General features: G+C 46.6%; 2 protein-coding genes and 1 pseudogene across 11 annotated transcripts in view; all 3 read left to right on the top strand.

Moving 5' to 3' along the window:
- Positions 1-14425: 14425 nt before the first annotated feature.
- cd164l2 (CD164 sialomucin-like 2) lies at positions 14426-88762 on the top strand. Of its 8 annotated transcripts, none has more exons than XM_072500642.1 (7): positions 14435-14721; positions 19864-19953; positions 38122-38196; positions 43662-43745; positions 50372-50398; positions 59421-59586; positions 87349-88728. In XM_072500642.1, the coding sequence occupies exons 1-7, from the start codon at positions 14646-14648 to the stop codon at positions 87365-87367; spliced, it is 537 nt and encodes a 178-aa protein (XP_072356743.1). In that variant the 5' UTR covers positions 14435-14645; the 3' UTR covers positions 87368-88728. The 8 variants fall into 8 exon arrangements, with proteins under 8 accessions (XP_072356760.1, XP_072356743.1, XP_072356756.1 ...); XM_072500650.1 differs by lacking the exon at positions 87349-88728 and adding an exon at positions 66501-66839 and having other exon boundaries at positions 14438-14721; XM_072500657.1 differs by lacking the exon at positions 14435-14721 and adding an exon at positions 19312-19646 and having other exon boundaries at positions 87349-88751.
- A 37447-nt stretch (positions 88763-126209) lies between these two features.
- Positions 126210-144179, top strand: part of LOC140411613 (sestrin-1-like) — a 157522-nt gene continuing 139552 nt past the window's right edge. The window contains exons 1-3 of one of the 3 annotated variants that reach the window (XM_072500674.1): positions 126210-126338; positions 128976-129091; positions 143260-143668. In XM_072500674.1, coding sequence (XP_072356775.1) covers positions 143357-143668 — 312 coding nt within the window. In that variant the 5' untranslated portion in view covers positions 126210-126338; positions 128976-129091; positions 143260-143356. Of the gene's footprint in view, positions 126339-128975; positions 129092-143007; positions 143092-143259; positions 143669-144179 lie in introns of those variants that run through there. The other 2 variants (XM_072500683.1, XM_072500680.1) reach the window with 2 other exon arrangements.
- LOC140430897 (U2 spliceosomal RNA) lies at positions 138429-138638 on the top strand (annotated as a pseudogene).

Consider the following 144179-nt stretch of genomic DNA (forward strand, 5'->3'; position numbering starts at 1 on the left):
GCAAATTTACTCACCCATCCTTCTACGCCCTCCTCCAGGTCATTTATAAAAATGATAAACAGCAGTGGCCCCAAAACAGATCCTTGTGGTACACCACGAGGAACTGGACTCCAGTCTGATCATTTCCCATCAACCACCACCCTTTGTCTTCTTCCAGCTAGCCAATTTCTGATCCAAACCGCTAAATCACCCTCAATCCCATGCCTCCGTATTTTCTGCAGTAGCCAACCGTGGGGAACCTTATCAAACACTTTACTGAAATCCATATACACCACATCAACTGCTTTACCCTCATCCAACTGTTTGGTCACCTTCTCAAAGAACTCTATAAGGTTTGTGAGGCACGACCTACCCTTCACAAAACCGTGTTGCCTATCTCTAATCAAATTATTCCATTCCAGATGATTATACATCCTATCTCTTATAAACCTTTCCAAGATTTTGCCCACAACAGAAGTAAGGCTCACTGGTCTATAGTTACCGGGGTTGTCTCTACTCCCCTTCTTGAACAAGGGCACAACATTTGCTATCCTCCAGTCTTCTGGCACTATTCCTGTAGACAAAGATGACTTAAAGATCAAAGCCAAAGGCTCAGCAATCTCCTCCCTAGCTTCCCAGAAAATCCTAGGATAAATCCCATCCGGCCCAGGGGACTTATCTATTTTCACACTTTCCAGAACTGCTAACACTTCCTCCTTATGAACCTCAAGCCCTTCTAGTCTAGTAGCCTGAATCTCACTATTCTCCTCGACACCATTGTCTTTTTCCTGTGTGAATACTGACGAAAAATATTCATTTAGCACCTCTCCTATCTCCTCGGACTCCAAGCACAACTTCCCACTACTGTCCTTGACTGTTCCTACTCTTACCCTAGTCATTCGTTTATTCCTGACATATCTATAAAAACTTTAGGGTTATTTAGGGGCAGCATGGTAGCATAAGTGAATAGCACTGTGGCTACACAGCGCCAGGGTCCCAGGTTCGATTCCCCGCTGGGTCACTGTCTGTGCGGAGTTTGCACGTTCTCCCCGTGTCTGCGTGGGTTTCCTCCGGGTGCTCCGGTTTCCTCCCACAGTCCAAAGACGTGCAGGTTAGGTGGATTGGCCATGCTAAAATTGCCCGTAGTGTCCATAAGGGTTGAGAGGGGTTGTTGGGTTGCGGGGATAGGGTGGAAGTGAGGGCTTAATGTGGGTCGATGCGGACTCGATGGGCCGAATGGCCTCCTTCTGCACTGTATGTTCTATGTAATCCTTGATCCTACCTGCCAAAGACTTCTCATGTCCCCTCCTGGCTCTTCTTGGCTCTCTCTTTAGGTCCTTCCTAGCTAACTTGTAACTCTCAAGCGCCCTAACTGAATCTTCATGTCTCATCTTTACATAAGCCTCCTTCTTCCTCTTCACAAGTGTTTTGACTGCTTTAGTAAACCACGGTCCCCTTGCTCGACCACTTCCTCCCTGCCTGACAGGTACATACTTATCAAGGACACACAGTAGCTGTTCTTTGAACAAGCTCAACATTTCCATTGTGCCCATCCCCTGCAGTTTTCCTCTCCATCCGATGCATCCTAAGTCTTGCCTCCTTGCACCATAATTGCCTTTCCCCCAGATATAACTCTTGCCCTGCGGTATATACCTATCCCTTTCCATCACTAAAGTAAACGTAATCGAATTGTGATCGCTATCACCAAAGTGCTCACCTACCTCCAAATCGAACACCTGTCCTGGTTCATTACCCAGTACCAAATCCAATATGGCCTCGCCTCTCGTTGGCCTATTTACATACTGTGTCAGGAAACCTTCCTGCACACATTGGACAAAAACGGACCCATCTAAAGTACTCGAACTATAACGTTTCCAGTCAATATTTGGGAAGTTAAAGTCCCCCATAACAACTACCCTGTTGCTTTCGCTCCTATCCAGAATCATCTTTGCAATCCTTCCCTCTACATCTTTGGAACTTTTTGGAGGCCTACAGAAAACCCATAACAGGGTTACCTCTCCTTTCCTGTTTCTAACCTCAGCCCATACTACCTCAGTAGACGAGTCCTCATCAAACGTCCTTTCTGCCACCGTAATACTGTCCTTGACTTACAATGCCACCCCTCCCCCTCTTTTATCGCCTTCCCTGAGCCTACTGATGTATCTAAACCCCGGCACCTGCAACAACCATTCCTGTCCCTGCTCTATCCATGTCTCCGAAATGGCCACAGCATCGAAGTCCCAGGTACCAACCCATGCCGCAAGTTCACCCACCTTATTCCGGATGCTCCTGGTATTGAAGAAGGCATACTTTAAACCACCTTCCTGCCTGCCGGTACACTCCTGCAACTTTGAAACCTTACTCATGACCTCACTCCTCTCAACATCCTGTATACTGGAGCTACAATTCAGGTTCCCAAGCCCCTGCTGAATTAGTTTAAACCCTCCCGAAGAGCATTAGCAAATTTCCCCCCCATGATATCGGTACCCCTCTGGTTCAGATGTAGACCATCCCATTTGTAGAGGTCCCACCGACCCCAGAATGAGCCCCAATTATCCAGAAATCTGAAACCCTCACTCCTGCACCATCCCTGTAGCCACGTGTTCAACTCCTCTCTCTCCCTGGGCGGAATTCTCCCCCCCCCTCCCCCCACTCTGGGTGGGAGAATCGCCCGGGTGCCACGCGAGTCCCGCCATGCCGTCCCGACGACCGCATGCGATTCTCCCACCCCTCCCAAACCGGCGCGGTGTGAATCACGGCTGGCCGCGGGTAGAATCGCCGCTTGCCGTTGGTAATGGACGAGCGGCGATTCTCTGGCCCGGATGGGCCGAGCGGCCTGCCCAACATGACAGGTTCCTGCCGGCGCCATCCACCCCTGGTTGCTGCCGGCACGAACAGCGTGGGAACGCTGGGGGTGGGGGGGGGGGCTGTGGGGGGGGGCGAGGAGGGTTCCTGCACCGGGGGCGGGGGGGGGCTCAAAAGAGGTCTGCCCCGCGATCCTTTCCTCCGCTGCCCCACAAGATCCATCCGCCATCTTCTTGCAGGGCGGCCGCGGGGAGGACAGCGACCGCGCATGCGCGGGTCGGCGCCGGCCAACCCAAGCATGCGCGGGTGACGTCATTTACGCGGCGCCGGTCGCGTAATTTACGCGGCAGCGCTTTTACGTGGCGCCAAGGCCCGGCGCGCGTAATTGACACGGCGCCGCTCCTAGCCCCCCGGGGGCGAGAGAATAGGGGGCTGGGAACAGCCTCCGACGCCGGAGTGAAACTCTCCGGTTTTCACTCCGGTGTCGGGACTTAGTCTCCCGATGGGAGAATTGTGCCCCTTATTCCTCGTCTCGCTAGCACGTGGCACGGGTAACAGCCCAGAGAAAATAACTCTGTTTGTCCTAGATCTAAGTTTCCTCCCTAGCTCCCTGAATTCCTGCCTTACATCCCTATCCCTTTTCCTACCTATGTCGTTGGTCCCTATGTGGACCACGACTTGGGGTTGCACCCCCTCCCCCTTAAGGATCCCGAAAAACATGATCCAGTGAAGAAAACATGATACAGTGAAGAAGGCTATATTGTTGGCTTATGTGTTTGTACCAGAGGCTTCCAGACAAAAGATTTGAAACAGTTTGGACAGATTTATATTGAATTTGAAAGGGTTGAACAAAGTAATTTTGATAGGTGGGTGGGAGCATTAAAATAGAAGAAGCCTATGAGGCTTTTCGGAAAATAATTCTGTTGGAAGAATTCAAAGATTCATTATCTGCAGTGATAAGAACTCAAGGAGGAACAAAGAGTTACAACTGTGAGGCAAACCATGGAGCATGCTGGTGACTATGAATGGGTTCATAGGTCATGGTCTTTTTTAGACACACTTTTAAATCTGATAAAGATAGAAAATGGGAAGGTGCAAGAAAAGACAGTCAAGCAAGAGAGAGAGCGATTGAAAATTGCAAGGTGACTTCACCTTAAAGTAAAAAAGACAGTAGCATTGTTTTGGTATTGGACTGGCAAACCAGAGGCCTAGACTAATAAACAGGAGACATGAGTTCCAATCGCACTATATCAGTTGGAGAATCTAATTTTGATTAATTACACCTAGAATAAAAAGTATTTTGAGGCTGATGCACTGTATTACACAGAGATGTGTGGCCTCCTACAGCAGCTTGCGAAATGGCTGCTGTTCGGAGAGCACACACATTTATTCGCCGCCTACTGGGCGGAGCCAGCAGGCAGGGGTCTACCCCCATACCTGTAGTACAGGGGCCTTACCGTAATACCCATATATACAATATAATACGACAGTGGTGACTACCACATTCACCCCCTGTTAAAATGAGTCCAGCGGGGGGGGGGTGGAAAACTATATACATACAGATTGGTTTTAAAATTACAGAGAAGGTTACAAAATTAGACGATTGGATGCCTTGATCTGTTGTTGAGAGCGCTGCAGTGCTGATGGTGACTCAGGCGTCAGCCTGGTCTTCGGTGACTCCGGGAGCATGTTGAAATCCTCTTCATCCCCGGGTGGGAGCAAGGGGAGGACGGATTGTCCTAGAGCGGGGGCTGCCGTGGGGTGCGCCAGGGGAATGGAGGGTGGCGCCGGGGCGGGGGGGGGACTCAGCTGGTGCCAGATCCCTGGCGGCCGTCGGGGTACGCTACGTAGGCATACTGTGGGTTTGCATGGAGTAGCTGTACACTCTCAACCAACGGGTCTGCCTTGTGGAGCCGCACGTGCTAGTGGAGGAGAACGGGTCCTGGAGCTGCCAGCCACGTTGGGAGCGAAACCCCGGAGGTGGACTTCCTGGGGAAGGCAAAGAGACGTTCATGGGGGGTTTCATTGGTCGCGGTGCACAGGAGCGACCGAATGGAGTGAAGTGCTTCGGGAAGGACCTCCTGCCAGTGGGAGACCAGGCGATTTCTGGACCGTAGGGCCAGCTGGACAGCCCTCCAGACCGTCCCATTCTCCTGCTCCACCTGCCCGCTTCCCCTGGGGTTGTAGATGGTTGTCCTACTTGAGGCAATGCCCCTGTTGAGCAGGTACTGGCGCAGATCCTCGCTCATAAATGAGGATGCCCGGTCGCTGTGGACGTAGGCGGGGAAACCGAACAGAGCGAAGATGGTGTTGAGGGCTTTGATGACGGTGGCAGATGTCATATCGAGGCATGGGACGGCGAAGGGGAATCGGGAATACTCGTCAACCACATTAAGAAAGTACGTGTTGCGGTCGGTGGAGTGGAGGGACTCTTTGAAGTCCACACTGAGGCATTCAAAGGGGCGGGAGGCCTTCACCAGGCACGCACGGTCTGGCAGGTAGAAGTGCAGTTTACACTCGGCGCAGACCTGGCAGTCTCTGGTGATAGCCCTGACTTCCTCGTTGGAGTAGGGCAGATTGTGGGCCTTAATGAAGTGGTAAAAGCGGGTGACAGAGATCGGCGTGCAGGGTCCGGAGTCGGTCCACTTGTGCGCTGGCACATGTACCTCGGGACAGGGCATCTGGGGGGCTTGTTGAACTTACTGGGGCGATACAAAATCTCGTAATTGTAGGTGGAGAGCTCAATCCTCCACCTCAAGATTTTATCATTTTTGATCTTACCCCACTGTGTGTTGTTAAACATGAAGTCAACCGACCGTTTGTCAGTAAGGAGAGTGAATCTCCTGCCGGCCAGGTAATTCCTCCAATGTCGCACAGCTTCAACGATAGCTTGGGCCTCCTTTTTGACGGAGGAGTGCCGAATTCCGGAGGCATGGAGGGTGGGGAAAAGAATGCCACGGGCCTGCCTGCCTGATTGAGGGTGGCGGCCAGAGCGACGTCTGATGCATCGGTCTCGACTTTGAAGGGGAGCATCTCGTCGACCGCGTGCATCGCATCCTTGGCGATGTCGGCCTTGATACGGTTGAAGGCCTCGTGAGCCACGGCCGTCAGTGGGAAAGCGGTGGATTGAATGAGTGGGCGGGCCTTGTTCCATGAGGGGGCGCATGCGATCGGGGTCGGGCCCTAGAACTCCGTTCTGAACCACACAGCCGAGGATGGCTAATCGGTTCGTGCTGAACACACACTTCTCCTTGTTGTAAGTTAGGTTGAGGAGTGTGGCAGAGTGGAGAAATTTGGAAAGGTTAGCGTCGTGGTCCTGCTGGTCGTGGCCACAAATGGTGACGTTGTCCAGGTACGGGAAAGTGGCCTGTAGCACCATCGATCACACACGAGGCGAGACATAAAGAACTTCAATCGAGGCTTTATTGAGCAGACTTGTTCAGACTCGTTCCCCAGCAGCTCAGTCACAGAATGCAGCTGCGGGGATTAACCCAGGTTCTTATATCCCGCCTATCTGGGTGGAGCCCAGTAGGTGGCGGATCCAATCGGGATCCAGCATCTGTCCTCCAATGGCTCCTCGGCATTCATGGTGTACCGTATTACCCCTAATACATACCACCACATTCTCCCCTTGTTAAAAAGGAACCTGGCGGGGTGGTGGGTGGTATGGTGGTAGGGGTTTACAGGGTCGGTACCTTAACCATTGAACTATATACAACCATGCCGCTTTTACTGGGCCACTGAATTATTCACATTTTACCCGATTAGCAGCGTTAACTATTTACAACAATGCCGCTTTACTGGGCCACTGAATTATATACATCTTAAGTCGATTCGATGAGTCGAGATGGTGCTCTGGTCGCCCTTTCCGATCGTCTCAGCCCTGGTGGTGGTGGTGGTGCTGGCTCGGGTCCGGTCGACTCTGGGAGCAGCGCGCTGTCCCCCTCTGTTTCCTTACCCCTGGATGGGCCTGGGAGGAGAACTGATCCCCCCGGGAAGGGGGTGGCTGTGGGGTGCACCGGCGGGAGTGAGGGGGAGGTGATTTGTGTTGGGGGTGGGGGGGGGGGGAGCTCCGGCGGGCGCCAGGTCCCGCAGAGAGACCGTGTCCTGTCGGCCTTCTGGGTACGCCACGTAGGCGTACTGCGGGTTTGCGTCGAGTAGATGTACCTTTTCCACCAGTGGGTCTGATTTGTGCTCCCGCACATGTTTCCGGAGCAGGATGGGCCCCGGGGCTGCCAGCCAGGTCGGAAGTGACGTTCCAGAAGCGGACCTCCTAGAGAAGACAAGGAGGCGCTCATGAGGCGTTTGGTTAGTGGTGGTACACAGCAGGGACCGGATAGAGCGAAGGGCATCCGGGAGGACTTCCTGCCAGCGGGAAGTTGGGAGACTCCTAGACCGTAGGGCCAGTAGGACGGTCTTCCAGACCGTTCCGTTCTCCCTCTCTACCTGCCCGTTCCCCCGGGAGTTGTAGCTGGTCGTCCTGCTCGAGGCTATGCCCTTACTGAGCAGGAATTGGCGCAGCTCGTCACTCATGAAGGAGGACCCCCTGTCGCTATGGATGTAGGCGGGGAAACCGAAGAGGGTAAAGATGGTGCCGAGGGCTTTAATGACCGTGGACGCGGTCATGTCGGGGCAGGGGATGGCGAAGGGGAAGCGGGAGTATTCGTCAACGACGTTAAGAAAGTACGTGTTGCGATCGGTGGAGGGGAGGGGGCTTTTGAAGTCCAAACTGAGGCGTTCAAAGGGACGGGAAGCCTTTATCAGGTGTGCTCTATCTGGCCTGAAAAAATGTGGTTTGCATTCTGCGCAGATTTGGCAGTTCCTGGTGACTGTTCGGACGTCCTCGACGGAGTAAGGGAGGTTGCGGGCTTTTATGAAGTGGTAGAAACGAGTGACCCCCGGGTGGCAGAGGTCCTCGTGGAGGGCTTGGAGACGGTCCACTTGTGCGTTGGCACAAGTGCCGCGAGATAGGGCATCGGACGGCTCGTTCAGCTTTCCGGGACGGTACAAGATCTCATAATTGTAGGTGGAGAGTTCGATCCTCCACCGCAGGATCTTGTCGTTTTTTATCTTGCCCCACTGTGCACTATCGAACATGAAGGCTACCAACCGTTGGTCAGTGAGGAGAGTGAATCTCCTACCGGCCAGGTAATGCCTCCAATGTCGCACAGCTTCCACTATGGCTTGGGCCTCCTTTTCTACTGAGGATTGGCGAATTTCTGAAGCGTGTAGGGTCCGGGAGAAAAAGGCCACGGGTCTGCCCGCTTGGTTGAGCGTGGCCGCCAGAGCTACGTCGGACGCGTCGCTCTCGACTTGGAAGGGGAGGGACTCGTCAATGGCATGCATCATGGCCTTTGCGATATCCGCTTTGATGCGGCTGAAGGCCTGGCGGGCCTCTGTCGACAGGGGAAAAGTAGTGGACTGGATTAGTGGGCGGGCCTTGTCTGCGTACTGGGGGACCCACTGGGCGTAATAAGAAAAGAAGCCCAGGCAGCGTTTCAGGGCTTTGGTACAGTGGGGGAGAGGGAACTCCATGAGGGGGCGCATGCGTTCGGGGTCGGGGCCTATCACTCCATTACGCACTACGTAGCCAAGGATGGCTAGACGGTCGGTGCTAAACACGCATTTTTCCTCGTTGTAGGTGAGGTTGAGGGCGTTAGCGGTCGGGAGGAATTTGCGGAGGTTGGCGTCGTGGTCCTGCTGGTCGTGGCCGCAGATGGTGACGTTGTCGAGGCACTGGAATGTGGTCCGTAAACAGTGCTGGTCGACCATTCGGTCCATCTCTCGTTGGAAGACCGAGACTCCGTTCGTGACGCCGAATGGAACCCTTAAGAAGTGGTATAGCCGCCCGTCTGCTTCGAAGGCAGTGTACTTGCGGTCACCGGGGCGAATGGGGAGCTGGTGGTAGGCGGACTTAAGATCCACGGTGGAGAAGACCTTGTACTGTGCAATCCGATTGACCATGTCGGATATGCGGGGAAGAGGGTACGCATTTAGCTGCGTGTACCTGTTGATGGTCTGACTGTAGTCTACGACCATCCTCTGCTTCTCCCCTGTCTTCACTACTACGACCTGGGTTCTCCAGGGACTATTGCTGGCCTGGATTATGCCTTCCCTCAGCAACCGCTGGACTTCGGACCTGATAAACGTCCGATCCTGGGTGCTGTACCGTCTGCTCCTAGTGGCGACGGGTTTGCAATCCGGGGTGAGGTTCGCAAACAGGGAGGGCGGTTCGACCTTGAGTGTTGCGAGGCCGCAGATAGTCAGTGGGGGTATAGAGCCGCCAAATTTGAATGTTAAGCTCTGGAGGTTGCATTGGAAGTCCAACCCCAGGAGGGTGGGAGCGCAGAGGTGGGGAAGGACGTACAGCCGGTAACTTTTGAACTCTCTCCCCTGCAAAGTTAGGTTTGCGATGCAGAACCCTTTGATTTCAACGGGGTGGGACCCCACCGCCAGGAAAATCTTTTGGGTGCTTGGCCGAATTACAAAGGAACAGCGTCTTACCGTGTCCGGGTGAATAAAACTCTCCGTGCTCCCCGAGTCGATCAAACACGGCGTCTCGTGCCGTGTTGTTGTCGTCTGGAGCGTCCGGGGCCGCAACTGGTCGAGGGTCACCGATGCCAAACGTGGTTGGTGTATCAGATCGTTGTCTTCAGGCAGTGTGGAGCCGTCCACGCTGGGGTCCTTGCCTGTCAGCCAAGATGGCGGCGTCCATGGATCGCACGCGGTCGGGGGTGGACAAAATGGCCGCTCCCATGAGTCGCACGTGGCCGGGGGTGGACAAAATGGCCGCTCCCATGGATCGCACGCGGCCCGTGGTGTCCGGGGTCCAAAATGGCGGCGCCCGTTGGCCGCCCGTGGGTAGCTGGGGGGGTTGAGCCCGTGGTCCCATTTGTTCCCCGGAGATAGCGGCGACCCCACGGGACTGGCACACCGCTGCGTAGTGCTTCTTTTTACCGCAGCTTTTGCAGCTGGCCGGGCAGCGCTGGCGGGGGTGTTTTGGCTGCCTGCAAAAGTAGCAGGGGGGCCCCCCCAGGTGGTCTGGGATTCTGGCGGCGCACGCTTGCGGAGGGGTGGGGGTTGCCGGGGGGTCGGTCGCGGCGGGGGTCCACGGAGCCCAAGGGGCTGCAGCGCGGTCGGGGGCATAGGCGCGGGCGTTTTGGGAGGCGACATCGAGGGAGGCTGCAAGGGCCCATACCTCTGTGAGTCCGAGAGAGTCTTTCTCTAAAAGTCTCTGGCGAATTTGCGACGATGCCAAACCTTCTACGTAAGCGTCTCTGATCAGGAGGTCCGTATGTTCGTTCGCCGTAACCGCTGGGCATTTACAGTTTCGTCCCAGGATCGTTAGAGCATTGAAGAAATCGCCTAGCGATTCCCCGGGGATTTGTCGTTTCGTCGCGAGCTGGTAGCGTGCGTAGACCTGGTTGACGGGCTTAATGTAGGTCTGTTTCAGCAAGTTGAGCGCCGCTGGGAATTCTTCCGCGTCCTCGATGAGTGAGTAGATTTCGGGACTCACCCTGGAATGCAGGACATGCATCTTCTGGTCTTCTGTTGGTCTGCCGGGGGCCGTTCGGAGGTATCCCTGAATGCACGCCAGCCAGTGCTTAAACGCCGATGTTGCGTTAGCTGCTTGGGGGCCGATCGCAGGCACTCCGGGGTGATCTGGAGCTCCATATTCCTTTTTAAGTCTGCTCAATAAATTGTAGCACCATCGATCACACACGAGGCGAGACATAAAGAACTTCAATCGAGGCTTTATTGAGCAGACTTGTTCAGACTCGTTCCCCAGCAGCTCAGTCACAGAATGCAGCTGCGGGGATTAACCCAGGTTCTTATACCCCGCCTATCTGGATGGAGCCCAGTAGGCGGCGGATCCAATCGGGATCCAGCATCTGTCCTCCAATGGCTCCTCTGCATTCATGGTGTACCGTATTACCCTTAATACATACCACCACATGGCCCACAGCCCGGACCGGTCAACCATTCGGTCCATCTCCCGTTGGAAGACCTAGACCCCCGTTGGTGATGCCAAAAGGAACCCAAAGGAAATGGCAAAGGCGGCCGTCTGCTTCAAACACAGTGTATGCGTGGTCCCCCTTACGGATGGGGAGCTGATGGGTAGGCAGATTTCAGGTCCACTGTCGAGAAGACCCGGTACTGTGCAATCTGATTGACCATATCCGATATGCGTGGGAGTGGGTACGTGTCGAGCTGCGTTTACCAACTGATGGTCTGACTGTAGTCAACGACCATCCTGTTTTTCTCCCTAGTTTTCACCACTACCACTTGGGCTCTCTAGGGGCTGTTGCTGGCCTCGAAGATACCTTCCCGCAGTAGCCACTGGACCTCAGACCTGATGAAGGTCCTGTCCTGGGCGCTGTACCGTCTGCTCCTGGTGGCGACGGGTTTGCAATCCGGGGTGAGGTTTGCAATCAGGGAAGGCAGGTCGACCTTAAGGGTCGCGAGGCCGCAAACAGTAAGGGGTGGTAGGGGCCCGCCAAATTTCAGGGTTAGGCTCTGGGGGTTGCACTGGAAGTCCAGGCTGAGTAGCAAGGCAGCGTAGAGGTTGGGGAGGACGTAGAGCCGGAAGCCGCTGAACCCTATGCGCTGGACGGTGAGGGTGGCGATGCAGTACCCCCGGATCACCACGGAGTGGGATCCGGAGGCCAGGGAGATTCTTTGCTTAGCGGAGTGTACCGCGAGGGAGCAGTGCCTTAGCCTTTCGGTGTGTATGAAGCTCTCAGTGCTCCCGGAGTCCAGAAGGCAGGATATCTCGTGCCCGTCGACCTTCACCTTTGTTGAAGCGGTTGCAAGGTTGTGCGGTCGAGACTGGTCGATTGTGACCGAGGCGGGACGCGGCTGATCGTTGTCATTTGCAGGCGATGAGCGGCCCGATGAGGTGCCCAACGGGCAGGGGTCCTTAGGCAGGTAAGATGGCGGCGCACACGGGCCGCATGTATCCTGGGGCAGGCAAGATGGCAGCACCCATTGGTTCTGAGGCAGGCAAGATGGCAGCGCCCATGGGCCACACATGTTGTGAGTGGAGCAAGATGGCGGCACCCACGGGCCACACATGGTCTGAGGAGAAGAAGATGGCGGCGCCCACTGGCCACACGTGAGGGGTGCCGGGACAATAGCGGCGATTGAGCGGGCCTGGCACACTGCAGTGAAATGTCCCTCCTTACCACAGGCCTTGCAGAGCGCGCTTCGCGCTGGGCAGCGCTGCCGGGGGTGTTTTGTCTGTCCGCAGAAGTAGCACTTGGGTCCCCCGGGGTTGGTTGGCTGCCGCACGGCGTAGGCGTGGGGTTGGCTGAGCCCGCTCGCTGATGGGGTCCACGATTCACGGGGGGGGGGGGGCATGCAGTCGGGGGCATAAGCCTGTACGTTGCGTGAGGCGACCGTGAGCGAGAGTGCTAGTTTCTTGGTCGCCGCGAGGTTAAGCGTGGCCCCTTCTAAGAGGTGCTGGCGGATGTAGTCAGACCCTATGCCCGTAACGAACGCGTCTCTCATTAGCAGGTTTGAATGTTCAGTGGCCAAAACGGCCTAGCAGTCACAGTCTCTCACCAGGGCGAGCAGGGCACGCCAGAAATCTTCCACAGACTCACAGTTAGTGCCGCGTGGATAGGAGGTGCCTGGCGTAGATCTTGTTGGTCGGCTGAGCGTAATTCTCCTTCAGTAGCGCCATGGCCTCTGCATAGGTAGGCGCGTCCTGGACGATGTGAAAAACGTTGGAGCTCAGCCGAGTGTACAGAATCTGGAGCTTCTGTGCTTCGGAGATTGGGTCTGATGCAGACCTGATGTATGCTTCCAAACAAGCTAGCCAATGTTGGAAGTCCTTTTTGGCATTGTCTGCTTGAGGATGCAGCTGCAGGCCATCTCTGAAAAATCTCTGGGTAATAAATGATGCACTATCAATTACGACGAGACGAGAGTAGAAGTAATCAAGGCTGTATTACAGAGATGTGTGGCCTCCTACTGCAGCTTACAAAATGGCTGCTGTTCAGAGACCACACACATTTATACTCCACCTACTGGGCGGAGCCAGCAGGCAGGGATCTACCCCTGTACCTGTAGTACAGGGGCCTTACTGTAATACCCATATATACAAGATAATACAACAGTGGTGACTACCACATTGGCACATTTCATGAAATGAGGATAGATTGGAGAGGTTGGAACTGTTCTCCTTGAAGGGAAGAAGGCGAAGAGCAGATTTGATAGAGATGTTCAAAATCATGAAGGGGCTGGACAGAGTAGATAGGGACAACCCCCCGTAAAAGCATCAAGAACAAGAGGGCACAGATTTGAGATGATTTACAAAATGAGCAAATGTGATGTGAGAAAAAGCTTTTTCACACAAGTGGTTGGGGTCTGGAATCCACTGCCTAGAAATGTGGTAGAAGCAGGTTTAATCAAGAGGGCAATGGATGATTATTTGAATAGATACAATGCTCAGGATATGGGGAAAATGCAGGGGAATGGCACTAAACCATAACATTGTTTGGAGAGCCAATGCAGACATGATGGGCCAAACGGCCTCCTCCTTCATCGTAATAACTCCGTACTTCTGTGAAGTTTGTGTATACATCTCATTGCTGCGGCCTGTTTTAGCAAGAGTCAAAACAGCTCCACAAAAAGAAAAACAAATAAGGTAGGACAAACATAAAAACTACCATCACATTTCTCATTTATTCTTCCAAAATCACATAATCCCATATAGCTATCTTTATGATAACTTTGATGTGATCTGCTCATAGAAACATAGAATTTACAGTGCAGAAGGAGGCCATTCGGCCCATCGAGTCTGCACTGGCCCTTGGAAAGAGCACCCACCCAAGCCCACACCTCCACCCTGTCCCTGTAAACCAGTAACCCCACCCAACCTCTTTTGGACATTAAGGGGCAATTTAGACTAGCCAATCCACCTAACCTGCACATCTTTGGACTGTGGAAGGAAACCGGAACACCGGGGGAAACCCACGTAGAATGTGCAGACTCCGCACAGACAGAGACCCAAGCCCCGAATCGAACCTGGGACCCTGGAGCGGTGAAGCAACAGTGCTGACCACTGTGCTACCGTGCCGCCCTGACCGAGATATCAGACCCAGACATCTCCTTATATCATGCCCAAATACAAGAATCCAAGAAGACAAAAACTTGGAAACCAGTGTCATCAATTCTGAGACTGCATTCAATAGGAACCCCAAAATTGCTTGGACACCTGCCCCGACCAGATGGGACTTTCTGGTATAAATCTTCTGCTTCCCATTTAGGTTAATTGCATTGGCTCCAATGTGTATTTATGCTGCTAGCAGTTTTCCGTCAAATGAATTCATTGCCTAGCCTTGGTGTTATTAACTGAATGACGCTACATCAATCATACCCCACTTGACAAAGGGACAGAGGACTTATTTTTCAAGCAGTTAGCAAACATATATGCTCTGCTGTCTATTTCGTTTAGGTTATTATTTTTCCCACCTCTTTCCCTTCGAGTACCACACTGGATTATGCATTTAAAAACATGTATGCAGAGTCTCTGGGGATTTGGTTGTTAGGTAAACACGCTGGCATCACTTGTGAAATGTGATCAGTGCTGCGGTCATGTGACAGTCCCCCTTTAATAACTTGTTACAAGCGCTTGGATACATTTCGCTCACGTGGGCTCCGGGTTAATTTCCACGCAGTATTGCAGCGCCTATTTCCCAACCTGATTGCTTCGCTGCTGGGATTTGCCAAAACTTAAGCGGAATTTCCTGGTCTTTTTTATTTTCTCTAACTTTTATTCCCCCCTCCCTTCCCCTTTCACACCCCACTCCTTTGCTCTGTAATTGCAGGCACGGTTCCCAGAGAGGTTTGTGACGATGAGGTGGGCAGAGATTGCGATGGGAGTTTCACTGTTGACGTTACTCTCTCGAGTTTGTGAGGGTCAGGAAGAAGGTACAGAATTTTTGGTTGGACGTGCCCCTGCAGGTTACAATGCAGGGGGCAAGTGTCAGCAGTGGTCCTTGTTCTGTGTTTATGTTGATTTTTTTTAAAGCTAAGTCTGGGAGGTAGTCAGAATTCTTAACTGGAGGTCTGTTCATGCCGACTTTGACTGTGTTCCTGCAGTCTCTTTAATTAACTAGGACAGCTTGGGATATGTAAAGGTAATGCACGCATCATTTAACATTGGCAGGCTCTGAGTGACAACGGGTGTGATCTTTCACATAATTCTTTATAACCCAGCCACAAGTAGTTGAATATTTAGGGAATGTTTCATTAACACCTGTGCAGGTTAAATAAATGAAATTGCATGTCCCTGGTTGGGAGTGGTTTGAAATGCATCGCGCAGAAGGTGGAAATTTCCATTGTTTTGTTGGTGCTGCCTCCAGTGTTAAGGTGATTTTATGTCACTGTGCATGCACTTGGGATTTTAAAAAGAATCTCCTGTCTTTTCGTGTTGGTTGTCGATGGCAGTTTTAAATATTTAATATTTATTCCAAATGATTGGCCAAGCAGTGTGGGCTTTTTCTCTGATATATACAGAGTGTGCAAGTAGTCATGACAATATCATTCCTTTGAAAAAAAAAACCCCTCTGGGCTCTGCAGTCTCGTAATTGGTGTCGCAATTGCCCCATTTATGCCAACCGGAAATTTATGCTCAATGTAACCAGTCTCTATCGCAATACTAGAACCTGACGCAAATTAAAGTTCCCAAATATTGCTTCAAATTCCATGAAGTATTCTACATGTTTTCAATTACAGCAAGATAGGTGTTTAGCATTGAGCTGACTCTTCACTGAGTTGAAGATCGACCCTGAAATGAATGATCAAAACATTCCTCCTATTACCGCAACTCGACTCAGATTCTGGGCTTTCATAGTTTTCAGGTAGCTTCCTGTTTCTGATACCAGGATCGGCAGTGGCTGAAACGTTTTTGGTGTTTTGGATTAAATAACATCAGAAATACGAGTAGGTCATTTGAACCTTCTCCACCATTCAAAGATCAAAGATGATCACACTCCCAACTCCACCTTCAACTGTCCCCCAACCCACCCCCATGCCTCAATTCGCTTAGTATCCAAAATTCTATCAACCCCTGACTGACTTGAATATCTTTAAATGACTTGAGTGTCCAGTTCACGTTAGTGTTACCAAAGTTGAATCTTAATTTGACCTCTTCAGATACTGAATAAAATAGCACAATATTGCTTCAACTTTTTGAACAGCAAGACCCACACACGGTGAGGGTTCTGTATATGACTGACTGCAGCTGCAGCTCATTCTGGTCACCCCTGTTGATTGAAATCATTAAACATGTTTTAACCAAAAAGTGAATGGTTTTGGGGGTGGGGAGAGGGGCGAGGGGGCCAGTCTCGTGGATAAATGTCATTCCTTTGTCTATACAGTACATCCTGGCACACATTGGCTTGCATTGAAGGTTTTGTGTTTAATTATTTGCTGTTAGATTTCCTACGGGTGCCAATGGAGCTACTTTCAATTTGGAGAATTAGAGGACCTGCACTTTGAACACTTTTTTAAAAAATTGGGCTTGACGAGTAAATCAACAATACTGCCGAAATAATGGACAGAAACCAGTTTATGTATTTACAGTGTCAAGGTGCAGGTCCTGCTGGGCTTTGAGATTATATTTGAGACCTAACCTGTCACGGGTTCAATTAGTGTGAGATTTAAGTTTTTTTGGTGACAGATGGGCACCTAATTGTAGTGTCTCAGAAACCGTGCTAATGCCATACTGACTTCTGTGTTTTGTTCCTTAAATAAATACTTGCATTTATAATGGTGCGTTCATAACTACAGTATGTCCAAAAGTGCTTCACTGCTAATGAAATACATTTTTGAAAATGATATTTGCACATGGTAAGCTCTCTAAGAACTCTCCTGGTATTTTTTTTTTACATCCATCTGTATGTGGTTTTATTGTCTCATCCAAAATACTGATAGTGTGGTGTTCCCTTGGCACAGCAGTGGAGCTCAGTCAAGGTTACAGACCCAGTGCTGGTAACCCTGACGAGGATGCTACCCCCAAGTCACAACTTTTTATTTTTATCCTTGTTGCCTGTCCCTAATTGCCCTTGAGTGGCTTGCTGGGCCATTTCAGAGGGCAGTCACCCATGTTACTGTGGGTTGCAAGCAGGCCAGAATGGGTAACCATGGCAGATTTCCTTCACCAAAGAGCATTAGTGAACCAGCTGGGTTTATACAACAATCTATTGTTTCATGAGTAGTTTTCAATTGTAGACTTATTAATTGCTGTTCGCTTACTGTTGGTCTTTCTGGAGTGGGTTTTAAACCCACAGTCTACTATTTGTTATCCCCTAGATTTGATTATTTTGACACACCCTTGGCTAAACCTCCCCTCTTCCACCCTCCATAAATTTATCATCCAGAATTCTGTTGCCCTTATCTAACTTGCACCCAAGTCCCAGTCACCCACTAACCCTACTTTAAAAGTCCTGTATAAATGCAGGGAGAGTGAATTGGCTCAGTTGGCTAGATAGCTGGCAGGTGGATCAGAATGGTACCAATAGCATGGGTCAGATCCTCATTCTGGCTGTGTTAGTCCAACGGCCTGCCTCCTCTTCCCTACCCCATAGTAAACTATGACATAAGATGGGGATAATTGGAATAAATTCTCATAATTGGAACTGCTATCTAGAGGTCACGTTGGAATTGTTTAGAACTTTGAGGCTGCAACTGGAATACTGTGTAATTCTGGTCGCCACATTATAAGAAGGATATGATTGCACTGAGGGGGTGCAGAGGCGATTCACCAGGATGTTGCCTGGGATAGAACATGAAAAGAGATTGGATAGGCTTGGGTTGTTTTTGCTGGAGCAGAGAAGACCTGAGGGATGACCTGATCGAGGTGTACAGGATTAAGAGGGGCATGGACAGGGTGGAGAGGGAGCAGCTGTTCCCTTTAGTTGAAGGGTCAGTTACAAGGGAACACAAATCCAGGTTGAGGGGCAGGAGGCTTAGGGGAGATTTGAGGGAAAAACATTTTTAACCCAGAGGGTGGTGATGGTCTGGAATGCACTGCCTGGGATGGTGGTAGAGGTGGGTTGCCGCATGAGCCAAGTGCTGGCAAATGGGATTAGGTCAGCAGGTCAGGTGTCTTTCATGTGTCACTGCAGACTCGATGGGCCATAGGGCCTTTTCTGCACTCTATATACTGACACTTTGGATGAATTTTTAGACCTCAACAGTGACTGGGCTGGGTGTAGAGTTGCAGATTGTCAGCCAGCATGTTGGTTTCCAGGCACCATTTTGCTCTTAGGCAGTGTTCCCAGAAGTGAGGTGGCAGTGACACAGCTACCTGCCTGAGTGGCAATTAGTCAAATAAAGCAGGCTAAAAGCCTATTGACCCCCCCCCTCCCCCCTCCCCTCCCCCCACCCAAACATGCCTGTCTTACTATGCTGAAAGTCTGGACCCAGTGATGTTGTTGCCCCTTAACTGCCCTCCGAACTGACCTGGCAAGTCCTTGAGTGCAAAGGTGAATAAGAAACAAATGTTGTCCTTGCCAGTGCCACCCACATGCCATGAAAGAATGAAGGAGACTTGGGGCCCAGTGCTTTGAGGCTCCTCTTTGCCGAGTCTGCCTAGTTTTAGCTGCAGTGTTCCTCTTCCACAATGGGAGACTGGCTGCTAAGGGCATTTGTAATCTTCAAATTAAATGTTGGGAGTGGGTGACTCCATTCTGCACCACCCTCCACCCTCCTTTTGCACTTAAAGGCAGTCTATTGCTTCAGTGCTGGCAGGACTTGTATTGGCCCAAGGGCCTGTCTGCCATCCTCAATTAGACAACAAGCCTGCCCTCCAGCTGATGTCCACCTTGGCGAAAAGAACAGCTGGGTGATTGTTGCCCGCACCGTGCAGAGGGAATCCTGAAATGTTTATCAAATATTAGCGTATGATTTTTGTATAAATCTGTATTACAAGATCCCTGCAAAAATTCTGCGACTGTGCCTTTTATAGAGTCCGATAATGGCAGTGATTTTCACACTGCTGGATGTTTGTTTCGGAATTAGCGTCATGAGCTTGCTGCGTCCAGCTGGGGAAATGCAGGGTCCAGATGCAGCAGTTTAGTTTGTCATTGGCAGTAAATGAAAATCAGGTGATGCTGAACTTACTGAAATCTGCTGGTTCACAATGGAAGTCTCTTACTGATGTGTAATCTCCTTCTCGAGACCGAAGGTTGCAAACCAAGCTGGTCTGTGACAATGGCCACGTTGTGGCAGCTGGGTTTATTTGTGACTCTGCTTTGAAGGGTAAAGCTGCATTTTAATGGCAGAGAAGCTTCTGGGAGATTGGTGAAAGACGACTTGGATTACGATAGTATGTGAAGTCCATAGTTTTTACAGTCCTGTCGGATTGCTGTGACCTTCGGGCAGCCAATAACATTAACCGTGAAAATAAAAACAGAAAATGCTGGAATCCAGGTTGGGCAGTTTGTGTGGAGCGCAACTGAGCTAATGCATCTGGTTAATGACCCTGCACCACCCTTTCAGCTCTGAAAACATTGGTTTGAAGCAAGTGCAAAGGGAGGGTCGGTGATCGGGTGGAAGGCAGGAGAGATTGAATTAATAAAGGGATGATGGTGCAAGGCAAGGGTGATGTTAATGGGACACATTACAGACAAAAAGTGGGCCTGAAGCTGTAAATGATAATGAGTCGTTCATTGTCAACAGCAGCTGCCAGAAAAATATATGGGCAGGGTTTAAAATTGGAAATGGTGTGGAAGGCTGTAAAGTGCTGAATCAAAAGATTAGCTTCATTGGGACATTGTAGGAGGCTGAGACGTCCGCATAGGAGCCATTTATTGACTTCAATCTCATGGAAGCTGTACCTTGTGGTCTGTGTGAGTGCTGTTTTGCTGAATGGGACAGATTTTTTGGATTCATCTTCAATAATTGGAATCAGATATAATAATTCACCTATTAGAGTTGGTGACTAGTTAAACTAAACTCCAATAAATTGACAAACTATTATTGTTATCCTCAGATTGACTTTCATCGAGCACTAAGAAGGTGAATATTCATTACTAGTCATGCTTACTATATGTTTTGATTTTTCAGGCTGTACAGAATTGGAGACATGTGAACGTTGTATTGCTGGCGATGCTTCACTGAATTTAACAGACTGTGTATGGGCACATTGTCAGTCAGGTCAGTGCCTTATACATAATTCAGCACTTGGAGTAATCATAGGGAGTTCATTTCTCAGCCTTTGGGAAGACTATTTGTCAATATTCCACCAACTTGACCAGTCTTACTGCACATTTGCGACAATTTAAATATTTTCAGAACGCTCAAAAGGGTGTAGAATCCATTAGGGCTCCATGGCATCCTTTTATGGGTGTTTACCAAGTAAATGTGACCCAAAATACATACTCCAATGTATTGTGCTTAGCTCGTATATTAGATTTCTGTTCAAGCAATAATATGCCACAAAATTTCCTCTTGCTGTGTTTTAATGGGAAGGATTCTCCTACAGGAAAATCCTTCCCTCCCTGCTTGTGTCACCAAAATATAGGACAAACATCACTTGCCTGCTGAGAGCCATCTCTAATTATAGCACTGTCTTTTCCCTGAGGCAACTTGGGCTCAGATGGATGCTTGAGATGACATCAGCTATTGGCTCCAGTACCCTCAGAATAGGGATTAGCAATTGTTGTTCCCAGATACTGATCTGGAACTGTTGATTATCCTCTAATTCCTTATTGACCAAGTATCTGATTGGATTAGCTGATGTGGCATTGGGGAATTATTGACATCTCTGGTTTGACACTTGAGAATATTGACTATCCAATGTTAAATGATCCTTTAAATTAGTCTGTTTTGCTAACTTTGAATGATTGCTTGTAATGTAGAAAGTAGATCACTTAGAACCCAGGAATAAAAGACCAGATTTCCTTGATTGCTTTCCAACCTTTGACCCATAAATTTTCATTGTGCAACTGACCTCCAGAGGAATGATTTAATGTTTGGCATTTTTGGGTGGCACAGTAGTTAGCACTGCTGCCTCACAGCTCCAGCGACCCAAGTTCAATTCCGGCCTTGGGTAACTGTCTGTGGGGAGCTTTCACTTCCTCCCCCTGTCTGTGTGGGTTTCCTCCGGGTGTTCCGGTTTCCTCCCACAGTCCAAAGATGTGCAGGTTAGGTGGATTGGCCATGCTAAAATTGCCCTTCGTGTCCAAAATTGCCCTTAGTGTTGGGTGGGGTTACTGGGTTATGGGGATAGGGTGGAGGTGTTGACCTTGTGTAGGGTGCTCTTTCCAAGGGTAGATGCAGACTCAATGGGCCGAATGGCCCCCTTCTGCACTGTAAATTCTATGATTCCATGATTTTTCAATTATTTTCAAATTAGCAACAAATGTGTTTTCAGTCTTCCACTCCAGATATTTTCTTCTCTTCCCACAACCCTTTTATGATAACAGTTTTGACTTGCATTTATATAATGCTTTTCACAACCACCACACATGCTTTTTTGAGGTCCTGTGATGGAAGAAACACAGCAGTTAATTTGCGCACAGCAAATGCAAACTCCCACAAACCGTGTGATAGCAAACAGATAATCAGTTTGTATTGGTTGAGAGAAACATATGGCACAAGACCTCCCCTTACCTCTGTTTAACCTCTCAGCCAAAACATGGCATTTCAGTCCCGGACTAAGTGTTAACTTTGGTTTAGTGCTTCAAGTCCTGGATTGGGACTAGAAATCCGGAATCCCAGAGTACTACCAACTGAACCCTGGTTGCTGCTGCACAAAGTGCTTTGTCACAAATTCGTGTTGTGGGAACTTTCCCTTGGGAAAAATATATTGACCGTTTGAGGGATGCAGTGCAGATTTACCAGAACAAAACCCAAAAGCATGGGGTTGCAGGTTGCAGGCAGTGTCTTGAGATGGATAGAAAGCTAGTTAGCAGGCGGGAAGCAAAAGGTTGGAAAAAATGAGTCTTTTACTGATTGGCGGTCAGTGACAAGTGGGGTACCGCAGGAGCTGTGCTAGGACCCCAACTGTTCACATTATATATTAATGATATGGACAAGGGAAATAAACATATTATCCCAAATTTGTAGATGATACAAAGTTGGGTGGGAGAGTGAGCTGTGAAGAGGATGCAGAGATGCTTCAGCTGGATTTGGACAGGCTGAGTGAGTGGGCATATGCGTGGCACATGATTTAGGTTTTTGATTTATTGTCACATAGAGGTACAGTAAAAAGTATTGCTCTGCGTACAGTCCAGACAGATCCATTCAAAAAACATCTGACATGCTGGTTTAGCACAGTGGGCTAAACAGCTGGCTTGTAATGCAGAACAAGACCAGCAGCGGGGGTTCAATTCCCGTACCGGCCTCTCCGAACAGGTGCTGGAATGTGGCGACGAGGGGCTTTTCACAGTAACTTCATTGAAGCCTACTTGTGACAATGTTATTATTATTATATAAATACACAATGTAAATACATGGGCATCAGGTAAAGCACAGATGCAGTATAATGTGAATAAATGTATGGTTATCTGCTTCAGTAGAAAAAATAGGAAGGCAGATTATTATTTGAATGGATGTTGAGAGTGGTGGATACTCTGAGATCTTGGTGTCCTCGTGCATCAGTCGCTGAAAGTACGTGTGCAGGTACAGCAGGCAGTAAAGAAGGCAAATGGTATGTTGGCCTTCATATTTGAGTATAGGGATGTTTTATGGCAATTGTACAGGGTGTTGGCGAGGCCACACCTAGAGTAGTGTGTAGTTCTGGTGTCCTTATCTGAGGAATTATGCTATGAAGGTTTACCAGGCTGATTCCTGGGATGATAGGACTGTCATGAGAAACTAAATCGGTTATGTTCATTGGAGTTCAGAAGAGTGAGGGGGGATCTCATAGAAACTTAAAATTTTTTGTTTTTCAATAAATTTAGAATACCCAATTATTTTTTCCAATTAAGGGGCAATTTAGTGTGGTCAATTCACCTACCCTGCACATCTTTGGGTTGTAGGGGTTAGACCCATACAGTCAGGGGGAAAATGTACAAACTCCACACGGGCAGGGGGCTGGGGTTGAACCTGGGACCTCGGTGCTGTGAGGCAGCAGTGCTAACCACTGCACCACCATGCTGCCCAGAATCAAACGTTTTAGAGTGAACTTGGAAACAATTCTACATGTAATGTTTGGGAATGAATGAGGGGGAAGGTTGTAGAGGATAATGATCAATGCCAATGGATACTAGATTTTTAAAACCTAAGCTTGACCTATTTTCTGTTAACCAAAAGTATTAACGGATAGGAACAAAGGCAAGTATGGTTGAAGTAAGGCTGTAGATCAGCATGACTTAATTTGAGCAGAGGAACAGGCTTGAGGGATTGTTGGGGGCAGTGTTAAATAGCGACCTCCTGTTCCAGTGACCGAGTGGATCGTGATAGTGGTTCTGGAGTATGTCACAGCCGAGGTGAGTTCTGTTGTATGTTACTTTGCTATGTGTACCTTGTATATTTAATGGAGCTTGTGTGAGTAATTGAGTATGTCCGGTTCATATCTTAGTTTGGTACAGTGCTGAGTTTGTGAAATAGCTTGGGTGCAGCAAGGCAATACACCATTTACTAATACTGTACCGTAGAGTATGCTGCTATCTGATCAATTCATTAGTTTGTAGTTTCTCTCGTTATCAAAGCACCTGTTGGCCATAAGATCAGGTGCCAATATGCTGCTACTCACCTCGTGTGTTATTGGGATATAGATGGAAAATTGGCCACCGTTCAGTGACCCAACAAAAATTTGGTCCGTTCAGTGACCCAACAAAAATTTGGTGCATTGAGGAGGAGGGGAGTGCTGTTTTTCATTTTTCTGTTTTAAAACCTCTAATTGTGGTAAGCATTAAAAGTGCATATTTGGTTTCACTTAAAAAGCAATATTTGTATTAAAGCCATAAAAATGCACGTTTACAGAATGATGGACTGATCTGTGCTTTCCTGGTGATTACTGTCATACCGTTGATGGAGCGTTACTTCAGTTTCCCAGCACCTGCTCACCTGACTAAAATTAAGTGGAATCTGTGATAATTTTATAAGCATTATCAAATAACTTGATGCATTATTCTGCGGGGTTGTTGGAAGATACGAGACTGGATTTGGTTATAAAAATTGTTTTTAACATCTTTTGTTTTGTTTTAGTTATGAATTAATTTTTTTAGTTTTCTATCAAACGTACACTTGTTCTTCAAGAGTTGGTCACCGTCAGCTGCCAAAGTGGTGGGGGGGAGGAGTTTGGGAGGTGGCAGGGGTTATTTTTCCAAGTCATGTATATTGTAGTTCGGGGAGGGGGATTCTTATCTTTTCTGTTGTGTTATGTATAAAATGTTAAAAACAAAATTAGTTTGTTTTAAAAAAAAAAAAAAAAATCGGCTACACACATAGTAGGTATGGAAGGTAAATCTTGTTACCTTGAGTCAGCTCCCACGGTGCAACCTTGAGTCAGCTCCCACGGTGCAGACTTGATGGGCCGAATGGCCTCCTGCACTGTAAATTCTATGATTCTATGGCAGAACATGGTCGTAATTTATTTTTAAGCACAGTGTTCAAAGATGGGAGAGCTGATGAATTATGAAGTATGATCTCACCCAGAGACGGAGATCTGTTTATTATGTGAAGGAAAATCCATTTAGTTTGAAGTGTCTTTGGTTCTAGCAGAAATCTGGATAAGAAAATGCTGATAACGCGCAACAGGTCTTTAAAGAACATCCCAGTTACTGCCTTATTGGTTATCTTGAGCGGCGTGGTAGCTTAATGATTAGTACTGTTGCTTCACAGCGCCAGGGTCTCCGGTTCGATTCCCGGCCTGGGTCACTGTTTTTGCGGAGTCTGCCCGTTCTCCCCGTGACTACGTAGGTTTCCGCCAGGTGCTCCGGTTTCCTCCCACAAGTCCCGAAAGACGTGCTGTTGGGTAATTTGGGCATTTTGTATTCCCCCCACCCCCCGGTGTACCTGAGTGCCGGAATGTGGCGACTCTGGACTTTTCACAGTTACTTCTTTGCCTATCTGTGACAAAGCTTATTATTATCAGGAAAAGGGGAGGGTAGAACTTCTTCACCCAAAGGGTTGTGAATCTATGGAATTCCTTGCCCAGTGAAGCAGTAGAGGCTCCTTCATTAAATGTTTTTAAGATAAAGATAGTTTTTTGACGAATAAAGGGATTAAGGGTTATGGAGTTCGGGCCGGAAAGTGGAGCTGAGTCCACAAAAGATCAGCCATGATCTCATTGAATGGTGGAGCAGGCTCGAGGGGCCAGATGCTTCTAGTTCTTATGTTCTTATGTGATCTACAACAAATGAACAGCCAAATACCAGAAAAAGTGTGAAATTGTTGTGGATTGTCTCCATGAAGAAATGGATATTAAGCATTAAGAAGTTAAAAGAAACGGAAGGCGGATAAAAGAGCTTGGCCATTAAGAGATCTGGGGAAGTACACTAAATTGGGACAAATAAAAAGCATGGGGATTGGGTATGACTGACTGATTTTGGAAAACGAGGACATACAAATAGGTCAGGCTGCCTGGGAAAATATTATCTTGAAGCTTTCCTTGCGTTTGTTTGGAATGATGTGGGAGGGTGATAAATGGAAGTCAGAGTGGTGTTCAAGAGGCTGGCAACGCGGGCTCAATCTGTAGGCAGAACATGGGTGTTGGTGAAACAGTCACCTAATCCCTATTGAAGAGGAAACGGATCAGTTTTGAGTTAGAGAAATTACTTGGCAGGAATGTTTGGAACCTTACCTGGACAATGTGGGAGGAGAGTGGACAGAGTAAGACTACATTGGAAATTTTTATAGATCTGTACTCAGCAACTTTTTCCAGCTCTTTCTCTATTCGGACAGGAATATGAATAATGCTTGTGGAATGGATGATTTATCATAATGGTATTTTTCTAAAGGAGTTTGAAGTACAGTAATTTGTTCAATTCCTGGTTTGGGTCACTGTCTGTGCAGAGTCTGCACGTTCTCCCCGTGTCTGCGTGGGTTACCTCTGGGCTCTCCGGTTTCCTCCCACAAATCCCGAAAGACATGCTTGTAAGTGAATTGGACATTCTGAATTCTCGCTCAGTGTACCTGAACAGGCGCTGGAGTGTGGCAAATAGGGGATTTTCACAGTAATTTCATTGCAGTGTTGATGTAAGCCGACTTGTGACAATAATAAAGATTATTTAAATTCCTGATGATTATTCCATTTATTTGCTTTTGACACAATCTGGAATATTAGTGCTCCACTCCTAGTTAGTTATCCTGCTGCACTGTTTTTGTCCAACATTCGGCCTGTGGTCAGGTGAGAAAGGCAAGTGCAGTGGGTCTCTGAGGCCTTGTGTAGCGAGCAGCTGAGTCAAAAGTAAGGAAGATATGCCCCCATTTTATGGCACTTGCTGCTTTTAGGAAGGTAGGTTTTAACGGCCACTTTATAAGAAACTAGGGAGAAGGGAAGTGGGTTCCTCTGGGGTGGGGAGGCTACTTGGCGACAGTTGGGTGTAGTCAGGGGTTCCTGTGGGGTGAGGGGGGATGGCATCAGTGCACTAGTTACCCAGGATTTAAAAGCCGTTTTAGTTCTGTTTTTAGGTGTGTAACTATTGCCGTAATACAGACAGAACAATCTGAAGTTTGATTTAAATTGAGTTTGACTGTTCCCAGTGCAGAGTAACTGCCCAATCAGGTGTTTACGTTCTTGGGTATTTGCCTTTCTGACGTTGGGACTTCTGAGGTAGGGTGTGGGATCCCCCAGTGATTCTTTGGGGGTCCTGGGTATGGTGCTTTAGAGGTTGGAAGGGGCTCAATGTATTTAAATCTGTTATGTTCTGATGGCTTTAATGTTAACTATGTGAGCACATGGCATGATTCATTTTATCACCAGTGACATCTCTATCCGTGGTATCTTGCATTTCCAGATGTCTGTTCAGTCGCTTGAAACAGCATTTAAGTTGGGCAATTAAGCGATCCAATTACCTGACCTCAATCGGTGCATTCCAATCCTACAAATTGCTATTCATTTTGCAGATTGTAGTAACAGACTATAGAAAAAAATATTGGTAACTTGTTAGATAACAGCAGGGCTGAAATGTATCTGTGCCTTGTATAATTTGCAAATGGATCAGAATTGCAGATTATTTTATTTGTCTTCTGGTGGTGCCATTAGGGTCATGTTCTTTTGTGGGACAGTGCTGTGATTCACACTTGGTGTGACCCCGAGTGAAAATTGTAAGGAGGAGGAAGTTCGAACATCAGAGACGGGCACAAAAAAAACCCGCAAGACACCGACCATTTTGGAGGCTGTCTTTGGGTTCAGAAGTCATTGGGTCCACAGACCAAAAAAAACTCATTTAAAGGGGCCTTACCATTGACCCCAGGGTTGTCAAATCTGAGTCTCTGCTCCACAGCTGCCATTGTTGCCTCAGAGCTCATGACTCCCATTTGCTCCTTCCATGATCACACTGGGGGTTGTGACCCACAGTTTGGGAACCCCTGGTGTAGAATAACTCTGTAGGTGCTGGTGCGCTGCTGAAATCCAAATGGATGTTTGACACAGTGACAACGAAGGACAAATAATGTAATTCAAACTCTGGATGGTGCGTGACTTGGAGGGGAACAGGGATGGGCGTTGTGCGGTTGTCCTTCTGGGAGGTTGAGGATGCAGCTTTTAAGTTGTTGATGAATTGCTGTAGTGCATCCTGTAGCTGGAACACAGTGCTCCTGTGTGTCATTGGTGGAGTTAGAGCATATTTGGGGTGTGAATGAGTGGCTGATAAAACAGGCTGCTTTGCACTGGTGTTGAACATCTTGTGGTGTTGGAGCTGCACTCATCAGGCAAGTGAAGTGTCCCATCGCACTCCTGATTTGTGCCTTGTAGATGTTGGATAGGATGTGGGAAGTCAGAAGGTGAGTTACACTCTGCAGAATTATCAGCCTTTGAATCATAGAATCCCTATAGTGCAGAAGGAGGCCATTCAGCCCATGTCTTCACTGACCCTCCAAAAGAGAACCCTACCCAGGCCCAACACTCCGCCCTATCTCTGTTACCTGACCTACCTTTTGACACTTGGGTCAATTTAGCATGGCCAATCCATCGAACCTCTGAATGAATAAAAACAAACCTGCACCAGATATGCACTTAAGTGCTGCCATATCGCATTGGGTGACTTTTGTCTCACTTGCTGTCTGGTTCACCAATCTAACCCCATCAGAATGATCAAACTGGGGTCCTGCCAAATTGAGATATTGGTGTGTAGCAGTCTTTGATTTGTTCATTTTGGGGCTGTGCAGAAAATTGCAGCATGCACCGACCAGGGTAGCCAAAGGGTGCGATTCTCCCAAAAGGGAAACTTCTCCTGATCGCGTTTCCCAGCGCTCGCAGTGTTGACAAACACATGGCTATTCAACACGACTTGCATTGTGTAAGGGGCCTGAATGGGGAAAGTGTGGCCGGTGCTGCACATAGCCCCGTTTTGTACAGTGGGTTACTCTGCTCGCCGGAACCCCCCAGTGTAGTAAACGATTGGGATGCCCCCGAAACAATTGCCAAACTGCCCCCCCCTCCCCCCAGCCTGAACACACTTGGAGGGCCCCGCCTCCCCAACACCACACTGTGCACCTCTGGCCTAATCGCACGTGTGCAAAAAATGCCAGCTTGGCACCTTGCCAGTGCTAACCTGGCACCATGGTTGTGCCTTGCTGCCACCCAGGTGAAACTGCCAAGGTGCCCTGGTGGAACCAGTAGTGCCAGGCAACATCCTGCCAAAGGGCATGCAGCTGGAGGCCGTCTGTCTCCTGGGAGACCCCCACGAGTGCCATTTCCGTTTGTGGGGACCAGTGCTGAACGACTACTGGTGTCTGAGGCGAAGGGAATTAATCTCAAAGCTTCGGGTACCTCAGGAATCCGCACATTAGAGTCACTTGTCTCACTCTGATATGCAGATCTGCCAAAAATTGATCCCAACTACAATGACTAGATTTATATCGCAAGGTCACATTGGATGTTGCGAGGCGTTGTGAGCCGGGTAGATCCCAGGAGCGAGGTCTCCCAGCTTTCATCGGCCACGCTGTGCCGCAAAGACTGCTTTTCAGGAACAGAATGGCCTTTGGATCGTGCCCAAAGATTCCTAGGATACCTCATTTGAGACAAGTCGCTGATTACTCTTTGTAGGTTTGCTCTTGAGCAATTTTTCTAGCTTGCTGGTCTGAGGAACTACAGTCCGAGGAAGCACGGTGGTTGGCTTCACAGCGCCAGGGTCCCAGGTTCGATTCCTGGCTTGGGTCACTGTCTGTGCGGAGTTTGCATATTCTGTGTCCGCGTGGGTTTCCTCCGGGTGCTACGGTTTCCTCCCGCAAGTCCTTAAAAGATGTGCTGTTAGGTGAATTGGACATTTTGAATTCTCCCTCTTATGTACCTGAACAGGGGCCGGAATGTGGCGACTAGGGGCTTTTCACAGTAACTTCATTGCAGTGTTAATGTAAGCCGACTTGTGACAAAGATTGTTATTATAGAATGGGCGAATCGTGCATATGGCGCTTTGCCGGCCATGGGCAGGAAAGCTGAAGATGCCGGTGAGAAAAATGGGCCTATTATATGCTCTTGGATTTCGAAGGATGAAAGGTTATCTCCTTCACGTGTCAGGGAAAAATCTCTTGGAGGGCTTGGCAATGTAACTGTTAAGAGGCTACCACTAAATGGTTAACTGTGACCCCTATCAGCTCTCGGCTTTGAAGTTTCTCCCCTCTGATGCCCGAAAGTGGAACAAAACTGTGATGGAAACTGCTGAATTGCTTTTAAAACATGCCCTGGTGACTGCATCAATGCCAGCCTCTGGTGACTGTGGAGTTTGCACATTTTCCCCGTATCTGCGTGGGTTTCCTCCCACAGTTCGAAGATGTGCAGGTTAGGTGTACTGGCCATGCTAAATTGTCCCTAGTGTCTGGGCCGAATGGCCTCCTTCTGCACTAGAGATTCTAAGGTGTTTAATTGGGGAAGGGAAGTGATTTTATTTCATGCATTCGTAAAATTTCTGTTGTAAAAGTGTCTGCTGATCAATTTTTCCACCGACTTCAGTGTTGTGGATTACGGCTGTATCTTTAAATGGAGGTGGGTAGTTACTGCAGTGAGATTTGAACAGAAATGTATTGTTTTGAGATGATTCAGGAAGCCAGATTCTGACCCAAAATTAGTAACGCCAGGCAGCCAGGGTTGACATGTCAAACTATCTTTCTCATTCCACTGAATCCTCTTTCTATCTCCTGTCTTGATTCTATCGTTCTCACATTTTAAAAGAAAAAATAGACTTTCTGTGCACTCGCTGTCTCCCTCAAATCATCTTTCCTGGATCCCATCCACCAGCTTCTTTCTCACCTGTGCTCAACTGATGCTGCATTCATTTACTTTGTTCTCAAAATGCACAACTATTAGGAGTTATTGACTCTGCAGCCAAGCTGGTGATGAGATGCTTGAGGACAAAAATATAAAATGCATTTTGGTTGACCATAGAAATCGGCACTGAATCAGTGCAAGCTTTGTATTGGATGTTTGGGAATATTTTGTACTTTGAACTGTCCTGAATACATTGCAAAGCACTGGATTATCATAGTTATGTTAATTTTATTAAACCGTCTCGGTCAGGGAAGAAAACTGACCACCTTTGTCTGCATTCATCTGTAATGTGTTGCTGTTATTCCTGAAAGTCGGCTGTGCTATGAAGGAGGGAGCAATGCCCTGTACATGTGGGCAGTTCCCAATGATGCATCAGTCAGTGTCCATACAAAGGGGTTGTGCTGTCCTTTCCACAACGATGAAGAGGGAAAGGATTGTGGTGTCCTTGTGTGAGATGTCACAGAACACCTGGGTGATCCTATAGCAACAGGATTGCTGGGCCTAGAAGGATCCAGTGGAACAATCATAGAATTTACAGTGCAGAAGGAGGCCATTCGGCCCATCGAGTCTGCACCGGCTCTTTGAAAGAGCACCCTACCCAAGCCCACACCTCCACCCTATCCCCATAACCTAGTAATCCCACCCAACACTAAGGGCAATTTTGGACACTAAGGGCAATTTATTATGGCCAATCCACCTAACCTGCACATCTTTGAACCTGCACACTGGGAGAACGTGCAGACTCCGCACAGACAGTGACCCAAGCCGGGAATCGAACCTGGGACCCTGGAGCTGTGAAGCAATTGTGCTAACCACCATGCTACCGTGCTGCCCAATCTGTCTGTCTTGCAAAAGATGCTAGTTTGTTTTGTTGGTGTCCATCGGTGTAGGAGATTGGACGGCCAACAATATAAAACAAATTGTGTTTTTCTCGGCTCCCATGGTGAATTTACTTCATATAATCTCTGAACAGTACAGCATGAGGCCATTTGGCCCATTGAGCTCTTTTGAAGAACAATTGGTCTCACCCTGCTCTAACCCCATATCCCTAGATATTTACAAATTAACAAATTATCCAATTCCCTTTAGCAGGTTATTATTGCATCTGTATCCATTGGCTATCCGTCCATTCCGTACCGTTGCCTCTGCTGTTTTTCTTTATTCTTTCATGGGCTGTGGCTGTCGGTTGCCCATTCCTAATTGCCGGTGAACTGACTGACTGTTAGGCCATTTTCCTGAGGGCATTTAAGAGTCAACCACATTACTGTGGATCTGGAATTACATGTAGGCCAGGCTGGGTAAGGACAGAAGATTTCCTCCCCTAAAGGCCATTACTGAACCAGATATAGTGTTCTAACAATCAATGCTAGTTTCAAGGTCACCATCACAGACTAGCTTCATTTAATTTAAATCAATCAGCTGCCTTTGACCCCATGTATCCTCTGGATTATTAGTCCAGTGACATTATTACTAATCCAGTGTCTGATCGCCAATCTGTGTCCTCCTAGCGCTATTGGCTATCAAGCTAGCCTTCTGAAGATTGTCCTTTTCAGAAGATGCTTTACAGCAAATGTATAGTGACCTGGAAAATATTAAAGCACATGTTTTTGACTGAATGCAAAATCTTAGTTCTGATTGCACGCAGCTCTTGGATGTCCCAGGAAGTATTTGGATCCTTGTTAACAGGCTACTTGTGAACTAATAAAACCAGTTTTGCCACAATCCTAACCTAATTTGGTTTAGTTTTAATGGTGGTAATGCTTGATCATTTTGGACTTTTGTAAGCTTATCTATTTCGTGCACTTTTTTTTCTCTTTCACTAGAGGAGCAGTAAGTGCTGGGTGGGTCTTAACTTTTTTGGCCAGCATAGATATCTGTTTTTGTTTCTCACCTGTTTTCTCAAGAGTTGATTCCAACTGATGTGAAATATCTCCTGGGAAATGTAATTTTTAGTTCCAAGAGACCTATTTTCTGAAAGAGTTCTGTGACAGCTGTCACTGGTTTCTAGTAACTGGCTACTGTACAGAAGTCTTTACAATATGTAAAATGATGCCTTGTGTGCTCAAATAGTTTATAACATCAGTAGCGCAGACCTAATACAGTTGCAGTAACATCACCTTGCATGTAATCTAATCTTCATATTGGTTAGTTATCCTACTGTATCAAATGACTGTTGCCAAGTAACCCAGAATACTGAATTAATGCACTGTAAAATTTAGTAGATTCTTTGTGGGACATTTACCCGGCTAAAAATAAGTGTATGCTGGAACTTGAGGATTGTTTGTGGGATAAACACTAAATAACGTGCACATAGTTTGATGTGCCATGGTTGAAGCAAACAGAAAACTTGTGCCTTTTCACAGCCTCCTATAGCTAATGCACTGCTATTGGAGTGTAGTCACCTGTTTTAATATAGTGAATTCTACAAGCCAATGTCTGCAAAACAAGTTCCCACAATGAGAATGTGATAATGACCAGATAATCTGTTTGGGATGTTGATTAAAGGATATTTTTGCCAGGGCATCGGGAATAATGTCCTGCTCTTCATAATGGTAACCAGGAAGGTTTTTCGAGCCTGGGGGATCATGTCCGATTTACATTGGAGTGTCAGCCTAGATTTGTCGTCTAGTCTTGGAATGGGTGTTGAACCCACAACCTCCTTATCCTGTCAAGTGTGCTACAACTGAGCCCTGCTGACATGGACAGTTTCGTTTTTTTGTTAGACATGTTGCAAAATTACCTGTGCACAATTTTCAAAGTTTGCAGCTCCATAATGATGGTTTAGTTTCCCTTCCCCCTACCTGTTTTTCTGTCAATTCTAAGCTTTAACTCCTGTATGAGAAACCCCCAAACAATGCTCAAGTATTAACTCAAATTTAATGTCTTGAGAAATCTTTTGTAAACCTGATCTGTGATCTAATTGACCTTTCGGCATGTTTAGTAAACCGGTAAATCATTGTTCAGACACTTAATATAATCACATTGCTTGACATCCTATAATCACATTGCTTGACATCCTATAAGGTTTACTTCCGGAAATTGACTGTTAACAAATGCAGCCAAAATGGCTTGTCAAAGATTTTATTAGAAGTTGTTGTTGGTTTTCCACAAGAAGTTAACCCATGGCTTGGGCATCTTTTTATAATAGTCTAAACTAGGCACTAAGAATAACGGTCAGGCTTTTAGCACTGTTTTATGGATTAATTATGGCATCTGCGCATGTGCACTTAAACACAGAAATTGGAAGTGGCTATCTGTATTTATCTGCTTCTCCTTAGTTGCGCACTTGCCAAGAGACCGCATTGAAACACCAGAAGAGCTTGAAGTTTCAGTACCTGCTTAATAGATACCCACAACAAAATAAAAGTTGGGGCTCCAAGAGTTTTTAATGACAAGTCTGTCAAGATGAGGATGGAAGGGTTTAAAAACAATGATGAATGTTTTAAATTGGGGTGTTTGCTCCCAGTTGAGCAATATAGGCCAGTGAGCATAGAGGTGAGGGTGAAAGGGACCTGGAAGAGTTGGGATACTGGCTTCTAACAGCTAAGCTAAGTAAGCTAAGTCAGCCTGAAGAGCATTAGAATCATCAACTCTATTTGACGTATCTGCTGCTGTCACCTTTATTTTCTAATTGAACTGAAACCGGGTTGGAGTGTGTGATGTTCTGTGTTGCTAATACTCAGGATAGATTCAGGTCATGTTGTGCACAAAGAGCCACAAAACTACGTTAAATTAACAAATCTAATTTTTATTGCACTATTAATACAGTTCGAACACTATTCTTAAAGCTAGCAATGCTACAAATTAAACCATTGCTATCTACACTATACTAACTACTGTCTCTACACACTATCTTTTCATCAATCTGCTTATTGTCTGCTCTCCCACTACACTCTCCCAGAAGTCTGGGGCATTCCCTTTAGGTCTGCTCCCCAGCTTCATCTGGTGACAGAACAAACTCTTAATGCGCCAGACATTACACCTAATGTCAGATCCTCCTTTCTTTAAAATGTTTGAAAACATTTTTCAAACATACACACACGTATGGGAATATGCATACACAATACAATGAAATATGTAACTGAGAACGATATAACAAGACACTTAGCAACAGTTCATGAATTGAGTCTACTCAATATTCACTCTGGTAGTGTGGCACACAACCAACAAGTCAGCAGTTCAATCGATCAGATTTTCGACTGGTTGAACCACCTTTGTTGCCTGACATGGTCTTTTTTTTCTGTGCTGGTGTTGATTACTTGTCTCTTTGCCTGAAAAAATGGTTTGGTTTCTGGTCTTTGAGCAAGTACCAACTCTTCCAATTTGTTGGAATGCTGCTTTTTCCCCCTGCTTTTCTTCCTGGTGTTAGTGGCACCATATGTGAAGTTGGTATGGTCTACACACACATCTGTGTATGCTATCATGAACGGTAGATTTTCTTTGTCCTGCAATCCCTTCCTAGTTTGCTATCTGGATTTCTTTCCATACTGGATGGTTTGTCACGTGGGACTGCAAGTCCCAACACTTTGTTTCTATTGAATTGCAATGTGCTGGCTAGTTGTTCTTTGGTTTCAAAATCAACACCTTTTGTGTGAATTCTTTTGTTCCGTAGTTACTTTGTTCTCAAGATCAGTTCCTTTTGGCTTATCTGATTCATTTTTTAACTTTTTACTATCAGTTCCTTTGGATTATCTGTTGTATCTTTTGAGCTCTTTGTGCTTCTCATCTGGAGTCAACTTTTCCAAGAAGTCTTCATTTTCTTGTTGGCTGTTCACAATTGATGTGCTCTCAACTGATTTGTTCATTGTTAGCCTCTGTACAGTCCAGCTGAGAACTGTCAATTTTGCTGTCGCTCTGCACCGCTTATATGCTACTTGTGATCACGTCGTCACTAGTTACAAATAGAGTAGATAGACCTTCATAGTCATTGTCTTCTGGCTCATCTGTTTCTTTGCTGTCATCTGCGGCATCATATCTTGTGGCTAGTTACAATGGTCCTCTGTCTTCACACTGGCACGTACAGTCACTCAACGAGGTTCAGAACTTTGCATACTTTCGCACCCAAAATGGACTCTCGAGTCCACAATGGAGAATTGCACAATGTGACTTTGATTGTGAGCCATGCTTCTAGGTCACATATACCTAGCGTTTCAATCGCATTCTCACTGTAGGCGGTAAGCCGTTTTGGTTGATCAATAGCTGTCGGTTGAACTCTCGGGCGGTTCAATTCGGACAGGCTGAGGAGATTGGCATTCGTTCCCGTGACTAACTTGATGTGGCATCACTGGAATTGTCCATTTGTCTTCAATGTTATCAGCATCACCATCTGTCAGATTACTGCTATCCGATGTCAGCACCTGTATGCAATTTCATCAATTTATTTTATTAGTTCCATCTATCTTTAGTGGAATTCTAATTTTTTTTAATCCTGTTACTAACGCAAGAATCATCTCACCCGAATACATCTTCCAAACCCAAGTCATTTTCTACAATGTTGGGTTTATCCTCTGTATTCTTGTATCTGTTTAAATTTACTACTTGTTTCATGCTGTAAACTTCTTCTACAGCTCTTCATTGAGATTTCCTCAATGTTCTGCATTGCGAGGCAAAGTGTTTAACTTGCTGCACTTCGCACATTGTTTTCCGACTGGGCATTTTTTTTCTTGGGGTGGGCGTGGCCACAATGTGTGCATGTCATGATACTCATGACGTCATGCGCAAACGCGTAATAAGCATGCGCAGAACGGTCGACCTCCGGTTCACGTTGATTCTTCAACTGCGCACGTGCGAAATGTCCATCTTCCAAAGCGTGCTTTTTTTTTTCAGATGCGCTTGAGCAAACTGGCATTCCGGATGGCGCTGTTTCTTTTAGCCGCGCCACTGCTTCCATGGTGTTCGCGCCACATTCCCGGCTGAATATTTCTGAATTCTATTTTTGACAATTATGCTCGCAGGGCACGTTATGCTCGCAGGGCACATTTAGTAGGATCCTCTAGCAATAGTTTTTGTTGCCTTTACAACTTTTCATTCAGCTTATCATTTCTTTCCAGCTCACAATGGCTATCAAACTTTTCAATGACTTGTTATACATCTTTTTATCAACTTCATTTTCAAAGTTGAATGAATTAAACAAGTCGATAGCTAGCGGTCTAGCCATTAGTATTAACAGCGCAATATTTTGCTAGTCACTGGCCACTTCTAGGTCGGAGACTGGGGTAGAGTTTAAACTTTAAAAAAAATAAAAAAATTTCCAGATGAGATTGAGTTTACCAGTTGTCTTGGAAGTGCCTGGACTTCTGCAGGACTTCTATCTTACACACTGGAACTCTGTGCTGTCATTGCGATCTGTCAGTCGTGTGATTAGTTTTGTCATTCATTCAGCTTTTAGAAATCACTCTTGGGTACCATGTGGTATTCTTTGTGTTGCTAATACTCTGGGTGGATTCAGGTCAGCGTGTGGACCAAGACCAACAAAGCTAAGTTGAATTAACAAAGCCAATTTTTATTACACTACTCTTAATACAGTTCGAACACTATTCCTAAAGCTAGCAATCCTACAAATTACAATTACTATCTACACTATACTAACTATTGTCTCTAATGCACTATCTCTTCACCTATCTGCTTATTCTCTACTCTCACTGGACTCTCCCAGAAGTCTGAGAGGCATTCCCTTTTATAGGTCTGCTCACCAGCTCCATCTGGTGGTATAAAGTATCACATATTTGTGCCAGATATTACATGTAATGTCAGTGGATATAGGAATTAGTGCTAATATTTTTTTATAAATTTAGATTACCCAATTTTGTTTCCATTTAAGGGGCAATTTAGTGTGGTTAATCCACCTAGCCTGCTCATCTTTGGATTGTGGGGGCGAAACCCATGCAAACACTGGGAGAATGTACAAACTTCACATTGACAGTGACCCAGAACTGGGATTGAACCTGGGACCATGGTGCTGTGAGGCAGCAGTGCTAACCAATACACCACCGTAGTGCCCAAAAAGATTATTTGCATCATACTTTTTAATTTCTTCATTTTCATCATTTCGAAAACATCCTCACATTTGTCCATCTGTCGAATCGACTAACTGTGCTATTAATTGCTTAACGTGTGGAATTTACTCAGCTGGCTGACCCATAAATAATACTATCTGATCTTCTGACCCATTTTGAGCCTTCTGGACCATTGGTATTGGCAGCAGCTACCATCTTGGGTGACACTTGAGCAGGCTCGTCACATCTCGCCCAATTCAAATTTCTGGATGGTCAACTTGTATTCTCTTTTCCTCCTACCCCCCCCCCCCCCCCCCCCCCCCCCTCAAAAAAAAAGTCAATGTCTGCTTCCAGGCTCCTGACTGAGGAAGGAGGGATTGGCACAGAAAGCTAATGAACGCTGAGCTCTCTCTAGGTTAATGGGTCTCATGTATTCACAGTGAACATTATCCACTATAGCACATCCAGACATAGGAACCGCTTCTTCCCTACAGCTACTAGACTCAATGACTCGCCCTCGGACTGATCTGTTCCCTGTAAGAACACTATTCTCAACGCCCTATGCTGCTCTTGATTGGCTCAACCAATCACTTTGTTGACATACCATTTGTCACTGTAGATTATTCTTTTGTCTATTGTGTACGTTCCCTTGGCCGCAGAAAAATACTTTTCACTGTCTTTCGATACATGTGGACAATTAGGAACTATACCTTGGCAGGGGATATAGAAATTAGTGCTATTATTTTTTATAAAATGGTAAGAGAATTTTGTTTGTAACAGTATTTTTGAAGATATATTTCTGTTAAATATTCTAGTTAATTCTGAAAGCAGTAATTACTGTTTTGAAGCAATTATTTTGGCTTTTTCTAAACGTCTAAGAGGAACCATTTTTGTATCTGGGACCCCTTTCAATCCCCAGGTAAAGTAGTAAAATTAGTCTCTATCTTTCAGAAACCTTGTGTGTCTCAAAGACATCTGATAATCTCACAGATTGCACCATACATGATGAGCCTTCAATGTGTAAAGGTAAGAAAAAACATTGTTTTTTTAAAAATTGCCTGGTTATGGTCTCTTTGTCTCAACCTGTCCAGCAAATGTGAATTTCTCACTGCTAACTGGAAGCAGAATGTAAAATTGCTCTTGTGCTAACTGTTTCTGGCATAACTTCTCCCAAAGCCATCAGCATTGTTTGACACCTGCCAATTCTATGGAGAATGCACTAATAAGTAGTGTTTTGTCCAGAAAGTCATCCCCATTCATTTTGGGAACATGAGTATGGAATTGGGCTGTTTGAACATTCATTTACAAAGAAACCATTATTGGGCAGTATATTGCTGCCTGCATTTAAATCTCTGCGTGAATATTTTATAATTCTATATTGTTCCAGTTGTGAGCCAGTTAATTTGGAATTTTATCCATAGACTTTACACACGGTCTGTGACGGAAAAGGATGTTGTGTTTTCATATTTTTATGTTTTGGTTCATGACTTGATTATTTACAGTTTTAAATAATCACATGCTGAACGACCTTTGGTGTATGTTTTATTTTGAGATGCACGTTCTAAAGCAGGCTTGGGTTTTGTAGAATGCTCTTTCTTGTACCTTGTATATTGGGGGACTGACTACAGGCATTTAATCCCAGCTCCTTAAATTCTATTCCTATGACAAAAGAAGGGACATTGTGCCATTTGGATTGGCAATCCTGGTATCGAGGATGAGTCACCCATGGAATGAATGGAGTGAGATTTTGGTTTTTGCTGTGGGTTTTAATATGGCTTTTGAGCCCTGAAGAAAATTTGACATCTGTGGAAGGGCGTTCCTGTATTATTCTCCTGTATCTTAATTCCCCCAATGCCCATAAATCCATCCGTCTTGAACATAGGTGGCCTCCAATGATCTCTGGGTAGAAGTCTGAGAGACATTTCTCCCCATCTTTCCAACTCTTTTTTTTTTTTTTAATCTGTCTTAACTTGATTAAGTCAGTATCTTACTCTTTGTTCTTCTGCCTCTTCTCTCTCCCGATTGCTTTTTGAGGGAGATGGGAACAACTTTTAAGGTTGATATTTTAGCCCAATGCAACTTTTATTTGTATAGTACCTTTTTCATTGTGAAATGGCACAAGACACTTCTCAAGTGTTGTCAAAGAAAGACAGGGGATATTAGGACAGATGACTATAGCATTGCCATAGAGGTTGACTGAAGGGAGAGAGATGAGTGGTAGAGGTTTAGGAAGGGAACTTCAGAGATTGGCTGCTCAAGCATGGCCACCAATGGCAGTGGTTTCAAAATTGGAGATGTGCAATAGGTCAGAATTGGAGTCCTGATATCTTGTGCTAAAGGACTGCAGGTGACCCAGCCATGGAAGGATTTGTGGGGGGAAAGAAATCAAGTGTTTTTTAACCAGGAGCTGATGTAGGTCAGCAAGCACTGGCTTGTTGGGTGAATAGAACTTGGTGCACATTGGGGGACAAACATAAGAGTTTTGGATGGCCTCCAGTTTTGTGGTGGGTAGAAAATAGGAGACTCTCCATGAGTGTGTTGCAACAGACCAGCTTAGAGGTGACTTAAGGAATGGATGAGGGTTTTGGGACCTGAGTCAGGTGATATTCCGGAGATGGAAGTAGATGGTCATAGCTGAAGAAAAGTTGTTGGAAATTCCTCTTGGGGTGTCAAAGGCTGTGGCCTGGCTAGGGCAAAATTTATTGAAGACCAAAGATGACAACTTTGGTCTTCCCAATCTTTAATTAGAGGAAATTTTGGCTGAACTCCGTACTAAATTAGTCTAATAATTTAGTGACCATTAAGGATGTTTCTTCAAAAAGTGCTGTATAAGTAAATAAATAAATTGAATGTCCCCTTCCACTTAAATTTTAGTCACACTGATTTAGCTTGTGAGATTCTAATGTCTCCTTCCAGTTCATAATATTGTGGGCACACTAAACTTTTTTTTTTAAATAGCTGTGGTTATGAACTTAGTAATCTGAGAAGAAAAAGTAACTCCCCTCTTTTGGATAACCATAATGGCTTGTACAATTTCAGTTGTAACACTTTGACATCAGCTTAACTGGAGTAATGAAATAACTTCAATTTGCAGAAGAAAATTCTATTGTAAATCAAACTTTTAAACCATTGGGGTTGGCAATCAAAACTAACTATCTTCAAAAGTTGACTTCTGGAATTAAATTGAAACCCTAAAACGTGATTGCATTTCTCACCTCTTACTATAACCAGATTTGCCCCACCCAACACCTCTCTCTCCTTTTGAAAGCAATGCTTTGTTTCTTTTTATTCATTACCCGAGTCAACCCACGTATTTCTCCCCTGCCCTCCCCCAATGCATCACTTACAAAATCCATGGTCTGTATTTACAAATTGCCTCAGTTTTGGAACATGGGGATTAGAAGCAGAAGTAGGCCATTCAGCCCCTCGAGCCTCCTCTACCATTCAATCAGATCATGGCTGAACTCTTCCTGGTCTCAAATCTACCTCCCTACCTGTTCCCATATTCCTTTGGCCTGTCTTTAAAATCCGAAATATATCCATCTCCCTCTTGGAAACCATTTAATGACTCCGACCACTACACTATGGGGCAGCAAGTTCTGCAAATTCCACCATCCTCTGCGGGAAGTAATTCCTCCTCATCTCATCTCCGTTTTTAATCTTACCGCCTCTCAGCCTATATCGGTGCCCACTCGTTCTATTGAGCTAATCGCCATTAAACTCCTTCCAGACACGTCCTCCATTTCATCTGACTGGCCTGTGTTTTGTATTCTTCCTACCTCCCACCTTCACATGGGCTCTGGCTTGGGCAGCAGAGTTTCTGAAATGACCTCTTAATTCTTTTAACATGCTCATTTTTTACAAAACGTCGCTGGGAAAATTGGCTCCTGCAAGAGGGTGACTAAACTCCTCTTTCTGGTTATGCTTTCTGGCACCTGCCTTTAGTCCTTGTTCAACCATTTGTTGTTCTTGTCCACTTTTTAACCTCCAGTGCTGCAGACCCTTTTATGTATTGATATCTTGTAGTGCACTGAACAGTTGCTTTAAAACTTTTAGCTTTGCAGCAATATTACACTTGCATTCAAACAGTTGAAGATAGCGCACATTTGATTTTGCTTTACGCTTTGTAGCACTGAATCGGCTTGGATTAGGAAAAATAATGGACTCTGTGCCAATCGTGGTTTTAAATGCGGGAGGGGAGAGGAAAGACATTTTTTTGAAACTCTCCCAGTTCTCCATTCCCCATTCCCCTATGCGAAGAAACATCCTGTCTGCTGTCGAGCCCCTTCAGGAAGTTTCAATCAGATCATCTCTCATTCTTCTTAACTTCCAATGAATGCAGACCCAACCTTCCCTTGTAAGACACCCCCTTCATGTTGGGGAATCAACCTCCAGTTTCCAACATAAGAACTAGGAGCAGGAGTAGGCCATTTGGCCCCTCGAGCCTGCTCCGCCATTCAATGAGATCATGGCTGATCTTTTGTGGACTCAGCTCCACTTTCCCGCCCAAACACCGTAACCCTTTTTTCCTTTATTCTTCAAAACTATCTATCTTTATCTTGAAAACATTTAATGGAGGAGCCTCAACTGCTTCACTGGCAGGGGATTCCATAGCTTCACAACCCTTTGGGTGAAGAAGTTCTTCCTAAGCTCAGTCCTAGTGTACATTATACAATCTTGCTAGATTTCTGCCCACTCGTTTAACTTCTCTATATCACTTGCTTTCTTTAGCAAATTTGGCTTCAATACAATTTTCGCCTTCATTCAAGTCATTGCGATAGATTGTTGAGGCCCCAGCATTGATCCCAACATGGCACTCAACTCATTAGTTTGCCAACCTACAAATTACCCAATTATAGTTGGCCTGTCCTTTATGCTAATATATCACCCCAAAACAACAAGCTCTTAACTTTTGTGGTGACCTTTTTCTTTGGCACCTTATGTTTTTTTGGGAATTTCAAATGCAGTACATCTCTTATTTCCCCCTTTATCCACCCTGGTTGTTAACTCCTCAAAGACGTCCAGTGCATTTGTCCAGCACTATTTTTCCCAAAAATGTCCGACTGGAAATGTCCGACTGTTACTATCTTAATCAATTCCAATGTTTTTCCAATGACCGACTAGCTGGCCTATAGTTTCCTACTTTCTGTCTCCTTCCTTTCTTGAATGGATGTTTGTGGTTATCTGAACATTTCAGAAGATTACAACCAATGCACCCACTATCTCTGCAGCCACTTGACAGACCCCTGGGTGTAGACCATCAAGCCCAGGGGATTTGTTAGCCCTTGCTCCCATTAGTTTTCCTGGTACTTTTTCCTTGTTTCCATGAGCCCCTTTACTTTCTACTATTCTCGGGATTCTTTTGTGAAAACAGATACAAAATACTATTCAAAATCTGTCATTGCCTCGTTGCTCATTAATTCCCCTGTCTCATCCATGACCAATGCTCATTTTAGCTATTTTTTTTGGATAGATTTGAAGGAGCTCTTGCTGTCCTTCATCTGTTTTTATATCTCTTGCTAGATTATTCTCATTCAAATTTCTCCCAGCCACCCTTGGTTTTTAATTTTGTTCCAATGTTGGTTAGTCTATAATCTTTGCATTGTACACTTATTCTTTCAATTTGATATCATCCTTGAATGTCCAGTGTTGTGAAATGTATTTTCTCTGCCAATTTTAGGATGAGAGCAACTAGCTAGACCTCCAAGCATGTCTTTCTTGTGTAGAGGTACTGGTTGGTTGAGTGGTTATGGCAAAACGGGGTAGAATTCCTCATTGTAATGTTCTCTTGACAAGAATCCTGCAACATGTACAACACTAGGAGAATTGCCATTTTCTGTAAAAGCAATGAACTAATCTTTTTTTTTCAGCTTGCAATTTTTTTTCCCATTTGGTATTTGCCTAATTGCCTTCTGAAAGCCACAATTGCAATGTGTCCTCACCACTCCCTTGAGCTGTACATTCCAAATTGTAACCACTTTTTTTCTTAAATTTTCCTCGTGTCACCTCTTCTTTTACCAAACACTTGAACTCTGTCTGAAGGTTCTTGACCCTTCAGCCAATGATACGTCAACACTATTGTATTATTTGTTAAGAGAAATAGCTGAGGAGCATTGCAGTGCTGTAACATTGGAAAGGATGGTTACCCAACCTGACTGTATTGGGATGTTGGCTTTTTGAGACCAGAAAGAGGCAATGAAATCAGAGTGACAGACCACAGATTGCTCTTGTATGTTTAGCTACTGGTGGCGACCTAGATGAGGGTTATGGTGAGGACCCTAAAGATGGACTACAAGAAAGAACTGCAGGAGGGAGGCAACGAGCCTAATGAGTGCATAAAGTTAAATAGTTTCTAGCTAGATTAAGGTGGCGAATTAAAACCTTTTTTGAAAGGAGGAATAAATGTCAAGGTGTATATCGGCAAGTGGTTAAGTGTGTTTATTTTACTGTTCTGGAATATATCTGCAAGTCTAACTGTTCTGTCTCCTCAGTTCTACAATTATCTTCTATTCCTCCTCCTACTCCTACTCCTGTCTTCAACACCACTAGCACTGTGACTGTCTCCTCTACTACAGGTAAAATGCAACTAACTATTCAGCTTCAACAGTCCGGTGGATAAGTTCTATTCATCAAATGTTTTCATTTGGAAATAATCAACTTCATTCTGAGTTTATGGCAGATATTTTTGTCAGTCCACAAACTCTAACACCAGGACCAAGTTTTGAATTGCATTATTTATCAGTTGTGCTGACTCCACTAGGACAAGTGTTCATCTGAATGGAATGATGGAGTCTGCTTCTTGCTTGTGTGAAGTGTTAACTTGCTAAATGGCAGTATACAACTAGTCAGTTGGCCATGCAAAGATTATTGCCTCATGAAGCTGCCATCTGTAACTGCAAACAATTTTCTGTGGGGGAAGGTTAAAAATGACCTGAAAGTGCTTTCTCCATATTAGTCCATGTTAAGTTGAGGTTCGGTGAGAGGTTGACCCTGGGTGTGGAGGGATTTTCTTATGAAGAGAGGTTATGTAGTTTGGGCCTGTACTCATTGCAGTTTAGCCGAATGAGAGGCAACCTCATTGAGACATGGGTCTTGTTTAGCACATTTTTCAAATGCCAAGAGAGTACAGATATGTACCAGGGTTTTGAGATAGCATGGCATTGTTTCAAGAATCCTGCATACTTGACCCAAAACATGTTCTTCATCTCAACCTCCATACACTATAATACTCTATTGATCAATTCTTTTAAGGATGATATTTAGGCCACTAATTTCCCTTTGTTATGGTTCTAATTGAGTGTTTTCCAATACCATCTGCTGCAGGAATCATCGCAGGTGGGATGGAAAATTTGGCCGGTTTAAAGGTCCATTGACCTTGGGGGAGGGAATTCCCAGTTTCTGGGCGGAGGCAACTGGAAAATCCCATCCAATATTTTGGAACATGTTTTCAGTTCGATTGGGGTGGGAACATCCACTTTTGACAACCTCCCTGTTTCTGTCTGCTCATTCTGCAATATTTGTTGGACCATATTATAACATCAAAGCTTTCTTCCATAATTAAGTTTTGGAGCTAACTTTGATCCTATGGGCGTGATTCTCGGGAAAGATTGATAGTGTGGTAGCGAGCAGGAACTGCCGCGAGCTTCCCGACACTCAGCCCAGCTATTCAACGTTAATTGGTCCACTTAAGGCTCTATGGGCTTCTCGCCGCAAATGAAGGCTCACCAGCCAATTCACAGGCACCGTGCTTGCCAGCCTCCCCGCTAATGAGGTCGAGCAGCACTTAAATAGCACTTGCACAGCCAACCCAAGTCAGCTTGGAACCATGGCGCTGAGAAGGCTGGTTCCAAGATTCGTCAATGGGGATGGTGGAAGACACCTGTGGGATGCCAGAGCTCCAGGACAACCTGGGCAGTGGTGAGTGCAGTGGCCATCACCTAAGGAGAAGATTCTGGGGAAACTGAAAGATCTGAAGGTGGATAGGTCATCCGGATGGACTGCACTACAGGTGTCTAAAAGAGATAGCTGAGGAGATTGTGGAGGCATTGGTGGTGATCTTTCAGGAATCACTGGAGGCAGGGAGGGTCCCAGAGGACTGAAAAATGGCTAATGTAACACTGTTCTGAAGAAGGGAGGGCGGCAGAAGATGGAAAATTATAGGGCGGTTAGCCTGACTTCGGACATTGGTAAGATTTTAGAGTCAGTTATTAAAGATGAGACCGCGGAGTACTTGGAAGTGCATGATAAAATAGGACCGAGTCAGCACGGCTTTGTCAAAGGGAGGTAGTGTCTGATAAATCTATTGGGAGTTCTTTGAGGAGATAACAAGAAAGTTAGACGAAGGAGAACCAGTGGACGTGACTTATTTAGATTTCCAGAAGGCCTTTGACAAGGTGCCACATAGGAGACTGTTAAATAAGTAAAAGCCCATGGTGTTAAGGGTAAAATCCTGGCATGGATGGAGGATTGGCTGACTAGCAGAAGGCAGAGAGTGGGGATAAAGGGGTCTTTTTCAGGATGGCAGCCGGTGACTAGTGGTGTGCCTTGAGTCGGTGCTGGCACCACAACTGTTCACAATATACATTAATGATCTGGAAGAAGGAACTGAAGGCACTGTTGCTAAGTTTGCAGATACAAAGATCTTTAGAGGGATGGGTAGTATTGTGGAAGCGAGGGGGCTGCAGAAGAATTTGGATTGGCTCGTGAGAGTGGTCAATGAAGTTGCAGATGAAATGCAATGTGGAAAAGTGAGGTTATGGTGGAAGGAGGAATTTGGGCATCGACTATTTTCTAAATGGGGAAATGCTTAGGAAATCAGAAGCACAAAGGGACTTGTGAGTCCTTGTTCACAATTCTCTTAAGGTTAACATGCAGGTTCAGTCAGCAGTTAGGAAGGCAAATGCAATGTTAGCATTCATGTCGAGAGGGCTAGAATACAAGGCCAGGGATGTACTTCTGTGGCTATACAAGGCTCTGATCAGACTCTATTTGGAGTATTGTGAGCAGGATGTGCTGGCCTTGGAAAGGTTCCATAGGAGGTTCACAAGGATGATCCCCGGAATGAAGAGTTTGTCGTATGAGGAACGGTTGAGGACTCTGGGTCTGTATTCCTTTGAGTTTAGAAGGATGAGGGGGGATCTCATTAAGGGTGGATCTCCACTTGTAGGAAAAACTAGCAGAGGATGCAATCTCAGACTATAGGGACAATCCTTTAAAATAGATGAGGAATTTCTTCAGCCAGAGGGTGGTGAATCTGTGGAACTCTTTGCTGCAGAAGGCTGTGGAGGCCAAATCACTGTCATTAAGACCGAGATAGATCAATAAGTGGATTATGGGCAGAAGGCAGGATGAGAAAAATATCAACCATGATTGAATGGTGGAGCAATGGGCCGAGTGGCCTAATTCTGCTCTTATGGTCTTATGGACAAGAGGGATGGCCTATTTTTCTCTCCCTCCACCCCTGCTCCAAAGGTCCTAGAGTGTGAGCCACAGGGCAGCCAGTGCTGCCAGGGATGAGGTACAGAGCTGTGGACTGGCCTTCACTGCCCTACACCGGGCAGCATGGGTGAGTGACACCAACCCCCCCCCAAACTCTCCATGCCGCCCTCACCCCTCCCTTCAACCCCCCACCCCTTGGAGAGCTCCAAGAAAGTCACGATCGACAGATGTCCTCCCCATCCTTCACCAGCGCAGATGCACACATTTCGGTGGGAGACGTTTGACAGGTTTCTGGGGCACACTTTGGTGAGCACCACACAGCTGCTGATCCACATCAGGTGGAGGCAGGAACCACCAGGTGAGACAGCAGTCAGAGGTCTACTGGATCCCAGGACCCAGCTGGGTCCAAGCCTGATGCTGAGCCTCTGCTACAGGGTTACCTGGAGCTGATGGAGGTGATGGGGAGCTGTCAGCGACACTCCAGCAGATCTGTAGCTACTTGGAGCAGCACCAGGGGCTACGGGCAGGAGATGGTGCTGGCATTATGTGGCACCGAGGCCAACACTGCTCAGGTGGAGATGTGAAGGTGTCCAAGGCGTTGTGCAATCAGTGACTGCATTTGCCTGAGGATCACTCCAGAATATCCTACTCATTGGGGGATGTTACCCAGTACCAGGCTGACCTTGATGTGGTGCTGCAGGTGAGGCGGGGGCACCATCGGGAGTGCAGAATTGGATGACACCTGTGACACATTAAAAATACATGAGCACAACCAGTATGATGCCTCTGTCACTTTCCTTCCATAATGCGGGCTGACCTCCAAACCCTTAGCCCATCTCTCCAGACACCTCCCCCAAGAAGGGCAAATGGCGTGCAGGTGATGAATGTGAGCGGGCAGTCAGGCAGGGATCAGACTATGGCTTAGATTGAGGGGCACCAGTGCCCAGCGCTCTGCGGGTTATCACCCCCCTGCCCTCGACGGTGATCTGCTGGAGTGTCGCTGATGTCTCCCTCTGAATGTCCTGACACTCTGGAGTAGTGACACGTACCCTGGGAAGGTGGGAAATGGGGTGGTGGGTGGGTAAGGTATCGATGACTGACCAGGCCACGTCCTATGTGAAACTGGCGAGTACGAGGGCCTCCATGGCCCTCTGGGCTTGCCAGACCCTCGCCACTGCGACAGGTGGCAGTGGCGAGGGTTCCTCCCTGAGATTGTCCTCCAACCCCTGCTGGTCTGATGCACCTCATTACCCTCATCTGCCTCCGTCTTGGAGGTGGCCACATGTTCCTCATCCCCAACTTCCACATCGCCCCGCTGCTGCGCCACGCTGTAGAGGCCAGAGCAGACCACCACAAAGTGGGCTTACCCTCCGGGGGTGTACTACAGGGCACCCCCAGAGTGGTTGAGGCATGGGAACCGCATTTTGGGCAGACCGACTCACCGCTCAATGAGGGCCTCGTTGTATTGGGTCTCTGCTTCCATCTCCAGCGTCATTAGCCTGATCTTCAGTGGCTACTCCTTATCCCCCAAGAGTCAGCTGCCTATCCTGGGGTGGTCCTAAGAGGCTGGGGATGACCGACTGCCCCAGGGTGTAGCTGTTGTGTGTGTACATGTGCATGATCTTCATGTGGTGGTCACAAATGAGCTGGATGTTCAAGGAGTGGAGCCCCTACTTCTTAACATGGGGCACTCCCAGATGGCCTGGTGTACGCAAGGTGACATGCATGCAGTCCATCAGCCGCTGGACTGGGCATCCCATCGATGGTGGAGAATCCTGCTGCTCAGGCATCCTGTTGGGCTTGGTCCTTGTCAAAGTTGATATAGTTTTCCTCCCGGGCAAACAGGACATCCATGACTTGCCGTATGCACCTGTGGGTTGTGACCTTTTGAGTTGCCACAAGGTCCATGCTTGAGCCCTGGAATGATCCCAAGGCATAAACTTTCAGGGCTGCAGTGACTTTGATGGCCACCAGGAGCAGGTGTCCTCCATGTGGTGCCAAGTCCACAAGGACATGGCACAGGTGCCGTGCCATCCACTTGTTGAGGCAGAGCCTCCTGCAGCACCCGCTGACAGTCATCTGCCCAAAAGACCAGTGAAGCCTCTACACCCTGGGCAGCCGGGTCCTCTGGGTCTGGTGCGGAATCCGGCACATGGGCTGCTGCCTTGAGAATCTGGAGACCCGGTTGTTGCTGCTGACTCTGGCTCCTGGCCGCCTGTCCTAGCAGATGCGGGGTCCAAAATACGGTCCATAGCATTCAATATCTGTCAGGAATTGGGAGCGGGTGTTAGATTGAACAGTGGTGGCTGCCACCCCGGGACCCTCTATTTCTCTCTTTCCCCCCCCCCCCCCCCCCCCCTCTCAACCCAACCGCACTCCTGGTTGCAGCAGGCCACCCTCACCAGACCCCAGACCCTGTACCCCAGGCACCCGCACATATCTTCACCTGGGCCGGGTACTGGTCCCCTCCCCGTTGCGCGCACTCACCCTCTAGTGTGGCCATGTCCCCAGAGCTGTGTCCTAACCCCTGGGTGTCGGCTGCTGCGCGTGTGATGTTGCCTCCTGCAGTGTCCCGGCATCACTGCCTGATTGGGATGCTAGTTAATGATTCCCACATGCTACATGGCCGGACCACCCACTTGGGTTCTGCGAAGTGCTCACTAACCATGTTTGCCAATTCCTATAAACAATAGCCTTAAGCTGCACAGTTCCTCGCATGGGGGGTTGGTGGGGCAGACGGGCACAGACAAGGGTTGCCTCCAGAATGGGTTGACATAGTGGTATCATGCACAGTTGCACAGTTGCCTTCCCCTCACCCTCCCATTACAGCCCACCCCTGCAGAGGGTCCCCTACCCACTACAGAGTACTGGGTTAGCAAGCCCAGTGCCCCCAGGCTGTGAGCCAAGATGGCCACTCTACTCCCCACAGGAGCCCTTCCGCCAGGTTCACCTTTTTCAAAAGGAGTAATAATCAGTGCCAACCTGACCACTTGCTGGGGAGGTCGATGAATCACAGGAGGCTGTTGGATATGGGTTTGCTTCCGTTAATTGTATGGAAATGGGGCTTAATTGGTTTCTCGCCATGGCAAGATCTCATTATTTCTATGCTTCGACAAGATCCTATTTTCGCCTATGAGAATGGGCCGGTTGCGCTGCAAACTATCTGGCGCTGGCGCGGTTCAGGTTTTCGGCCTCGCCCAATATTAATCTGCCTCGTTTCGGTCGAGCGAGAGTGCAACAAGGCCAGTGAATCGCGCCCAATGCTTTGTAATTTTGTGCTGGTGCATCCTTGCATGGTCAGCTGAATCATCAATGTGCTTTCAATATTTCATCCCTCCATCACGTGAATTCCACACCTCCTTTTAACCTGGTCCAATATAATTCATTTAGCATTGTGTTTGTTTATTGTGCACTGCAGACTGCAAGAGCTAGTGTAAATGCATCAACTCTATGATACGTTGAGGTCCCACTGCCTGTCCTATGCTAACTTGGTTGGGATTGTGGTCGTGGATACCAGGGTGGGCCTCATTTAACCCTGGGGACTTGAGAAGTAAATGTACTTGTGAATGCTTGAATTGTAGTGCAATTTACCTTTTCAACAATGTACTATTGTATATTTTTACAGTTCTCCAGCAAGACTTAGCTTGGATAAGGGGTTTCTGTATCTCAGTTGTGGAAATAGAAGTGTATTAATAATTGGGGAGCGGTGTGATTTGAATATTAATGAGTTTTATTTTACCTCTTTCCCCTCCCCCGCCACCAGCTGAGGAGGTTTCCACCACAACTGAAGGTATGCATTCACTAACATTTAGGGACTTGTTCTGCTTATTAACGGGAACCTGTTCAGATTGAGTAGTAACTCTGGATTAAATCTTAGTTTGGTTTTTTGTTATGTACTTGTAGTATTAACAGGATATTGATATTGTTTTAATTTTAAAGAATTGTAATCCTTTCACTCCACCTCTTTTACCACCTTCCTGGATGCACAGTTGAGGAGGCTAACTTTACAACCAATAGATGGGTTTAAACAAAGGGGGTTGGGGGAATGTTTGCATATTTTTTGCAATGCAGATCCACTTCTTGGTTAGGTCTTAATGTTATTCTGGAAGGCCCTGCCTCCTCAACCTTGCCCCTGGCTTGCGGTGCAGTTAAATCGCCACCCGTCGGCTCTCCCCCTCAAAGGGGCAAAGCAGCCTTTGGTTATCTCGGACTATGGCGACTCGACTTTCACGTCTTAATGTGGGAGTTTTGGTGTATTTCGTGAAACAAGATTTCTGTCAAAATTGTAGTTTGTGGCCATTCAAATGCAAGTATGTCATAGGTGATGCGCAATCAATTACACTCGAGACAAGGTGAGTCATAACTAATAGGCTTTAATCAGCTAGAACTGTTCCCCGCAGCTTCGATACAGAAAGTGAAGGCTGCTGGGACGGCATTGGTTCTTGTACTCCGCCCCTCAGAGCAGAGCTATATACATTAGCCAATGGTAGACTCCTGGGTCTAGCCAATGGTCATCCAGCTCTCAGGTACTGCAATACCTAGTATTACCACATTCACCCCCTGTTAAAAAGAACCCGGTGGGGTGATGGCCAGCGTTAATATCGCCTTTCGCATGGTAGGACCAGGTATGGAGGTACCGTGATGTCGAGGGTAACAGAAAAAGTGTTCATGGTGCAGCAATCAGTCGATCGGGTGGTCTGGTTGTCCTTCTGGAGCGTCTGAGCTTCGGCGATGAACCTGGTGGGGGCCCCGGTGGTTGCGACTCCGGGAATGTGGTGTCTTCCTCCCAGGCAGCTTCGCCACCCCTCGCCGGTGCTGTTGGGGCAAAAAGTGGGCAGGGGGGGGGGGCGTCGGTGCTTGTTCGGCGCTGGGTAGGGGCGGCGGCAGTACTGACCCTCTGGTCCGGTGCTGCGGGGAGGGTGGGGGCAATGGTGTGTGTGCGCGTGGGGCTCCGGCGGGCACCAGGTCCTGAAGGGAGACAGTGTCTTGGCGGCCGTCGGGGGAACACTACGTTGGCGTACTGGGGGTTGGCATGCAGCAGGTGGACCCCCTCCCAACGGGTCCGACTTGTGCGCCCTCCTGTCTCCAAAGCAGGACTGGTCCGGGTGTCGCTAGCCAGGTTGGGAGCGAGGTCCCGGAGGAGGACTTCCTGGGGAAAACCAGGAGACGTTCGTGAGGTGTCTGGTTTGTGGTAGTACAGAGCAGCGACCAGATGGAGTGAAGGGCCACCGGGAGGACTTCTTGCCAGCGGGAGACTGGGAGATTCCTGGACCGTAAGGCCAGCAGGATGGTCTTCCAGACCGTTCCGTTCTCCCCCTCAACCTGCCCGTTTCCCTGGGGGTTGTAACTGGTCATCCTGCTCGAGGCGATGCCTTTGCTGAGCAGGAATTGACGCAGCTCGTCGCTTATAACGGACCCCCTATCACTGTGTATGTAAGCGGGGAACCCGAACAGTGTAAATATCCCCTGGAGGGCCTTGATGACTGTGGTTGTGGTCATGTCTGGGCAGGGGACGGCGAATGGGAACCGGGAGTACTCGTCAATCACGTTAAGGAAGTGTTGTGGTCGGTGGAGGGGAGGGGGCCTTTGAAATCCATGCTGAGGCGTTCAAAGGGGCGGGAAGCCTTTATTAGGTGCGCCCTCTCTGGCCAGTAGAAGTGCGGCTTGCACTCCGCGCAGATTTGGCAGTCCCTGGTGACTGTCCTGACCTCCTCGATGGAGTAGGGCAGGTTGCGGGTCTTGATGAAATGAAAGAAACAAGTGACCCCCGGGTGGCAGAGGTCCTCGTGGAGGGCTCGGAGGCGGTCCACTTGTACGGTGGCACAAGTGCCGCGGGACAGGGCATCAGGAGGCTCGTTTAGTTTTCCGGGACGGTACAAGATCTCATAGTTGAAGGTTGAGAGCTCGATCCTCCACCTTAAGATCTTGTCATTTTTAATTTTGCCTCGCTGTGCGTTATCGAACATGAAGGCAACCGACCGTTGGTCTGTAAGGAGAGTGAATCTCCTGCCGGTCAGGTAATGCCTCCAGTGTCGCACGGCTTCTACTCTGGCCTGGGCCTCCTTTTTGACCGAGGAGTGGCGGATTTTGGAAGCGTGGAGGGTGCGGGAGAAGAAAGCCACGGGCCTGCCCGCTTGGTTGAGGGTGGCTGCCAGAGCTACGTCGGATGCATTGCTCTCGACCTGGAAGGGGAGGGACTCGTTGATGGCGCGCATTGTGGCTTTTCCGATGTCCGCTTTCATGCAGCAGAAGGCCTGGCGGGCCTCCGTTGACGGGGGGGGGGGGGGGGGGGGGGGGGGGGGGGGGGGGCAGGTTGTGGACTGGATCAGGGGTCGAGCCTTGTCGGCATAATTGGGGACCCATTGTGCATAATAGCTGAGGAAGCCGAGGCAGCGCTTTAGGGCCTTGGGGAATTCCATGAGGGGGAGCATTTGCTCAGGTTTGGGGCCTATGACTCCACTTCGCACTACGTAGCCTAGGATGGCTAGACGGTCAGTGCTAAACACTCATTTATCCTTACTTGTAGGTCCGATTAAGGATATTTGCGGTCTGGAGTAATTTTCGGAGGTTGGTGTCATGGTCCTGCTGGTCATGGCCGCAGATGGTGACATTATCAAGATACAGGAACATTGCGCGTAAGCCGTATCGGTCAACCATTCAGTCCGTCTCACTTTGGAAGACCGAGACCCCGTTCGTGACACCGAAGGGAACCCTTAAAGTGATGGAGCCGCCCAACTGCTTTGAAGGCAGTGTACTGGCGGTCCCCATTACGGAGGGGTAGCTGGTGGTAGGCAGGCTTGAGATCCACCGTGGAGAAGACTTTGTATTGCGTGATCCTGTTCACCAGGTCAGCTATACTGGGTAGAGGTACGCATTCAGCTGCGTAAACCTGTTGATGGTCTGGCTATAGTCGATGACCATCCTATGTTTCTCCCCGGTCTTTACCACCACTACTTGAGCCCTCCAGGGGCTGCTGCTCGCTTCGATGACCCCTTCCTTCAGCAGTCTTTGGACCTCTGACCTGATGAAGGTCCGGTCCTGGGCACTGTACCGTCTGCTCCTGGTGGTGACTGGTTTGCAATCCGGGGTGAGGTTCGCAAACCGGGAAGGCGGGTCGACCTTAAGGGTCGCGAGGCCGCAGACAGTAAGGCGGGGGGTATAGGGCCGCCAAATTTACAAGTCTGGCTTTGCAGATGGCACTGGAAATCTAGCCGCAGAGGTGTGGCAGAACGTACAGGCGGAAATTGCAGAATTCCCTGCCTTGGACAGTGAGGTTCGCTAGGCAGAACCTCTTTATCTCCACCGCGTGTGACCTGGAGGCCAGGGAGATCCTTTGGTTTACGGGATGGGTGACAAGGGGACAGCGCCTTAGTGTCGGGTTGCACAAAGCTTTCCGTGCTCCCGGAGTCGATCAGGCACGACGTCACGTGGCCATTGATGGCGCTTGTTGTAGTGGCATTTCGCTAGCGTCTGGGGCTGACTCTGGTCCAGAGTTACAGAGGCCAGCTGGAGTAAAGGAGAGTTCTGGTCGGGCAGCGTGTAGTCGGCTGTGGTGGGGGCCTGAGGCCCCATCCAAAATGGCGTCTGCCACAGGTCGCACAAAGTCCGGAGATGAAGATGGTGGTGGCGGCGAGGGACAAAATGGCAGCGCCCACCCGTCCAGCGTGGTGGCCGGGGGGGCAAAATGGCCACAGTCGTGGGTCTCACGCACCTGGGGATATGAGGGGGGCCATGGGCCTTGGACGGCCGGGACCTGAAAAAAGCTGCCGATAGTTGCTGGCGACCGCGGGCCTGGCAGACCCCGACAGTGACCCTTCTTGCCGCACCCTTTGCAGGTGGCGGTGCGGGCTGGGCAGCGTGGGCGGGGATGATTCACCTGCCCGCAGAAGAAACCGCGTTGGCCGGCGGCGATAGCGGGCCGTCTCGCCGTGCAGGCTTGCGGGGCTAGTGGGAAAGTCTGGGGGGGCTGCCGCGACGGGGTTCCACGCAGCCCAGGGGGGCACCGCGCGTCCGGGGGCAAAAGCCAGTGCGTTTTTATACGCAGTGTCCATGCACCCCGCCAAGGCCCGTGCCTCAGAGCCAGTGTCCATTTCAAGGAGCCTTCTGCAGATGTCGGGGGAAGTCATACCTGCCACGAAAGCATCCCTAATTAAAAGTTCCGTGTACTCATTCCCCGAAACTGGTGGGCAGCCACCGTTTCGGCCCAGCACTAGCAGTGCCCGATAGAAGTCTTCCAATGTTTCTTCAGGGCTTTGCCTTCTAGTTGCCAGCAGGTGACGGGCGTAGACCTGGTTCACAGGACGGATGTAATTGTCCTTCTAGCAGTTCGATAGCTGCATCATAGTTCACTGCCTCCTCGATCAGAGGGTAGATTGCAGGGCTGACTCGGGAGCGTAGAAGGTGCATTTTCTGCCTTTCCGTGGGGGTGTCAACGGCCGTGTCGACAAGCTCTTAAAACACGCCAGCCAATGCTTGAAGATCGCAGCGGAGTTGTCTGCGTGGGGACTGAGCTGAAGGCACTCTGGCTTGATGCGGAGTTCCATCCTTACAACTGAAGTAATAGCTGATTAAATTGATGTGCAATCAATTACACTCGAGACCAGGTGAGTCATAACTAATGGGCTTTAATCAGCTAGAACTGTTCCCAGCAGCTTCGATACAGAAAGTGAAGGCTGCTGGGACGGCATTGGTTCTTTGGTTCTTATACTCCACCTCTCAGGGCAGAGCTATATACATTAGCCAATGGTAGACTCCTGGGTCTAGCCAATGGTCATCCACCTCTCGGGTACTGCAATACCTGGTATTACCACAATAGGTATATAGAATTGTACTCTTTCATTGCATGAATAGGCTTCCCAAAAAGCTTCAAATTTATTATAAACCTTTAACCTTTTTGTACATAGCCTGGATAAGACTTAAAACCAAGACTTAAAACCATGTACTAACCCAAGTAGCCATGGAAACTAATATAAACTAGCTGCAGAACTATGTATATAAATACAACCAACCTTTCTGGGTTGAACCCATTTAGGGGCTTCCACAATCCATCAGGACAGCTCTTGTAACTTTAATACAAATATATTTGCCAGTATTTAACAGGATATGAGGCATCATTATATATTGGTCCTCATATGAATAAAATCAATGCTGCCTCTTTTTTAATAAACTGCTTCTGCAGGCCCCAACTCTGGTTAGGATAGTCTGTTCTAGTGGTGAACGTACTCCATTCAGTTAGCATATTCCAGGGATTAAGCCACATTTGCAAAGCCCTGCTGACTCAGTTTACCACAGCAGTGATGATCTCGAATGTTGCACCCTCGCTGGTCTGTTACTGTTCAGTTTAGTGATTTATGAGGCATCAATTACCCTCTAGTCCTGAAAATGGTCAAATTAATCCTGCTGAACACCACACAATCTTTAAATGATGTTTCCCACTCTGAGAAACGTGCTTAATTTTGTGAAGACCTGAGGCACTCAAAATAAATCCCTCCAGGACCTGGGTCTTTAAATTAGATATCCTTGTGTTGGCAGAAACTGAAGCTGGCACACCTCTGGAACTATTGCTACATATTGAGTCACATTTCATTCTGTGTAAAACTAATTGAATTGGAAATCATTTCAAGTGCATTATGCTCACACAAATGTAAACTCAACCTTATTGCCCTCCTAGTGCAGTTGAGCTGGTTTAGCTAAACCGCTAGCTTTAAAGTCGACCAAGGCAGGCCAGCAGCACTGTTCAATTCTTGTGCCAGCCTCCCCGAACAGGCGCCTGAATGTGGCGACTAGGGGCTTTTCACAATAACTTCCATTTGAATCCTACTTGTGACAATAAGCAATTTTCATTTCATTTTTTAAATTTCATGTTAAACCATCTAAGGTCAAATGGTCTTTAAAATTATTGTTTTTAAATCTCAATTGGGACTGAATACAAAGTGGTAAAAATTTACATAACCAATTAAGACTCTTTGGGCGGAATTTCATAGATTTCATAGATTTCATAGATTTCATAGAATTTACAGTGCAGAAGGAGGCCATTCGGCCCATCGAGTCTGCACCGGCTCTTGGAAAGAGCACCCTACCCAAGGTCAACACCGCCACCCTATCCCCATAACCCAGTAACCCCACCCAACACTAAGGGCAATTTATCATGGCCAATCCACCTAACCTGCACATCTTTGGACTGTGGGAGGAAACCGGAGCACCCGGAGGAAACCCACGCACACACGGGGAGGATGTGCAGACTCCGCACAGACAGTGACCCAAGCTGGAATCGAACCTGGGACCCTGGAGCTGTGAAGCAATTGTGCTATCCACAAGGCTACCGTGCCGACCCTCCGCCGGGTTGGAGAATCCCCAGGGGGTGGTGTGAATCCCTCTCTGCTCCGATGCTGGCTGCCTTACTCTCTGGCGCCTGTTTATGGGCGGGGGCAGGAATCACTCCACGCTAGTCTGGGGCAGTTGGCAGCGGCTCCCCCAGCAGCTCTCCGGGTCCCGATGGGCCGAGTGGCCGTCGGTTTCTGGCCAGTCCTGTTGGAGTGAATTGGACATGGTCCCACACAGTGGGACCTGGTTGGTGGGGGGGGCGGGGGGGTGGTATCTGGCCCCGGTGGCCTGGCCTGCGATTGGGGCCCACCGATCTGCGGGTGGGCCTGTGCCGTGGGGGCACTTCTTCCTTCCGCGCCGGCCCGTAGGGCTCCGCCTTGGCCGGCATGGAGAAGACACCCCCCTGCGCAAGCGCTAGAATACGCTGGCCGATCTGCGCATGTGGAACCACGCCATTGGTTCTGCGCACCAACCCCTCCAGCACCGGCCTAGTGAATGGAGTGATTCACGCCGTTTTTTACGCCGGTGTCTGGCCATCGTCTGTTAGTTAGATGATGAGTGCACATACCACACGTTTTGGCAACCTCGCTAAAGATGGTAGATTTCATTAAATGTTGCATTCTACCCTTTTTTAAAAATTAATTTCAAGGTGGAAATGTTATCCTAGTCCCACGCTTGATTCCCTTTTTCTCCACATTCTTGTTACCACCACCCCAATGAAGTTGTTGAGAGCAAAAGTTTATCGCATAAAAAATCTGTAGACCTGCTGAGACCATGTTGTGCCTGCAGCTATGCAATGTTCTATCAAGTGGCATGATTGAAGAATATGTTCATAAAATTGTAATCAAGGAGACTGTTTAATTTGGAAAATGTGCCCCGCAAAACGAAATGCATAAATCCTAAACTTAAGTGTGCCTTATAAAATACTTTGTGTTCCTGCAGAGACTGTGGGGCTACGTGCTGAAGTGCCCACACACTTGGCTTCTCTGATTTGTAGGTACAGATCAGGAAGTGATTTGCAAATAAAAGAATTTTCATTATTTGGATGCATCAGGTTGCCTTGTGGACATCCCGATTAATTGTTCCATATTAGGACTTGTATGGAATCAAGATGGTTTCTATGTTCTTCATTACAACTGGTGTTGACTTCACAGTATACCAATTAATATGGATGTGGTGCATTCTAAAATGTTTTGTCCAGATTGTATTTGGAAGTTTATGGCCTTTCTGGGGTGCATGAATTAATGTACCTTTTTAATATTCAAGGATTTGTATAGCCAATAAAATATTGTAGTTTCCAGCCATTAATCACAGCCTGCTAGCTGTAGCTATTGCAGCAGTTGCCTAATATTTTCTAATTTAATGTGTTCTGTAGAATAAGTAGTGATAGCACTTGTAGTGCAAACTGGATGCTGTATTGTGGAATTTGACATGAGGTATTGCTGGAATCTAATTTCACCTATCCTGCTGTGGACAGTGCCTTTTAATGCACTGTTAGATATCTTTAAAGAGTAAAGTATATGGGGCTGGTTGAGCTCAGTTGGCTGGATATCTTGTCCATGATGCAGACCTGAGGCCAACAGCGTGGGGTCAATTCCCATTCTGACTGATGTTGTTCATGAAGACCACGTCGTGGCCTTTGCTGGAGGCATGGTGATCCTCAGGTTAAATCAAAACCAGTCAGTTCTCAAAGAGGAAAGTAGCCTGTGGTCATCCAGGACTATGACAACTTTACTACTATTTTTCAAGAAATGTTGCCTTTATAGCCCCCATTACTTTTGTAGAACTGATAAGGAGATGCTGGCATTGGACTGGGATGGGCACAGTAAGAGGTCTTACACCACCAGATTAAAGTCCAACAGATTTGTTTGGAATCACTAGAATTTGGAGCTCAACTCCATCAGGTGAGTCTAGAACTGTCATACAAAGGACTCCTGATTAACTTTCAATATCCTTTTCCCTTTTTGAATTCTATTGTCTCGTTTGCAATTTAAAACATGGTGTCTATTGGGTGAACCTACACTAAGAAGGCACCTGGAGGAGCATGGTTCAGGCCATAAACATTGGGCGTTGCCCAGGGAGATCCATGTCTCCACTAATGTGTTTATTCAACTTGTTGGGACCCATAGCTCAATATTTACTTCTTTTGCTGCTGTGTTGGGGAATACTAGCATTGGGACAAACATTTTCCTGATGCACGTATAACCTCTGGTAATAAATGGTGACTTGAAATCGTGACCGCATGGTGACTTGTGCACTGCACTGAGAAACAATTCTTCTCTTTGCGCCCGCCCCCCCCACACGCACATACATGGACTCACTGCAAGCAGCCAGATTGAAAAGAGTTGATTTGCAGCTGCTCAACAAAAGACAATGACAAAATGCTCTGCCCTTAGAACATACTACAGTGACAACTGAGGCTTCTGAATTAGGGATTTTCAGTGAATGTTACAAATTCATGGATTTTTGGATGTTTTCCTTGCTTGCAGAAACTGCCACCACCACTGAGATTCCAACAACTGCCCCTGTGTATTCACCCTCCAGTTTCGATCCAGCCAGTTTCATTGGAGGGATTGTCTTAGTTCTGGGAGCGGAGGCAGCATTTTTCTTCGCAGTCAAATTCTTCAAGGCACGAGATGGGACCTACCAAACTCTGTAAGAATTGACTCTGCATCTGAGATGTGTTGTGCTGATCATTGCTGCCTTGCTGTGCTGTGGACTTCATTCCTCCACCCCTCTTTCTCTCCTGCCCAAACCTCTGCAAATAGTTTTTATGCTTAATATTGCATGTGCTTTCCCTTGCATACTTTGTTTGCTAACATAGAAAGCTTTAATGTTGAAACTTTTTCTTTGCGATGGCTGATCAATGACAAAAATCATTTGTCCTACACTATGTGAGAAAGGGTGAGATAAATTGGTGTTATGAAACCTATTGATGTGCTTATAATAGGCCCCATCAAACATCATGCAAATCTTAGGGCAGCATGGTGGTGAGTGGATAGCACTGCTGCCTCAGGGCACAGCGGGTAGGTGGATTGGCCACGTTAAATTGCCCCTTAATGTGAAAAAAATGATTTGGGTACTCTATATTTAAAAAAACAAATTTAATTTTTTTTTTAAATCATGCAAATCTAAATAAATAAAATTTCCTCTGAAGTGTCTCTTGCTTTCCCAGTGTTCCTTTTTTCTAAGAAGAAAATGTAATATATTTTATGAGCTTATGTGGGAATTTAGGATAAAACTCTAGAATGGATCAGAAATTGCGTATCATTAGAGGAGGTCAGAGCTGAATGGGGTGACAGTAGCTGATCTCTTGTTTTCTAATTTACATTCACACTCCTAACTCCCAAATGTCTGGTTGGCTAAGATCAAGCCCAGGATGAGGTGCAATGTCTTTTCTTGTCGGATTGGATCTTGTATGTCACTCCTGTGGCAACCATGAATTGGGTTCAATTTAAATTGGGTTTGGGAGCAAACCAGGAGATGGATTAAGGGCTTCCCTGTCCACTCTGCATATTGGCTTTGTAACTTTGAGAATAGAATTTAGAAAATAATTAAAAAGTCTGACGACCATCTACAAGGTGCAGGTCAGGAGGGTGATGGAATACAGCAGAACCAGTGACGATCATGAAGGTTGACACCATCCAGGACCAAGCTGTCCATTTGGTTGTGCCACCCATCCACTCCCTCCACTATCGACGCAGCTGCTGTGTACCACCTACAAAATGCACTGCAGGAGCTCACCAAGGCTCCTTAGCCAGCACCTTCCAAACCCAAGACCATTACTATCTAGAAGGATAAGGGCAGCAGATACTGGGAATGCCACCATCTGGGAATGTCCCCTGTAAGTCACTCACCACCCTGACTTGGAAATGTCTTCATTCCACTGTCACTGGATCAAAATTCTGGAACTCTCCCCTTAACAGCACTGCTGCACAGGGTGTACCTATGCCTGAGTAACTGCAATGATTCAAGAAGGCAGTCCCCCACCAATTGAGGATGACCAGGCAGCCCATGTCCAAATCCCATGGATGAATTTTTAAAAACTTGAATAAAGGGTTCTGGGGAGATGTAAGGAGTTATGGGGAGAAGACATGAGTATGGGGATGAGAAAAATATCAGCCATGATTGAGTGGCGGAGCAGACTCGATGGGCTGAGTGGCCTAATTCTGCTCCTATGTCTTATGGTCTTATGAATTCAGAAGCAACTTTTGTCAATTTTGCAGACTAAGCTAAACTAGGAGAGACAGTGGAATGAGATTGTAATTTATGAAGTACAAGGATGCAAATATGTGGATCAGAGTCCAATTTAATCGGTGACATAAAGTATTCCATAAAATCTCTACAGTGCAGGAGGTGGCCATTTGGCCCATCAAGTGTGCACTGACGCTCGGGAAGAGCCCACTACCTGGGCCCACTCCACCACCCTATCCCCACATTAATCATGGCCAATCCGCCGACACTGCACATCTTTGGACTGAGGGGAAGCTGGAGCACGCGGAGGAAATCTACGCAGACACTGGGTCTGTGAATAGTGTTTAAAAAGCCACTATGCATGCAACAGAACATCTTCCTGGAGAAGCAATTGAAACAGCAAATAGATGGAACTTTGTACTGAAAAACAGAACAGCACTGGTCTTACCAGGATGTTGTAATCAGGCTACACCTTGTGTGTAGTGCCTAGTTTTGATTAATGATGCAATAGAAAGAAATTCAAATGCTGGAGAAGGTTCACGGATGAATCGCAGGAACACTTCCTAGTGAATAAGGATTTGATGAGGAAATCCTGGAGACATTTTCTGTTTTGCAGCATTGAAAGGTCACTTTATAGTATTAAGGATGGCAAGCAGTATTTAAGAAATGAGAACCGGCCTGGTGGCTTGGGGGAATTGTCAATGCACTAGTAATCCAGAGACCCAGGCTAATGCTTTGGGGACCCGAGTTTGAATCCCACCATGGCAGATGGTAAACTTGAAATTCAATAATAATCAAAGGTGAACAGCTTCAAACTAATGAAACAAATTGGAACCGATTCCACAAAGTGTTTTGCATTGAGGTGTAGAGTAATTGAGCTACTCTGAAAATTAAAGTAAAATATTTGTGTGCTGTGATGAGGAAACTGAGCTTATGTTGGATAGAGATGGGTGAAGTGCCTCATCTTGTGTAGGGTGGCCTTGTGGTGCAGTGCTAGAACATAACCTGTAGGAAACATGGCTTTCACCCATGTGCTTCCAGTTTGAGATTGGCATCCACACAGTGGTGATGAGTCATACTGAGTGCGAAACTGTCTCTCTACTACCTGCTGTGTGCTGTCATTTAATGCACCATGTTATCTCGTTACATTTTGGGTTTTTCACTTGATCCGACAAATCGTCCAGTGTACATTATAGCACCATCGATCACACACTAGGCGAGATGTAAAGAACTTCAATCGAGGCTTTATTGAGCAGACTTGTTCAGACATGTTCCCCAGCAGCTCAGTCACAGAATGCAGCTGCGGGGATTAAACCCAGGTTCTTATACCACTCCTATCTGGGTGGAGCCCAGTCGGTGGAGGATCCAATCGGGATCCAGCATCTGTCTTCCAATAGCTCCTCGGCATTCCTGGTGTACCGTATTACCCCTAATACATACCACCACATACATCAAGACTAATTTCCAGACGATTCCGTGTTTGCATCTGAACCACTAATCCTTGGGTGGGCTAGGAGATTGGCAGGAACCTAATAAGGGGTAAAAGAAGCTATTGGTGCTTGGCTTTACCTTATGAACCTTGTTTCTGTTTTTTTTGCCTACTTTATCTCCGGCCTCACCTTTCCTAAAGGCCATACTCCGTTGTTTGCAGTTCCTTCTTACCCACTGAATGTGATGTCAAGATGATTAGGGGGCCTAATCCTGTCCATCATCAAGAGGTAGTGAATGCCGATGGGAGCTCTGACCTGCCACTCTTCCCAGTCTTCCACCAAGTTATTCAAGTGCAGTGGGTCACCACTGCTTTGGCTGTCGACTCTTAATGGAGCATGAATAAGAGATGGCAATTTATTAATCTACTATATACTCCTAACTTCTCAATCATTCGTCCAAGGCTCAAAAGAAATCATTGGGTTTCTGCTCCCACACGGGAACAGTTGATCATCCCATCGCTTAAACCATTTCCACTTTGGTTGGTCTCTACAACTCCAGTACCTTTACTCAATATCTTTAATACTTTTAACCTGAGCCCAAAAGAACCCACCAGTCTGCCCTAAATTTCAATTGACACGGGCTTTTAAAAGTGAGGTGCTGGAGGATGGTGGTGAAATGTTACTGATTTACTTGTCTCATCAGGTGAGAAGGGATGAATGAGGAATATTTTGCAACATCCAGTTGTAACTTCTATTTGCATTAGTCAATGTTTTTTTTGTCCGACCTTAACTGGTGGGGAGAGGCAGTGAAGTGGTTCCTGGTTGAGTTGCTCTCTTGAGCAATAAAATATTGTTTTATTGGTGACAAGGCTAGCGTTTATAGCCAGATGCTTGTAGTAATAATAAGGTACTGCTCTAGTGTGTGCGCTTGCTTGCATTGTCTGTGCGCTTGCTTCATTTGTCTTTTTTGTTTCATTTAACCCTTTACATGCTGCAAGTAATGAGGAGGCACAGTAAATTGTGTAAGAAATGGCTGCAACATCTTTCCTCTACAAAGGAAGTAATAGCTTTACCTGTGCATGAACAGCAAAATAAAATTCCATTTGCTTTTAAAGTCTTAATAACATGCACTTCAGTGCATTTTTATGTGTGGTGTGCATTTGCTTAAATTCAGTTCACTGATTTACCATTTAATTGATATTTTAATGTATGCAGGGACAGACACTGTTTTAAAAAATATACTTTGTTTTCCTGAATACTGCGAATAGCACAAATATTGGGTTAGTAAAAGTGTATTTTTAAAATCTGCATTTATTCCTGTTAATGGCTTGGTTCGCCTATTTTTGGCACGTATTAGATTAGATAATTTTCCTGCAACATAAGTTTGTTAGTTTTGTGATGTTCGTTGGGCTGCTCAATAAAATGAAACTGGGATTGTATTTGATGTAGTTTGCCACCCAGGATTTTTTCCCTGTTTTTTGGGTTCCTCTGCATATTTATTGGTTAAAGGTGGGTTCATAACTAACTGGGAGATGCCCCCGAGAGCAATTCTAACACATTAGACGGAAGGTGGCAGGATATCGTTTGGATGTATTTACTGCCGACCGTAATGGGCAAATGCCACTTGAGCCATAGTTTTTATATTGCTGTAAATGTCAATTGCACCTTTTTGACCAGTAAAATCAGTGTGAATTAAGCCGGTAAACCACTTGCCCAAAGAGAGCCTTAAAGCTGTTTTTCCAATTGTCCGAGAAAACTGAATAAACTTGGTTAATCATAGCTCAGTTATGGTCCGCAAATCAGATTATCGAATAATGAGCAAGTATGAAATCTTTAACTTTAATTTGAAAATGCTTTGCTAATTGGAACTGTCTTCCTGGTGCCTTGTGCATGGTGAGGATGATAAATGTGTGTCTCACTGCACTAACCTGTTTATGTCTTTAACTCCAAACTTGTCATGATGAGCATTACATTGTTGGTTTTGACCTACTCAAAGTATGTTAGACAAAAAGATCAGGAAACTGACCTTTGATTTGTCCTTTTACATTCACATTATTCAATTGTAATTTAAAGAGACAGCAACTTTAATATTATTTCTCAACTCACTTGAAGTGTTTCCAACCTGTATGTGATTTTTGTTCGGGTAGTAGCATTTTCAAATGTCAGATTTACCATCGTAAGATGACTGACCACCTTTAGGTAGCATTCCTACCACTGAAATTCTTAATATTGTGGTTTTACTTTTAGTCACGTTTCCCCACCCTATCACAGACTGCACTAATAATCAATGAGTCTTGTAGAGCAACATGTTCTTGTGTATTCCAGGCAGGCTCTAAGGATTTTCCAGTTGTGTAATTGGGGGAGGAACTTTATTCATGAGTTTGGATTTAATCTGCATTTGAGAAGGGAGAAAATGTCAGATACAAAATTTCCAGTGTGATCCCATTTGGATCATTAGCTGAATGTTTATTGTCCTTGCTTTGGGAAACTCTATGGTTAATCTTCTTGCTGCATTATTACAGCAGTTTCTGGTATTACACTTGTCAAATCCAGCACCACTGCAGATCCTGAAGTACTGAGTTAGTGCACCTTGTGTAAAGATTTTAAAGTCAGCTGTGCTCCAAGTCGCGCTAACCAGGTATTATTAAACATAGAGGCAGAATTTTAGGTGGCAAATAGCAGCTAGCTAAACCAGTTACTTTGCAACAAAGTGCTGCTATTTATGAATCAAAATTGTACAGTAAGTATTGTTTCTGTTAGTGTGCTTGATGGCTTCGTATGAGATGGTGATTTGGCCATTGAGGTTCTTTTAAAGAGCATTCCAGTTAGTCATTGCCCTGTTCTTTCCTCATATCCCTGCATTTTTACATGCTCTTTCCTCATATCCCTGCGTTTTTTCTCATTCCCTTTTTTGGACACGAGGCAATGGATTCCAAATCCTAACTAATTGCATAAAGTTATCTCTTCAATTGTATCCGATTCTTTTGACCTGTATCTCCGAGAATGGTAAGCAGAGCCTGAGTTTTCAAAATGAGTTGCAACAAATGTTCTGCTGGTAGGCTTGAAGGTAGTATTTTGCCTCTGATCTGACATCAGCCCATATTATTTTGCCACCTTCCTCTGTTTTGCAATCTTTATTTATCAGATGTGAGCATCATTGACAAAGCCAGCATTCATTGCCCATCCCGAATTGAAGTTGACTATCTGTAATTGCTCATTCAGCTATGTATACACAGGTATACAGCTGTTACCCCCACTTTGTCTTCAAGCTCCTGTATGTAGATCCTTGCGGTGTTTTGCTGCCTTCTATTCCCATGTTCACCTCCTCCCTCTTGCTCTCATTGTTCATTTTGATATAAAGCACTCTGAAGAGTTCTAGAAACTTAAGCCATTGAAAAGCCACTTGAGTAGCCTGTTGCATGTTGAGCAATATAATCAGCTGGCATTAGGTTTAACGGACTGAATAATGTGTGCTTGACTTGCAAGTGCATTACACTTTTTAGTTACAATACATCTCCTGTTTGAGGTTGAACTCCCCTTACAATGGTTATAAAGTTGAGTGAATACTGTCAGTTCAACACCTATTCCAAACCGTTTTGGACCCCCACTTTAAGAAGGAACTAAAATAATAATGGCTCCCATTTATTTTGGCTTTGACATTATGTTGACTTAATTCTGCAGCACTTCATATTTGGAAATTGGGGATTAGCGATTATCAATTTGGATTTGCAGTGCTTCCAGTATAATTAGTGGGGAAGCAATCTGGGAGGGAGAAAATGGAGGTGGGGTTGTGCAACAAGGAATTGACTAACACTAGACTAATTTTATAATAGACAAAAGATGCTGTTTCTTTATTTCAAATGTGTTGTGTATAATGTAAAGGTATTTAACTGCTGTGATCAGTTTTATTGGTGATTAAAACAAATTTCTGTTCTGTTGGAATAGGATATAATCACAAGAATGGAAGAAATGGTCTTGAAGTGGCCAAAAAATCCGCAGTTTCCCAGCAAACATTATTAAATGAAGTTTTCCTCACTAATGCTGCATTTTGTATTGCATTTCAGTGGAGGTGTTTTAAGATTCTGTTTGTCTTTGACATGGTGGATTTAATTGGTTGCAAATGCTAGAGTACGGACAGAACTAATGTTCTGTCCTGTGACCCTCTGTACTGTATTGAGAATATATTGTACAAGGAGATTTAATGAAAAGATTTGGTTACGTTTGGCTCTTGGACCAGACTACGATGGTGTTTTTTTTTTCAATAAAAGATCTTGCTGCAGACTGCTTTGGCTTTTAAGGACTTTCTGGTTCAAAATCCAATTGTTCAAGATCAGTTTTAACAAGTTAGTAGTGAAACTAATGTCACCATGTGCACTGGTTTCTGAAACTCTTGCACAAAGTTCTGGTGAGCAGAGTGAAGATGGCAAGATTTGGTGTAACGACTGTGGACTTACAAACTATTTACAAGACCGATGGAATGCTGTACATATGCTAGCAAGTCCCATTTTATGTTTCCAGTACACAGGCAGTATATTGACGATGGGTCCTCTGTTCTGCTTTTGTCAGTTCTGGTTTAAAGATTTGTCAGATACATTTATTTAAATTGTAATGACGCTGCTGACATGCCAGTTTCAACCCCCCACCCCTAAACTTAATCCCCAAATCAGCTGAGGTGAAAAGACAGACATTCTCCAATCCTCTACAATTTACTAATGTCAAGTGTGACACTTTGAAGGTAACAGTCTGCTTATAGATGTGGCAAATGAGGTGCTATAATTGGACAGCAATTTTGCTCTAATCTAGGGCGGTACAGTAGCTTAGTACTGTTGCTTCACAGCGCCAGGGTCCCAGGTTCAATTCCCGCTTGGATCATTGTGCGGAGTCTGCACGTTCTCCCTGTATCTGTGTGGGTTTCCTCCGGTTTCACCCCCACATGTCCCAAAAGACGTGCTTGTTAGGTGAATTGGACATTCTGAATTCTCCCTCTTGTGTAACCGAACAGGTGCCCGAGTGTGGCGGCTCGGGGTTTTCACAGTAACTTCATTGTAATGTAAGCCTACATGTGACAATAAATATTATTATCATTAATAAACGCAAATTGTTTACTGATGGATGTAAAGCTTAATCAATAGAGACATTTAACTTGGACTGCATTATATAAATAAATTGATGATCATAATTGCTTTCTATTTAACCTCCTGCATTGGATACATTCTGATATATGTTTAAAAATCAGATTTTAAAAGATTGAACTCAAAGTAGTGACTGAATTACAATGCATCTTTATTTTAGGAAATAGCTTAATCCTGTGTAAGATGATGGTGCTTTCTCAGGCTTTGCATGGCAGCTTACCTTTTAGTTCAGGAGTGTCCTGGGAAGTAGATTTCCAGTTCATAACTGAAGCTCACTACTTGATTTATTTGAGGATTGAAGATCTGTTTAAAAGACATGATGATGGTCCTTAACTTTTCCATGATCTAGGAAAAGTTTGAAGTTCCTTGCAAATGGGGGTCATTCTGCACTGCACAATTTGCTTAAATTAGCTTTTTCCAAGTATAAATGCATGGTCTGCTTGAATGAATGAATGAATTACTAGCTCCAGTTCTACAGGGGTTTTAACCACTGATTGGAACTTGCAAGGAACCAAATTGTTCTGTATAATTCTAGTTATGAAAGCTGTGACATTATCTCTTTTAGCTTCCAGGTTATATTTTACCATTACTAATGGTAGAAAATTGGGCTGCTAACCTCTTTCAATATCAACAATTTATAGTGCCTTTAACATAATAAAATGTCCCAAGACACTTCACAGCAGCATTACAAAACATAGTGGGCGCGATCTACCCGAATGGGCAGAGTCCCATAGCGTGCGAATAGGCGGGTGTTTCCCGACGCTCAGAGCGCAGGGCAACACCATGCTATTGAACAGCCATTCTGGTAGATTGGGGTCCTCGGCGGGGATTGCACGGCCGAGGCCGCACTTAGTCCCAGACTGAGAGCTAGATTCTCCTGCCCCACCCACCGCAAGAATGCCACAGACAAGCCACGTACAATGGAGAACTCCATTGACCTCGTGTGCAGTGTCTGGTCACCGGGCTAATGCAGCTGGAGAATCCGACCCTGAGGAGCTCACTTGCCGGAAATCCTCAGTGCAGGTAGAGATGGTGTTCCATTTATTTCTCTACCCCCCCACCCCCACCGGCCCGATCCCCGTCATGTGAAAAATGCCTGCCACCCTTCCCAGAGGGCAAGCAGCTACCGGCCTCCGATCCCCTGGGAGACCCCCATGAGTGCCGTTCCATCTGGATCCCGTTTGTAAAGACGGGAGCTCGCCCAAGACTTTCCAAGGTGAGGCGGTTAGATCCCATCGCCTTGGTTAGATCTCGGGAATGCATATATTCAGATTTGCCAGAAAGTGTGGCCAGGATTCACATCGCAACATTTCACGAGCATGGCAAGCCAGGTAAATCTGGGAAAGGGGTCTCCTGGCATCTACAGCCGCACTGTGCTGCTTTTCAGGCGCAACGCAGCCGGTACATCTCGCCCAGTATAACTGAGCCACAAGGAGATGTTAGAATGTTAGATCAGGAAACCAAAAGCTCGGTCAAAGAGTGGTTTAATGGAGGAAAATTGGGTAAAGAGGTGGGGGTGGTGTAGAAAAGGAATACCAGAACTAGGCAACTGAAGGGTAGGATTGTGATTGCCAACTGTGATTCATTGTATTCCTGGAGGCTGCATCACATGACTCTTCTTTACTATCGGGTCACACGTGTCTTGGAGATTGATCTTCAATTATTGGAGGGTAGGAACCCTCCTGAAGGACTAGCCACCAAAGATGGAGCTATTAATATCGAGGATGCACACGAGGCCAGAATTAGAGTGCGAAGCTAAGAGGTGAGGGGGGGGGTAGCTACTGGGGGATTTTAAACTTGTGCATTGCTTGACCAATGTAGGTTAGAAAGCATAGTGGTGATGGGGAGAAAAACACTTTGGGATGACCCAAAGTTTATGGTGGATGGAATTTGGAAGACCAACTCATTTAGCTTTGATATGTATCATATGAAATATTTGGACAGCAACATCCAATCATTTTGGTGCTGGGCTGGGACAGGGAGAATCACTGAAGATAACATTCATACTCTCTAAACTTGCAATCATCTAAACCTGTCTATCATTATTTGTAATAGTCAATGCCCTGTGTACATAGAACATAGAACATACAGTACAGAAGGAGGCCATTCGACCCATCGAGTCTGCACCGACCCACTTAAGCCCTCACTTCCACGCTGGCCCTGTAACCTAATAACCCCTCCTAACCTTTTTGGTCATTAAGGGCAATTTATCATGGCCAATCCACCTAACCTGCACATCTTTGGACTGTGGGAGGAAACGGAGCACCCAGAGGAAACCCACGCAGACACTGGGAGAATGTGCAGACTCCACACAGACAGTGACCCAGCAGGGAATCGAACCTGGGACACTGGCGCTGTGAAGCCAGTGCTATCCACTTGTGCTGCCCGTTTTACCTATCGCCCCTGTGTTTGCTGATCTATATTGGTATTTGATCCAACCAGCAACCCCTTTTTTAAAAATCCATATTCATTCTTCTAAATTCCTGCATGCACCCCCACCCTTGCCCAAATCTCTAATCTCCTGTTGGTTCATTCTCTGCTCTCCAATTATTGTCTCTTGCCCATACTTAATTTTAATTGCTCCACGTTTACCATTACTTGCCCTGAGTTTGTGGCTGTCACATTTTGTCAATGTTCCAGTGAAATAAGTTAAAGCTGTTATATAAATGCAGGTGGCTGTTGTTCACTCGCGTGCCTTTTTTTTTTTTGAGACCCCCTTAAATTTGTTTTTCAGTTTGCTGCATTCACTTGTTGCCTATTCAAATTCAATGCGTGATACGTTCCTTGGTAACTCATTCACCTTTTCACTTTTCACATTGAGCTGTTCTGGTGACCATGGGAAAACCTGTCTTCTGCGCCAAACCTCATTTTCCATGATTTTTGAACACATCTGAAGGACTAATATAAATTACAAGCCCATTCCAACTCAATGGCGACTAAACGATTCTTCCTATTTTGGCAGTTGTCAAATGAATGAGCTGGCAGGTGGAACAACTTTTCATTTTTCCTTTGACTCTGCCAGATGCAAAAGGCTTCACACCCTCTCACACATTGGTTACTTTTTCCAAGCTTGTTTTGTAGGCAAAATGGCCGAGATGTGTATGGATGCAAATTAGTTCATGAATGTTGTGACCTTTTGGAGGAGACAGCTTCAACATCTGTTCCAGAGCTGCTAACTGTCAATGTTGTTCCTACTGAATCAGGTTGGACAAAACCAGGTGCAAAGATTGTACTTCAATTGAAAATTGTGACGTGGTGTGCATTTGACCCCATTTTTAAACCTTTTGCCATCTTACTGCAAGCACATGGTTACAGGAAAAGACATAGTCCATGCTGTTTCTAAAGTTGAAATGTTCCTGCAGTGTTTCCATGCTAATTCTCTATAGCCAGTTTCCAAATGACAGCCTGAGCAAAACTGATCATATCTAAACTTGCTGTACACAAGAAAAATCTGGTTCAGTTTACAGTGCCTTTTTTCTCATTGACCAGAATGTTTATTTTTAAACACAGAATTTTGGTCATTAGTTTTTAGATTTTTCTTGGGGGTTTTTTTGGTCTCTTTCTAGGATGGGAGGACGACTGGAGATTTGCCATTTTATCTGGCGTAATTCAATACTGTAATTTGCCCTGTCCAGAGTTTGGTGTTGCAGTTGTTCTTTGTCATTGGTTGATATAAATGTTGGAATTTGGGCTTTAAATGACAGATTGGGTGCAATCGAACAGCCATGCTGTGCCTGGTCATGGTGCAATGTGGCTGATAGAAGCTGGGAGATCCTGCTTCCGGGATTTACCAGCTCGCAACGCCTCTTGGATCTAACACGATCTCGCAAGACACTTGCGATATGAATCGCACCCATTGTGGACGGGATCACTTGTGTAAATCTGCTTATCAGGATGCCATGTCTCGCTACACTGAGGAGTTCCGGTGAGTGGAGCTCCTCAGTGCAGAAAACGGGGCTAGCCGTGCATTACCCACAGAGGCCCACTAACCAGGGGCACATTAAATAGTGGGCTCTCTGCACTGCAAGTTCCAGGAAACATGCGGCTAAATGTGCTCGCTATGGGACTTTGGTCCCATTTGCTTAAATTGCACCCATTACTTTCATTGGTTTAGCTCAGTTGGCTGAACAGCTGGTTTGTGATGCGATGACATCATCAGCGAGGGTTCAACTCCCGTACCGACTTGAGGTCATTCATGAAGGTCCACCTTCTCAACCTCACCCACAGCCTGAGGTGTGGTGATCCTCTGGTTAAATCACCACCAGTTGGCTCTCCCCCTGAAAGGGAAAAGCAGTCTATGGTCATCTGAGACTATGGTGACTTTTCCCAGCTGATAAATATGCAATTTGAACACATCAACAAATTCCTTCTCAATTGTACAGAATACATCCTACTGTTGCAAAAGCGGTGATTTTTAAAGAGAAAAATACATGAGGCCATTTGTTACTTCCGAAAGCTTTCCTATTGAGTTTATGGTTATTGAGGCTCTTAAATTAATACATTAAAATAAGTTTTGCCGATGTCTCTATCAAGTCAGTTTTCTTGCCGATAGTTTTTTTTAAAAAACGTTTTTGTCCAAACAAACAAGAGTACTGAGTTGAATTCAATACAAATTACAGCTCTTGATATTTCTTCTAATTGAATACACGATACATAAGTTGAAAATAAACAAAATGGTTGTTCAAAGTGATAGTGCAGAAAATAGCTTAATAAATTCCAGAATGAATTGTTCAAAATCGGCATGTACTTTTAAGATTGCCATCACCAATGCCTTTCCCCTTTCTGGCTGTGATTGGGTTGGGTTAAAGTTATTACACAGTTAATTCAATTCGATTAAGATGTCTGTCCATCAAATTTTAATAAATGAGGTTTAAAAATACGTTTTTCTTATGAGCCTTATTCGTTGTCATAAACAGTTTCTGGGAATATAGCCCAAAATCTTTTAAATTAACAATGTGTCCTTGGCCTGTCTAGCTTCATTATCTTGATGTTTCTCATCGGATTCTGCATTTTTACTGTCCTGTTTGAAATGTGGGTTTTTTAACAAACTATTTCAAGAAGCCATTTTAAATCTTGGGCCATTTATTCCTTTACACTTGTTATATACTAAAAAGGTAGATAGAATCAGCCATCCACCATTTGGATGTGCTTGATAATGGCGCTACTGCTCTTTAAGAACGTGCATTGCCTTGACTACTGAGCAGCAAGACCTGGATGTGCAGTAGAAATGGCAGTTATTTTTTTTGTTGCAGTGAAGTTTAAGCAAGATAATAAAATGCTTACAGAGCTAAATTCTTTCCCTGGTGTGCAAGCATGTGACCAAACCAATTGTGTTTTCTACACCTGGTCTTGGCTGCACTGAGATTCATCCAAATATTACAATGAGGGAATACCTTTTGGTGGACAGAATGATGTAATTTAACTTCCATGGGAGGTTATGCTCAAATTGAGATTTGATTATTACTAGGACCATCAAGTTGGGATTGTACAGAATAATCTTGTGTATTTACCCACAAACATTGGAGGCACTGAGACTTAAAATAAAATTGCTTTGCCCAGAGTGTCTCCACTGGAACCCAATCAGATCTGACTCGGGGGTTTGCATCAGTTTGAAGCAAAATCCACACTACAATGATGTGCACCTTTGTTAAACAATGGATGTGCATGAAAACTGCTGCAAATAATGAAACCTTGCTCTGATGGGTTAACTGAACAGCTGAATGGCTTGAAAGGTGGCTTTTATTCATGAGCCATCTTGGCAAACTGGCTTTAATTACCTCTTGGCAAACTGGCTTTAAGTACCTAACTTAAATCATTAAAACATCCTTCTTGAAAAAAACTGTTATTGATTAACAACAATCCAGTTACGAATCTTGGGAGGAGAAAAACAAAATGTTGTATTATCTGACACTAACCCAAGTTAGGAGGAAGGCTTGAGGCAAACCTGATGTGGAAATGCGCTGTTACAATATGCATGATTTCCTATTATATCCACTTTATCAAAACTACTGTTGTTAGACCTGCCCATCAGAAAAATGTTTGCAATTATTTTAAGACTTTAGCACTAATTAGTTAAATTGGAGGCAGCTTTGTGATATGGATCTATAGTTAGCAGACCATGAGTCTTTGGCCTGCATTGAACCCATTGTGCAAACCCACTGCACCACCCAATCCTCATCATCATAAGTTACAATGTAGGCATCCAGTGTGATATAATGGACAAGTGGAAAGTTGGTGTGAGAAGTGGGGGGATAAAATGTCACCATACAGTAACAAGTGCTTTTGAAGTTGAGGCTGTGGCCTACTGTCCTTCACCTAGTGAGCATATTACAGGATTGTTACATGTTGACTTTCTGCTCAATCTTTGCATAGTCAATGGACCAATGGAGATGTAAAAGTTTAGATATGCTTTTTTGATTATTTGTATAATATCTGATAGAAATACATCTACACCATAAAGCTTTGTCCATGTAGGTAAGCCTGTAGCATTGCCATTTTCTAGTACATTTGGGGTTTTGATTACTAATTAAAGTGGCAAGAAAGTAATATTTCATAAATGAATGAAGATTGTTGTCCTGATATTTATCTCCCTTTTCAATGCAATGCTGATGGAGGATCTGCTATGGCTCCTTTCCCATTATGGGCATTTTAAATATTGCTACCAAGTTGGCTATTGACATCACCTTTTATTACAGTCTTTTAAACTGCTTTTTGGGCTTTGGTGACATGATCTTTTGTTTGAGGTGCCTTGTGTTGGAGTGTTTCTGTACTGGTTGCAAATTGCTCCTTAAAAGGACAGGTTTTTATATTTTGTTCAATAATATTTATTTGAATAAAGGCCATGTCCAGTTATGCAAAATACTAATTTCTTGCTCTTGCCTAAAGCATTATTGGCTTGTGTGGCTTTCATGCTCATGATGATTTTGTCACCAGTCACGTAGCTGATTATTTGAGTGGATGAATGGTCTGATCTAATACATTTTCTCTTTTGTCTTAAATGGTTTTTGTACAAAACTTTACAAAAATGCATAATTTCAATTGCACTATTACTTTTTTTTCACATTGGTATGTAGTTGTATGCCCTAATACTGCTGTGATTGTGTGAAAAAATAAAAGATTTAAAATAAATGGTCTGTGTGCATTTTTTATTTAAAATGTGAGCTTGATATACTGTCCACTTAAATATGATTTTTGAAGTACTCAAAGTTGGTGAAGGTAGTCATCTCATCCTTTTTTTTCACCCCCTTGCAAAAGCTTAAAGGAAAGTTGAATGGCACCATGCAACAGAACCGTTAAATCAGAACAATTTCTGGTCCTTGGTATATTGCAATTACACAATGATCAGCTGAATGTTTAATAAATTGTTGTCAGAGAGGATTGCCTTTTTGTTAGATTTTCCTCCTTTTTTGTAAATTTAGATTTTCCTCCTTTTTAAAAACATTGAGTGCAAAGTATCTTGCAAAAGATCTGGGGGTCTAGTTCGAGAATTGTAGAATGGCTATAGGGCAGAAGGGTGTTCCAGCTTTTCGGGAGAGCAATGAAGCTATGGCCTGTCATGATATGCAGACATGAACATAATGATATACATGAAATCAAAATCTCTGTGGTCAAAGATTGGCATTGACCTCTTTCATGCAAATGGTTGTGATTGTGTTAATCATTGATTTACTTTTCCAATTACCCTCAAGTCGTCAAGTTCTCAGACCTCACATCTCAGACCGTCATCAAGGCCTGTAAGGAGATATTCACCAGGCATGGTATCCCACTCACTGTCATGAGTGAGAATGGCCCGTGCTTCAGCAGCCATGAATGGTCTCTGTTTGCCCAGTCGTATCAGTTCAAACACGTCACTTCCAGCCCACACTATCCACAGTCAAACAGAAAAGTTGAGAAAGGTGTGCACATAGTGAAGCAGCTCAGCTGCAAGACTGTGGATTCTGCGTCTGACATTCATCTTGCGCTGCTTGCATACAGGGTGATCCCATTGCCCATTGGCATGTCGCCGGCTCAACACCTGATGAACAGGTACCTGTGAACGACATTCCACCCATACACATGCCCAACCTGGATCACCTCCCGGTGCTGCTGAAGGTGCAGCAACTCCGAGACCGGCAAAAACAGAGCTCTGATGCTCATGCCACCGATTTGCCCATGCTATCCCTGTCAGACACTGTTCGGGTCAAGATCCCTGATGGAGGCTGGTCAGCTCCAGCTGTCATAGTTTGATAGGCTGATGCCCCCTCGTATGTTGTGCATCTGGCTGATGGTTCTGTTGTGCGATGAAACAGACGGGCACTGCGCAAAGTTGTCTGCCACAACCACATTCTTCTCCGTTTCCTTCTGTTGTTTTGCCACCTCCTGATACCTCGACTCATGAGGCCACCAGTCAGGCTTCAATCCTGCCCATCAAGGCGCTGTCGTCCCCACCACCACCACTCCTGCGGTCGACCAGGATCAGACGCAAGCCACAGAGACTGGACTTATGAAAATTTGTACTGTTTGCTATGTTCTGTGTTCTCGCATTAGACAGCTGTTTTCACATGTCCCTATGTTCACATCCACTGCATGTATATATGTTAATATTGGCCAATTCTTGTAAATATGTTCACATGTCATCCAAACATTGTCATGATATGCAGACACACACAATGATATACAGACAAGCAGCTAGACCAATAAGCAGGCAGCACATTCAGGGGTGGGATCTGACTATAAAAGACACGAGGTACTCACACTCCGCCTCTTTCCACTGATGAACATCTAGAGAGTCAGTCAAGGGTGTTGTTACAATCTCGCCTCCACCACATGGCTAAGAGCTAGTCTGGTTCAGTCAGATAGGGTAACCACACTTAAGTTAGCAGAGAGTCGAACTCGGAGAAATGTGCCAACAGTGCTATTAGCTCAATAAACCTGGTTGAGCTAACTTCAAGGGCTGGAGTATCTTTCTGATCTAAGCTGCATCCAGTTGCAGCCAGTGTTAGACCAGTGTACCTAACACGACATGGCCCATTCCCCACCCTGTCCCCAAAGCCATGAAAAGTCATCTGCCTTCAGGCGCTTACCATTTCCCTTCTGAAAGACAGATGAATCTGCCGTTGCCACCCTTTCAGGCAGTGTATGTGACCTTTGTGGAAGGCAGAAGGGATTATATGACAAAAGGTTTCATGGGGCAAGGTCAAAAGAAGTGAATATGGAAGGAAACAAAAGATTCTTCCAGAAGAGGTGTGAATGGTAGGATAACTACTGTCTGAACACCAAGTAAAAGAAATCCAAGGGAAATGAGGACAAAACAAAACCAGCAACAAGACATGAAAGGGGGAGCAAGAGGTATAATAAATTGTTGAACTAAATGCGGAGGCCGGAATGCTCTAAAGCTCTGAGTCAAAAGATGAGGCTCTGTTCATTGAATACTAGCAGCCTAAGGACAAAGGTCAGAATGGGAGTGTGGTAAACCACTGCTAGTGTATTATATGTATTGTGGTAAACTGTTACTGTACTACTTGTATTGTGGTAAACCACAGCCTGATGGCTCCTCCCCCCTGGCTTGGTATAAAGGTGGCTGACCTCCGGCCCTGCCCCAGATTGGGATCAGTGGCCAGGAGGCTTTCTGTTTAGCTTATTAAAGCCACAGTTTCGTTCACTACTCGTCTTGTGTTAATTGATGGCACAGCAATTTAATAAGCTAAACATTAAAGATGAACTCATCACTCAAGCCTGATCGCCTGGAGCTGGACCCACAAGCAGCCGATGCCACTGCGACATTCGAGCACTGGCTAAGCTGCTTCGAAGCTTACCTCGGATCCTCCAACGACGACGTCACCGACCTCCAAATGCTTCAAATACTCCACGCACGGGTGAGCCCGCAAGTTTGCCTTCTTATCAAGACGCCCCCTCGTATACGGAGGCGATAATGCTGCTGAAGGGACAGTACGTAAAGGCAGTAAACGAGGTGTACGTCAGGCACCTCCTTGCCATGAGGCAACAATGCCCCGGAGAATCACAAGCCGAATTCCTGCGTGCCTTGCGGGTACTCGGCCGGAACTGTGCTTGCCAGGCGGTATCGGTTGTTCAACACACGGAGCTGCTGATCAGGGACACCTATGTCGCGGGCATTAAATCCAATTACATCCGCCAGCTAGACGGGGGTACACTCCGCCTCCCAGAGACAGTGCAGCTCTTAAACTCGATGGAAGTGGCTTTCCAGAACATGGAGGCCTACACCTCCGACCATGCGGCACCTTCGTAGACGTCGTGGCCGCCGCCATCACCCGACAGTGCGGCGCAAGCCTGTGCCGCGCAGTAGCCCGCCAGCTCCGGAAGCCCAAAATGCTACTTTTGCGGCCAGGGTAAGCACCCCAGACAACGCTGCCTTGCACGGAACGTGATTTGCAATGGGTGTGGGAGGAAGGGCCACTTCGCCAAAGTCTGCCAGGCCTGACCTGTCCCTAAAGTTCCTAGGCCCAGCAGTGCTGCCTGTTGCCTGTTGAGACCGCCCCCATCTGCCACGCCACCCACCATGTGCGACCCGTGGGCGCTGCCATCTTCGCTGCCACCCGCCATGCGAGACCTATGGAGGCCGCCATCTTTGACGCCACCTTCGTTGCCACCCGCGACCCATGGTGGCCGCCATTTTGTAACCACTCCACCGCCTCCCAGAACCCCTGCTCACCCGGTCGTACGCTGGCCACCACTACTTCCCACCCACCACCTTCCGAAGCTCGCCTCCATCACACTCGACCAGTCTCGACCTCCTCATCTCACAAAATCCACGCTGACCGACCGGATCAACGGGCGCGAGACGGCCTGCCTCTTCGAATCCGGGCGCGCAGACAGCTTTATCAACCCAGATACGGTAAGGCGCTGCTCCCTCACAATTTTACCCGCGACCCAGAAAATCTCCCTGGCTTCCAGATCACATTCCGTAGAAATCCGTGGGTACTGTGTTGAGATCCTTTCGGTACAGTGCGTAGACTAACTTTTAAGCTCTACGTGCTCCCCCATCTCTGCACTGCTCTATTACTGGAGCTCGACTTTCAGTGCCACCTCCAAAGCCTCACCGTAAAGTTCGGTGAACCCCTGCCCCCCATCACCGTCTGTAGCCTCGCCCCACCCTCGCTCTTCGCTAACCTCACCCCGGACTGTAAGCCCGTTGCCACTTGGAGGAAATGATACAATGCCCGGGACAGAGCTTTTATCAGGTCGGAGGTCCAGCGACACCTACGAGAGGGGGTCATTGAGGCTAGCACCAGCCCCTGGAGAGCCCAAGTGGTGGTCGTCAAGACTGGGGAGAAGCACTGAAGTCATCGACTACAGTCAGACGATCAACCGGTACACGCAGCTCGATGCGTACCCACTCCCCCGCATATCTGACATGGTCAACCAGATTGCGCAGTACCTGGTCTTCTCCACGTAGACTTGAAGTCTGCGTACCACCAGCTCCCTATCCGCCTGGAGGACCGCCAATACACTGCCCTCTAGGCAGATGGCCGCCTCTATCACTTCCTCAGGGTTCCCTTCAGCGTCACCAATGGGATCTCGGTCTTCCAGCGAGAAATAGAACATAGAACATAGAACATAGAAAATACAGCACAGAACAGTACCTTCGGCCCACGATGTTGTGCCGAACCTTTGTCCTAGATTAATCATAGATTATCATTGAATCTACAGTGCAGAAGGAGGCCATTCGGCCCCTTGAGTCTGCACCAGCTCTTGGAAAGAGCACCCTACCCAAACTCAACACCTCCACCCAACACCAAGGGCAATTTGGACATTAAGGGCAATTTATCATTGGCCAATTCACCTAACCCGCACATCTTTGGACTGTGGGAGGAAACCGGAGCACCCGGAGGAAACCCACGCAGACACGGGGAGGACGTGCAGACTCCGCACAGACAATGACCCAAGCCGAAATCGAACCTGGGACCATGGATCTGTGAAGCAATTGTGCTATCCACAATGCTACCGTGCTGCCCTTAAGAACAAATAAATCTACACTATATAATTTTCCCGTAATCCATGTACCTATCCAACAGCTGCTTGAAGGTCACTAATGTTTCCGACTCAACTACTTCCACAGGCAGTGCATTCCATGCCCCCACTACTCTCTGGGTAAAGAACCTACCTCTGATATCCCTCCTATATCTTCCACCTTTCACCTTAAATTTATGTCCCCTTGTAATGGTGTGTTCCACCTGGGGAAAAAGTCTCTGACTGTCTACTCTATCTATTCCCCTGATCATCTTATAAACCTCTATCAAGACGCCCCTCATCCTTCTCCGCTCTAATGAGAAAAGGCCTAGCACCCTCAACCTTTCCTCGTAAGACCTACTCTCCATTCCAGGCAACATCCTGGTAAATCTTCTTTGCACCTTTTCCAGAGCTTCCACATCCTTCCTAAAATGAGGCGACCAGAACTGTACACAGTACTCCAAATGTGGCCTTACCAAAGTTTTGTACAGCTGCATCATCACCTCACGGCTCTTAAATTCAATCCCTCTGTTAATGAACGCGAGCACACCATAGGCCTTCTTCACAGCTCTATCCACTTGAGTGGCAACTTTCAAAGATGTATGAACATAGACCCCAAGGTCTCTCTGCTCCTCCACAATGCCAAGAACTCTACCGTTAACCCTGTATTCCGCATTCATATTTGTCCTTCCAAAATGGACAACCTCACACTTTTCAGGGTTAAACTCCATCTGCCACTTCTCAGCCCAGCTCTGCATCCTATCTATGTCTCTTTGCAGCCGACAACAGCCCTCCTTACTATCCACAACTCCACCAATCTTCGTATCGTCTGCAAATTTACTGACCCACCCTTCAACTCCCTCATCCAAGTCATTAATGAAAATCACAAACAGCAGAGGACCCAGAACTGATCCCTGCGGTACACCACTGGTAACTGGGATCCAGGCTGAATATTTGCCATCCACCACCACTCTCTGACTTCTATCGGTTAGCCAGTTCGTTATCCAACTGGCCAAATTTCCCACTATCCCATGCCTCCTTACTTTGTGCAGAAGCCTACCATGGGGAACTTTATCAAATGCCTTACTAAAATCCATGTACACTACATCCACTGCTTTACCTTCATCCACATGCTTGGTCACCTCCTCAAAGAATTCAATAAGATTTGTAAGGCAAGACCTACCCCTCACAAATCCGTGCTGACTATCCCTAATCAAGCAGTGTCTTTCCAGATGCTCAGAAATCCTATCCTTCAGTACCCTTTCCATTACTTTGCCTACCACCGAAGTAAGACTAACTGGCCTGTAATTCCCAGGGTTATCCCTAGTTCCTTTTTTGAACAGGGGCACGACATTCGCCACTCTCCAATCCCCTGGTACCACCCCTGTTGACAGTGAGGACGAAAAGATAATTGCCAACGGCTCTGCAATTTCATCTCTTGCTTCCCATAGAATCCTTGGATATAACCCGTCAGGCCCGGGGGACTTGTCTAGCCTCAAGTTTTTCAAAATGCCCAACACATCTTCCTTCCTAACAAGTATTTCCTGTTATGGACCGAATGGTTGACCAGTACGGGCTGCGGGCCACGTTCCCGTACCTAGATAATGTCACCATCTGCGGCCATGACCAGCAGGACCATGACGCAAACCCCCGGCATTTCGTCCACACCGCGAAGCTCCTTAACCTTACATACAATAAGGAGAAATCCGTTTTCCACACAACCCGCCTAGCCATCCTTGGCTACATTGTGAAAAACGGAGTCCTAGGGCCCCACCCCGACCGCATGCGCTCCCTCCTGGTACTTCCCCTCCCCCACTGTCCCAAGGACCTGAAGAGATGCCTGGGGTTCTTCTCTTATTATGCCCAGTGGGTCCCCAATTATGCGGACAAGGCCCGCCCACTCATTAAATCCACCATTTTTCCCCTGATGGCTGAAGCCCGCCTGGCCTTCAACCGCAAAAAGGCAGATATTGCCAAAGCCGCGATGCACACTGTGGACGAGTCGATTCCGTTCCAGGTAGAGAGCGATGCGTTGGACTTTGCCCTGGCCGCTACGCTCAACCAGGCGGGCAGGCCAGTTGCTTTCTTCTCCCGTACCCTCCATGCCTCCAAAATGCGGCACTCCTCCGTCGAAAAGGAAGCCCAAGCCATTGTAGAAGCTGAACGACTTTGGAGGTATTACCTGGCCGGCAGGCAATTCACTCTCGTCATTGACCAACGGTCGGTTGCCTTCATGTTTAATAATACACAGCGGGGCAAGATCAAGAACGACAAGATTCTGAGGTGGAGGATCGAACTCTCCACCTACAACTACGATATCTTGTACTGACCTGGGAAGCTCAATGAGCCCCCAGATGCCCTGTCCCACGGTACATGTGCCAGCGCACAAGTAGGCCGACTTTGGGCCCTCCACAATGACCTCTGTCACCTGGGGGGGTCACCCGTTTCTTTCATTTTATCGAGGCTCGCAACCTGCCTTACTCCATCGAGGAGGTCAGGGCCATGGCCAGGGACTGCCAGGTCTGCACGGAGTGCAAACCGCACTTCTATCAGCCCGACAGAGCACACCTGGTAAAGGCCTCCCACCCATTTGAGCGCCTCAGCATCGACTTCAAAGGGCCCCTCCCCTCCACTGACCATAACGTGTACTTCCACGATGTTGTTGAGGAGTACTCACGATTCCCCTTTGCCATCCCATGCCCCATGCCCTGACATGACCCCTGCCACCGTCATCAAGGCCCTCCACAGTCTCTGGTTTCTTCACCTACATCCATAGCGATCGGGGTTCCTCTTTCATGAGTTGCGTCAGTTCCTGCTTAGCAAGGGCATCGCCTCAAGCAGGACGACCAGCTACAACCCCTGGGGAAACGGATAGGTGGAGAGGTAGAACGCGACGGTCTGGAAGGCCGTCCTTCTGGCCCTACGGTCGAAAAGTCTCCCAGTCTCCACTGGCAGGAGGTCCTTCCCGATACGCTCCACTCCATCCGGTTGCTCCTGTGCACTGCCACCAATCAGACCCCTCACGAACAAGTGTTTGCCTTCCCTAGGAAGTCCACCTCGGGGGTCTCGCTCCCGTCCTTGCTGACAGTCCCAGGGCCCGTCCTCCTCCGGAAGCATGCGAGGGGTCATAAATAGGATCCTCTCATCGAGAAGGTCCTGCTCCTCCATGCCAACCCACAATATGCCTCCGTGGCACATCATGGCGGGCAGCAGGACACAGTCTCCCTCCTGGATTTGGCAACTGCAGGTTCTCCAGCAACCATCACCACCACCCCGACCCTACACCGTCTCCCTCCACCACTACCCGGCTACTTCGAGATTTGGCACCCACATGCCCACCGGCGACCATCACCACCAACCCCGCCCCTCCACCGCCTCCCCCTCCACCGACTCAACTACTGGGCGAAGAAGAAGACAACATGCTCCCGGATGCGCAGGTCTCGACACCATTGCACACACCACACCCGGGACTGAGGCAATCATGGCGGAAGGTCAAAGCCCCCGACAGACTCGACCTTTTAAGTCCACTTCACCCCCGCTGGACTCTTTTTTTAACAGGAGGTGAATGTGGTAAACCACTGTTAGGGTATTATATGTATTGTGGTAAACTCTTACTGTACTACATGTATTGTGGTAAACCACTGCCTGCTGGCTCCCCCTCCCCTCGGGCTCAGTATAAAGGTGGCTGACCTCGGGCCTGCCCCAGTTCGGGATCAGTGGCCAGGAGGCTTTCTGTTTAACTTATTAAAGCCACAATTTTGTTCACGACTCGTCTTGTGTTAAGTGATGGCACATCAGGGAGAAAGGTGGAGAATTAAAATGGATGGTGATGGGAAGCTTGACAAACAGAGCCTCATCTTTGCTTAACAGGTTAAATGAAGGATTTCTACAAAGCGGTACCATGTCTGTTTGGTCTTCCAAAGGTACAGACCACATCTTGGACTGCGATTGATATATTCTGGGTTTGAGTTTGAACTGAGCCCAGAGTTATATTCCCCATGCAGTGCAGGCTATAAGACTTCCCTGCAAATAGGATCAATCATCACTTCACCCAGTGAAGCATAGGCCTGCATCAAAGCAGTTGTAATTTGACCTTGCAATGTTTTGAAAGCAGAACAGTGTACCAACAGCATTCCATGTAGTGCCTTGTTTCAATCATGGAATTTGTATCGATCATATTCCACTCCAATTCAATCTACGAAGATACTGGGTGCAATTCTCCCATCGGGAGACTAAATCCCGACGCCGGAGTGAAAACCGGAGTATTTCACTCTGGCGTCAGAGGCCGTTCCCAACCCCCAGGGGGCTAGGAGTGGCGCCACATCATTTACGCGTGCTGGGCCTTGGCGCCGCGTAAAAGCAGCGCCGCGTAAATGACGTGACCGGCGCCGCGTAAATGACCTCACCCACGGCCGCCCCGCAAGAAGATGGCGGATCGATCTTGCGGGGCAGCGGAGGAAAGGAGGTCCTCCTCCAGAGAGGCCGGCCCTCCGATCGGTGGGCACCGATTGTGGGCCAGACCCCTTTTGAGCCCACCCCCGGTGCAGGAACCCCCCTCGTCCTCCCCACAGGCCGGCCCCCCCAGCGTTCCCGCGCTGTTCCCGCCGGCAGCGACCAGGTGTGGATGGCGCCGGCGGGAAACTGTCGTGTTGGGAAGGCCACTCGGCCCATCCATAGATTATCATAGAATTTACAGTGCAGAAGGAGGCCATTCGGCCCATCGAGTCTGCACCAGCTCTTGGAAAGAGCACCCTACCCAAGGTCAACACCTCCATTCTATCCCCAGAACCCAGTAACCCCACCCAACACTAACGGCAATTTTGGACACGGGCAATTTATCATGGCCAATCCACCTAACCTGCATATCTTTGGACTGTGGGAGGAAACCGGAGCACCCGGAGGAAACCCACGCAGGCACGGGGAGGATGTGCAGACTCCACACAGACAGTGACCCAAGCCAAAATCGAACCTGGGACCCTGGAGCTGTGAAGCAATTGTGCTATCCACAATGCTACCGTGCTGCCCCAAATCCGGGCCGGAGAATCGCCGCTCGCCCATTGCCACCGGTAAGCGGCGATTCTTCCAGCGGCCAGCCGTGATTAACACCGCGCCGGTTTGGAGTGGGGGGGAGGGGAGAATCGCGCGTGGGCGTCGGGACGGCGTGACGGGACTCGCGCGGCGCCCCGGCGATTCTGCCCACTAAGTTCAAAACTCATTTGCTAAAAGTCGCTTTTGATTAATGCATCTTTTTGAAGACAAATTAAATGTGGTCAAAATGTGAATTATCAAAATCTTATCCACCTTGTTACTTTATTGGATCAGGCAGCATGTCTGGAGAGAGACGTCATTAACACTTCATTCAGTTATGAGGGACCAAGACCTTGCAATGTATATTTTTAATTATTTTAGAAACAACAATTTGAACAAAGTCCTTTTAAAAACGCTGAACCTGTGTCTCTCTGTGATCCCCAAACAAAAGAAACCTCACACCTCGTTATCTGAGGAGCCTCTAACAACCACCTGTGGCTTGTACAACCCAACTTCAAAGACTTTCACCTGAGGAAGGAGCAGTGCTCCGAAAGCTAGTGATTTGAAACAAACCTGTTGGACTTTATCCTGGTGTTGTCAGACTTCTTACTGTGCTCACCCCAGTCCAAAGCCGGCACCTCCACATCACAGCTGTAAAGAGATTTACAAAGCCCATCTGTGTTAACCCAAGTTAGTTAGGAGATAGATCATCTGCTGAGACAAAAACCAAGACCCTGCAACTTCCTTTTCAATGCCTTATGGCTGCAATATTTAACAGTTATGAGAGATTTGATAGGCTAGGATTGTTTTCTTTGGAACAAAGGAGGCTAAGGGATGACCTAATTGAGGGGCCTAGACAGGAAAGACTTGTTTTCCCCTCAGCTGAGGGGTCAATTTCAAGCAGAGGACATAGATTTAAAATGCACTGCAGAAGGATGAGATGAGACATGAGGAAAGTCTTGGTGGGTGTCAGGAATTCACTGCTTAAACTAATGATGAGACTGAAGTGCTCAACACATTTAAAAGGTACCTGGATTTACATCTGAAGTGCTGTAACCTCCAAGGCTACGAACCAGGTATTGCAAAATGGGATTAAAATGAGCAGCATGTTTATTTTTGCTGATGCAGACACAATGAGTTGAATGGACTCTTTCTGCACTGTAATGTGTGAGTCATATGGTATGGTCCTCTGACTTGTGGAACAACTAATATTGTCTTGCTGGACTGTGTAGCTCAATCTGCTATTTACCTTTGAACTAATAGCCACATGGACAAGGAGCTCTGTACAGGTAGAATATCTGCACATTGACACCCGTCTGCCCAAAAATCTACACTGCTGGTGGAGGTATGTGCCATCACCTAACCAGACTGATTCTTTGCTGCATGCCTATCATCGTGTGAAGTCAACACCACCGAAAAGTGAATTATACAGCATCGGTTTTCAACCTACCGAATTCCATGAAGGAATACCTCATTGGACTTTGATTCTGACTGTTGTCTCTGTGCCATAAATCTTTCTTTTCTCTCTCCCACTCTTTTACTATCTGAATGCAAGGGGGGGGGGGGGGGGCATTATGAATCTGTTTTGAGTGTGTTCAAATAAATTAGCCCTTAGGATGAATTCAATGACGAGTTTGCAATGGGGTTATTGATAGAAAATTGGATCAAACAAAAACAGGTGTGTTGGGAAATATGTCACTGCTTTATAATGAAGAAGAGAAATTCGTGCTGTTTAAATTAACCTCCCTCTCACCTGTAACAAGGTCGATAACCTGCCATTAGAATTAATAATGTCCTGAACTTTAATCAAATCTAAATTTTAGAAAAATAACTCTTTTAATATGAAGTAATGTAAGATTTTCATCTTTGCAATCATCAGGACAGTCACAAGGATGCCAAATTTCAGAAGGGAACAATAATTAATACTGCCTGATTGGCTGATAAGTGGACCTAATTGGTCAAGATGATGCCATGGAGAATGTGCCAAGGAAAAGTTACACACCAAGCTATAGTTTAATTGAAAAATGCGCAAAACCTGTACATGTTCTCTTTGTTTGACCCTAGATGTATGAATATATTTAGTTTCTAACCAGCTTCCAGGTGTGCTGCCAGACATGTAGCCATATGTTCCACTGACTGGTGAATCGTATCACACACCACTTTATTTTGACTACAGGTTAACTACAGGCAGAGGGTACTGACCGTGCTTAACCAGCCTGTGCTTGTAAAACTCAACAGAGAGTGATTCAGCGATTGGCAGTACTTACTGAAAAATCCCAAGTCTGCTAAGAATTGCAGTAAAATTTTAAGATTAAGATTTGTCAGACACACAATGTATCTCACTTACATTTGCTAGAAGCTACATATAGTCATATGCAGGCCGTGTCCTCTGAACACAAAAAGAACATGCCCAAGTATAGTGCCATTTTCAATTAAACTATAGCTTGAGGGACAACTGTTCCCTGGTGCATTCTCCATGGCAACACCGGTGTCCACTTTTTCACCTGTAGTATAAACTGTTAATCTCTTTAAAATTGGGTATTCGTGCCTCTGGCCTGATGAGTGCCAGACAAAGCACTTTGAGAACGTGTCCCTTTTTTCAGCAATACCCGAGAAGTGTATTACCAAGTCATTAAATAATTAATCCTTGCTGATTATGTTACCAGGTACTGTTTTCTCGGCTGATTCAAGCAAAAGAGCTGAACTCGAGGTGAAATGAGAGTGTCTGCCCTTGACATTAAGACTGCATTTGACTGAGTATGGCATCAAAAAACCCTTACAAAACTGAAATCACCTGATTCTTTATCAATGACATTCCTGCCATCATAAGGGCAGAATTGTGGGATTTAATTGATGATTAGTAGTATTCATGACTCCTGAAGTTGTCCATGTGCAGCAATATTCAGGCAGGGGAAGATAGGTGGCAAATAACATTTACACCAAATATGTGCCAGGCAATGACCAACTCCAATTAGAAAGAATCTAGCCATCTCCCCTTAACATTCAAGGGCATTACCATCACTGAATTCCCTCACAATCAACATCCTGGGGGTTAACATTGGCCAGAAACTGAGGACCAGCTACATCAATACAATGGCTTCAAGAGCAGGTCAGAGGCTGGGAATGTGGAGAGTAACTCATCTCCTGACTCTCCAAGCCTGTCCACCATCTACAAGGTGCAAGTGTCGTGAGTGAAATGGAATATTCTCCACTTGACTGGATGAGTGCTGCTCCAACAACACTCAAGAAGCTTAACACTATCCAAGACACAAGTTTAAACATGTACTCCCTCCACCACTGATGCACAGTGGCAGCCGTGTGCATCATCTACAAGATGCACTGCAGGAATTCACCAAGGTTCTTTCAACAGCACCTTCCAAGGACAAGGGTAGCAGATACATGGGAATGCCACAACCTGGAAGTTCCCCTCCAACTCAATATATCGCCATTCCTTCACTGTCGCTGGTCAAGATCCTGGAACTCCCTCCCTAACGGCACTGTGAGTGTACCTACACCACATGGAATGCAGTGGTTCAAGAAGGCAACGCACCACCACCACCTTCTCAATGGCAATTAGGAATGGGCAATAAATGCTAGCCTGGCCTGTGACATCTATATCACATGAAAAATAAAAAACGATTTTTGTGTGTTTTCCAATGACTGTCATGCTAAGTGTGTTTGGAAAAACAGCTATACTTACAAGCACTATTTAAATGTATGCATCCGCTTTCTCACAAATTCTCCATGTGGTATCGAGTTTCCCAATCCAAACTCTTAAGTTTATTTCCCCAGTTGTCTATATAACCCTGTTTTCCAGATAAATCTTTGATCATCGCCCGTTTCCTCCTCGATGTCTCGAAGCCACAGGAGGGACTGAAGGCAATTCTGCAAATGCTGAAGCGTTTAGGCTTGTAGCCCGAGAAGGTTCCAATCTGGGCAAAAGCGAGGCATTCCCAGTGAACCCAAAAGGGGGGGGGACAGAGCTGGAGGGGCTCCCGTTCAAAACAGCCCAGAACAGATTCCGTTACCTGGGGATCCAGATAGTCAGAGACTGGATACAGATCCACAAGTGGAACCTGACCAGCCTGGTGGAGGAAGTAAGAAGAGACCTTCAAAGGTGGGGCTCACTCCCACCCTCCCTCACAGGGAGAGTGCAGACGATTAAGCTGAACGTACTGCCAAGGTTCCTGTTCCTGTTTAGATCCATTCCGGTCTTCATCCCCAAGGCCTTTTTCCAAAACGTAGACCGTCTAATCATGGCATTTGTGTGTGTGTGGGGGGGGGGGGGAAGAACCCGAGAATCCCAAACCGACACTGCAAAGAAGAAAAATCAAAGGGAGCTTGGCCTTACCAAACCTACAATACTACCACTGGGCAGCAACGGCAGAAAGAGTGAGGGGATGGGTACAAGAACCCGACACAGATTGGGTTCAAATGGAGGAGGCATCCTGTAGAGGAACGACCCTCCGGGCCCTGGCTACAGCAGCCCTCTCATTCTCTTCAGCAAGATACACAACGAGCCCAGTGGTAGCGGCCACGCTGAGAACGTGGACCCAGTTGAGTCAACACTTTGGGATAACCAAAATGTCCCTTATGGCCCCCATCTGTGGCAAGCACAGATTCCCCCCCCTCCCAGCCATGCTAGATATCACCTTCAGAAAATGGAGGTGGGACAGGGGCACACTAACGGTTAGGGATTTCCACGTAGGGCGCAGACTGGCGACACAAGACGAACTGACGCGGAAGTGGAAAGTAGCAAAAAGACAGGAATTGAGACACCTCCAAATAAAACACTTCCTCCACAAAGAGACAGTAGGATACCCCGGGGCCCCAGAAAACACACTACTAGAGGACCTGATAGGCACAAGCAGCGAGAAAGGGGGGGGCTATGTGGGAAAATATACGGACAGCTACTGGACAGAGCTCGAACACCACTGGACGAGACCAGCCAAAAATGGGAGGACGAACTATGGACAGAGGTAGGGTGGGGAATCTGGAGCGAAGCACTGAGCAGGGCGAACTCCACCTCCTCCTGCGCAAGGCTAAGCCTAATGCAGCTCAAAGTTGTGCGCAGAGCGCACCTGACCAGAACTCAAATGAGCAGGTTCTTCCCGGAGGTGGAGGACAAATGTGAGCGGTGCCAGAGGGGCCCGGCCAACCACATCCACATGTTTTGGGCTTGCCCCAAGCTTGCTGGGTTCTGGACAGCCTTCTCCAAGGCAATGTCCAAGGTTGTGGGGGTGAGGGTGAAGCCATGCCCAATAGTGGCAATCTTCGGGGTTGAGCAGCCAGAGTTACACATGGGGAAGGGGGCCAACGCCCTCGCTTTCGCTTTCCTAATCGCACGCCGGAGAATCCTGCTCGGCTGGCGATCGGCAGCACCACCCACAGCTGCAGACTGGCTCACTGACCTCTCGGAATTTCCCCATCCGAGGGTCGGAGGAAGGCTTCCTGGTTACTTGGGGGCAGTTTGTCAGCCTGTTCCAAAACCTGTTCAAGGCCAGCAATAAGGAGTTAGCTAAGAACAAAAAAAACCGAGATAGAGGAAGAACCAAAGGACTGCGCAACTGGGGTGGGGGGGGGGGGGGCGGGGGTGGGTGGGGGGAGCGGAGAGGTGGAAGGAAGGTGGGGAAACCACATGAGGGGGAGGGTGCTGAAGCCAAAGGGGGGGAGGAGACGGGGGAGAGGAAGATGACGGGGAAGAAGGGGAATTATAGACCAATCCAGAGGGCAACAAAATGTACACGGAGTAGTTAAATGAAGGACAAAATAAACCTCTCTGTACAACAAAGTAAATTAGCACGGGCAAGAAAAATGTAATGTGTACACACAACAAACTGTTTATAAATAAGAGAAAAGCCAATAAAAATAATTTTTAAAAAAATGTTTGTTGCTGTCACTTGTCCACAAGCTCGGCTGTGGTGCATGCGCAAAGGGAAACTACTTTAAAAGATCATGTGATCTTCGATTGACAGACATCTCGACAAATAGTAGAAACGCATTGATGCCAATGCGGACCAATCATAATCTGGGATTGTCAAGGGAGGGGCGGATTTAGTGCCCGGCTGTGGTTCTGACCAATGGGAAAATCGTCCGTCGGTGACGATCACCAAAGACCAATCAGCGTAATGGAGGCAGGGTGAGCTGGTGATTGATAGAAGCATTAACCAATGGGAAAGTCATTGCCGTGGGTACCTGGCCCCAAAGACTTATCAGCTTCGGGAGATGAGAAGAGCAGCCGGAAGGGGCTGGGTGAGCTGGTGATTGACCTATGGAAGAGCCGTGGCTGTAGATACCTGGCCCCAAAGACCAATCAGTGTAGAAGAGTGGATTTACGTCGAGCCAGTGAAGTGTAAAATGGCGGCCGGTATAGCTGCTGTCCTGGAGACAGGAGGTGAATGAGAGGTGGAGGCTATTGTTGCTCTTTTTAATGAGCGGGATACTATCCCACCAGCGTCACCAATAATGTTGCCAAATTAACTAGATATGGCAGTTATTAATGGTAATATTGCTTTTCAGAGACACCAGGTATCGAATGATACCACCACAAGGCTTTACCGGATATCGATCAAAGACCAAACAACCAGTTAGTCAGTTCAAGTTCAAAGATAGTTTATTTACACACAAGGAATACTTCGACATGCAACATAAAACACTACAAGTTAAACTACACCGAACAACTACAATAACCTATACTTAACTTCAGGGCAACCGACTCTTTGCAGATGAACAAGGCCTTTGTTCAGACCTTGCGTGGCTGGGTAGAAGAAGTGGCTTCGTTTCTGCTGGGCTCATCCGTCTGGTAGCGATCGTTGGTCTTGAACATGTCTTCTGGTCGTAATGCTACACTTGGTTTTAGGCATAGGCCTGGGCCAAGAGAGACCGAACACATGGCTGTGTCTCTTTTTATCCCTCTGGGATTTCACGCTCTTTGGGGCAGTCAAGAACAAACAAAGAACAAAGAAAAGTACAGCACAGGAGCAGGCCCTTCGGCCCTCCAAGCCCGTGCCGACCATGCTGCCCGACTAAACTACAATCTTGTACACTTCCTGGGTTCGTATACCTCTATTCCCATCCTATTCATGTATTTGTCAAGATGCCCCTTAAATGTCACTATCGTCCCTGCTTCCACAATCTCCTCCGGCAGCGAGTTCCAGGCAGCCACTACCATCCGTGTAAAAAACTTGCCTCGTACATCTACTCTAAACCATGCCCCTCGCACCTTAAACCTATGCCCCCTAGTTATTGACCCCTCTACCCTGGGGAAAAGCCTCTGACTATCCTTAGCTTTGGACCCAACAATTCGACAAGCTTCGATCACTGCCTTTGATTTTGGCCAATAAAGAGGGGGTGCCTTGATGGTTGGGCGTGTCCTGAATGGTCATTGACCTTGGCTGTTTGGGCTTTCTTAGCAAAGGGTGTGATGCCGGTCAGTCTGCATCTGTATTGATTACCTGAGTACAGTCTTTTTGTTCTGGGGAAATGGGCCATTAGAATGCAACGAGCTGGGCGTTTCGATCACGTCTAGCTATCTGGGTTGCAAATACACACACAAGCTCTGAGTGTGTCTGAGTCCTGGGTTGGCCATAATTCCCATGGTCCTTTGCAGGTGGCCATCTGAGATGGCTACATCCCATCCTCTTGATCTTGAACGCGAAGCGCGGTGGATCACACTGTAGATCCCTCATCTGCCTTTGGTGTGCAGGTTACCCTTGGTCAAGGACAGGTTCTACACTACTCTGTCCTATGTTTGAACATTTACCTAAGTTTTATTAACACATCATACGTTCATAATCTCTAAGGGGTCACTATAAAACATTCAACTATTACACATTTAACTTATTTGCACAAGGGAATATCTAACTGTCACTATCTAAGCTACTCTCATGCTGCTGGCAAATATAAAAAGGAACTTATGTACAATACAAAAGTTTTAAACCAATGGCAGCATCACATTTCTACTTAACTTATCAACGTTACAGAGGTGTACAATCTTTATTTTTATCGGGGGTTACATTGTTTGTTGGGTTGGGTGAATTCCGAAGAAGGGGGCTGGGAGTGTATATATCGGGGAGCGGGAGGCTCTTTCGCCATTTGCGGAGTCTAAGTGTCTGGATGACACTGCAGATTATCGCTATCACCAGAAGGGCCTCTAATGTATATGAAAGGGAGTACCATTTAACAATGTTTTCACGTCAAGTGGGGGTATCAGTGTTTATCTCTATGTGTGGTGTGGTGTCTGAACTAGGGGTATCATGTGGTGTGGTCATGTTCAGGGCTGGTGTGGTGTGGGGTACAGAGGGTTGTAACGCGCACAGTTGTATGAGTCCAGCGATGATTACAATGTAGGTCATCAGTCCTCTCTTCACCTTGTCTTCTGTCTTCCATTTTCCGCATATTCCTGGGGGTGCAAGCATAATATCTGTTATTATCTTCGGTTAATATCTCGTTCATTTGTCTTTTTCTCCTTAACTTCAATTACCCATTAGAATCGTCACCATGTGTGACACCTCATTTTTTTTTATATAACATTTTTAGAGACAAGACATCCGAGAAAATTTTTTTTTCCTTTAAGTGCAGAGAATCTCGCAGCTTGTGGTCGATGCGGGGAGTGGGCGGACAATTTCACCATCCAGTCTTTTCTTTACTACAACCATTGATGATTGAGGCTCATTCTTAACGAGCCAAATTTTAGGGCGGCCGGTTTTATAAAGTTTCTTCGTCCCAGGGTCCAGAGGTAGTTCGCATATAGCAGCATATGTGGCAACCAAGTGTGTCAAACATGTAAATAGCAGGTGGGGAAGCGACCAAAGGCGGAAGGTAAAGAGTTGAGTGTACAGACTGTGGCAAAGGGCATTCTTTAAACCACAATAAGAGCAGAGAAGGGAAAACTAAAACCTGCCAAAGACAGTGAAAAGTGTAAAGAACCATTCCGGAGTACTCAAAGTGATGGGAACATGAGGTGCGTGTGGGCCGCGGCAGGGCAAGAATGGGTGGGATTCCCGGGTAGGGCGGTGATCAGTGCCGTTGCTCCACTACCCGAGCTTAACTGACCGGGTGCATTTGGGGTCCTCAGGCAGGGCGGGGATTAGTGCCGTTATTCCACTGCCTCGGTGACCGAACGAGCGGGAAGAATTTGTAATATACGTGAGATCGGAAGAGTAAATTGTATCAAGAAATTTTGTGTCTGGCCGACATTAATTAAAACTACGTAGCAATAAGAAAGAAAGGAGAAAATAAATTCTCAACATAATGCGTGACGTTTGCTTTTAAATCGGGCCACCAGCACAAAGGTCTTAAATGGGCAATGGTATTGTCTATCCCCTGATGTCCGTCATGAAACTGGTAAATTATCTTGTTTCTGTCCTAGGTGGGGACCACATAAATTCCATTTCTCAAAACTATTCCGTCTTGTACCGTCAGTATGTCCTTGAATTTGTCGTAGGGAGCTGGGAAGTTACCGTCTAAAACTTGCTTAAGAGTGTCATCTGCCTTTTGGGTCTGGGCTAAATCTTCGATATTGGTCTGTGAAACTGCACTGCATGTGTCGGTTTACTTTCGGGGGGTTGCCAAAAGTGACCGTGTCATGATCCTGACTTAGCTAAGGCGTCTGCCTTTACGTTACCGGGGGAGGAGGAACGATGATGGCTTCTCACTTTGATTATGCCATATGTGCGGTCTTTTGCTATCTTAAGGATATGCTTCAACAATGGGGCTGAGGTAGGGGTTTACCATCAGCGGATATGAATCCTCGAGATTCCCACACGGGCAGGAATTCTGTCAAACTATTGCAGACATATAAACTGTCCGAATACATGTCCGCTGGGGTCGGAAAGGAATCTGGGTGCTACACTACATATGCTATAGCTGTTAATTCGGCTGCTTGTGATCCTAGGTGGCCGGGCAATTTTAAAGATATTTCCTCTAATGCTCGTCCCTATGCGTCTTCCACATAAATTCCACAACCAGTTATTCTCTTTCCATTCTCAATGGTGGAGGAACCTTCTACATAAATCTTTAAAGCGTTGTCCGTGGTCTGGGGTTCTGTGTTCTGATGCCTGCTCGTGTGTGCAGTGACTTCGGAATAAAGGTGTTTGGCTGCAATGATCTGGCACTCATCTGGGGTTCCTGCAAGCTGAAGGCTGTCTGCTAAAAATGTGTGAGTCTTTGTACGTTTAACTGTAATGTCCCTTCCTTGTAATAACAGTGTCCAGCAAGCTGCTCTAATCTGGCTGACTGAACTGTCCTTTAATCTACCATCTAACAATAGCTGCGTTGGGGTGTGCTCGGTTAAAATCGTTACTGGGTTAAGGCCTGTGATATATGCAAAATACTGCACTGCCCAAAAGACTGCGAGCAAGTGCCATTCGCAGGCTGAAAATCCTTGCTCTACGGGATCCAAAATTTGTGAGGCAGAGGCTACGGGTCCTAGTCAGTCATGTCTTTCCTGTAGGAGTACTGCTTATAGGGTTCGGTTGGTGGTCGCTACTTCTATGGTGTAGGGAGAGTCTGGGTCTGGAACTTGCGAAGCGGGGGCTATGCCTCGGGAGCGTTTTAATTCATCGATGGCGTCCGTGTGCTGAGGAAGCCATTCCCATTGGACGTTCTTTTTTAGGAGCTCTGAGAGTGGGGCTGCTTTTGTGGCAAAACCACGTATATGGTTCCTACAATATCCAACTAATCCTAAGAATGACTGGAGTGCAGTGACATTGTGGGGCAGGGGCAATTTAACTATTGACTCAATTTGTTTGTGTTCAATCTCTGTCTTCCCGTGGGTGATAATGGTGCCTAAATAAAGGACCTTTTCTTTTAGGATCTGGGCTTTTTTCGGGTTAACCTTGCATCCAATTGATTAGAGACCTAGCAATTCTGAAAAAAGCTTAACATGCTCTTCATTTGTGTCCGTCTGTAGGAGTAAGTCGTCCACATACTGAATAAGGCATTCGGGGCGGGAAAATTTGGAAAATCCGTTAGCCAATTGTCGGTAAAAAATGGAGGGGGAGTTGTGGAAACCTTGCGGGAGGCATGTCCACATATAAAGAACAAAGAACAAAGAACAAAGAAATGTACAGCACAGGAACAGGCCCTTCGGCCCTCCAAGCCCGTGCCGACCATACTGCCCGACTAAGCTACAATCTTCTACCCTTCCTGGGTCCGTATCCTTCTATTCCCATCCTATTCATATATTTGTCAAGATGCCCCTTAAATGTCCCTATCGTCCCTGCCTCCACTACCTCCTCCGGTAGTGAGTTCCAGGCACCCACTACCCTCTGCGTAAAAAACTTGCCTCGTACATCTACTCTAAACTTTGCCCCTCTCACCTTAAACCTATGCCCCCTAGTAATTGACCCCTCTACCCTGGGGAAAAGCCTCTGACTATCCAGACTATACTGCTGTCCTTGAAATGTGAACGCGAACTTGTATTGACAGGTCTTATCTAAGGGAATGGACCAGAAGCCATTGCCAATGTCCAGCATTGTAAAGTACTTTGCGTGTACTCCCTGCTTGAGCATGGTTTCGGGACTCGTGGCAACGGTGGGGGCTGCTAGTGAGGTGACCTTGTTGAGCTCTCGGTTGTCAATGGTTAATCTCCATTAGCCGTCGGGTTTCTTTATGGGCCAAATTGGGGCACTGTTTGTTGAGGCTACGGGCCGAATTACTCCTTGATCTAGTAAGTTATTGATGACTTTTGTGATCACACCCTCGGCTTGCTGTGAGAAACTGTATTGCTTCTGGGGCTTGGGATCGGGACTGAAATTGTGACCATGCCTGGGATCTTCCCACAATCGTGTTTATGTTGGGCGAAGGATGCTTTATGTTTTCTGAGGACCTCTCTAATTGTCTGGTCTGTATTAATTGTTCGCGGATCAAACCAATAGTCTCCTACTGAGCAAATTCTATGTTCGTAGTCCCCTACTGTGAGCGTAGCGGAGGCTCTCGCTGTTTTGGCCATTTTCCATACACACCTATTCATGGGGTCAAAGGAAAGGTTGTGGGAGCTCATAAGGTCAATTCCTAGAATGTGCTTGGCTGTTTGGGGCAAGTCGACTAAAACAATGAGGTGCCTGATGTTTATGGTTCCTATCTGAATATCTATGAGGTCTGTAATGCATCCCTGCTGTCCATGCCCTGTAAATCCACTAGGGGTGATGGTGTCTGTGGTGGGCCATTTGTCGCTGAAACATTGTGGAGGAGTTTAAAGTGGTGCGGGACCCTCCTGTGTCCCAAAGGAACTCTACTGGATGTCCCCGGCCTGTGCCTGTGACTACTGGTCTGCCTGATTTGTCCCAGAGTGTGTTGCAGACCCAAGTTGGGGAGTCCGAACACTGTCAATCTGTGCTATTAATCACTGCATTATCTGTTTGGGTGCTAATGCTATGTATGGGCCTAACATTGTTCCTAGGTGGGGCGTTCGATTGCTGGTGCCGTTGCTGGTACGGGGGGGTTTGTCTGCATTCGCGGGCATAATGTCCCATGTGTCCACAATTATATCAACCTCGTGGTGCCTGTGCTCTGGGGTTCTGATCTTCATGTCTGCCCTCATTTACCCATGCTGGGTCCTGATTAATCCTAACTGGGTGCATATTCGCCTCTGCCTTTTCCTGACCTGCCTTCCTATGTAGGGATTGTTCCCAAGCTCTGGCGAGTCACTTCAAAACCTAAACTTCATCATGTGTGGCGTCTGCGGGGTCCATATTTACAAACTCAGTGACCAACTTAAATGAGTATGCCACCACCGTCAGAGACTTCATCAGCAAATGTGTGGATGACTGCGTGCCAAAGAAAGCAGTACGTACGTTCCCCAACCGGAAACCATGGCTCAGTCACGAGATTGACTCCCTACTGAAGGACAGGTCTGAGGCGTTCAAGTCAGACGACCCTGACCTATACAAGAAATCCAGGTACGACCTCCGCAAAGCTATCCGAGATGCCAAGAGAGAATATCAAACCAAGCTAGAGTCACAGACAGACTCTCGGCGATTGTGGCAAGGACGAAACAACATAACGGGCTACAAAGCGAAACCGAGCAGTACCTCCGGCTGCAGCGCACCCCTCCCCGATGCTCTGCAGCGCACCCCTCCCCGATGAACTCAATGCATTCTATGCTCGGTTTGAGCAGGTAACCAATAATCCGCTGTTGAGTGCCCCAGCAGCCCATAACTCACCCATACCCACCATCACAGCTTCCGAAGTCAGATCGATCTTCCTGAAAGTGAACCCTCGGAAGGCGACGGGCCCAGACGGGATCCCTGGTCGTGCGCTCAGAGCCTGCATGAACCAGCTGGCAGAGGTGTTTGCTACTTTAACCTGTCCCTACTCCACTCCGAGATCCCCACCTGCTTCAAGAAGACCACCATCATACCGGTGCCAAAGAAGAACCAGGCAACGTGCCTCAATGACTACCGTCCGGTGGCCCTGACTTCAGTCGTAATGAAGTGCTTTGAGAGGTTGATCATGAAGCGCACCACCTCCATTCTCCCAGAACGCCTTGATCCACTGCAATTCAACTGCGTAGTTAGCCCCCTACTATACTCCCTGTACACACACGACTGCGTGGCAAAGTTTGGTTCCAACTCCATCTACGACTTTGCTGACAACACCAAAGTAGGTCAGATCTCCAATAACGATGAGTTAGAATACAGGAGGGAGATAGAGAACCTAGTGGAATGGTGCAACGACAACAATCTCTCCCTCAGTGCCAGCAAAACTAAAGAGCTGGTCACTGACTTCAGGAAGCAAAGTACTGTACACACCCCTGTCAGCATCAACGGGGCTGAGGTGGAGATGGTTAGCAGTTTCAAATTCCTAGGGGTGCACATCTCCAACAATCTGTCCTGGTCCACCCACGTCGACGCTACCACCAAGAAAGCACAACAGCGCCTGTACTTTCTCAGGAAACTAAGGAAATTTGGCATGTCCACATTAACCCTTACCAACTTTTACAGATGCACCATAGAAAGCATCCTATCTGCCTGCATCACAGCCTGGTATGGAAACTGCTCGGCCCAGGACCGCAAGAAACTTCAGAGAGTCGTGAACACCGGCCAGTCCATCACATGACCAGCCTCCCATCCATTGACTCCATCTACACCTCCCGCTGCCTGGGGAAGGCGGGCAGCATAATCAAAGGCCCCTCCCACCCGGCTTACCCACTCTTCCAACTTCTTCCATCGGGCAGGAGATACAGAAGTCTGAGAACACGCACGAACAGACTCAAAAACAGTTTGTTCCCCGCTGTTACCAGACTCCTAAATGACCCTCTTATGGACTGACCTCATTAACACTACACTCTGTATGCTTCATCCGATGCCGGTGCTTATGTAGTTACATTGTATACCTTGTGTTGCCCTATTATGTATTTTCTTTTCTTCCCTTTTCTTCCCATGTACTTAATGATCTGTTGATCTGCTCGCAGAAAAATACTTTTCACTGTACCTCGGTACACGTGACAATAAACAAATCCAATCCAATCCAATCCAATTGTAATTTACACAAGCCTTTTGACCTTCTTCTGTGGCGTGGGAGACTAAAGTGCGGGTCCATTTAGTTGTGTCGTCGTTATCTAAGTGCGCGCAGTTCAAATCCCCAAATACTGCTTTAAAATGGATCCAAAGGCGACCTGCAAATGCAGTTGGATGCTCTCCCTTCTTTTGCCTACAACGGTTCAAATCTTCTCTCTTGTTGTACCCAATCTCATCTAAAATAGCCGTTTTCATTTCTTGTAGACTTCCTCCTCCTACATTCTGGGGTTCTGGTAAAGCTGAGCCAACGGACGGGTCAAGGCTCATGACTATAAGCTTAATTTCCTCCCTTTCGTCTAGACCATACATAATCGTTTGCTGTCGTACTCTCTCAAAGAAATTATGTAGGTCTGCGGTGGGTTCGAATGGATTAATTTTAGCGCAGGCATTTCTCAATTGGGTGATGGTTAGTGGGGTGGTGTAAACAAAATCAGGCTCATCCCGGTCCGATGACTTGCACTGTCTGGTGACTGGATTCATGGGGGGGTGTGCTGCCTGTGCAGTCGGTGGTGCGGGTGCTGTCCTTTTTGGTGCCTGGGCGGCTCTATTGTGATTTTCGGTATCTTCCACACATCTATGGATGGTTTCATTTAGTTCTTGCCAATTGGGGCCATTCTCCTCATCTAAATTTTGTCCAAAGGTATCTCCAAATCCGTTTTGCACTGAAAGCAGTGACTGCAACTTCTCTATTTGTTGTCTACGTTTCGCGTGGTCTGTGCTCTGTTTTCCTACCGTTAATCTCTGTTTTCCTAGCTCTAAGTTCTCTGTTTTCCTACCTCTATGTTCTCTTTTGCTCTGCTTCTAACTTCTCTTTCCCTACCGTCAATTTGGGACAGGGGGAATAAGGCGGTGATTCGAACAGCGGGTATGGCCTAGGGTATTTTCCAGTTCACAATACTCCCAATAGTTTTACGCAAAATCTATCGGGTTTACCTTGTATCCCTGTTAGTACGCATGCAAGTTAATACACACTTACGAATCTTGGTAATTTGATCGATACGGGCCTTACATTTGTGGTTTCTTTCACTTTTCCTCAATTGGTTTTCTAATGCAAAGTTTTGTGGGTTCTCTTGGAGTGACAAAATCACTTCTAGGTCGATTCCCGTCAGATGTCGCCAATAATGTTGCTCTTTTTAATGAGTGGAATACTATCCCACCAGCGTCACCAATAATGTTGCCAAATTAACTAGATCTGGCAGTTATTAATGATAATATTGCTTTTCAGAGTCGCCAAGTATCAAATGATATCACCACAAGGCTTTACTGGATATCGATAAAAGACCAAACAACCAGTTAGCCAGTTCAAGTTCAAAGATAGTTTATTTACACACAAGGAATACTTCAACATGCAATATAAAATACGACAAGTTAAACTACACCTAACAACTACAATAACCTATACTTAACTTCAGGGCAACCGACTCTTTGCAGATGAAGAAGGCCTTTGTTCAGATCTTGTGTGGCTGGGTCGAAGAAGTGGCTTCGTTTCTGCTGGGCTCATCTGTCTGGTAGCAATCGTTGGTCTTGAACTTGTCTTCTGGTCGTAATGCTACACTTGGTTTTAGGCGTAGGCCTGGGCCAAGAGAGACCGAACACATGGCTGTGTCTCTTTTTATCCCTCTGGGATTTCACGCTCTTTGGGGCGGTCCTTAGCTTTGGACCCAATAATTCGACAGGCTTCGATCACTGCCTTCGATTTTGGCCAATAAAGGGGCGGGTGCCTTGATGGCTGGGCGTGTCCTGAGCGGTCATTGACCTTGGCTGTTTGGGCTTTCTTAGCAAAGGGAGTGACGCCAGTTAGTCTGCATCTGTATTATTTACCTGAGTACAGTCCTTTTGTTCTGGGGAAATGGGCCATTAGATTGCAAACGAGCTGGGGGTTTCGATCGCTTCTAGCTATCTTGGTTGCAAATACACACACAAGCTCTGAGTGTGTCTGAGTCCTGGGTTGGCCATAGTTCCCATGGTCCTTTGCAGGTGGCCATCTGAGATGGCTACACTGTGCCCCGGCCAACCAGGCACCCACGTTAAACCCGGCTCTTATCGATCCTCTCAGGTGGGAGAAGGGCAGGTGAGTTCTCCCCAACGTTGTGGGGCCAATACTTATCCCTGAATCACCATCAGCAAAACAGATGTGGCGTTTGTGGGAGCTTTCTGGGTGCAAATTTAGGTCCCCATTTCCAACATTCTAACAGGGAAAGCATTTCAAAAGTATTTCATTCGTTGTAAAGTACTTTGAGAGAATCTGTGATTCTGAAAAGTTTGAGATAAAATGCAACTTAGAAAAAAATAAAACTTGTCCTTGGACTGGTGGGGAAGATGAAACTTGTTGCCACAAGTAGTTGGTGTGAATACTATCTGAGTGTTTATGAGAAATAAGGAAGGGGTTATGCTGGTTTATGAGGAAAAATGAGAAGAGGCTCAAATGGACCATAAATGACAGCATGTACTGGACATGTCAGTTTCTGTAATTAAAACAAAACAGGAAATACTCAGCCACTCGAGTAGGGAAGAAATTTCCATACTGTATGTGCCATGTAATCTCAGAATGAGTCCAATTCACTAAATACAAAAATATTGCAGGTTCTGGAAATTTGAAATAGAAACGGCAAATGGAGAACACTTCACCTTTATGACGAGGCAAACTGAGATAATGTTTCAGCTTGATGATATTTTAGCATTTTTAATTCAAAGTCTCTGACTATCATCACAACTAACCAGAAATGCTCCAGATGAGCAACCTTAAAGGAGAAACACAGGCACCTTGATACTGTCTAAACAGTTGTTGCAGCAATATCCTGGTAAAATTGATAAATCAACCATTTGGTTCATTGGAGGAACTAACAACTGTGGCCTGATTTTAACTCTTAAGGGGTTTTAAATGTTAAAATCAGGCACTCATTTATGCAAATTGTATTTAAAAATCTTGTGCACCTGCAAATGCCCATAACATTTCTGTTGTCACTCTTTTTGGCCACATGTTAATATTTAACATTAAAAATGCTTTTCTGATTTGTTCCAATGGAAATCCCGATTGCAAACAGGCCCTGCGTGAGCTCGCAGTTGCAGCTTGCAGACACTCAGTGTCATTGTGCCTCCGCTGTACCATCCGATCAACTTGCAGTTTCCTCTGAGGCAATTCCTCGAAACACCAAGCATCCTGTTACACTTGGGAACAGTTTCTCAGTGATTGTTGTTAATGCGACAAGAGCTCTGATTTTCAAAGTATTTTGTGCTTTTCAGTCACATGTCAGATGCAAATCGTTAATTTAAAGTATGAGAATGCTGATTATTTCCTGTTTTTTCTGGCAGCAGGCACCAGGGATCACTCCCTATTGGGCTTCAGGATGTGCCAATTTAAAACCATTAAACCTGTGTTGCTTTAAAGGTGCAGGTCTACAGCAGCTTCATCTTTTCAGAATATTGTGTCACAAGATATAATACTTCTGACCTTAGAATACCTTATCCGTTGATTATTGGGGGATCTGCAAAGACCTATTATCTATTGATGCTTCATTAATTCCTGAATGGTAACCTTTCTTCATCCTACCTAAGCAGCCCAAAGGGGCTGTTTAGCACAGGGCTAAATTGCTGGCTTTGAAAGCAGACCAAGGCAGGCCAGCAGCACGGTTCAATTCCCATACCAGCCTCCCCGAACAGGCGCCGGAATGTGGCGACTAGGGGCTTTTCACAGTAACTTCATTGAAGCCTACTCATGACAATAAGCAATTTTCATTTCATTGGTACCCATGTAGGCCATGACAGCTGGATCCTTACCCTCTGATCAAGTTCGTCTAGCCTTGAGGAGATTCCTTAAGCCTGGCACCAGTCAGGCAACAAGGTCTTCAGGATGCATACTTTTGGCTGCAGAGAAATATGTCCATTTACCCCTAACTATACTATCCCTTAATACAACAACACTCAGTTTTGCTCCACTCACTTTATGGCCCTTTGCACCACAGTGCCATAGTCAGTTTACTCATCCTGCCTGAAGTCCCTGCTCTCAATCACATAGGCTGCAAGAACTTTGAACCTGTTGGACAATTGGAAGAGCTTGCACAATTTTTGCTCCTACTTGCATCAGCAACATATGATACATCCCTTTATGTGCGTGGGTTTCCTTTGGGTGCTCCAGTTACCTCCCACAGTCCAAAGATGTGCAGGTTAGGTGGATTGGCCAAGCTAAATTGCCCTTCGTGTCCAAAATTGCCCTTAGTGTTGGGTGGGGTTACTGGGTTATGGGGATAGGGTGGAAGTGTGGACCTGGGGTAGGGTGCTCTTTCCAAGAGCCAGTGCAGACTCGATGGGCCGAATGGCCTCCTTCTGCACTGTAAATTCTATGATTATGATCCCAGTTCTTAATATTTGGCTCTTGAGAACCTGTCCTGATTTTCCCTGACCCAAGCTCAATGTTGTTTATCTTTCTGGTGAACAGTGTACAACAAAAAAAATTATCCCATTGTATTTCACAAAGTACATGCTGATTGGTTCCTCCATATGTTAGACACCTGACCAATTGAAATTATGGTTAATATTTTTTAAAATAACATGTTTTGACATTGATCCTTGATAAAATAATACTAATATGTTTAAAATCAATGTTTTGTGGAAAAGAAATACATTGTATTAATTTATCAAATGTTGAGTTCCATTTACCATTTTAAAATGGAACATGTCTATAAATAATAGAAGATAGACATCCCTAAGTAAATATCTATTTTGTTTATATAATGCAATTTTCCATGTGTTGTGCGCCGTCTTATTTGAACATTATTCTGCCTCATGCAATCATGTCTACACCTTTGCACATACACCATTGAATGGAATTTCATAAATTAAAAAACCTACAACACCACTAATCCATTCTAAAAAATTGTGCTTTGCTTATTTTCTGTGAGCAAAGTCAAAGGAAATCCTTTTTATGTAATGTGTTAAATAGATGTACCTATGTGTTGTAGCCACCTAAAATGGCTGATTCCCAATTAGAATGGTCAAACCCCGATCTAAAATGGCGAACGAAAGAGTCTGATGGGAAAATCAGCCAACAGGACTCAAACGGACAGCTGCAGGCAAAACAGTGTATTCGGCTCTGGGGAAATCGGCCCAGACCGATACCTGCAACCATTAACAGCACAGCAACCCAGCCAGCTGCATACTAAGCAGCCATCCCCAGGAACAATTGCTACACATTAGCAATATAAAGCCGATCCAGACTTTTCGGCGCCAGCAGTGGCTGAGATAAAGAAAGGTGGACGACCACCCCCCGATCAAGGAATCGCCCCATTATTGGAGCATATCGAACCAAGTGATTGGGACCAAGTCCAATCACTTGGAACCAGGGTCAAGGTCCGCCCTGAGAGGCGAGAAGCCCCTGGGAACTATAAAAATAGGGCCTTGTTCAGATCGACCCTTCTTCTCCTGCTCGCAACCTTCGAGACCCTTCAACGAAGAACCAAGTAAGTCTTACTCCAGCGATTGCTACCAGATAGGTGCTCCAGACTATCGACCCATACCAGCCTTTTTGAATCCCGCAGGCCAGACCCAATTTGATAGACCATTCGTTTCCCTGACCTGGTGGGCCATCACCAAAGTTAAGTATTGGCCTTTAGTGGTAGGTAATAGCCTAGAAGTAGGATTATTGTATAAGTATTTATTGCTGTATATAATAAATGATCGTTGGTTTAACTTTTACTAAGCGGTGTGTTGCATTATTAATCATTACTTGAGCTTGAACCACGTGGCGGTATCAGAAAGGTACCTAGCGACTCGTGAGCAAAGGTGACAGAATTAGAGCTAATCAAACTAAGGCTAATAAGAGCAACAGTGTCGAGATCACATTGAAAACATCACACTGTACTACAACTGCAAAAACAATTTACAAATGTTGCCTGCTTTTGAACTGGAGCCTAAAACATCTCAGCATATTCCAATTTGCAAATTTTGTTATCCAAATCATAATTAAACTCTGATGTGTGCCTGTTTGCTTCTTGTAAATAGTGTACTGTTCTTTGAAGGGACCCAATGTCACATCACTGCTAGAATAATATAGTGCTTAAAAAATTCATGTCCTTTTTAAAGCTGCATGTCATCCAATTTCTTGTGAGAAATACCTTGGGAGATGTGCAAGTTCATTATACAGATTAGATTCATAGTGTTAGCCTCCTGTGTCTAGAAAACGTTAACCCACAGTGTTTGATCTTGAAAATTCCCAACTGGAATCTGCAACGGCCATCAATGGCATGTTCGCAGTGTAACAACTACAACTTGAATTTATAAAGCACTTTCCTAATCTTTGGCTCAAGGTAGTAAAACTTTCCAACACAACTCACAGGAATGATTATCAAACTGCATTTAACATCAAGCTACATAAGGCAGTATGAGGACAGTTTGGTCAAGAACATGGCCAAAAAGGCAGGAAGTAAGGTGCTACTTAAAGTTTCCCATCCCATTCTTATCCCCTTTTCACCTGTGGGTAGTAACAGCATAAAACCTGTGAGGTTTATGTGCAGCTGTAGCCCTCCCAACACTATGCAAGTGGTCATTCTCCTTGTGCCTATTGATGAGTGGTGACCTATTAATTAGACCCAATGAAGAAACATCAGGTCATGTCCTCTATTGACTTTCAGAAATGTACACTTTCTGGTACAGTGGCTGGATAATTATCAACGGTAGGGATCAAGTATCCTTTATTTGACTTGCCTCAACAGACCAAGGCCAATTCTAGAAACCTCATTGTTAGTTGAGGTTTGCTAATTTTGCACAGATCAGACATGGGTGACGCTTTTATCTGTACGACTCAGTGCTGCATTCTCACAGGAACTATCTGGTGAGCCAGCTTAATTTCACTCTAACTGAACTAGAGAAGAAGCAGGTCACCAGCAGTCACCTACTTTACATGGTTCCAAATTAAGGTGGGGAAGGTGTTAAAATAATAGTTCTCCTTCCACACTTCGTATTTCTAGTGCTGGTGTGGCTCATTTATCTAGGGTCACATTTTTTTACTATTCTGTTAAACTATCATGAAGTCTGGTAATTCATTAGCAGTAAAAGAAAATCCAAAGTATTTGAATGTCATTTTTCTTTTAACCAGACCTAGTGTTAAAACTGACACAGACTCCATTATTCATGTGTTCCTGTTTTTTATTACCTAATTTCTTGGCCTTGCAACATACGTGACTGCTTCCTTCACATGAGGTTTATGGCAACTTGCCTTACTGACTCTGCACATTGTTGCGTAGGTGAGTACTGCAGATAAGCAAAGAGCAATGGAAAAGCCCAAGATCTTCATATTATGCTTACAGCAGTGTTTTTCAAACTTTTTTCCGGGGACCCATTTTTACAAACTGGCCAACCTTCGCGACCCACGCCGGCTGACCTTGGCGGCCCACGCCGGCTGACCTTCGCGACCCACCATTTTCTCTTACTTTTAATGCGAGAGGTGAGCCTGCTTGGTCCTAATGATCTCACTCCAATCAGGTTCACAGGAGGAACATGTACAGTGCAGAAGGAGGCCATTCAGCCTATCAAGTCTGCACCGATCCACTTAAGCCCTCACTTCCACCCTATCCCCGTAACCCAATAACCCCTCCTAACCTTTTTGGTCACTAAGGGCAATTTATCATGGCCAATTCACCTAACCTGCACGTCTTTGGACTGTGGGAGGAAACCAGAACACCCGGAGGAAACCCATGCTGACACGAGGAGAACGTGCAAACTCCGCACAGACAGTGACCCAGTGGGGGATCAAACCTGCAACCCTGGCACTGTGAAGCCACAGTGCTATCCACTTGTGCTACTGTGCTGCCCGAAGAGAGGGCTATGCACATATCGGGTGCAGGATTCAACCGGTTCCTTTGTGCCGTCTTCATCTTTGTGAGGACAGAAAATCCAACCTCGCACATGTAGGTGGTTGTGAAGGACAAAAGCAACAAAATGCTTGTTTTACTCAGCTCCAGATTTTCCTCGGAGACACTACTCCAGATTGCTGGCAGTTTCATTGACTTGTGCCGCGTTTTTTATGTGCTGTCAAAGCTGAGGCGCAGAAGTTCAGTCAGCTTCATTTGGAGTCAGGCTTGCCAGTCCATTTGCAATTTCCTTACTAATGCTGTTTTCTTCAATGTATTGTAGCAGTGTGGGGAACATGTAGTACTTTTGGCTTTGCACTCGCAATTGCCAAACTTTTAATGACTTTTGGAAAGCTGCGATTTCTTCAGTGTCGAAAGCAATCATTATCCTTCCTTTGCAATTTGAGGTTCAGTTAATTTAGAATTGAAAAGATGTCTGCAAGGTAAGACATCGTTAGCATCCAAGTTTCATCAGCAAGCGAATCAGCCAGAGAGGACAATTTCTCGAGGAGGAAAGCGTGGATTTTATATCTCAGTTCATAAACTCTGAGTAGGTCCCCTGTTGACTGATCATTACAGTGAATCTTCAAGCTGATGAAGCCCACTGTCAATGGAATTGACTGGTCATTGTTTTGATTCAATGCTTTAATGTAGTCTAAAAGGTCAGCAAAAAACTTATAGCCACCCTTCAGTACACAGAGGACAACGATGTGATGATTTCCCATGGCTTTCATTATATTCCTTGCCAAATGTTCAGTTCTGTCTATGATTAAACCATGAAGAATATATGCTCTCTCCAGATCATTTGAGTAATGTTTAGGGATGCAAACCAGATCAAGGTCATAGCCTTGTTCATTATCAGTGACCACCACGCAGTCAGCCGCAGCTATGCCGCGATCGCACTTTGACCCTGGGTTCAGGTCCCAACACTCCTGGGCCGCATGCGCACTGATGCGCGGGCATGCATGCACAGTGCACCTTCATTTTTTTTAGCTGATCGCGGCCGCTATATTTAAAGCCGCTCGCAGCCTGCATTGTTAAAAGCTGGCTGCTGTGGCTGTTGCGTGTGAATTCCTACGATCGGGAATGCCGCGATGGCTGGCTTCGCGACCCTCCGGACGCCCGCCTGCGACCCATCCGCAGGTGGCGACCCTCACTTTGAAAATGCCTGCATTACAGGAAAGCATGTATACTAGATTCAGCAGCACACATTATAACAAATATTGGATTCATTTGAAGCATTTTCTGGTCAGCTGAAGTATAAAATGTACTTTTGAAATTATAAAGAAGTGTTTTGATGAGTAGAAAAATGACAATATCACAAATGCAGTTTAGCAGCGTTTAAATAAATAATGCTGCTTTGCCTTCCTTATGATGAATGATATATTTAACAGATAGAGTTAACACACCTAATTTATACATGTTATATATGTAATGGGCAAATACAAGTAACTATACATTTCACTTACCCATGTTGTTTGCTAACCTAAGTTTCATAGACTAGACCTGTAGAGGCAGACTGTCATAGTAGAAAATGAAGAGGAGACTATTAGGCCTTCGAGCATACTCTATCATTCATCATGATCATGCCTGATCATCCAACTCAATAACATAATTCTTCCTGCTATCCCCCTCCCCCAAAACCTTTGATCCCCTTCACACGAGGTGCTATATCTAACTGCTTCTTGAAAACATACAATGTTTTGATTTCAACTACTTTCCGTGGTAACTAGTTCCACAGGCTCACCACTCTCCTCATCGCTGTCCTAAGGGTGGCACGGTAGCACTGTTGCTTCACAGCGCAATGGATCCCGGTTCAAATCCTGGTTTGGGTCACTGTCTGTGCGTGCAGAGTCTGTGCGTGAGGCGTCTGCACATTCTCCCCGTGTCTGCATGGGTTTCCTCCGGGTGCTCCAATTTCCTCCCACAAGTCCCGAAAGACGTGCTTGTTAGGTGAATTCTCCCTCAGTGTACCCGAACAGGTGCTGGAATGTGGCGACAAGGAGATTTTCTCAGTAACTTCATTGCAGTGTTAATGTAAGCCTACTTGTGACATGAAAAAGAAAGATTATTAAATGGTCTATCTCATATTCTCAGATTGTGACTCTTGGCTATAGACACCCCACCATCAGGAACATCCTTCTTGCATCTTGCCTGTCTAGTCCTGTTAGAAATCTATCGGTTTCTACTCGTATATCAGTCCTGCCGGGCAGCACGGTGGCGCAGTGGGTTAGCCCTACTGCCTCATGGTGCCGAGGTCCCAGGTTTGACCCCGCCTCTGGGTCACTGTCCGTGTGGAGTTTGCACATTCTCCCCGTGTTTGCGTGGGTTTCGCCCCCCCCACAACCCAAAGATGTGCAGGCTAGGTAGATTAACCACGTTAAATTGCCCCTTAATTGGAAAAAATTAATTGGGTACTCTAAATTTATTTTTAAAAAGAAAAGAAAAAAAATATCAGTCCTGCTATCCCAGGAATCAGTCTGATAAGTCTTCTTTGTACTCCTCTAGAGCAAGAACATTCTTCCTCAGATATGGAGACCAAAGTTGAACATACAATGCCAGGTGTGGCATATAATTGCAGCAAGAGACCCCTGCTCCTGTACTTGAATTTCGCTATGAAGACCAACATACTATTTGTCTTCTTTACAGCCTGATGCACCTGCATGCTTCCCTTCAGCGACTGGTGTATGAGTGCAATCGGCTCTCGTTGCACACTCCCCTCTCCTAATTTATGGCCATTCAGATAATCTGCCTTCCCGTTATTGCTACCAAAGTGGATAACCTTGTATTTATCCAAATTATATTGCATTTGCCATTCATTTGTCCACTCACTCAACTTGTCCAAATCACACTGAAGGATCTCTGTATCCTCCTCACAGTTCACCCTCCCACCCAGCTTTGTGTCATCTGCAAATTTGGATATATTACAGTTGTGAGTAACTGGGGTCCCAGCACCGATCCTGCGGTGTCCCACTAGTCACTGCCTGCCATTTGGAAAAATACCTGTAAAATTCCTACTCTTTGTTTCCTGTCTCCCAACCAGGTTTCTATCCATCTCAATGCACTACCCCCTAATCCCAAGCGCTTTAATTTCAAACGCTAACCTCTTATGTGAGACTTTGTTGAAAGCCTTCTATAGTACAAGTGACTCACATGCACTGGCTTCCCATCATCAATTCTACTAGTTACATACTCGAAGAATTCCAATAGATTTGTCAAGAATAATTTCCCCTTCATAAATCCATGCTGGCTGAATCTGCCAAGTGCTCTGCTATAAAATCTATGATAATGAATTCTAGAATTTCCCCCACTACTGACATCAGGCTTACTGGTCTATAATTCCCTGTTTTCTCTCTACTTCCCTTTTTGAATAGTCATTAGCTACCCTCCAATATGTAGGAACTGTTCCAGAGTTTATAGAATCTTGGAAGATGACCACCAATAATGCGTCCACTATTTCTATAGCCATTTCCTTTGTGGGGGGGGGGGGTGGTGGTGGGGGTGGGGGTGGGGGGGGGACAGCCAGAGGTCATAGTGCACATTGGTACTAACGACATAGGCAGCAAGAGCAATAAGGTCCTGCAGAAGGAGTTCAGGGAGTTAGGCAATAAGCTAAAAAGCAGGACCTCTAGGGTTGTAATCTCAGCATTACTCCTCGTGCCACGTGCCAGTGAGGCAAGAAATAGGAAGATAGTACAGCTAAATACGTGGCTAAACTGGTGGTGTGTGAGGGAGGGTTTCAGATTTCTGCACCACTGGGATCTCTTCCGGGGCAGGTGTGACCTGTACAAGAAGGACGATTGCATCTAATCTGGAGGGATATCAATATCCTGGCTGAGAGGTTTGCTAGAGTCACTCAGGAGGATTTATACTAGTATGGCAGGTGGGTGGGAACCAGAGCATTAGCTTGGAAGGTGTAATAACTGAAGGGGAAATAGAGAACAGAAATAAGAGAACATCACCCTGTCTGCTCAAACGCAATGGTTTGAAGTGTATTTGTTTCAACGCCAGAAGTATAACAGGTAAGGCAGAAGAACTTATTGCACTTATTAGTACTTGGAACTATGCTGCTGTGGCTATCACAGAAATGTGGTTAAAGGAAGGGCAGGATTGGCAGCTGAATGTTGGAGGAAAAAGATGCTGCAGGAGAGATGGGTCGGGGAGTAGCATTGCTGATTAAGGAGAATATTATAGCCGTACTGTGGGAGGACATCTCAGAGGGCTCATACAATGAGGCAATCTGGGTAGAGTTCAGGAACAGGAAAATGAAAATGAAAATCGCTTATTGTCACAAGTAGACTTCAATGAAGTTACTGTGAAAAGCCCCTAGTCGCCACATTCCGGCGCCTGTTCGGGGAGGCTGGTACGGGAATTGAACCGTGCTGCTGGCCTACCTTGGTCTGCTTTCAAAGCCAGCAATTTAGCCCAGTGAGCTAAACCAGCCCCTTGTATATTATAGGCCCCCCAACTGCCAGCGAGAGATAGAGGAGCAGATAGGTAGAGTGATTTTCGGTAGGTGCAAAAGTAACAGGGTTGTTGTGGTAGGGGATTTTAACTTCCCCTATATTGACTGGGACTTACTTAGTGCTGTCATAATATGCACCCATGCACATCATGAGGTAAAAGCAGGCAATGACAGACCCCAGGTGAGCCAATCAACATACAGAACAGAACACATCCAATCACCAGACAGAACACCAGAGGGGGGCTTCCAACTATAAAACACACGAGGCATCAGCACTCTGCCTCTTTCCACTGGTGACAGCAGTAGTGACAGTCAGGGTGTACAAATCATTCAAAACCTTCTACACATGGATCAAAGCTAGCCTGGTCTAGATAGTTAGAGTTAGTTGACTTAGAGTAGTCGAGAGTCAACCCACAGGCAGCTGTGTGCATTGTTACAGAAGTTCAATAAATCTTATTGAACCAACGCCTATGTTTGGTGTCTGCTTTATCATTTTTCTGCATCGTGTTGCAGTCCGTGTTACCCCAGGGTGAATAACACGACATGATACCAGGTGTGGCTACTTCTTCTAAGTAATTTACCTTTGAAAATTCACTGACGACCAGCAACTGCCTTCCAGTGGCATGGAACAGATCCAGGCACCTTCACAGCTCCGGATCTCCGGATACCTTGCCGCCAACTGGCTGGTCTTCAAGCAGAAATTCAGTCTATACATTGAGGCCTTGGGCCTCGAAAGTGCATCTGATGCCCGAAAAATTGCGCTGCTACTATCGACTGTGGGGGACCAGGCCATCCAAATCTTCCATTCGCTCACTTTTGCCAACGGTGAGGACAAGACCAAGTTCCAGACCGTCTTAGCCAAATTCGACAGTCACTGTGAAGTCGAAACGAATGAGAGCTTTGAGCGTTATGTCTTCCAGCAGCGCCTTCAGGGTAAGGATGAGCCTTTCCAGTATTTTCTCACTCAGCTTCGCATTCTAGCGCAATCCTGCAACTACGGTGACACCGCTGTCTCCCTCATCAGGGACCAGATCGTGTTTGGGTCCACTCCGATGTCCTGTGTGAGCAGCTCCTAAAAATAAAAAATATGACCCTGCCAGTGGCCATCGAGACATGCAAAGTCCATGAAAAGGCGAAAAGTCGCTACTCCCGCCTTACGTCGGCAGAGCAGGACCAACTTGCCTCCCATGAGGCTGAGAGTGTACAGGCCATCGCCCGAATGCGGCGCCTGAGCATCAATGAAGGCGGCCATTTTGCGTGCTTTTCCAGGGGTCCCACGCATGCGCACCACGGTCAGGAGAACGAAGTGGCCGAAGATCACACTGCGCAGGTGCGTGCGGCGGCTGACCGCATTGCGCATGTGCGATGATGCACGGAGCGTTCCGACGTCGACGTGATGACGTGCCCGAACTGCGGCACCGCCCATTTAAAGCGGCAATGCCCTGCAAGAGGCAGGCGATGACTCAACTGCAAGAAGCCTGGCCATTATGTGGCCTTCTGCAGATCTGCACCTCTGATAGTGGGCCAGCGATCCGAGTTCCAATGCAGACGCTTTCAAAGTGTGCAGCAAGGGCTGCTGGATTTGGAACCTGATCCCGACACGGATCCAGAGGACGACTGGCTGGAGTCCCCATATCGAGTGGGCATCATCACCATGCATGACAAGGCCTCCTCGTATTCAGCAACACACACACCCATCCTCAAAGTGGATTATGTGGACGAGTGGCGTGCCACAGTACAAGTCAATGATTGTAGCATCCCGTTCAAGCTGGACACCGGTGCTTTGGCTAATCTAATAGCCCAAGCAGATCTTGCTCGAATCCAAAGGCAGCCAACAATTCTTCCACCAGCCTGCCAGTTGCTCGACTACAATGGGAATGCCATCACTGCGTTAGGGTCCTGTCACCTGCATGTATCCAACAAGGCCATCAAGGCCACTTTGCAGTTTGAGATCGTCAAGCCCGGCAAGGCTTCTCTGCTTGGTGCCCATGCGTGCAAGTTACTCCATCTCGTCCAGCGTGTACATGCCATGTCCTCTGCCAACACCACTCTTCAGGCTGACATTGATGAGCCCCTATTGCAATACCCGGATGTGTTCAGTGGGATGGGCACGCTTCCCTCCCGCTACAAACTTTTGCTCAGGCCTGATGCCACGCCTGTAATCCATGCGCCACGCCAGGTGCTGGCGCCTCTAAAGGACCGTTTAAAGGCGCAGCTGCAGGAACTCCAAGATCAGGGGATAATATCTAAGGTGACGGAACCAACTGACTGGGTCAGCTCGATGGTCTGTGTCAAGAAGCCCTCTGGAGAACTGCGCATTTGTATCGATCCCAAGGATCTGAACCGTAACATTACGCGGGAGGAGCTGACAAGTGAGATGGCACATGCCAAATTCTTTACAAAGCTAGATGCATCGCGTGGCTTCTGGCAGATACAACTGGATGAATCCAGCAGGAAGCTCTGCACGTTTAATACACCTTTCGGAAGGTATTGCTACAATCGCATGCCGTTTGGTATTGTTTCGTCCTCTGAAATCTTTCATTGAATAATGGAACAAATGCTAGAGGGCATTGAGGGTGTGCGGGTTTATGTTGATGATGTCATCATATGGTCCACGACCCCGGAGGAACATATTTCTCGTCTGCAACAAGTCTTCAGACGCATACATGCCAACAGCCTGAAGTTAAACAAAATCAAATACTCGTTTGGCATGTCATCAATTAAGTTTTTGGGTGATCAAATATCCCAGCAGGGCGTGCAACCGGATTTGGACAAAGTCAAGGCCATCAACACAATGAAGACCCCAGAAGACAAAAAGGCGGTCCTCCACTTCCTGGGTACGGTAAACTTTTTGGGGAAGTTCATTCCCAACCTCGCGTCACACACCACGGCTCTCAGGCATCTGGTGAAGAAGTCCACCACATTCCAGTGGCTATCCGCACATCAAGCAGAGTGGCTTGAGTTGAAAGCGAAGCTAACCACCGCTCCTGTTCTAGCTTTTTTTGACCCAGCGCGGGAGACTAAAATCTCCACAGACGCCAGCCAGGATGGCATTGGGGCGGTGCTCCTCCAGAAGGATGACACCTCATCCTGGGCTCCAGTGGCCTACGTGTCAAGGGCCATGACCCCCACGGAGCAAAGGTATGCTCAGATAGAGAAAGAATGCCTGGGCCTTCTCACTGGCATTGTGAAATTCCACGATTATGTCTCTGGTTTCCCGACCTTTACAGTAGAGACGGACCACAGACCCCTAGTGCACATCATACACAAGGACTTGAATGACATGACACCCAGGCTCCAGCGCATTCTCCTTCAACTCCACAAGTATGATTTCGAACAGGTTTACACACCTGGAAAGGAGCTAATCATCGCGGATGCCCTGTCCTGTGCCATCACCTCGCCATATGAGCAGGTAGACTTCATACACCAAATTGAGGCACAGGTGCAACTGTGTGCCAGCACCCTCCCGACATCCGACGAACGACTCAGCATCATTCGAGTAGAGACCGCCAAGGACCCTCTTCTGCAGCAGGTCATACATCACCTCACGAATGGCTGGCAGAAAGGGCAATGCCCCCAGTTCTATAATGTAAAGGATGACCTAACAGTTGTCGAGGGGATCCTCCTTAAATTGGATCGCATCGTCATTCCTCGCAGCCTCCAGAGCTTCGTGCTCACGCAGATCTACAAGGGACGCCTCGGTATTGAGAAGTGCAGGCGCAGGGCCCGGCAAGCTGTCTATTGGCCCGGCGTCAATGAGGATATATTAAACATGGTTCTCAATTGTGCGACCTGCCAGCGCTTCCAGCCTGCTCAGCCCAAAGAAACGCTCCCAGCAGCACAAAATCGTGGCCTCTCCGTGGTCTAAGGTAGGAGTTTACCTTTTTCACGCCAATGGGCGTGACTACTGTTGCTAACTTTTGGTTGGCTCTTAAATGTTGCCCGTTGTATCTTTACTGAATTTGCTCTGTTTCTATAACCTTTGCTCTTGAGTCGCCAGGTATCTTTATGATACCGCTATGAGGTTCAAGGTCAAGTACTATCAATAACTTAACACACCAATTAGTAAGATTCAAATCAAAACACATTTATTATACACAGTAAATCACTATTCATGCATAAACCCGACTTTCTAGACTATTCTCTATCACTAAAATGCCTATACTTAGCTTCGGAATTGGCCCACCAGGTCAGGGGAACAAATGGCCTTTCGTTTGATCTGAGTCTGCTGGATTCAATAGCTGGTATGGACTGGTAGCTAGGAGCGCCTATCTCGTAGCGTGCGTTGACTGGAGACTTACTTGGTTGATGCGGCAGCTTAGACAGTTCACTCTCAAGGGTTGATTCGCGTTGCTGAGTGACCCTGCCAAGAAGGACGATTTGAACTTGGGGACTCTACTTTATAGTCCCCAGGGGCTTCCCGCCCTTCGGGGCGGACCCCGTACCTGGTTCCAAGTGATTGGACTGCGTTCCGATCACTTGGATCGATTTCTCCAATACTGGAGTTGTTCCCTGATCGCTGGGCCAATGTGTCCGTTGGCTTTCCTTTGTCTTGGCTCCTGCGCCGAGGAGTCTGACTTGGCCTTATTCACCTTATTCACCTTAAGTGTTTCAATTGTGCCCGGGGATCGCTCATTAATATGCAGAATGCTGCTGGTTTCAGTGCTGTCTGGGCTTTTGCAAGTTCTAATACACAGGATTTCTGCACTTGCTAGTTTTTGCCTGTGTTGGCTGAATTTCCCTGTAGTCTTTGCGGTTCTCCATTTTAAGTCGGGAAGTGGCCAACCCAGGTGGCTCCACTACGTCCTTATAATTGATTACTTCTCCAGTTACCTCGAGGTGGTGAAACTGTCCGACTTAACATCCAGGACTGTCATAAAGGCCTGCAAGGAGGCATTTGCCAGGCATGGTATCCCGCTCACGGTTATGAGCGACAATGGTCCCTGTTTTTATAGTCCAGAATGGTCGCACTTCGCAAAGCAACACCAGTTCCAGCACATCACCTCGAGCCCGCATTAACCGCAATCTAATGGGAACGTCGTAAAAGGGGTCCATATCGTGAAGCAAATGCTCTGTAAGGCTGCGGACTCAGCTTCGGTCTTTAATCTTGCTCTTCTGCAGGACAGGGCAACCCCTCTGTCCAACGGTATGTCTCCGGCACGGCTCCTTATGATTCGTAACCTGCTGACGACTGTTCCAGCCATTCATGTCCCTGACCTGGATCACCTTCCAGTGCTGCAATAGATGCAGCAGATCAGAACCCGGCAAAAGCTGACATATGATGCTCATGCTACTGATCTGCCCGTGCTCTCTCTGAAGGACGGTGTTCGCATCAAGTTGCCTGGTGGAGGCTGGTCAGCTCCAGCTGTGGTTTTTCGACAGGCTGCTCCCAGGTCATTTGTGGTTCACATGGCTGATGGATCCATTGTCAGGTGCAACAGAAGGGCACTACACAAACTTTCCTGCCCACCACTGGATCTCACGTTCCCAGATGTCGTTATGCCTTATCCGCACACCTTGCTCCACGAGGCCACCAATCTGGCTGCATACCAGCCTGTCAAGACGCCATCATCCCCACCTCCACCTCTCAGGCGGTCAACAAGAATCCAACGCCAGCCCCAATGACTGGACTTATAAATAGTTCCTTTGTATATATATTGTTATGTTTCTGCTCGCTAAACACCTTACATGTACATATACATTTACTCACCAATTGCTGTAAATAGTTACTTCTGTAAATATGTCGTATATGTTCTAAGCAACCGATAATTTTTTTTTAAAAAGGGGGGGATGTCATAATATGCACCCATGCACATCATGAGCTAAAAGCAGACAGTGACAGACACCCAGGTGAGCCAATCAACATACAGAACAGAACACAACCAATCACCTGACAGAACACCAGAGGGGGGCTTCCAACTATAAAACACACGCTGCCTCTTTCCACTGGTGACAACTGTAGAGACAATCAGGGTGTACATATCATTCAACACCTTCTACACGTGGATCAGAGCTAGCCTGGTTTAGATAGTTAGAGTTAGTTTACTTAGAGTAGTAGAGAGTCAACCCACAGGCAGCTGTGTGCTTTGTTACAGAAGTTCAATAAATCTTATTGAACCAACGCCTACGTTTGGTGTCTGCTTTATCGTTTATCTGCATCGTGTTGCAGTCCGTGTTACCCCAGGGTGAATAACACGACAAGTGCTAGGGGCTTGGATGGGGCAGAGCTTGTAAGGTGTATCCAGGAAGGCTTCTTGATACAATATGTCGATAGTCCAACTAAGGAAGGGGCAGTACTGGAGATGGTATTGGGGAATGAGCCTGGACAGGTGGTTGAGGTTTCAGTGTGGGAACATTTTGGGAGTAGTGACCAAAATTCCGTAGGTTTTAAGGTACTTTTGGATAGGGATGACGGTAAGGTGCTAAACTGGGGAAAGGCAAATGCCAATAACATTAGACAGGGATTGAAGAATTTGGATTGGGTGCGGCTGTTGGAGGGGAAATCAACATCTGACATGAGGGAGTCTTTCAAGCAACAGTTGATTAGGATTCAGGAAAGTCACATGGGGACACTCAAATCCCTTGAGAAGTATAAAGAAAGTAGGAAGGTACTTAAGCAAGAAATTAGGAGGGTTCATGAAAGTCCTTGGCAAGTCGGATTAAGGTGAAACCCAAAGTTTTTTATTCATATGTAAAAAGCAAGAGGGTGGCCAGGGAAAGGATTGGACCACTTAAGGACAGTGGGGGAATCTATGTGGAGCCAGAGGAAATGGACGAGGTACAAAATGAGTACTTTGCATCAGTGTTCACCAAAGAAAAGGACTTTGTGGAAGATGATTTTTGAGTAGGGCGTGTGGACAGTCTGGGTCATGTTGATATCAAAAAGGAGGAGGTATTGGGTGTTTTAAAAGACATTAAGGTTGATAGGTCTCTTGGGTCAGATGGGATTTCCCCAGAATACTGAGTGAAGCACGAGAGGAAATTGCTGGGGCCTTGACTCGCATCTTTGTATCCTCATTGGCTACAGGTGAGATCCCTGAGGACTGGAGAATAGCAAATGTGGTACCACTGTTAAAGGTAGCAGGGATAATCCTGGAAACTACAGGCCAGTGAGCCTCACGTCGGTAGTAGGTAAATTATTGGAGAGAATTCTCAGGGATAGGATTTATACCCATTTGCAAACAAATAGACTCCTTAGCGAAAGACAGCCTGGTTTTGTGAAGGGGAGGTTGTGCCTCATTAACTTGATCAAGTTTTTTGAGGAGGTGACAAAGACGATTGATGAGGGGAGGGTGGTGGATGTTGTTTACATGGACTTCGGTAAAGCCTTTGACAAGGTGCCTCATGGCAGAGTGGTACAAAAGGTGACAAGATGGGAGTGAGGTGGCAAGATGGATACAGAACTGGCTCGGTCACAGAAGACAAAGGGTAGCAGTAGAAGGTTTTTTTTTCTGAATGGAAGGTTGTGATTAGTGATGTTCCACAGGGATCTGTGCTGGGGTCTCTGTTGTTTGTAGTATACATAAACGATTTGGAGGAAAATGTAGCTGGTCCGATTAGTAAGTTCATAAGGTTGGCGGAGTGACAGATAGTGTTGAGGATTGTCAGAGGAAACGGCAGGTCATAGATAGGTTGGAGACTTGGGCAAAAAAATGGAAATGGAGTTTAATCCAGACAAATGTGAGATAATGCATTTTGGTAGGTGTAACCTAGAGAGGAAATATACTGTGTAGCCATCTCAGATGGCCACCTGAAAAGGACCATGGGAATTATGGCCAACCCAGGACTCAGACAGACTCAGAGCTTGTGTGTGTATTTGCAACTCAGTTAGCTAGACGCGATCGAAACCCATGCTCGTTTGCATTCTAATGGCCCATTTCCCCAGAACAAAAGAACTGTACTCAGGTAACCGATACAGATACACACTAATCGGCACCACTCCCTTTACTCAGGGTGCCCAAACAGCCAAGGTCAATGACCGCTAAGGACACGCCCAGCCATCAAGGCACCCCTTTTATTGGCCAAAATCGAATGCAGTGATCGAAGCCTGTCGAATTATTGGGTCCAAGTTAAGGACCGCCCCAAAGAGCGTGAAATCCCAGAGGGATAAGAAGAGACACAGCCATGTGCTCGGTCTCTCTTGGATCCCGCCTATGCCAACCCAAGTGCAGCATAACGACCAGACAGACAAGTTCAAGACTAACGATCGCTACCAGACGGATGAGCCCAGCAGAAACAAAGCCGCTTCTCCCACCCAGCCACGCAAGAACCAGACAAAGGCCTTGTCCATCTCCATAGAGCTGGTTGCCCTGAAGTTAAGTATATGTTATTGTAGTTGTTAGGTGTAGTTTAACTTGTAGTGTTTTGTGTTGCATGTCGAAGTAATCCTTGTGTGTGAATAAACCATCTTTGAACTTGAACTGACTAACTGGTTGTGTGGACCTTTGATCGATATCCGGTAAAGCCTCGTGGTGGTATCATTTGATACCTGGCGACTCTAAAGAGCATTATTATTAATTGGCAACATTATTGGTGCCGATTGGCAACAACTGTAAATGACAAAACTCTTAGGAATATAGAAAGTCAGAGAGATCTGGGCATGCAGGTCCACAGATCTTTGAAAGTGGCAACAGAAGTGGACAAGGTAGTCAAGAAAGCATACGGAATGCTTGCCTTCATTGGACAGGGCATCAAGTATAAAAATTGGCAAGTCATGCTATAGTTGTATAGAATCTTGGTAAGGCCACACTTGGAATATTGCACATAATTCTGCTCGCCACACTACCAGAAGGATGTGGAGGCTTTGGAGAGAGTGCAGAGATTGTTTACCAGGATGTTGCCTGGTCTGGAGGGTGTTAGCTATGCAGAGAGGCTGAATAGACTCCGTCTGTTTTCATTAGAACAATGGAGGTTGAGGAGTGACCTGATTAGAAGTCTACAAGATTATGAGGGGCATGGATAGGGTAGATGGGCAGGCACTCTATCCCAGGGTGGAGGGGTCAGTCATGAGGAGGCATAGGTTTAAAGTCCGTGGGGTAAAGTTTAGAGGAGAGGTGCGAGGCAGGTTTTTTACACAGAGGGTGGTGAGTGCCTGGAACACGTTGCCAGGGGAGGTTGTGGAAGCAGATGCATTAACGGCATTCAAAAGACATCTCGACAAACACATGGATAGGATGGGTATAGAGGGATACGGCACCAGGAGGTGCTGAGGGTTTTGGCCAACAGTGGGATTATGATCAGTGCAGGCTTGGAAGGCCGAACGGCCTGTTCCTGTGCTCTATTGTTCTTTGTTCTTAAGTACCCTGGGATGTAGATTATTAGGCCCTGGGGATTTATCAGCCTTCAATCCCATCAATTTCCCCAACACCATTTATCTACTAATATCGATTTCATTCAGTTCCTCCCTCACTAAACCCTGCATTCCCCAACATTTCTGGTCTGTTATTTGTGTCCTCATTTGTGAAGACAGAACCAAAGTATGTATTTACTTGCTTAGCCATTCCTTTGTCCCCCATTATAAATTCCCTTTTTCTGACTGTAAGGAACCTGCATTTGTCTTCACCAATCTTTTTCTCATCATCTAGCTATAAAAACTTGTACAGTCCGTTTGTATGTTCCCTGTAAGCTTACTTTCATACTCTATTTTCCCCTTAATTCTTTTACTGAACTCTAAACTGCTGTTCTAAATCCTCAGACCTGTTCTTTTTCTTGGCTAATTTGTATGCTTCTTCCTTGGATTGAATACTATCTCCAATTTTCCTTGCAAGTCATGGTTTGGTCACCTTTCCCGTTTTATTTTTGTGCCAGACAGAAATAAACAATTGTGGCAGTCCGCCCATACGCTCCTTGTGAATGTTTGCCATAGCCTATCCACAGCCATCCCTTTAAGTAATGTTTTCCAATCGATCATAGCTAACTCGCGCCTCATTTTGTTATAATTTCATTTATTAAGATTCAGGACCGTAGTCTCAGAATGAACTACGTCACTCTCCATCTTGATGAAAAATAGTAGATGAGGTAGTGAAAGATTGCTGGCTTTAGTCAAAATCTATCCTTTGTGTTTAGGGGTGGCGCCTGCTACTGTAGTTAATTGTACATAGAAAGCAGCTGATATCAAGTCATGCAATATGTCAACATTTTGACTTGAATACCAATAAGAACATAAGAACTAGGAGCAGGAGTAGGCCATCTGGCCCCTCGAGCCTGCTCCGCCATTTAATGAGATCATGGCTAATCTTTGTGGACTCAGCTCCACTCTCCGGCCCGTACACCATATCCCCGAATCCCTTTATTCTTTAGAAAGGCATCTATCTTTTTCTTAAAAACGTTTAAAGAAGGAGCCTCAACTGCTTCACTGGGCAAGGAATTCCAGAGATTCACAACCCTTTGGGTGAAGAAGTTCCTCCTACACTCTGTCCTAAATCTACCTCCCCTTATTTTGAGGCTATGCCCCCTAGTTCTGCTTTCCCCGACCAGTGGAAACAACCTGCCCGCATCTATCCTATCTATTCCCTTCATAATTTTATATGTCTCAATAAGATCCCCCCGCATCCTTCTAAACTCCAATGAGTACAGTCCCAGTCTACTCAACCTCTCATCATAATCTAATCCCCTCAACTCTGGGATCAACCTAGTGAATCTCCTCTGCACTCCCTCCAGTGCCAATATGTCCTTTCTCAGGAAAGGAGACCAAAACTGAACACAATACTCCAGATGCGGCCTCACCAACACCCTATACAATTGCAGCATAACCTCCCTAGTCTTGAACTCAATCCCTCTAGCAATGAAAGACAAAACTCGATTAGCCTTCTTAATCACCTGTTGCACCTGCACACCAACTTTTTGCGACTCGTGCACCAGCACACCCATGTCCCTCTGCACAGCAGCATGTTTTAACATCTTACCGTTTAAATAATAATCCATCCTGCTGTTATTCCTCCCAAAATGGATAGCCTCACACTTGGCAACATTGAATTCCATCTGCCAGACCCTAACCCATTCACCTAACCTATCCAAATCCTTCTGCAGACTTCCGGTATCCTCTGCCCTTTTTGCTTTACTACTCATCTTAGTGTCGTCTGCAAACTTTGACACATTGCACTTGATCCCCAACTCCAAATCGTCTATGTAAATTGTGAACAACTGCGGGCCCAACACCGATCCTTGAGGGACCCCACTAGTTACAGGTTGTCAACCAGAGAAACACCCATTTATCTCCACTCTCTGCTTTCTGTTAGTTAACCAATCCTCTACCCATGCTACCACTTTACCCTCAATGCCACGCATCTTTAGTTTATGCAGCAACCTTTTGTGTGGCACCAATGCGAGGAAGTAGCCTGCATAAAGGCAAAAATGGTTCATGTTTTGCTTGGCAAGATGTAACGAGTAGTGTGCCAAATGGATCAGTGCTGGGACATTAACTTTTTACAGTTTTTATATATAAGATTTGGATGAATGGTTCAAAGGTATGGTTGCTAAATTTGAACATTAAATAAATAGGTAGGAAAGTAAGTGTGAAGAGGTCATAAGGAGGCTACAAAGGGACATAGATAGGTTAAGTGAGTGGGCAAGGGTCTACCAAATGGAGTATAAGGTGGGCAAAGTGTCTATTTTAGCGAGAAGAATAAAAAATAATTATCTAAATGGTGAGAGATTGTAGAGCTCTGAGGTCATAGAATCATAGAATTTAAAGTGCAGAAGGAGGCCATTCGGCCCATCGAGTCTGCACTGGCCTTAGAAAGAGCACCCTACCCAAGCCCACACCTCCACCCTATCCCCGTAACCTCACCCAACCCTTTTGGACACTAAGGGCAATTTAGCATGGCCAATCCACCTAACCTGCACATCTTTGGACTGTGGGAGGAAACCGGAGCACCCGGAGGAAACCCACGCACACACGGAGAGAACGTGCAGATTCCGCACAGACAGTGACCCAAGCCGGGAGCTGTGAAGCAACTGTGCTAACCACTGTTATACCCTGCTGTCCTTATGTAGTTAAGCACAGTTCCTTATAGTCAGATGCAGAGGGATCTGGGTGTCCCTAGTGCATGAATTGAGGAAAGTAATTAGGAAAGTGAATAGAATGTTGCAGCATATTGTGAGGGTAATTGAACACAAGTAGGGAGGTTATGCTTCAGTTATACAGGCCTGGTGAGACCACATCTGGGATATTGTATACAGTATTGTTCTCCTTATTTATGGAAAGATGGAAATGCATTGAAAACGGTTCTGAATAGGTTCACTGGACTAATACCTGGATTTGGCAGGTTGTCTTGAGGAAACGTTAGACAGGCTTGGCTTGTATACACCGGAGTTTAGAAGAGTGCGAGTCAAGTTGATTGAAACATAAGATCCTGAGAGGCTTTGACAGGGTGGATTTGGAGAGGACGTTTTCCCTTGTGGAAAAATATAATACTGGGTTACAATTTAAAAATAAGGAATCACCCATTTAAGATGGAAGCGATGAAAATAATTTTTGGAATTCTCTTCCTCAAAAGGTGGTGGAAGCAGAGTCTTTGAAGAGCTTGACAGATTCTTGATAAGCAAGGAGGTGAAAGGTTATTGTATGTAGGCCGGAATGTGGAGTTGAGATTACAATCATATCAACCATGATCTTATTGAATAGCGGAGAGCCTTGAGGGGCTGAGCCTGTTTGTACAGTGCATTGAGTTTTTTGCTCATTTGCCATCCACAATCTTCGCTGTTGGATGATAAATGTAAACATTATCTTGACTTTAGAATGGTACAATTATCTCTTTTCTATCTATTTTATGCAGTTCATCTTCAGACGTTGCACTGCTCTAACTTGGCTCTGTTGAATTTCCGGTTATTACTCAACTCAAGGAAACAGCAACACTTAAAAAAGAAAAGTTGCATACGAAAGATCAGCTGAAGAAAAGTTAACCATTTTAATAGTGACATATCTTTAACTTGTTTTAGCAGTAAAAAAATTACTGGTTTCTGTTTAAGGCAACAATAAAGGTAACAAAAGGCAGATAAACCTGGAGACTTTTTTTTCTTTTTTTAAAATTTAGAGTACCCAATTATTTTTTTTTCAATTAAGGAGTAATTTAGCGTGGCCAATCCACCTACCCTGCACATCTTTGGGTTGTGGGGGCGAAACCCACGCAGACACGGGGAGAATGTGCAAATTCCACACGGACAGTGACCCGGGGCCGGGATTCGAACCCGGGTCCTCAGCGCTGTAGGCAGCAGTGCCAACCAATGAGTAAACATGGAGCTTTGATGAACAGAAGAGATAAGGGGCGGGATTCTCCACTCCCATGCCGAAGTACCCACGCCGTCGTGAACGCCGTCAAGGTTCACGACGGCACGAAACGGCCCCTAACCCGACCGATTCAGGGCCCGATAATGGGCTAGGAGCGGGGCCGCGTCATTTACATGCGCCAGGCCTTGTCGCCTTCAGGCTTTGGCCGGCACCAACCCACGCATGCGTGGTTGCCGTCCTCTCCGAGTCCGCCCCGCAAGAAGATGGCAGACGGATCTTGCGGGGCTGCGGAAGAAAGGAGGACCTCCTTCAGAGAGGACGGCCCGACGATCGGTGGGCACCGATCGCGGGCCACCCCACATTTGAGGTACACCCGGTGCAGGACCCCCCCCTCCCCCGCAGGCCGCCCCCCCACAGCGTTCCCGTGCTGTTCCCGACGGCAACGACCAGGTGTGGACGGCGCCGGGGGGAACCCCCCGTTTTGGGCTGGCCGCTCGGCCCATCCGGGCCTGAGAATAGCAGGGGTGCCGGAGAATCGGCATTTTGGGTGTCTCGGGCGATTCTCCGGCCTGTGGCCCGCGGAACTCGACGGGGCCGTTCCTGCCGTTTGGGAGAATCGCGGGAGGGCGTCGGAACGGCGTCGCGGGAAATTTTGGTGGCCCAGGCGATTCTCCCAACTGGCGCGGGAGTGGAGAATCGCGCCCAATGAGTGTTGAAAAATAAATGGTTAGTGTTAGGATTCTGTGCAAATATTTTCCCTTTTCAACTTTTTGTTTAAATCCAAAGGTAAGTACAAATGGTATTACGGTTCTGCACATCATTCCCGATTTGCACCTATTGTAGCCAGGCAGTGTATAGACAACCCTGCTCCCATATGAAGTGAATTTTAAATACCTAGTTCACGAAACAAATAGGTTAGCATGCCACAAGATTAATAGTTGTGTTTTTTTGAGTTGCATGCTTGAATAATATGCAGGATAGGATGTGCACAATGTTAATAACCATTAAGACCCATACTTTACATTAAAATTGCTCACAGTGTCACAATATGCAACTAGTCAGCTTTTGTAAAAGGCACATTTTGAATGCTTCAAGCAGATGAAAACTGTATGTTTCCATTGTATGACACCTGCCTGACAGGAACCAACAAATCACCATTGCCCTTGAAAGGATCCACAATTTAGGTGTTAGCTGTTGTTCAAAGCTACTGGAGCATATAATGTTTCACAGCCGGTCGTTAATTTATTTTGCAAATTAACTTGCAGAATTACACATTTGATCTATATACACGTACATACGAGCACAAAAAGCCTTTCCAGATGGCAATTCCTAGAGACCAGTTTGAAGCTGTTTTCATAATTCTGTACTGCTGTGTTAGTGACATTATTAACGTGAGTCTCTCACAAGCAGCAGCAAGGGAAGAAATGGTGGGTTAGTTGCTACTTGCTGCCTCAGGCAAGGTTACTCCATAATTATTAACAGTTGTGCAAGATCTATGTCTGAAGCTCGTGGCGTAAACACAGCATATATAAAAGCAACTTGCCTAACTTCATGCAAAAATATAAAATCACACGAAATGGAGTCAGGATCTGACATGGTTGGTAAAACGTGTTACTTGAGTACACATTTTAAAATTTTACTTTTAAAGTTTTGTGAATGACTTTGTCTCTAAATATTTGGTCGCTAAAGTTAAATTGCCAGAGCTGCTATCTTCATCTATTGTTCAGTTCTAAAGTCCGAATTTGTTTAATCAGTTTATAGGCCTTAATGAATGTATTTTGAATCTTTCTTGAAAATAGCCAAATATGCTTTTGAGTAATTCATAAATGACCTGTACTGAATATGGGTCTATCTCTTTGAAATTTACAGAGCTGAATTACACCAGCAATTATACTGTTAAGTCTGCAAGTGTGACTGTTACTTTAATTCTTTGCCTACACCCACACTGACCTTGCTGTCCTCCGACACCCACATTGTTCAAATGAAGCTCAAGGTACAGCATCTCATCTTTCATTTATGCATTTCACACTCAATATTTTCGATCAAAGGTTATGATTTTGTTGTTTCCTTTTAAGACTGCTATTTTTATTTCTGTACGATATCACCCTTCTCCTTTTGTCTTTCACCATCATCGGTTTTGTTATTTAATCTTTCACCATCATCTGTTTTGTTATTTAATCTTTCCTGCCTTCCACGCTATCACAGTCCTCCCATTCTGTTCACTGCTTCTTCCCATTTCCTGCCTCTGTACTGCTTAAAGCCTGTTAAATCCCTTAACTTTTTCCAGTTCTGATGAAAGGTCATTGACCTGAAACATTGGGCAAGATTCTCTGGCCTCCACGTGCGTGGAGTATTTCTCGGAGATGTGAGGTCGGCCGGTGGCCGGATCTTCTGGTCCCATTGCCATCAATGGAAATTCCCGTTGAATCTACCCCATGCCATCGGGAAACTGTGGCAGTGGTGCACCATCAGAGGACTGGACGATCCCGCCAGGGTGAACAGCTGGAAGATCTTGCCCATTATCTCTGTTTCTCTGCCCACGGATGCTGCTTGACCTGCTGAGTATTTCCAGCATTTCTATTTTTATTGCAGATTTCCAGAACCTGCAGTTTGCTTTTCTATTGAACCTGCCCCTGGTTGATTTTTTTTCCCACCTTAGTAGAGAAAGCTGATTTTTGCAAACCTGACTGACAACACAGAGCATTCAGTGAATCTGGGATTTCCCCGGTCTATATGGCTCATACAGTCATTTTAATCACTGAACTTGAATACCATGTATAAATTGTTCAGTAAATAAGAAGCTGGGCTAATCATTTGATTGGTGATCTTTATTATAGTAAAAAAAAATGCAGAAGCTTTATTATTATAAATTTTATTTAAAATATTAGAACAATTATTTGTCGAATGGTTCGTTAGACACTTTTTGAAAGTTTATTGCTGTATCTGATTTTCAACAATTAGGCCGAATAGCCTCTTTCTGTACTGTAGGGATTCTATGGATCTTAAATGTTTTAAATGCAAGGATAAGATTTTAAACAAAATAATCTTAATATTTTGCCATGAAAAAAAACCTCTTTGTATTGTTTTTATATGTGAACTCAATGTACCTTTCCCCTGAAGTAGACACTGGTGCTATTTTTTAAGGATGTCCTATATTTAAGTAAGGAATCAGTTTCCTAATCTACCTGGTTCTATTTCTTTCCATTCATCTTTCTGGTTAAATGAACTGACTGACATATTCTAACTATTTCATCCGCCATTGTAGCATTTACATCTCTTAGAAAAATGGAGGGCAGGTTGCAGGAGAATGGAATTAAGCAGAGACTATTGCCTGAGCCAACCTTTGTGCATTTATTCAACTGGAATGGAGTAACAGAAATTAACGTTCATTTTCTTAAATGTCTCCTTATTTGTGACAGAGTCACATTATTACTGTGTCAAATTAAGAAATGCAACTCTTTTCACTATTCCTTTAAAATGCAACTAGATTTATTTAAAAAAAAACATTTACATTGAGTTTTGGATCTTGTTTGGATTTTAGCCACATTTTAAAGAAAGTTATTGGTAAAGTATTGTACATTCCTATCTGTGTATACTGGTATATGTTTATGAGACCCTGGTGTCATTAACACTATATTTTCTATTATTAGTTTTTAATTGTGGAGATGCATTGTTTGTGTTACAACATGTGTTATTATAAAAATATTTTGTCACACTACACCATCTTGCTGACCACGTTAAACTTTGGAAGATCATATATTTTTCAAGACACAACAGCAAAATAACTTTGAACAGTTCAGATCTGTATGCAGATTGTTTTTCCCACCTGAGTGATGTTAAAATTGTGGCAGAAGGCAATGCTTGTACTAAAATGTGAGAGTGCCTTTTCAGATTTTGGATTCTCTGGATATCCATCAAATGTAGTTGGGGATGGCAAGTGTGCCGGTGTTACCCCATCAGTCAGCTGGTTGCAATTTATACTGCTCTGTAACCATAGATCTCAGCAGCTATCTTTACCTCAAACTCAAGAACTAGAAATTGGACTTGGTGAAATTAACAGATGACAGGGTGGGTTATGAGGAACGGGATTAAACCGTTATGCTGGAAAAGAGGATGAGTGAATATCATACAGTATTATGGATGGTATTAAACTAATAGCACTAACAATTGCTTCAGATGAGGACACAGTTTATCCCTTTTGCTAACTATTGCTCCTTTCCTTTTTTCATCCCAGGGGCTCCATCTCCCCAACCAGCCTCAATCTCATGGTAAATTACTACTGCTTCAGTCTCAGCCTATGCATTAATAATACTCTAGGGGCCATGGTACAATACGGTTCTCTGCTTAAAGGTAGGTGCAAGGTTCATTGTCTGCTGATTCTTAATACTGAGGCCTTTTTTTTGGTCAGTTTTTGTCAGTGGTGGTTTGCCATCTTCTTCCACTCTCAGGGGCAGAGTGAGGAGACAGGTCTGCAGGGACCATATGACCACTATAACTCCTCCACATTACCTTGGAATGTGTTATGTGTTATTCTCTCATCTTTGTTAATTTAGACATTTTTCACATAAATTAAAACTCGCTGTTTAATACAAACAATATTGCTTCACCTAAGAACAGTCTGTAACCACTGTTCACTAAACAACTGCAGCTGGGAGTACCAATTTTGCGAAGGATTCTAGTCAAATTGGAAGCATTACTCTAACTTTATCGATAGCATTTGAACTGCTCTAGCATTCCTGCAACATAATTTAAAATAGAATAAGATTGAGAAATGTTTAGAGTTGAGAAATTTCCTTTAGTTCTGTATATTGTTTTCCTTTGATTCTATTCACTGGTGTCAGCTGTGGCTCAGTGGGTAGCACACTTGACTGAGTCAGAGCATTGTGGGCCCATGTCCCACCACAGAGACAGAGGGAGTGCTGTACTGTTGGAGGTGTTGTGTCATCTTTCAATTAAGTACATAGAACATACAGTGCAGAAGGAGGCCATTCGGCCCATCGAGTCTGCATCGACCCACTTAAGCCCTTACTTCCACCTTATCCCCGTAACCCAATAACCCCTCCTAACCTTTTTGGTCACTAAGGGAAATTTTTCATGGCCACTCCACCTAACCTGCACGTCTTTGGACTGTGGGAGGAAACCGGAGCACCCGGAGGAAAGCCACGCAGACATGGGGAGAATGTGCAGACCCTGCACAGACAGTGACCCAGCGGGGAATCGAACCTAGGACCCTGGTGCTGTGAAGCCACAGTGCTATCCACTAGTGCTACCGTGATGCCCTGATGTTAAACTGAGGCCTCATATGCTCACAATAGGTGTATACAAGATTCCATAGCACTAGTCTGAAGAAGAACCGGGAAGTTCTCTTTTGTGTCCTTCTCATTATTCTTCAATCAACATCACTAAATCAGATTATCTGGTTATTAGCACTTTGCTGTTTGTGGTAGGTTAGTTGTGCACCTGTGTGCAGGTTGGTTGCTGTCGTTCCTCTTTTACATAAGTGACGACAATGCAAAAGTACTTCCTTGGCTGTAAAATGCTGAAACATCCTAAGGTCATGAAAGGTGCCAGATAAATGCAGGTTTTTCTTATCCTTCATTTTCAAGAGATTGTGATTCTTGTTGGGCACTGTTCCCTGAGGACAATTCAACTCAATTTTTCAGTGCCTGATCAAAGTGACCATTCTTCCCAAGCACTTGGCCAGTGAGCGTTAGTGCACTGGTAGCATGGGCTATTTGGGAAGCAAAGATAGGGCAGCACGGTGACAGTGGTTAGCACTGCTGCCTTAAGGCGCTGGGGTCCCAGGTTCAATCCTGGCCCTGGGTCACTGTCCGTGTGGAGTTTGCACATTCTCCCCGTTTTTGCGTGGATTTCGCCCCCACAACCCAAAGATGTGCAGGGTAGGTGGATTGGCCACGCTAAATTGCCCCTTAATTAGAAAAAATGAATTGGGTACTCTAAATTTATTTTTAAAAAAGGAAAGCAAAGATCGTTTTAAGGGATTTTTTTGTATATTGGTAAACATTAAAAACAAAGTATAATTTTCGGTGGGCTTAGTTTAATGCTTCTGTGCCTGGAAGGGTCCTGCCATTAGATTCATGCTGGACAAAGGTATTTGTATGTGTGGGGGCTGGTTTGAATTCCAACTGAGATTTTATTGTGATAGAGAAAGCCATTACGTGAAAAAAACATCAATAAGCCAGCAGAGGTATACAGGCATTGCTTAGCAACTAGAGGTTCTTGTCAAGGTAAAACAAAAAAACTTTCCTTTGTTCTTAGTTTTTAAATTTGAAAGCCAGAGAATGCCGGAGCAGTTGCAGATAGAGAGCAGGAGAGGAAACATTTCTCAGTTTTGCTGTACACTGGAATAATGTGCAAGAAAGCAAGCTCCAGAGAAATTAAATGATGTCTGGTTCTAGAAGCCTGGAAATAAACAGGATACTGTTCAAGCGCACCACAGACAAAGTTGAGAAGAACTCGGCGAGTGAGAAACTAGGTTTCTTAAAGTAATCCTAAAGGTTCCTCAAAAAACCAAAGGTTTGGAATGTCTTACTACAGTCTGTGAAACAAATTTTAAAGTCATTGGGAAGACAATATTGGCTGGATATCAGAGTTTGTGTAACAGTGGAAGTCAGTCAAGGCAAAGAAATCCTGAAGGGTTGGTGTAAACTCCTGGAGTGGATTCAGTGATAAAAGTGGAGCGAAAGCTCGGTTCAGAAGAGTCTTTTGGAAAATGTGGATTGGATTTTGAAATGCAAACCACTCATGGCAAGCATGATTATGAGAGAAGATTTTAAAGCGTGTTTTGGGGTTTAGAGTTGGAAACTTCTGTGACAATCATCTGGAAGTATTCTGAGGAGAAAACCACACACACTAGCTTGATTTCAGAGAACAGTGTGTATTTGATCACAGCCAAACTCTATTTAAAAAGGGATTTTGTGTGTTAATGAGACTGTAGCTTCACGTGTACTGTGCTATCTGTTTTAATCTTAAAACCTGTGTGTATTTGTTAAGCTACGGGGCAATTGTAGGAGCATTGTATTATGATCCATTTTTTTCATGTTTAATAAATGTCTCTTTCTTATTAAAATTAATTAGCGGTTATGTGACTCTGTTCCTCCATGTTTCATTTTTTAAAAAAGTAAATGTTAAGATATATATATATATTTTAAAAAATATATTTATTAAAGTTTTTAACACAATTTTTCTCCCTTACAAACAATAACCCCCCACACCTCGTAACAAAAAAAAGCAAGAAATCGCGCAGAGCAAGATATATACATGGCAAAATGATATATTTACACAGCTTTGTACACTGGCCCTCTCCCGTACGTGCCAGTTTCCCCAACCCTTCATGTTATCTCTTGCTCACCCACCCTCCCCGGCAGTCCCCCCTTCCCCCTCCCTCCCAGGACGTCCCCCCCCCAAGGTTGCTGCTGCTGCTGACCGACCTTCCTCTAACGCTCCACGAGATAGCCTAAGAACGGTTGCCACCGCCTGTAGAACCCCTGCGCAGACCCTCTCAAGGTGAACTTAATCCTCTCCAACTTTATGAACCCAGCCATATCATTTATCCAGGCCTCCAGGCTGGGGGGCTGCGCCTCCTTCCACATTAGCAAGATCCTTCGCCGGGCTACTAGGGACGCAAAGGCCAGAATGCCAGCCTCTTTCGCCTCCTGCACTCCCGGTTCGTCCACTACTCGGCTTGACCTGGACTTTCACCACCTGAGATATTGCTCCCGCCACTCCTCTCCAGAACCCCTCCAGTGCCGGGCATGACCAAAACATATGGACATGGTTCGCCGGGCTCCCTGAGCACCTTCCGCATCTGTCCTCTACCCCAAAGAACCTACTCAACCTCGCCCCCGTCAAGTGCGCTCTGTGGACCACCTTAAATTGTATCAGGCTGAGCCTGGCACACGAGGAGGAGGAATTAACCCAACTAGGGCATCAGCCCACAGATCTTCCTCGATCTCCTCCCCCAGCTCCTCCTCCCATTTACCCTTCAACTCTTCGACCAGCACTTCCCCCTCTTCTTTCAACTCCTGGTGTATTTCCGACACCTTGCCCTCCCCGACCCATACTCCCAAGATCACCCTATCTTGAACTTCTTGTGCCGGGAGCAACGGGAATTCCCTCACCTGTCGCCTCACAAAAGCCCTCACCTGCATATATCTAAAGGCATTTCTCGGGGGTAACTCGAACTTCTCCTCCAGTGCCCCTAGGCTCGCAAACGTCCCGTCGATGAACAGGTCCCCCATTCTTCCAATCCCCGCTCGATGCCCGGGACAAACCGGTGGTTACACCTGATCGGGGACCACACCGATGCTCCCATTGCACCGTGGTGCCTTCTCCACTGGCCCCAGATCCTTAGCGTTGCTGCCACCACCGGGCTCGTGGTATACTTTGTCGGCGAGAGCGGCAGCGGTGCCGTCACCAACGCCCCCAGGCTCGTTCCTTTACAGGACGCCATCTCCATCCTCTTCCATGCCACCCCCTCACCCTCCATAACCCACTTGCTGATCATCGCCACATTTGCTGCCCAGTAGTAGCTCCCCAGGTTTGGCAGCGCCAACCCTCCTCGGTCCCTACTGCGTTCCAGGAACCCTCTCCTTACTCTCGGGGTCTTATTCGCCCACACAATCCCCATAATACTCCTGCCTACTCTCTTAAAAAAGGCCTTAGTGATCACGATGGGAAGGCACTGAAACACAAACAAAAACCTCGGAAGGCCCACCATTTTGACCGACTGCACTCTACCCGCCAGCGAGAGCGGTAGCATGTCCCATCTTTTAAAATCTTCCTCCATTTGCTCCACCAACCTCGTCAGATTCAGTTTATGTAGGGTCCCCCAACTCCTGGCTATCTGGATCCCCAGATACCGAATGCTCCCCTCCGCCCTCCTCAGCGGTAGGTCCCCTATCCCTCTTTCTTGGTCCCCCGCCTGTAATACAAAGAGCTCACTCTTCCCTACATTGAGCTTATAGCCCGAAAACTCCCCAAACTCCCTTAGAGTCTGCATGACCTCCACCATCCCCTCCATTGGATCCGCCACGTACATCAACAGGTCATCCGCATATAGCGACACCCGATGCTCTTCTCCCCCTCGGACCACCTCCCTCCATTTATTACTCTCCCTCAATGACATGGCCAATGGTTCGATCGCCAATGGGAACAACAGGGGGGACAGGGGGCACCCCTGCCTCGTCCCTCGGTACAGTCGAAAGTACTCCGACCTCCGCCGGTTCGTCACTACACTCGCCATCGGGGCTCTGTAAAGGAGCTTAACCCAACTGATAAACCCTCCCCCGAACCCAAACCTACGCAACACCTCCCAGAGGTACTCCCACTCTACTTGGTCAAAGGCCTTCTCCGCGTCCATAGCTGCCACTCTCTCCGCCTCTCCCTCCTCCGATGTCATCATTATCACGTTTAAGAGCCGCCGCACATTGGTGTTTAGTTGCCTGCCCTTTACAAACCCCGTCTGGTCCTCGTGGATTACCCCCGGGACACAGTCCTCGATCCTCGTGGCCAGCACTTTTGCCAGCAACTTTGCATCCACATTGAGGAGCGAGATCGGCCTGTACGATCCACATTGCAGTGGGTCTTTGTCCCGCTTTAGGATCAAAGAAATTGTCGCTTCCAACATTGTCGGGGGCAGGGTCCCCTCCTCTCTTGCCTCATTAAAGGTCCTCACCAGTAGCGGGGCCAACAGGGCTGCGTACTTCCTGTAGAACGACACCGGGAATCCGTCCGGTCCCGGGGCCTTCCCCGCCTGCATGCTCTCCAAACACTTGCTCAGCTCCTCGAACCCAATTGGTGCCCCCAAACCAGCCACCTCTTGCTCCTCCACCCTCGGGAATCTCAGTTGATCTAGGATTCGGCTCATCCCCTCTTCCCCCGCTGGGGGCTGGGATCTGTACAGCTCTTCATAAAAGGCCTTAAATACCTCGTTTATTTTCGTCGCACTCCGAACCGTGGCTCCCCTTCCATCTTTGACTCCCCTTATTTCCCTTGCTGCCATCCTCTTAAGGAGCTGGTGTGCCAGCATCCGACTAGCCTTTTCCCCATACTCGTAGGTCGCCCCCTGCGCTTTCCTCCACTGTGCCTCCGCCTTCCCTGTGGTCAACAGGTCAAACTCCGTCTGGAGCCGTCGTCTTTCCCCAAGTAATCTTTCCTCCGGGGCCTCTGCGTATCTCCTGTCCACTCTTAAAATCTCCCCCACTAACCTCTCCCTTTCCATACCCTCTGTCTTCTCCCTATGAGCCCTAATGGAGATTAGCTCTCCCCTGATCACCGCCTTCAACGCCTCCCATACCACCCCCACCCGCACCTCCCCATTGTCGTTGGCCTCCAAGTATCTTTCGATACACCCCCTCACCTTCCCACACACCACCTCGTCCGCCAACAGTCCCACATCCAGCCGCCACAACGGGCGTTGGTCCCTCTCCTCTCCCAGCTCCAGTTCCACCCAGTGCGGGGCATGGTCCGAAACGGCTATGGCCGAATACTCCATCCCCTCCACCCTCGGGATGAGCGCCCTACCCAGAACAAAGAAATCTATCCAGGAGTAGGCTTTGTGTACATGGGAGAAGAAAGAAAATTCCCTGGCCTGCGGCCTTGCAAACCGCCATGGGCCCACTCACCCCATCTGACCCATAAACCCCCTAAGTACCTTGGCCGCCGCCGGCCTCTTTACAGTCCTTGATTTGGAGCGGTCCAGTGCTGGATCCAACACTGTATTGAAGTCCCCTCCCATTATCAGGCCGCCTATCTCCAGGTCCGGAATACGCCCCAACATGCGCTTCATGAATCCTGCATCATCCCAGTTCGGGGCGTATCCGTTTACCAACACCACCCACGTCCCTTGCAGCCTACCGCTCACCATTACATATCGCCCTCCATTGTCCGCTACAATAGTCTTGGCCTCAAATGACACCCGCTTTCCCACCAATATTGCCACCCCTCTATTCTTCGCGTCCAGTCCCGAGTGGAATACCTGTCCTACCCATCCCTTTCTTAACCTGACCTGGTCCGCCACCTTCAGGTGTGTCTCTTGGTGCATGACCACGTCCGCCTTCAGTCCCCTTTAAGTGCGCGAACACTCGAGCCCTCTTCACCGGCCCATTCAGGCCCCTCACATTCCACGTTATCGGGGCTCTCACCACCCCCCCCCCCCCCCCCCCCCCCCACCCCCACCCCCCCGCCGCCAACTAGCCATCTCCTTTTCTGGGCCAGTCCCGTGTCCACGCCTCCCTCACCCTCCAGCGGGGGATCCGCGTCCCGACCACCTCCTCTGTGTCCCATTCCCTTTCGGCCAGTGCAGCAGCAACCTCCCCCCCCCCCCCCACCGCTAGACTCCTGTCTAGCTTTTTTGCTCCCCCCATGTCACTCCCGTAAGTCAGCTGATGCCTGCTGACCCCGGCTTCCCCCGCCGTCCCATTGACCTCCCTGTGTGGGAGTCTCCCAATCAATATGCATTTCTTCGTTCCCCTTCCGGCCTTTCTTCCCGCGCGCGGGAAAAAAACCCGCGCTTTCCAAAGCCCGCTCCGCCCCCTCTGGCGCAGCTCCTGTCACGGTCTTGTCTCTCTCCCCCAGCCCATGTAACATTTCCTGCGCGTGATTGACCCCCTATATACAACAACTATCACACATCAAACCTCAAACATCCCCCCCACCCTCACAAACCCTCAGTTAGAGTCCAACTTTTCGGCTTGTACAAAGGTCCACGCCTCTTCAGGCGTTTCGAAGTAATAGTGTTGGTCCTTGTATGTGACCCACAGTCGCGCTGGCTGCAGCATTCCGAATTTCACTTCTTTCCGGTACAATGCCGCTTTGGCCCGGTTGAAACCCGCTCTCCGCTTTGCAACCTCCGTGCTCCAGTCCGGGTATATTCGGATCTCTGCATTGTCCCACTTACTGCTCCGCTCCTTCTTGGCCCATCTCAGGACCCACTCTCTGTCCGTGAACCGGTGGAACCTCACCACCATCGCCCTTGGCGACTCATTTGCCTGGGGCTTCTTCGCCAGCACCCGATGTGCCCCGTCCAACTCCAGCGGCCTCGAAGGGGCCTTCGTGCCCATCATCGCCTCGAGCATCGTGCTCGCGTATGCCCCGGCATCGGCCCCCTCCACTCCCTCAGGGAGACCCAGGATTTTCAGATTCTTTCTCCTCGACCTGTTCTCCAGGTCTTCGAGTCTCCCCGCCCACCTCTTGTGTAGCGCCTCATTCTGCTCCACTCTCACTGCCAGGCCCACGAGCTCATCCTCGTTCTGACTGACTCTTTTCTGTACCTCCTGGATCTTAACTTCTTGGGCCTTCTGGGTGATCCCGAGTCCTTCAATTGCCGAAAGCATAGGCGCCAATATCTCCTTGCGCATCTCCTCGCGCTGCTCCTTGAAGCAGCGTTTGATGAACTCCTGCAGCTCCCTTTTGTCCCTGGCCACCGCCATTTTGTTTTCTTTCCCTCGCTTCTCCCGTTGCTCCAGTGCCGCTCCTTTGGCCGTTACACTTCTGGTCCGTTTCATAGAAGTTGGAGGGGGACCTCTCTCTTCCCGTCCCCATGGGTTGCGTCAAAGAAAGTTCCGTTGGGGCTCCTCTAATGAGCCCGAAAGTCCGTGGTAGCGGGAGCTGCCGAATCGTGCGGTTTAGCTCCGCATAGCTGCAACCGGAAGTCAATGTTAAGACATTTTAAGCGAGGGTTCCATTCTGGGATCTTCTCGTCCAATTGTAACATCAACTGGGATCATAACATAAGAACATAAGAACTAGAAGCAGGAGTAGGCCATCTGGCCCCTCGAGCCTGCTCCACCATTCAATGAGATCATGGCTGATCTTTTGTGGACTCAGCTCCACTTTCCGGCCCGAACACCAAAACCCTTAATCCCTTTATTCTTCAAAAAACTATCCATCTTTATCTTATAAACATTTAATGAAGGAGCCTCAACTGCTTCACTGGGCAAGGAATTCCATAGATTCACAACCCTTTGGGTGAAGAAGTTCCTCCTAAACTCAGTCCTAAATCTACTTCCCCTTATTTTGAGGCTATGCCCCCTAGTTCTGCTTTCACCCGCCAGTGGAAACAACCTGCCCGCATCTATCCTATCTATAACAGGGCTAAATGGCTTACTTCTATGCTGTAAACATTCTCTGACTTGATGATTTAATTTGTCGTATTGTAGCCTGGACTGAGCCTAACTTCAGATGTGCATGTGAGACAAAAGGAACGGGGATGAGCGCAGCCTGCTGATAATGGCAGAAACAGTGATCCCATCATCCTGTTTAAGGTTAACCAATTCAGACAGCAGATTGAGGATGAAACCAGCCATATTCCTGTTCTTTGGTCCATGAAGCATGGTAAAATCCACAACCATCAGGTGAAGTTACAATTCCACTTCTCCTTGAATACCCTGTCCCAAAGGCAGGTCTGACCCACAGCACCATGGATAAGGCAAAGAGGCAGGTCCCAAATCCATCCCAGCCAGAACAGGGATCAAACTCCATGCTGTTGACACCAATCTGATGCACACCACCATCCAGGCAACTAGCTCCTCCTGAAGGGTTGCTCTGGCAACATACATTTTCACATGCATGTTGTAGCCTGAAGCTTTCAGTGGTGATGGTAGAGGCTTCCATATTCATTCCATCACATAGCTGACCAGGAATCGTCCCTGATTTTAATGCTCTTACTGCTTCTTGGCCATTTGGCTAAGATCAAGTGTAGGATCAAGCCCAAGGTCAGACCCGATCCTATCATTTTGGATCTAGTTTGTCTCTCTTGTGGGGACCATGAAATGGATTCAATTTCAATTGTTTTTTGGAGCAAGCAAAGAGATTAATCAGGGCTTACCCTGTCCACTCTGCACATTGGCTTTGTAACTTTAAGACAGGAATAAAATAAAATAAAAATATCTCCTCCTCTTACCACTGGTGTGTATGTTGGAAGGATTTACAAGTTGATACTCAACCTGTTTGCCTGTGTTATGAATGCACCTTCCTTGGCCATTGAGTCCTAGGGTGGGACTGACTCAAACAGGAATGCTACCTACTGAGCCACAAGGTTTTCACTATAATAGTTCTAAATGTTGCGAGTACAATTTCGAAACTTTGGGCTCTCAGAAGTTTACAGAAATTAATTGCTGTCGTATGACACAGAAGGACTGTAGTTTGAAAGCCAAGTTTCTTTTTACAAAATACACTGTGCACAGTCTCAGCTGTGGTTCAATGGGTAGTCCCACTCTCACCTCTAAGCCAGAAGATTGTGGGTTTACGTTCCACTCTAGACTGAGGATATAAACTAAGGTTTACAATCCAGTGCAGTATTCAGGGAGTGCGGCACTTCAGAGGTGCCATCTTTCCAATGAGACTGAGGTGCTAGATGCTCTCTCTGATATAAAATATACTGTGACACTGTTTTGAGGAAGAGCAACAGAGGGGTTATTTCCTGTGTGTCATGATATGCAGACACACACATAATCATATACAGGCAGGCACAGACAAGCAGCTAATGGACACAGAGAACAGGACATGACCAATTAACAGGCAGGACACTCGGGTGGGATCTGACTATAAAAGACAAGAGGCACTGACACTCCACCTCTTTCCACTGATGAACATCTAGAGAGCCAGTCAAGGGTGCTGTTACAATCTCACACCTCCACCACGTGGTTAAGAGCTAGTCTAGTTCAGTCAGACAGAGTAACCACACTTAAGTTAGCAGAGAGTCGAACTCACAGAGAACTGTGCTATTAGTTCAATAAACCTGATTGAACTAACTTCAAGGTCTGTAGTATCTTTTTGATCCAAGCTGCATCCAGTTGCAGCCAGTGTTATACCAGTGTACCTAACACGGCATGATACCAGGAGACTACTAATTTAAGGTGGCTTACCTCAGTCCGTTCTGTGCCGACCAGCAACTGTATCCTGGCACCATGGAGAAGATTCAGGCTCCTCACCAGCTCAGGACCTCCGGCAATCTCAGTGCCAACTGGCGGACATTCAAGCAAAAGTTTCTGCTGTACATCGCAGCCTCAGACCTCGAGGGTGCGTCTGATGCAAGAAAGATTACGCTTCTCCTCTCGACAGCGGGTGATCAAGCCATCAAACACTTGAACTCGTTTCACTTCACCGAAGGCCAGGACAAGACAAAGTTTCAGACCATCCTGGACAAGTTTGATAGTCACTGTGAAGTGGACACCAATATAATCTTCGAGCGTTACATATTCAAACAACGTTTTCAAGGTAAAGATGAATCTTTCAATGCCTTCTTAACTAACCTCCTCCGCCTGCTAGCTCTGTCCTGCAACTTTGGTGATATTGCTGACTCCATGATCAGAGACCAAATCGTGTTTGGAGTTCACTCTGATCCTCTGAGAGAGCAGCTCTGAAAACTCAAGCATATGACCCTGCCAGTCGCGATTGAAAAAGTACAGTGCATGAGCACGCAAAGAATCGGTATTCCCAATACAAATCGGCTGAAAATGAGAAACTTGCCTCCCACGAGGCAGAGAATGCGCAGGCCAGCTCCCGGATGCAGTGCCTCAGCATTGAAGACAGCGGCCATCTCATGCGCTTTGACCTAGTCTACATGCCTGACAAGGAGCTCATCATTGCCAATACACTGTCCCGCTCCATCACCGTGCCTCGTGAACCACTAAACATCATCCGGCAAATTGAGTCACAGGTTGAGTCAAAGGTGCAGCTGTGTGCTAGCACCCTCCCGGCATCTGATGAGAAGGTGATTCGTATCCGTGAGGAGACAGCCAAAGACCCCCTCTTACAGCATGTTGTGCAACACCTAGCCAATGGCTGGCAAAAAGAGCAGTGCCCTCAATTTTTCAATGTAAAGGACGACCTAACGGTGGTTGATGGTATCCTCCTCAAAATGGACCGGATTGTAACTCCACACAGTCTCCAGAGCTTGGTGCACCGTCAAATCCATGAGGGCCACCTGGGTGTGGAAAAGTGCAGACGCAGAGCCAGGCAGGTTGTCTACTGGCCCGGGATCAGCCAGGACATCGTGAACATAGTCCTTAACTGTGCGACCTGTCAACGCTTCCAGCCAGCGCAGAGTAAGGAGACACTTCAGCAGCATGAAATCGAAACCTCTCCTTGATCCAAGGTTGGCATCGACCTCTTTCATGCAAATGGTCGTGATTACGTGTTAATCATTGATTATTTTTCCAATTACCCTGAAGTCGTGAAGCTCTCAGACCTCACATCTCGGACCGTCATCAAGACCTGTAAGGTGACGTTCCCCAGGCATGGTATCCCACTCACTGTCATGAGTGACAATGGCCCGTGCTTCAGCAGCCATGAATAGTCTCTGTTTGCCCAGTCATATCAGTTCAAACACGTCACTTCCAACCACACTATCCGCAGTCAAACGGAAAAGCTGAGAAAGGAGTGCACATAGTGAAGCAGCTCATCTGCAAGGCCGTGGATTCTGCGTCTGACATTCATCTTGCGCTGCTTGCATACAGGGTGACCCCACTGTCCATTGGCATGTCACCGGCTCAACTCCTGATGAACAGGGACCTGCGAATGACACTTCCAGCCACACACTTGCCCAACCTGGATCACCTCCCGGTGCTGCAGAAGGTGCAGCAACTCCGAGACCTGCAAAAACAGAGCTATGATGCTCATGCCACCGATTTGCCCATGTTATACCCGTCAGACACTGTTCGGGTCAAGATCCCTGATGGAGGCTGGTCAGCTCCAGCTGTCGTTGTTCAACAGGCTGCCCTCCGCTCGTATGTTGTGCGTCTGGCTGATGGTTCTGTTGTGCGACGAAACAGACGGGCACTGCGCAAAGTTGTCTGCCACAACCACATTCTTCTCCGTTTCCTTCTGTTGTTTTGCCACCTCCTGATACCTCGACTCACAAGGCCACCAGTCAGGCTTCAATCCTGCCCATCAAGGCGCTGTCGTCCCCACCACCACCTCTCCGGCGGTCGACCAGGATCAGACGCAAGCCACAGAGACTGGACTTATGAACATTTGTTCTGTTTGCTTTGTTCTGTGTTCTCGCATTAGACAGCTGTTTTCCATGTACATATGTTCACATCCACTGCATGTATATATGTTAATATTGACCTATTCTTGTAAATACGTTCACATATGTCATCCAAACATTAAAAAAGGGGAGATGTCACGATATGCAGACACACACATAATGATATACAGGCAGGCACAGACAAGCAGCTAATGGACAGAGAACAGGACATGACCAATAAGCAGGCAGGGCACTCAGGGGTGGGGTCTGACTATAAAAGACACGAGGCACTCATACTCCGCCTCTTTCCACTGCTGAACATCTAGAGAGTCAGTCAAGGGTGTTGTTACAATCTCACACCTCCACCACATGGCTAAGAGCTAGTCTGGTTCAGTCAGATAGGGTAACCACACTTAAGTTAGCAGAGTCGAACTCACAGAGAACTTTGCTAACTGTGTGATGCACGATCAATGACTACTAAAGCTAGGTTGTAGTCCAACTGAAGGCTTTAATAAGCTAGATGTTTCCCCCAGCAGCTCAGATAAAGAATGAAAGCTGCTGGGGCGGCACGGGCTCTTATACCACGCCTTGCAGGGCGGAGCTACCATACAGCTTGACCAATGGGAAACATACATTATCTATCAATGGTGTTCCAGCATTACTAGGTACCGTAATAGTTCTACACAGACTACCACACTGTGCTATTAGTTCAATAAACGTGATTGAACTAACTTCAAGGTCTGGAGTATCTTTTTGATCCAAGCTGCATCCAGTGTTATAGCAGTGTACCTAACACGACACTGTGTCCTCCCCAAATATTTGTCCCTCAAACAACATCACAAAAAACACGATCTGGTCATTATCACATTGATGTTTGTGGGAGTTTGCTGTCTGTATTTGGTTTGCTGCTTCGTTTGCTACATTACAACTGTGTTACTGGTCATGGGTTCTGTGGGTTCCTGCATGGCTAATAAGCCTGTTCTTAGAACAGCATCTTTGACCTCAATCTTGCGTTTCATGTCTGTGTTTCTTTTATTACAGGTCAGGACATAGATGTGTCTATATTCTGTATGAAACTCCCTGTCTTCACTGAGGAGCTGAGACTTGTCTCCAGTCAGCCCAGCTTCATTTGTATCATCGGTCAACAATGGGCCGTGGGCGTGCCTTTCAGGAGTGATCGCGCTGTGCTTGCCGGGTGTTGTAGTTTTCCAAGCCGCACTGCACAACTGCGAGAGACCGGTCTGAACTACAATCCCCAGAGCCCACCGCGCCCGGTGAGGCATGCGCAATGCCATCATATTCCAGTTTATTTCACGTCAAACAGTTGCGTCAGCTGCGGGAAATCATTCTCCCGGACGTAATGCTTTTTAAAATTAATATTTTGATTGTAATGTATTGCAAAAGTGGGACTATTAGCCAAGTCTATAGTATGTTTGTTGGAATAACTGTGTTTGTCAAATTATTGCAGGGGAAAAAGTTTTTAAAGTGAGATGTGACTTTAAAAACATTTTCTTGTTTCCTCCAGAGTTCCGCAGATGAGATAAAGACTGTGAAGAGCGACTTCTCTCCCTCAAGTTCTGGAACCCGGCTGTCTGCAGCATCTTTGACAGCTCCTTTCAGTGATGTCTCTGGATGGAGATGGAGGGGATTCAGGCTGCGCTCAAGCTGCAGCTTTGGAACCAGCTCAGGGCTGTGACATTGACAAATGGAGCGAGCTGATCTGCAGCCGGGAGGAGGGCAGCCGGGCGGCCGCGATGGACAGCACAGCTCGCACGGTGCAGAGCTGCCTTGACCAGCACTGTGGCCAGGATGGTGACCAAGTGCAGCCACCAGTTCAACTCCACAAACTCCTACTGCTTCTGCTGAGACTGTCACGAAGCTGCCCCTTCGCTGATGTCCGAGAGAAGAGCAGACACATTCTCCAAACTGTGCTGGTGAGTGTATGGCTGGAAGTGACAATCGCCTCTTTCATTGAATCTCCAAACATGTTGTTTACCATTTCCAAAAATCATGTCTAGGAAGGTTAATATATGCAGTTTACAATGTAAGAAAAATGTTTGATCTACTGTAATGGTCATTTTCAATCGGCTGCTTAAAGTTAGAAGGACATATGGTTTTGCAGATTAAGGGGTACGCCTACCCCTGTTTATCACAGTGTTTACAAAGTGCTTTGCGCTCTCACTTCCTTTCGAAATGTTTGCAATTAATATTCGGAGATTATCTGGGTTTGGCCTATTCTCCTGGGCGGAAAGTTGTACCATGTCCATTTGTAGCTGAGGAAGGTTTACCTAACGTATTGCAATTCAACCTTGCATCCAATGCGGCAGGTCGGATGTTAGTGTTGATGCTGTTCCTGGACAATCAAGGCAGCGAGGAGGACGGATTTACAATAAACTAGCAGCTTGTGCTTCTGGTCTTCCTCTCTCTCTCTCTCTCTGCAACTTG

The sequence above is a fragment of the Scyliorhinus torazame genome, chromosome 1 (assembly GCF_047496885.1).
Source record: "Scyliorhinus torazame isolate Kashiwa2021f chromosome 1, sScyTor2.1, whole genome shotgun sequence".
NCBI classification, from domain to species: domain Eukaryota; kingdom Metazoa; phylum Chordata; class Chondrichthyes; order Carcharhiniformes; family Scyliorhinidae; genus Scyliorhinus; species Scyliorhinus torazame.

Excerpts from the sequence above, each read along its gene's own strand:
- cd164l2 (XM_072500642.1), top strand. The coding sequence starts at position 14,646 with ATGAGGTGGGCAGAGATTGCGATGGGAGTTTCACTGTTGACGTTACTC. Across the intron at positions 14,722-19,863 it reads TTGTGAGGGTCAGGAAGAAG|GCTGTACAGAATTGGAGACA; the intron begins GTACAGAATTTT and ends TTGATTTTTCAG. Across the intron at positions 43,746-50,371 it reads GACTGTCTCCTCTACTACAG|CTGAGGAGGTTTCCACCACA; the intron begins GTAAAATGCAAC and ends CCCCGCCACCAG.